The sequence below is a fragment of the Monodelphis domestica genome, chromosome 2 (genome assembly GCF_027887165.1).
Source record: "Monodelphis domestica isolate mMonDom1 chromosome 2, mMonDom1.pri, whole genome shotgun sequence".
Classification (NCBI taxonomy): Eukaryota; Metazoa; Chordata; class Mammalia; order Didelphimorphia; family Didelphidae; genus Monodelphis; species Monodelphis domestica.
Window position 1 is genome coordinate 115,653,825 of NC_077228.1, and position 144,179 is coordinate 115,798,003.

At 38.4% G+C, this 144,179-nt stretch overlaps 4 protein-coding genes, 1 long non-coding RNA gene and 1 other non-coding gene across 8 annotated transcripts in view; 2 read left to right on the plus strand and 4 right to left on the minus strand.

Annotated features, from left to right (window-relative positions):
• The first annotated feature begins 14,102 nt into the window (after positions 1–14,102).
• G0S2 (G0/G1 switch 2) lies at positions 14,103–15,499 on the plus strand. Its single transcript, XM_007481327.3, has 2 exons — positions 14,103–14,257; positions 14,772–15,499. Exon 2 carries the CDS (start codon positions 14,799–14,801, stop codon positions 15,105–15,107), a length of 309 nt encoding a protein of 102 aa, XP_007481389.1. The 5' UTR covers positions 14,103–14,257; positions 14,772–14,798; the 3' UTR covers positions 15,108–15,499.
• An 18,601-nt stretch (positions 15,500–34,100) lies between these two features.
• Positions 34,101–41,531, minus strand: LOC100021714 (uncharacterized). Of its 2 annotated transcripts, XR_001627881.2 has the most exons (4): positions 38,787–41,531; positions 36,600–36,677; positions 35,492–35,751; positions 34,101–34,956 (listed from the first exon to the last, which is right to left on the minus strand). It is a non-coding gene; the product is annotated as an uncharacterized LOC100021714 (transcript). The 2 variants fall into 2 exon arrangements; XR_008916199.1 differs by having other exon boundaries at positions 34,101–36,677.
• An 8,145-nt stretch (positions 41,532–49,676) lies between these two features.
• TRAF3IP3 (TRAF3 interacting protein 3) lies at positions 49,677–111,783 on the plus strand. Its single transcript, XM_007481329.3, has 18 exons — positions 49,677–49,835; positions 52,868–52,958; positions 76,378–76,591; positions 81,002–81,409; positions 82,508–82,649; positions 82,849–82,912; positions 83,213–83,237; positions 83,735–83,764; positions 83,856–83,951; positions 93,967–94,038; positions 95,409–95,549; positions 95,665–95,802; positions 97,314–97,449; positions 98,744–98,806; positions 103,888–103,947; positions 105,858–105,994; positions 110,370–110,483; positions 111,518–111,783. The coding sequence occupies exons 4-18, from the start codon at positions 81,068–81,070 to the stop codon at positions 111,608–111,610; spliced, it is 1,653 nt and encodes a 550-aa protein (XP_007481391.2). The 5' UTR covers positions 49,677–49,835; positions 52,868–52,958; positions 76,378–76,591; positions 81,002–81,067; the 3' UTR covers positions 111,611–111,783.
• LOC130453571 (uncharacterized) lies at positions 51,739–65,993 on the minus strand. The gene is made up of 2 exons (XR_461641.3): positions 52,209–65,993; positions 51,739–52,107 (listed from the first exon to the last, which is right to left on the minus strand). It is a non-coding gene; the product is annotated as an uncharacterized LOC130453571 (long non-coding RNA).
• Positions 111,784–112,056: 273 nt separating the features above from the next.
• On the minus strand, positions 112,057–116,753 carry C2H1orf74 (chromosome 2 C1orf74 homolog). 2 transcript variants are annotated; one of them, XM_007481328.3, is made up of 2 exons: positions 116,701–116,753; positions 112,057–113,400 (listed from the first exon to the last, which is right to left on the minus strand). In XM_007481328.3, the coding sequence occupies exon 2, from the start codon at positions 113,301–113,303 to the stop codon at positions 112,506–112,508; it is 798 nt and encodes a 265-aa protein (XP_007481390.1). In that variant the 5' UTR covers positions 113,304–113,400; positions 116,701–116,753; the 3' UTR covers positions 112,057–112,505. The 2 variants fall into 2 exon arrangements, with proteins under 2 accessions (XP_007481390.1, XP_001373783.1); XM_001373746.4 differs by lacking the exon at positions 116,701–116,753 and adding an exon at positions 116,479–116,669.
• Positions 116,754–132,977: 16,224 nt separating this feature from the next.
• IRF6 (interferon regulatory factor 6) overlaps positions 132,978–144,179 on the minus strand; it is a 22,946-nt gene continuing 11,744 nt past the window's right edge. The window contains exons 3-8 of the mRNA XM_001366271.4: positions 143,657–143,861; positions 141,628–141,753; positions 138,962–139,123; positions 136,731–137,120; positions 135,343–135,461; positions 132,978–133,925 (exon numbers count right to left, since the gene is read on the minus strand). Of these exons, the coding sequence (XP_001366308.1) occupies positions 133,701–133,925; positions 135,343–135,461; positions 136,731–137,120; positions 138,962–139,123; positions 141,628–141,753; positions 143,657–143,861 (1,227 nt within the window). The 3' untranslated portion in view covers positions 132,978–133,700. The remainder of the gene's footprint in view (positions 133,926–135,342; positions 135,462–136,730; positions 137,121–138,961; positions 139,124–141,627; positions 141,754–143,656; positions 143,862–144,179) is intronic.

Sequence of the window (144,179 nt, forward strand, 5' to 3'; positions counted from 1 at the left end):
TAACTTTACACTGAAGTTATCAAGTTTGAATATCTTTGTTGACTTGGCTTGGAAAACCTTATTTATCTCTTCCTAGAATTTGTACACCTTTTCATTCATTGTAAGAGATGTTGTGACAGACTAAAATATATAACGGAGAGACTTGTGATTATTGAAAGCATTGTACAAATTCCCAAATGCAATCTAATCCATTCTCTTCCTCCTCTACATCACTCTTCAGGACCACCTATAATATGCCTGCTGCTGATGGATTAACTCAGCCTGTGCTACTAACACACAATTGGGTTCATTGGTGTGTGGCTATTTTAGCATTCACTATCTAGAGCCTTTGAAATTCCTTCTTGAAGAAAGTATTCATAATATTCAGGCGTGACACTTCTGATAGATCTTCTTCTTTGACTTCTTTTATTTCTGAATTCTGAACCATATTTTCTGTGTTTACTTGAGTCACCCGTACACCCAGCTTTACATTGAAGTTATCAAGTTTGAATGTCTTTGTTGACTTGGCTTGGAAAACCTTACTTCTTTCTTCCTAGAGTTTGGACACCTTTTCATTCATTGTAAGAGATGTCGTGACAAACGAAAATAGCTTCCATAGTCATCTTTTAGCTTCTGCTTACTAAATCCAATAGAGTTCCAAGTTCTATCCTTTATTTCTAACTCCTATGATTCTCTCCCCTCCTCTTTATCCCCACTAATACTGCCCCATCACAGGCTTTTATTACCACCTGCCTGGAATGTTGAAATAGCTTCCTGCTGAGTATTCCCAACCAACTCATTCTCTCCCCTTTCAATTGATTCTTTATTCCACTACCAGACTTTGACCTAGTTTAAACAGAGAGAGTAAAGAGACAGACAAGGAGGCAGAGGAGAGAAGGAGAGAGACAGAGAGACAGAGAGAGAGAGAGACAGACAAACACAGACAGAGACAGAGAGACAGAAACAGAGAAACAGACAGAGACAGAGAGACAGAGACAGAGACAGACTGACAGAGACAGACAGAGACAGAGAGAGGAAGGGGGGAGAGAGACAGAGAGACAGACAGAGTCAGAGACAGAGAGACAGAGAGAGAGAGAGAGAGAGAGAGAGAGAGAGATCCATAAATCTATGTGTACACAAAACATTGTCATTTTGAGCTTCACTTCTCTCCCACAAAATATGCAGTGTGACAATAAATAAACATATTTTCTGTAGACTATAATTCACATACTTTATATTACTAATTTCTCACATATGCAGATGTTGTTATGATTAATAAAATAGAAATTCCTTGAAATGTGTTACTGAATTCATTGTAACTTTTCCTCAAATATTTTCTTGATTGATGGTTAAATATAGTATTACTGTTATCATGTGTAAGTCTATGAGTTTGTTGGCATTAAAAAAGGTTATCAAGGGGCAGCTGGGTGGTTCAATGGATTGAAAGACAGAATTAGAGATAGGAGGTCCTGGGTTATATCTAGTCTCAGACACTTCCTAGCTGTGTGACCCTGGGCAAGTCATTTAACCCCCCTTGTTTACCCCTTATTGCTCTTTTGCCTTGGAACCACTACATGGTATTCATTCTAAGATGAAAAGTAAGGGTTTTAAGATAGTCAACACAATTCAAAAAGGTTGGAAATCATTGGACCAAATGATATCTAAAGTTGTCGCCAGTTCTAAAATTCTTTGATTCTACAATTTTCTTTAACCATAGACCTGGTTATGTTACTTTGTTGAAACTCTCCAAATTATTTTGCTCAAAATTCCCTCCACATATCTGTGTTCCAGACATGTTCCTAGAATAATCACTGGATTGGCAACATTGCTACCTCCTCCACCACCACCGCCCTCTGAACATTCTGAGCTTTTATTCATTCTGTTCTTTATGTTTAGAATGTTCTATCCAACATTCCCCCCACCACCACCCCAGAATGTGGCACTCCTTCAACCTCTTGAGCCCTTATTCATCCTTTAAAGTCTACCGCAAATATCATCTTCTCCAGGAAGCTTTTTCAGACACATAAGAACTAAGTTGAAAGGTCAATCAGTCAATCAATAAACATTTATTGTGCACCTATTACATGCAGTTAGATGGTGCAGTGGATAAAATGTGGTACCTGAAGGCAGGAAGCCTCATCTTCTTGAGTTCAGATCTGGCCTCCTGGTCAAGTCATTTAACCCAATTTGCTCCTTTTGCAAACTTTGACTTCTCTTCAAAATCTCCCCAAGAAGAGGAAGGGGACCTAAGGGTATATAACATGGCAGTCACCTCCCTGGGACCATAGATTCATGTAATCATAGATTTAGGACTGAAAAGAATCATAGAGGTTATCATATGCACTCCACTCAGCTTAGAGGACTGAGGACAGGAAAGGTTAAATGACTTGTCCAGGGTCTAGGATTTGTTACCAAGTATTCTTGACTCCAAGTCCAATGTCTGTTCCTCCACACCACAGGGATGGTACCATAGTACCATTGGCCCCAGAGCAGGACCAATGACTGCTGGGATAATGGATTCTCCAATTTATGTCTCAAGTTTCAATTCTTCTCTTCCTGGGTCGTTATGGAAACCCCACTTTTGCTGACGTGCCTTGGGCAAACAATTGATACTGAAGCTTTTATATCTCTTCTGGAAATATTCCCTGCTCTGGCTGGAAGGACTGGTTTTTGGAGCAGAAGCCAATGTCTAGCCTAGAGTATTCTGGGAACTTAGACAAAGAGTGCTTTATGATAATGGTTTTCATAGCCTAGATGATAAGGTGAATGAAGCTTTAAACTTTGGAGCAGAATTTTTAGGGTAGTTATCTGAAACACAAATGTGAATTGCTATTGTAACAAAGCTATTAAAGCTTTGCCTCCAAAAAAAATTCCTTGTTAATGGGACTTATTTAAAAAAATGTTTTTAGGGCAGAGAAAATCATCTTATTCAGACATATTCAGGGTATTCAGAATAGAAAAGGTTGGGACCAACAAAAGGAAACTATGGCTACATTTGCTTTGGGAAACAAAAAGATAATGTTCTTGGGGGTCTAGGATGTTTTTACATCTGACAGCAGTAGCTAAATTATCCATATATGACTCCCAAAGAGAGGAAGGAGAAATCCTCTAGATTTCAGCCCCTGAGCAAAAGCCTTAAATGCTCTGCCTTAGTTCCCAATTCTGAGTGTAACTCTTTCCACTTGGTGACCTTTAAAATATTTAAAGCTAGCTACCTTGTTTTTCTAATCCCTTTTCTCATTCTCCAGATCCCTGGGGCTGAACATCCCTAGGTCTGTATGCTGGGTTGCCCTTCTCTGAATATACTCCAGCTTGCCAGTGGTCTTCCTAAACCTGAGCCCAGCAAAAACTGAGCACAATATCTGAGGATACTGGAAAGAATACACTAGTAGAATGGATGATCATTGCCCTCATTCTGGACCATCTGCTTTTACCCTTGCAGGTTCCATTCTTCTTAGCTTTCCTTCACCCACAATCCTATTGGCATTGATCTACCTTCCTATAAATGCACTTAAAAATTTTCCTCTGACACTCTCAAAGACCCTCAATCACCATACCTGGACTATTACAACAGCCAGCCAGTGGGTCTGCCTGCCTCAACTCTCTCCTTACTCCAATCCATCCTTCATTTAGCCACCAAAGTAATTTCCCAGAAGTACAATTTTGATTATATCATCCCCATTCCCAAACCCTCACCTATTTAATAAACTCCAATAGCTCACTATTGCCTCCTGGATCAAAAAAATGTTTTTTAATATTCTGTTTGGCTTTTAAAGCCGTTGGCTCCATTTCCAGTCTCCTTACACTTTATTCCTCTCTGTTTACTCTGTTATTCAGTGACGGTCAATTAGCCGTTATTATGTTTGTGCCAGATATCCTAAGTGCTGAGGATAGAAATAAAGACCCAAAAAATGTCCCTCTTCTCTGGGAACTCACAGTCTAATGGCACGCAAACAAATAAATACAAAGAAGATAAATACAGGATCACTGGAGCTAGTCCCAGAGGAGACGCATTAAAGTTTTTCTTTCAGTCTCTAAATTTTATTTTATTTTAATTTCCCCCAATTACATTTAACGTTTCCAACATTTTAAAAAGAAATTTGAGTTCAAATTCTCTCTCCTTCCTTCACCCCCACCCCATCCTGCTGAGATGGTAAACCTTCTGATATAGATTTTCCATGTGCAATCATGTAAAACATTTTTCCATATTAAGCCTTTTGTGGAAAGAAACTTGAAGAAAAAAATTAAGAAAGAAAGTGAAAAAAGTTTTCTCTGGGCTGGATTCAGATTCTATCAATTCTTTCTCTGAAAGTTGATAGTATTTTTTTATCAGGTGTCCTTAAAGATTGTTTTGGATCATTGTATTGTTGAGAATAACTGTTACTCACATCTTAAGTATTCCTGTCACTGTGTACAATGTTCTCCTGGTTCTCTTTACTTCACTCTGTTTCAATTTAAGTCTTTCCAGGTTTTTCTGAGCTCCTCCTACTCATCATTTCTTATAGCACAATGGTATTCCATTACAAACATATACTATGGATTATTTAGCCACTTAATGGAAAGATACACCTTCCAATTCTTTGTCCCCACAAAAAGAGCTGCTGCAAATGTTTTTATACATGTTCGTCCTTCCCTTTTTTTTAATTTTTATCTCTTTAGGATATAAACCTAGTAATCGTATTGCTGGGTCAACGGGTAAATTTACTGTTATATAGCCCAAATTGCTTTCCAGACTGATTGAATCAGTTCACAACAGTGCATTAATTTCTCATTTTTCTCACATCCCCTCCAAGTTTTGTCATTTCCCTTTTCTGTCATAACAGACATTCTGATAAGGTGGGGTGGTGCCTCAGAGTTGTTTGAATTTGCATTTCTCTAATTAATAGTGATTTAGTGCATTTTTGCATGACTATAGAGAACTTTAATAACTTTGAAAACTCCCTGTTCCTATCCTTTGACCAATTATCAATTGAGATTTGTATTCTTATATATTTGATCCATGTTTCTTTGGATTTGAGAAATGAGACCTTTATTAGAGAGACTTGATATAAAAACCTTTTGTACCATTATGATGGTTGTGTATTACTCCCTGTTCTATTTCTCCCTATTTAGTTTCTGATCACCACCTCCCCCAATTTGCCCTCTTTTCTACCTGCCCTAGCCCCCCTCTCTTATCCTCTTCCCCTCCTACTTTCCTATAGGATAAGATTGATTTCTATACCCAATTAATTGTGTATGTTCTTCCCTCATTAAGTTGATTCCAATGAGAATAAAGTTCAAGTGCACCCCTCCCTCACCTTTTCCTCTACTGTAAAAAACTCATGCCTCTTTTATGTGAAACAATTTATCCCATTCTATTTTTCCTTTCCCCTTCTCCCAATGCATTCCTCATTTTCATGCCTTAATTTTATTTTTTTAGGTATCATCTCATCATATTCAACTCACACCCTTGCCCTCTGTGAATGTATACTCCTTCTAAGTGCCCTAATAAGGATTAAGTTCTTGGGAATTATAAGAATTATCTTCCCATTTAGGTATGTAAACAGTTTAACCTATTGAATGTCTTTTAATTTCTCTTTCCTGTTTACCTTTTTATGCTTCTCTTGTGTCTTGTATTTGAGAGTCAAATTCTCTATTCAGCTCTGGTTTTTTCATCATGAATGTTTAAAAGTCCTCTATTTCATCGAAGATCCATCCCCCCCCCCCAAAGGATAACACTCAGTTTTGTTGGATAAGTGATCCTTTGTTGAAGTCCTGTCTCCTTTGCCCTCTAGAAAGCCATATTCTGGGCCCTCCAATCCTTTCATGTAGAAGTTGCTAAATCTTGTTTTATCTGGACTTACTCCATGATATTTTAATTCTGGCCTGGATATCAAGAGGCACTAGACAAAGGAGGACTAAGAAATTTTGCATGGGGTTTTAGCTGAGGGCAGTTATGTAGCACAGTGAGTGGACAGAGTGCCAGGCTGGAAGTTGGGAAGACTCTGGTTCAAATCTGGACTCAGATTCTTACCAGCTGTGTGACCTTGGACAAATCAATTAACCCTGTTTGCCTCAGTTTCCTCATCTGAAAAATGAGCTGGAGAAGGAAATGATAAACCACTCCAGTATCTTTGCCAAGAAAAACCCTCAAAGGGTCATAAACTATTAAACATGGCTAAAACAAGGGCTTTAGTTAAGACCTAAAACCAGGAAGCAGAGATGAAGAAGGAATACATTTCTAGGCATTAAAGACAGCCAGTGAAAACATTCAGATTTTGGAGACAGAGGCTCATATTCAAGGAACAACAAGTAGCCATTTCTTGTACAAGGATGCTTGGGAATCCCAGAATCTCAGAAACTCAAAAGGGAAAGGAATTCAGAGGCCAACTAATCAAGCCTATATCTGAGCAAGCATATCCTCTATGATTTCTCTAATAAGTGGACATCTAGATTCTTTAAACTTGTCAAACAAGGAAATTAGGTTTGTCTTATATGACCAGTTTACCTTTTTTTTAAAAAATCACTCAGATCTTATCTGGATCTTACTTAAGAAATATTAAAACATATTCATCCCACAACCAAATTGTTGGCTCTTAATGACTCTCACTTTTCTTTCTAATCATTCATAAAGCAACCCTAATAAGAATTCTTTATGGAATTTTGTACCTGAAATCCTATAGTACCTACTTCAAAGCTATTATAAAAAATAAAGCAGAGCATGTAAAACACTTTGTAAAACTTAAATATATATCGGCTATTACCATGATTTTTATTATTAAGTCAAACTCAGGAGCCTATAAAGAGAATTGAAATTCTGGATAAACAATTGCCCTTTTCCAGTCTAGTGGTACTTCTCCAGCTGTTGGAAGTAATTCAGAGATCATCAGCAATAGCTCAGAAATTAACTGTCCATTTCTTTGAATTTTCGAAGTCATTTGTCTAGGGCTGGTTACTTGAGCTCACTGATGGCAACAATGTGCCCCTAATTACCTTAGATTTCAATTTCTTATTGTTGTAAGGATATAGGATTAGCTCTTTGCTGCAAAGCAGGAGAGAGTATAACTAACCCACTGGGTCCACCCTAGAAGAGTAGAAATCCTCAACCTCCTGCTTCCCCAACATTCTGGAACCTTTCTGCTCTGAAGGACCTCCTGCTCCTGCCTTGTAGGACTTCCGTCTCCTGCTTTGCAGCAAAGAGCCAATCCTATATCTACAACACTATTAACCATTTTTGTTCTATACTTCCTAGTATAAAGATCATCATTGTCAATGAAAAAATAAAAAGTCATTTGAATAGAAAGAAATCCTTGTTCTGGCTTCTCTCAATTAATATCTTAGTCCTGTGTAATAAATAATAAAATCTATGTTTGACTTTTTCATAGCAAATCAATCAATCAGTAAATAAATATCATTGTCCTTGGCAGACAGTCACTAGTAGAGCTATGAACTCATTAATGTAAGTCCTCCCATAAGGTATTAACATGGTACAATGGAAATGATATTTGATTTAGAATCATAGGGATGGGATTCAAATCCTGCCTCTGTCACTTCTTGACTATGTCACCTTACAAAGCACACTTAACTTTTCTGGACCTCAGTTGCAAAATGAAAGTATTGGATACTCTGAGAATCCATTCGGGTTCTAATTGACAATCCAATCTAAGACATGATATCCCCAATGATACAGAATATTATCCATTTATGACCTTTTATCCTGTTCAGTTATCATTCATTTTGTCCCCAAAATTTTCCACAAGTGGTCCACCCAACATCCTGGAGGCCTTCTGTTAGATCGCTCGTCCTTTCATGGATTCCCATTGTAGCAAAGGAAAATAAAACTTATGCAAGGAATGATTGACAGGGTGTGAGACTCAGAATCTTCCTGAGCCTGGTTGAGTCAGAACTCCTAGGGACAGTTGATTAACTGTCACACTGGACCTGAGAGAAGGAGGAGACAGGTGTATGCGAGTCCTCTTGAACCCATCCATCAAACAACAGGCTTTTTTTCTTTTTGAGGATCTTCTAGCTGTGCTGAAAGAATAACTCCAGTCTTCCTAGTGGACAGCCAGACTGGGGAATAGATCACTACCCTGCTGGGACATCTGAAGTCATCAGCTGGACTTCTGTTTCTGGCTCACCAAGGACTCTTTGTGAGAAACTGATCCCATCTCCTGTGGGACTTGCTTTTAGATAACTTAGAGTTTAGTTTAGAGTAAGTCAACTAGAGTTCATTTATTGGGTTAAAGAATTTAGATTTCACCTTTTCCCCTTTCCCTTTCCTTTATCCCTTCTATGTTAAAATAAATTCAATATTTATATGTTTATCCCTCTATTACTTTCCTTCCCCCATCCAAATTATATGTATTTTTAACACAATGGAGTGCAGTAGGGATCAATAATGATCCCTCCCTTTCACTATGATATTCCAGTCTCCTTTCCCAAGCATATACCTCTCTAATGATATCCTTGAAGTCACTTCTCCTTTGCAATTCTTTACTAGCATATATTGCAACGTATCCAAGTCCACACTGTGCCTTTCCATTGATGACTTTCTTGGTGATCTCTACCTTTAATTCTTTAAGTAGCAATGGTCCATGACTTAACACCATGTGGAACATTTGGATGGCTCAATGGATAGAGAATCAGGCCTGAAGACAGGAGGTCCCAAGTTCAAATCTGGCCTGAGACACTTTCTAGCTGTGTGATCCTGGGTAAGTTACTTAGTCCCATTTGCCTAACCCTTACCACTAGATACCTTGTATTCATCCTAAGACAGAAAATAAGGGGCTTTATTTTTTTAATCCATATGAACTATTGGGAAATGTTGACATTAAAAAATGTGCCTTGTGCTACTATATTATTCAAGGAGCTATAAATTACCATAATCATTCTGGACATTAATTTGGAATTATACAAGGAATGTTACTAAATTTTCCTCCCCTTTGACCAATGATATCTTCACTAATAATAAAACTAAAGGAGGTGACCAACAGAAAAGAAATGTCTGATATATACCAAAATATTCATAACAATTTTTTGTGAAAGCAAAGAAATAGAAGCAAAGTAGGCATCCATCAATTAGAGGCTGAATGAACAAAATATGGGAAAAGAATGAAATGGAATATTATTGTGCATGTCACAAATGACCATATATGGAATGGTGTGTAAGAACTTAAGTGGAATAAAATATAGAGAAGCAGAAAATTTGTATGTATATATGTTATATATATAGAGAGAGAGAGAGAGTCTATAGGTATAGAAATTTTAAAGTTGCTAAAAAAGATAAACTCCAAGCAAATGAAAACCTAGTAATGCCCCTAAAAAGCAAACAATGAAACATGTGACCTTCCTTGCAATAGAGAAGAAAGGGTCTTCTAGGACAGAAAGTTGTTCTGAGGCAGCTGCTAAATTGGGCATTTTTGTTTAATTGTCTTTCCTTGTCATGAAAGCTAATTCAATGGGGCCAGAGAAGAATTTTCAAAAACAACTGATGTGGGGGGAAAAAAAAGGCAAGGGAAGTGAGTTGGCTTACTAAATAGAGAGCCAGGCCTGGAGATAGTAGGTCCTGGGTTCAAATCTTTTCTGCCTTCGAAACGTCCGAGTCTTATCAAAAACAAACAAAAACAACAAAAGGCACAGATACTATTTTTAAAAAATTAATAATATTAATAGCTACCTTTTATGTAGTGCTTACTATGTGCCAGACACTGTGCTAAGCAGTTTAAATCATCAACACATTTGATTTTCACAGCAAACCTGCCTGGGAGGTTGTCACTATTATTACCTCCAATATACAAATGAGGAAACTGAAGCAAACAGAGGTTAAATGACTTGCCCAAGATCACGCATCTAATAAATGTCTGAGGTGGTATTTGAACTAGGACCTTCCTGACTCCAAGCCCAGCATTCAGTCCACTAAACAAAATGGACTGCTAAACAAAGAGCCTTTGTTTCAGGATTGTTAAATACACTGTTCAGTTTTCCAAAGGTAATCTAAAATGTTTTTCTCCTATTGAATTCTTTTTTTTTTAATCCTTACTTTCCATCTTAGAATCAATAAAGTATATTGATCCCAAGGCAGATGAGCAGTAAGGGCTAGGCAATGGGGGTTAAGTGACTACCAGAATTATCATCTACCAGAATTATCATCTAGGAAGTGTCTGGGGTCACATTTGAACCCAGGACTTCCCATCTCTAGGTCTGTATCTCTATCTACTGAGCCACCCAGCTGTTCCCCCCCCCCATGCTATTGAATTTGTGATCCAGTTCATCATCAATCTACAGTGTCAATCCAGATATAGGATGGACCAGATCTTATACTGAATGCCACAGTCTGGACAATAGACATTATTCAACCATTTGGCTTTTCCAGCACAAATAGGTCAAACTTAATGACGTGACTATGGATCTCATTTATGAAACTCTTCAAAGATCTGGAGTTTGATGTAATGAGCAGAATGTCATCCACACAGAAAAAAAATCATGTTTTGTGAAGGAAGAGGAAAATGAAGGATAGAAACTTCAACTGCTGTAGCTGGGTAACATCCCTGAAAGCAGGGCCAATTTCATTTTCTCTTCTTGTATCTGCACGGATTAGCACAGCATCTGGCATATGTTAATTTTTTTTCATGTTTACCAGTTTTAATTGAGTTTCTAAAAGTCCCCTCCTTTTCTTTCTTTCTATTTTTTTCTTTTTTTAAGCTACATGTAGAAACACATTCTGACATTTTAAAATTCAGATTTTCTCTCTCCTTGCTCTCCTCTCTCTCTGAGGCAGCAAATAGTCTGATGTCGGTTATACTCATACTTTCATATTATATATATATATATATATATACATATATATATATCCATTGTTGCTCACATCACAACAGAAGATACTGATCACACATACAATAGATATCTCATGAAGGAAAGATAATGGCATATGTTATTAATAATCATTCAGTTGTATCCAATTCTTATGTGAACCCACTGGCTTTGGCCATGGGGCTTTCTTGGCAAAGAGACTGGTGTGTTTTGCCATTTCCTTCTCCAATGTGTTTCCATTTTACAGATAAGAAACTGAGGCAAGTAGGATTAAGTGACTTGCCCAGTGTCATATAGCCAGCAAGTGTCTGAGGCTGGATTTGAAGTGATATCTGTCTAACTCCAGATCCAGAGCTCTATCCACTGCACCACCTAACTGCCCAATAGTAGATGCTTAAAAATGTTTTTTGCTTATTGACATCATAGACACTTAAGGCTTGATCAGTTGAATGGAACTGAATAAGGGAACAAGGCATTCTGGGCATAAGGAATACCAGTGTGGGCAAAGGTAGGTAGCTGGGATTTTTTGCCCTCTACATCCACCCCTTTCTTCTTCCCTATCCCAATCCAAGCTCCAGTTAATGTTGCCTAAAACTGTTGAAAATACATCCAGTGACTCTGAACAGCTCTGCCACAGTCAGGTTGATTGGGGAGACTTTAGGGCCAAGTCACACTGTACAGCAGAAAGGAAAAGTGAAGCTCTACGTGATGTGACGCCCTGAGACCCTGTGACACACCAGGACAGAGGAAAGCAGAAGTGCACATGATTACACTTTCCTGAAGTTAGCTAGCTTCTTTGCAGGAGGTGATGCAAAGGAAGTACATACAGATGGCACTTTTGAGGAAGTTTTGTATTGGTGAAGTGAGCTAGATAGGCTCATCTGTGAAAGAAGGTTCTGGGTACAGATTGAGACATGGGGGAATGTCACATTATCGTCTGTAAACCATAAAATTACAAAATGGCAAACGTAAAAGGGACTTTAGAAGTCATCTAGTTCAAACCTCTTCATTTTACAAATGAGGAACTGAACACCCAGTAAAATGCCTCATCCAAGATCACATAAGTAGTTATTAGCAGTCAGAACTCAAATCTAGATCTCCAAATAAGCCAATCCCACCTCCTCACATTGTTTCCAACCTGTTGACCCAGACTATAATCACTCAGTCCCCAGACTTTTGATCTTTACTTTGGGAAAACACAAATATTATTTCTAACTGTTCTCAGGGTCATTCTTTGATGAATAGGGAGAAGGAGTGAGAAAACTCTGGAAATGCTCTCTATTGGATCACTAGGCACTGTCTGAAAAAAAGACATGTATTTCAGTTTTGTCTTTGTCTCCCCTATGCCCGGCATATAGAGTCTGGCACCTAATAGGCAAGTATAGTACATATCATTGCAGGTATACCCAGCACATTTAATTTCTTAAAGTGATAGCTTATTGAGCATGCAGTCATATAGGGCAGAAGTGTCAAATTCATGAGTGGGCCCAAATCAGAATAAAATATACTTGGAAAGTGTTTTAATAAAGTACAATTAAATACTGATAATATGAATTTATTATTTTCTAAGTCAATATGCAGCCTTCAAAGATCCATTTCTATTTGAATTTGACACTACTGCTATAGGATATTACTTTTATTCATCAAAATAAACTGAAACAACCAAAATTAAGTTTTTTTAAACTTAATGAAACTTTATTTAAATACAGCCATAAAAAAACAAAACATGCTATTTGAGACTCTGTTACACATTCAGTATATGCCCTATACATATGCATGTGATAAATAATTAAGGTTGGCTGGTGTTGACTAATTAATTATTTCCATGTTTACACAGGCAAAGTGGAGAACTGAATGAACTATTCAGATATTTGCCCCCTAAAATATACTAATTGTAACCCATTTGTAAAGCCCTTAAAGGCAGAGACTGTCTTTTGTCCTTTTTTGTACCCTCTACACTTAGCACAGTGCATGGCACACAGTAGGCACTTCATAAATGTTTATTGATTGATTATTGATGAATGATAGCATTTATAGAGTAATGTAAAGTTTGCAAAGTGCTTTACAGATTCTATTTGATCCTTTAACCTGAAGTCTACAGACAACTAACGTAGATTTTAAGAGTTGAATTGTCTAACCAACCATCTTAAGTCACAAGAAGAGACTCCTGTTAAAATTTCAGATGACTAAGTTCTTTGATGCCAGAAACGCTTCTTGCCCCCTGCCCTTACTCTCAGCGCTCACAATGACTGCTGTCATTCTGTCGAAAGATTGCATCACTGACCTTTGCGATTTTCTGGCCAGCTCATCTTCCCCCGCCTTTCTTTCCTTTCCCTCATTCCCCCACCACTGCCCAAAATAGATGGATCCCCTTTGCTCCAGTTGCGGAATGTCGCCTTCCAAATCAAGATCAGATCACTCCAGAGTGATTATCTAATCTGCATCAAAAACCTAGGCCTCCTCCAGATTCCCCCATATGGAATCCTTATAAAGTTAGCAATCAAGAGGAATATTAGTTCTCATTTAATCCAACCTCCTCGTTTTAGAGTTATTGAGGCGCAGACATTAAGCGATCGGTCAAGGCGTCACAGGTGGTTAGAGACAGAACCAGGATTTGAACTCCCAGAGAGCATCGGGTTGGAAGTCTACACAAATGTACACAAGTGGACGTCGGTCAGTAACAATAAAACTTTTTAGGAGATATCTATGCCTGCCCTCACACACTTTTCCTCCCGGGTACTGCCTCGGGAACTCCTCCCTCACAGCTCATCCCTCCTAGGGATTTCTATTTTTCTCTCCTGTCTTTCCCTGATGAATGAACTCTTGCGGTGATATAACTGAAACAGAACAATGAAGTTTGGAAAACCCTCGGTGGGGCAGTCAGCTCCCCATCGCTCTTTATTTAGGAGCCCGCTTGAATCGCTGATGGCGCAGAGGGAGAGGAAGGCTGAGCACCCGCCAACATGGGAAATAAAGGTAGTATTGTAATATCCTGTATACAGGAGGAAAAACGTAAGCAGCTTTCCGCCCCATGGCCAGGCTCCCGACCCTGGGGGGTCTGGAAGCCTGCCTGCCCTTTTCTGGTCCCCCTCCCCGCTGTCCTCGGACTTGTTCTCCCTGGACATTCCTACCACAACCCCAGCGCCAGCTCACACTACTAGGGCGTGCAGAGAGCGTGGACGCCTCCTCAGAGCACCCTCCCACCCAATATGCAACCGGATACTCACTCTAGCTCTTTCAACTCCTCCTCCTGTCCCCCGTTCCCACCTCCTTACCTCCCCTGCCCGGAGAAAACCGACCCCAGGAGGGGGTGGAGCTCCGAGAAGGAATAAAAGCTTGTCTTGTCTCTAGCCTAGGCGCCAGCTGCAGAGTCTTCTTCTGGAAGAGCTGCAACTGCCCAGGAGGAAGGGGCATTCCGCCACTGGACCAACAGACCGCCCCACTGACCACAGCTTCTTTGCCTCTCATCTCCTTGTACCTACCTCAGGTAAGAGGGCTCCCTTCTTGGCACTTGGAAGAGGGAGAGCGTTAGTTCTCAGATGCCCCTTAGCCCACTAGCTAGAGGGAGCTGGGCAGGGAGTAGGGAACTGCATTGTCAGAAGAGGCTACAAGTACGTGGGGTGGGGGGGGGGGGGGAAGAAGCAGGGATCAAAAAGAAGGGCGCTTGATTAGACTTCAAAGAGTAGGGGCTAGTTACCGTCCTGTACTGGTGGGGTTAAAGTACAATGAAAAGAGCGCTGGAGCAGACCTGGAGTCATGTCCCAGCTGTGTGACTACAGCCAAATCACGTGCCCTTTCTGAGGCTCAGTTTTCCCATCTGTAAAACTATGGCATTGGATTTAATGATGCCTGAAGTTCCCACCAAATTTAATGATTCCCAAAATTCTCTTCAGTTCTAACAATCTGGGTATTAAGTGGAGTCCTTTCCCGACACTTTCTAGAACCTTCCTACCACTTGACGTTGCTAAGGGTCTCCCTTTTCCTACTTTGTGCCTTTGCAGGTCACTTTCTTATCTTAAAGGCCCCAAATGGAAACTGTCCAGGAGCTGATTCCCTTGGCCAAAGAAATGATGGCCCAGAAGCCAAATGGGAAGATGGTGAAGCTGTACGTGCTGGGCAGCGTGCTGGCCTTTTTCGGAGTCATGATTGGCCTGGTGGAGACAGTATGCAGTCCCTTTTCTGCCATCAGCCGACTTCGGGAGGAAGATGCACCAGCTGCCACCTCACAAGCATCCAGGCTCCACGAGTCCAGGAGAAGGGAAGCACTGCCCGAGAAAAGCAAGGAGCAAGGAGCTCTGGGAGGTCGGAGCCTCTCCCATCGCCAGCACGCCTCCTAAGAGCAGAGCAGAAAGGGGAGAAGAGGACTGCCTCGACAATGTGAGAGAAGGCCATTGAGAGAGGCACAGAGACCAGGCTGACAGGACAGACAGGTGGCCCTGACGCTTCCATCTGGGACATTTCTGGTTTCTGAGAAAGTAATCTAGGACTTGACTGTGGCTGAGGCCAAAAGCACCAGGGGTTCCATGTAAATGTCTGGGGTATAAGTTTTGCTGCCATGCAGCAGTAGAGATGGCAGATCTGTCCTAATGACCATATATACCTTTGTGGTATCTGGGTGCACGCAATACTCTGCACTATGGAGAAAGGGTGGGGACATGGTTTTATATTATCATTAATATTATTATAATGATCACCTTTTTGCATTTTGAAATAAAATAATTTTATAATACTTGGTGGCACCTACCTGTGTAGGGAACAGATGGTGGGAGGGGATGGGATCCTGTGAAGGATTCTGTAATTTGGGGACTTGTATGGAGGGGAGAACACAGCTGAAGGCTAGACTGTGGCATCTCCAGGACTTAGGAATCTCTAGTACCTTTCTGAACTCTTTTGGGTTTGAGAGTGGGGAATTTACTCCTTATCCAATCCCACAAGTCTAGTCCTATCCCATGTAAACAAGTCTGATGTCAGACTGTCAGCTTTTCTAAAGGCTCAGTCCTTAGTTAACTGGATTAGAGATTCTATATCAAGGGGGTACCAGAACTAAGTGTGCTGGATTTAGACATAAGGCTGAATTCAAATCTTATTTACTACCCACAGCATGTGACCTAAGACATGCCACTTCATCTCTTATCTCGCCTCATCTAGGAAATGAAGGGATTGGACTTCTAGCAATAAATCTTAGGAACTAATAAATAGAGGAGGAAAGCTATTCGCTGCACATTATTCAGAAGAAGAGATTTTTCTTCTTAATTGCATTTTGATGTAAATAAACTGGGAGAGAAAATGAGGGGCACCTTGGAACTTCTCATGGGAATGCCTATTAGCTTTTGCCCCCTACCTGACTTCCCGTCTTCTGATTCAGATCACAGAAAGCATCAACCTCTCACTAATCATTTATGAAATGTCTAATATGTGCCACATTATGGAGACACAAAAAGAGGTCAAAGAAGTACATTCTCTTCAGGCTAGAGCTCAATGTTTCTTTCCCAGGCCAAAGCTCACAGTATTTCATTACTCGTGTGACATATGGCACCTCCAAAGGACAATGCATGGAAGCTATGTAATAGCTGAGGGCTTCTATTGAGGAAGCAGGAGGCATGAGCACACAGTATGTCCATCAATTTCCTTTTTTTTTAAACCCTTACCTTCCATCTTAGAATTAATACCATGTTTTGGTTCCAAAGCAAAAGAGTGGTAAGGGCTAGGCAAGGTGGTTAAGTGACTTGCCCAGGGTCACACAGCTAGGAAGTGACTGAGGTCAGATTTGAACCCAGGACCTCCTGTCTCTAGGTCTGGCTCTCAATCCACTGAACCACCTCACTGCACCCCAATCTCCCTTAATATCAATTCAAACTCCTTTGACAAGCACAAACTCTGATTACTCCCAGCTAGAAGCAATCTCTTCTGGTTCTATGCTCCCTTAAACGCTTGTAAGTCTCTTTTCTGCCAGCAGCCAGAAATTGCTACACAGTGAGCTTCCAGGCTCTATCTAATTCAGGACATGGGTACTAGTCACTGTGATAGATTGAAGCATTCAAATCTTTCTGATAAAGTATGCACCCTTTGACTTGGCCTTCTAAAAAGTGAGAGGAGGGGCAGCTAGATAGGACAGTAGATGGTACATCAGATCTGAGGTCAGGAAGACCTGGATTCAAATCTAGCCTCAGACATTTTCTAGCTATGTGAACCTGGATAAGTTGCTTAAATCTGATTGCTTAGGCTTCTTAGAGTTGTTACTAAGACAGAAAATACGGGTTTTAAAGGAAGAATAAGAGGAGAAGCATTTAAACCCAGAGATTCAAACTTGTTCCCTAGAGGTTCTGCTTAAAGAATATGATAATCCAGTAAGGTGGATGAAGCATATACACAAATAATCTGTAATACAGGGAGAAGATACTTTATTGGACCATCAATTTAAAACTGGAAGTAGAAGGTCAACCTTATGGACCATTGAGTTAAGTAAGGCCCATTCCTTTTTTTAAATTTCATTTCTTTTTTCAATTAGTAAAAATCGATTTTCACTTCTATCACCTCCCCACTAAAAAAAAGAAAAAGAATAAGAAAAACTTCTGTAACAAATATGCATTCTGAAGCAAAATAAATTCCTGAATTGATGTCCAAAAAATGTCTTATCCTGAACTCTACAATCTATCACCTCTCTGTCAAGAGATGGGTAGCATGTTCCATCATTGGGTCATTAGAATCATTCAACCCTAACAATTCATTGCTGAAGAAACTGAGTTACAAAAGGAATAAGTGCACAGGGTCACACAGCTAGGTAAGTGAGGCAGGATTTGAAATCATATCTTCCTATCTCCAAGACCAATCTACTATGCCATTTGTTGTTATTCATTCATTACAGAAATGTTCAACTCTTCATTACCCCATTTGTGGTTTTCTTGACAAAGATCCTGGAATGGTCTGTCATTCCCATCTCCAGCTCATTTTACAGATGAGGCAACTAAGGCAAACAGGGTTCAGTGATTAGTCCAGGGTCCGTAGCCAGTAAGTATCTAAGGCTGGATTTGAACTCAGAAAGATCCTGACTTCAGATTGGATATTCTATCCATTGCACCATCTACCTCTCTCCTACTATGCCATGGTGCCATCTAAAACATTTAGCACAAAGTGCTTAAGAGACCATAAATAAGATAGATTGCTTCTAATTCAGAGAAATTAAGAAAGGGAGATGTGGTTGGAAGAGAACCCAAAAGGAAATATGGACTGACATGGCAAGACTCTCAACCTTCATATGCCTTTTCTTCCTTATTGAAACTTCCATTGGGACTTCCTTTCTCAGGAAAAGGACAAACTGGCCAAAGGTTTTAGGAATGAGAGGTTTTAGAAGTAAGCTCTAGAGAATTTCCCACTGAGAAGGCCTATCAGATATTGACAAAAGTTGTTCAATTTTTGGTGGCACTGAGTCTCAAAGGAAAATTACCTACTTTTCCATCCTAACAAATAATAAAGAAAATTTCATCATACCTGTCCTCTTCTTTCTATTCCTACTCTTACCACCATGGTTCAGCTTCTCATCATCACTCACCTTTCTATTGTCCAAATTTCTTTCTTCTCCATTCCCCATCTTGTTATCTACCTTTCCCCACATTTTATATTTTCTTTTATGTGTTGTCTTCCCTTATTTGAATGTAAGCTCCCTGAGGACATAATTTGTCTTTCTTTTTGCTTTGATTTATATTCCCAACACTTAGCAAAGTAGCACATTATAAGTACCGAATAAATGCTGACTCTGAGGGTTCAATGGAAAGATAAATGTCTTTCAATAGAGGTGGTGGAGGAATCAAGCAAGGTCTCTTGGAGAACTGATCCATAACTACAAACTTTTGTGTCCAGAGCAAGAAGGAGACATGGTCCTCTTATTTAGAGTTATAGAAAGGTACGAGACAGCAAGATACCAGTTTGAGGAACAGGGCCTGAAAAACACACACATGTAAATCAGCCAGTTCCATCCAACAAACATTTGTCAAGTTCTTAATATATATAAGAAACTGGGCTTGGCAGGGGGTTGCATGGGCAAAATAAAAAGGAGATGTGAAGAAGAAGAAGGAAGAAGAAGAAGAAGAAGAAGAAGAAGAAGAAGAAGAAGAAGAAGAAGAAGAAGAAGAAGAAGAAGAAGAAGAAGAAGAAGAAGAAGAAGAAGAAGAAGAAGAAGAAGAAGAAGAAGAAGAAGAAGAAGAAGAAGAAGAAGAAGAAGAAGAAGAAGAAGAAGAAGAAGAAGAAGAAGAAGAAGAAGAAGAAGAAGAAGAAGAAGAAGAAGAAGAAGAAGAAGAAGAAGAAGAAGAAGAAGAAGAAGAAGAAGAAGAAGAAGAAGAAGAAGAAGAAGAAGAAGAAGAAGAAGAAGAAGAAGAAGAAGAAGAAGAAGAAGAAGAAGAAGAAGAAGAAGAAGAAGAAGAAGAAGAAGAAGAAGAAGAAGAAGAAGAAGAAGAAGAAGAAAGAAGAACCATGAGTGAGGGACATCATGAAAATAGAAAGTGGAGAGTATCCAGGCAAGTAATCAACAATGTCAAAAAACTTCAGACATTTAAAAAATGTTTAAACTTGGAAATAAAAGGCTGTTGGATTTAGCAATTTAGTGATACTTGTTGACCTTGGAGAATTCTTTTTCAGTTGAGCAGTGACATCAGAAGCCAGATTGTAAAGGGTATGAGAAATGAGGAGGAGGTGAGAAAGTAAAGCAGAAACTAAAGAAGGCTTTTTCTCAGCATTTGTCTCTTAAAGAGGGAATTGTTTCTTCTCCTTAACTAGATTATAGGTAAGTATATTGAGAATAACAGGCATAGCACCCACCTGAATCCCACTACCACCTCTGCCCAAAAGAAAGCACAACAGCAAATACATATATATCTCCCTCTGAAGGTAAGTGAGATACTAACCTCACTAACCTCAATCAATAGCAAAGAATCAGGAGCTTCTGCCAAGAAACAGTCAGTGGGAGAAGGAGTTTATCTGCCACCCAACTCTGGCTGAGCAGATGAATGTTCAAATATTGTCATCCCCATCTTGTGCATGTGTGCACATACACATGTATACATGGGTTAAGGGTGACTTCCATTCCCATTGCCACCATGCCCTACCACTCCCAGTTTTGACTTGGGTAGGAAAAACCTAGAATATTATAACTGCTGAAGAAGGAAAAAATATTTCTAATGCCCTACAATTTAGGCTCAAGTATGCCAGATACAATTTTATTTAATTTATCATTAATCTATACCCAAACCATATCTAGCTTGGAGAAAGAGATGTTCAAACTAGCATTCTCCACATCCTCCAACATGATTCTTTGCTCCAAGAAAATTTTAGAAAACATTTCAAGAAATCTGAGAAAAGATACTAAGATATGTAACAATACAGTTCTGGGTCAACATTCTAAATAGCTGAGTAACCATAGGTCTGTCTCATTACTCCTGGACCACCTTCTTGGATGAATCAATGAAGTTGTTTCCACAGATCATATAGAGAGAACGCAAATAGGAATCAATGAGAATATTCACTTAACTTGTACAGGTCATAGTGCCACTTCTTCAGGAGTGGAGGAAGGCAATGATCATATTCAGACTAGAGGTACCCTGTTAAATTTCTGGTTATCATCCTTAATCTATTCACCTATTGATAGGTTTTATTCCTTTTTTTGTTTTGATCTATCATTAGTTTTTCCAATGAGTTTTTCCAAGGATTTTAGAAAATATTATTTTTAATATCTTCAGCTTTATTAAGATAGATTTTAAATATATTTTCATATAGTTAAGCATTCCAAGAGAAGAAGAAATGTTTAATTTCTCTAGCCCCTGGCACAGGAGACTAAGCTCAGAATGTTGACATTTTTACTCATCTCATGTTGCCTTCCCTGGCATGGACCGTAGAGGCCACAATCCATTACCCCCATGTCTATAGCACTGATTTGGTGCCCTCTAAATTTAGCCAACCCAGGAGAAAAGCCTCACTTATCTCTCCATGACTATAAATCTCATGGAAAAGGTAAAATTTCATGTCGGCCTTGAAAAATGGGTTTTAATAGGCAAAGGGCCCTACTGGCAGAGGAAACAGCATGAGAAAAGACACAACCAGCAAAGTGAAAACTGTTTAGAGAGCACATACAAATCCAATTTGGCTTGACTGTTGTTCAATGTCATAAGATAATGAGCTAGAGCTGGAAGGAAATTTAAAAGCCATCTAATCCAACCCACTTCTTTTACAGATAAAGAAACTTGGGACCAGGAAAGTTAAGCAATTTGCCCACAGACACACAGATAGTAAGCCCCAGAACTGAACTTAAAACTCAAGTTCTCTATCTCCCAAACCAGTGATAGAGAAGACCTGAATGGTATTTGGAACCACACTGTAGACAATTTTGTCACATATCTGATCTCAAGGCACAGTTCATGTTATCTTTAACCTACCTGACAACCTTATTTCCCACTCACATTTTTAAAACAAAAATCATAATAGTGTAGAATCTCCCTCTTGGATTGCTTTCCAACTCCTGCTCGCCCTGTCAGGTTGGTTCCCAAAAAAGGTATCTAACTAATTTCCCCTCATAATTCTAGGGGACCCTGAGGGGTTTTGGGTCTCTAATATTATCACTCGTGAACTTCCATTTGGTATGCTCGCCATAATCATCAATTATTTAGATAGAATTAATTAACTTTTAGGAAGAAGTATTTACTGAATAGATAGAATAAAAAGTTAGTGCAAATAAAAAATACTCCCCTAAAGTCTGAAGCACACTTTCCCACAATTCTCCATAAGTTTTTCATTGGGAAAATGGGCTCAATCTTGGAGAGCACACACAGGTGGTTAAAAGAGGAATTCATGGATTCTGGTTTCTGGGAGTTCCTTTCTCCCACAGGGGAGTACTCCTGAAGTTCCACCTTGTTATGACTCTGTTGGCCTTCAAGGATTTGTGCCTTTTCAAATCCAGAAGCTTCCTTTCTTTTTTGTCTTCTTTGAGCTTGGCATGTTCTTCCAAGGTGTGGACATTGCCATTAGTCAGTCGACCAGTCAATAAGCATTTATTAAGTACCCACTACATAGCAGGTACTGTCCTAAGCACCGAGAGACATGAAGAAAGGCAAAAGTCAATCCTTGCTCTCAAGGAACTCACAGGAATCACATTCAAGTCCATCTAAAATCCTGTCTTCTACAGATAGATAGGCTTTCCCAACTCCTTTAATTGATAATGCCTGCCCTTTTTTATTTTCATATTTATTTTGTGTATAAAGTGTTTCTATATAGCTGTTTGCTTGTTATCTCTGTCAATAGATTGTAAGTTCCATGGACACAGAGACTATTTTTTGCCTGTTTCTGTATCCTGAGTACACAGTGCCTGACACATAATAGGGGCATAGTAAATGTTTATTATCTGTGTCTCAGAGACACAGGACTTGACATTTATTAAATAAATATTGGGGTGCCTATAAAGATTTAAAATAAATTAATAATAAAAGATAACTCTATGGTTAGTCCTTTGATCAAGCTGGGAACTTTTTGGGAAATATAAATAATTGCCTAATTTATTCTTTGTGAAAATTCAGTAACACATCATGTTTACCTAAGGCAAAGTACACTTAGATTCTAGTTGCATTAGATTCTCACTTATTTATTACTTTACATGAATGATAAAACCTTTGAATTGGAAGCACTTTGAAAAAGCTCTTCGTGTTAGGAAATAATTTCTTATGTTGAGCTAAAACCTGTTTTCTTAAGACTTCCACTCCTTGTTCCTAGTTCTGCCTTTTAGGTCCAAGCAGAACAAGGCTAGTCCTTCCAAAACAGTCTTTCATATGCTTGAAGATAGCTCTCATGTCCCATTCTCTCTCTCTCTCTCTCTCTCTCTCTCTCTCTCTCTCTCTCTCTCTCTCTCTCTCTCTCTCTCTCTCTCTCTCTGACTCTGTCTCTCTGTCTCTGTCTCTGTCTGTCTGTCTGTCTCTTTCTCTCTCTCTCTCTCTCTCTCTCTCTCACACACACACACACACACACACACACACACACACACACACACACACCTCCAAGACTTCTCTTATGCAGGATGAACATTCAGAGTCTCCACATTCTTTATTTGGCAAATATTATATCTTTTTCACTGTATGTTCTCTCTCCTTGAATAGACTGTAAGCTACTCAAGGACAAGATCAAATCATGTCTCCTTGGCTGGGTTTGTCTTCTCATGGCTCACCTCCCAAGGTCAAGAATAAGGAATAAACATGACTAGATGACTCACCAACTCATTTCCATTCAGTTTAGCAGGCAGATAACTGACAAGGAGAAACATTGGTTTTATTGCTTCCAAAAAAATTTTAAGAGATAACCAACATTTTTATAGTGTTTATTATGTATTAGTATTATGCTAAGCACTTTATGATTGTTATCTCATTTGATCTTCACAACAACCCAGCAAGATGGATTCTATTATTATTTTCATTTTACAGATGTGGAAACTAAGGCAAGCAGTGGTTAAATGACTTGCCCAGCCAAGTAGTAAATGTCTGAGACCAGATTTGAATTGAGGTCTTCCTGGACCTCTATCCACTGGACTTCTTACAATATCAATTAGCCCACTGACTTTCTTCAGTGTACCTGTATATAGTAGGCACTTAATGAGTGTAGGTTCAATGATTGTGCTTCCCCGTCTACTGTGAGTGTAGTCACTGTAATGTAGACCATAACAAAGTTATTTAGACTAGTAGAGCTGTGCAGAATAGGCTGTAATCAGTCCAGCAGTTCGGTGCTGCCATAGTGCATGGAACACTGGATCTGGAGTCAGAAAGATCTGAATTCAAATACAGCTTCAGATACTTATTAGCTGTGTGGCTGTGGGCAAAACACTTAGCCTGTGTTTGTTTCAGTTTCCTCAACTATAAAATGGGTCTAATAATAACACCTACTCCAAAGGGTTCTTGTGAGGCTCAAATAACATATTTATGAAGTGCTTAGCAGAACACCTGGGACATAGTAGATAGTATGTAAATTCTATCTTTTGGACAGTAACAGGGAAAATGGATGGGAGTTAGTTAAATGGCAATGCAATGCTACTTTCTATCTGTATGACTTGAGGAAAGTCCCTTAAATGCTTCACCTCTCCATTTCTTCATCTATAAAACGAGTGTTGTGCTAAGTGCCCTCTGCCCCATTACCCTTTGAAAATTGTGAAATAACATTTATAGACAAATTCTACCTAAGCCTCAGCAGGCTAGGACCCTGACCTTTTATTCATCATTCCCTTCTACTACAAATCTCCATCACAGACTTTGAACTTTATCCCCAATGATTGTAACATCCAACAGATAAAACTGTCTATTCATGTGTTAGCTCACTAAAAAGTTATCCTTTCAACAAAGGAATCCAACATGTATTTTTTAACTCTTACTTTCCATCTTAAAATCAATACTGTGTATTTTCTCCAAGGCAGAAGAGTGGTAAGGGCTAGGCAATGGGGGTTAAGTGACTTGCCCAGGGTCAAAGCTAGGCAGTGTCTGGGACCATATTTGAACTCAGGACCTCCATCTCTGGGCCTGACTATCAATCTATTAAGCCACCCAGCTGCCCCCTAACATGTATTATTTAAAGAACAATTGGGGAATAACCCTTTTCCAGGGCTTTATAAAGGTCTTTGAAGAAAAGGGATTGATAAGTCAAAGCCTGGTCTTCAGAAGGAGTTTATAATCTTGTAGAAACACAAGACAGGGATGTAAATCACTGTAGCACAACAGTCATGTATGAGGAAGGGCAGGTCCCATTAGGACAACCAATGCCAGAGGACCCTCCTGACCTCAGTAGCTGCAGGGGCTTTCCAGGGGAATATTCCACTCTGCCCATGTCTAAGGGAGTAAACCATCTGCCCACTTATTCCCCATAGCTTGTTACAATATGTGGGTTTTTTCATTAATATTCAATAACTCAAGTATTATATTTATAAGTGATGAAGTCCAAAGGTTCAAAATCTCCATTTATACAAATATCATTTGCATTGTGGTTTAACCCCATCTTGAGGAGTAATGAGGATTGTGGGGTGACACATGCACAGCCTTCTAGTCAACAGACTTAGAATGTACCCTAAAGGAGAAATGCCCAATGTGGAATCTGACCAATCACAACTAAAGAGTTTGTCCGGCCCCATGAGGCTTAACCCACAAAACCTTACTCCAGCTTCCTATTCCCCTAAGGAGAGGATTCCACACGGTGTTTTACCCCAGAGTCCCTGACAAGAACAATACATTTTTCTGGATTCATCATCAGAAAATTCTAAGACTGAATTCTTTCCAGATGACACCCACTGGCATTTCACCCATTTTAGTTACAAGGTGCTATGGAAATTTAGAGAAAAAAGAAATGACTGTGTTGGAAAAAGGGGTACCACTATTTCCTCACTTTTCACTTCTCAGACTAGTTTCAAGTCAGTTCCTAAGCTCATCATTCAATGGGAATTGATCTTTCCAAGGTTAACAATTACTTTTTAAAATTAATGTTTAATGATTTTATTGACCTCATTTGGTTCATAGTCACTATAGTTTCCTCCAGTACTCCTACTCTTCACACTCTTGGAGAACCATCTCATATAGCATTTTTAAAGAGGAGAAGAGAGGAGAGGAGAGGAAAGGAGAGGAGAGGAGAGGAGAGGAGAGGAGAGGAGAGGAGAGGAGAGGAGAGGAGAGGAGAGGAGAGGAGAGGAGAGGAGAGGAGAGGAGAGGAGAGGAGAGGAGAGGAGAGGAGAGGAGAGGAGAGGAGAGGAGAGGAGAGGAGAGGAGAGGAGAGGAGAGGAGAGGAGAGGAGAGGAGAGGAGAGGAGAGGAGAGGAGAGGAGAGGAGAGGAGAGGAGAGGAGAGAGAAGAAAAGAAAAAAGAAAAGGGAGGGGTATAATTGATGAATGCAGAGAGAAATTCTGAAAATATGTACAACGCGCAACATTTGTGGACCTCCCACCTACAAATAGGTGGAATCAGAGTATCATTTTTTATCTCTGCTTTATTTTTTTTTTAACCCTTATCTTCCATCTTAGAATCAATACTGTGTATTGGTTCTAAGGCAGAAGAGTGGTAAGGGCTAGGCAATAGAAGTCAGGAGGTAAGTAATTTGCCCAGGATCACACAGCTAGAAAATATCCAAATTTGAATCCAGGACCTCCCATCTTTGGCCCTGAACCTTTATCTTCTGAACCACCTAACTGCCCCCTTCATATCTCTACTTTCAAGACATGCTTGCTTTTTTTATAATTTTGCAATATTCACTTTTGATTTTTGTTAGTATATGTGGGAGTTCTTTCCATTTATATTGTTGTAGTTATTGTGTATATTTTTTTCTTGTCTCTGTTTACTTTAGTCTGTACCAGATCATGTCAATATTCTCATGCTTCCCTGTCTTTGTCACATAAATTATTTCTCATACCACAGTAATATTCCATTACATTCATGTACAAAAATTTGTTTAGTCATTCCCCAATCAAAAGACATTGACCTTGTTTGTGATTCTTTGCTCTCATAAAAAGTGCTGGAATAAATATTTCTTCTTCTTCTCAATAATCTTAGTTTTACTGACTTTATTTGTATATTTCCAAATTGTTTTCCAATAGGATTTGCCAGATCATCATTTGCTCCATCATCAATATAATAGTGTCCCTACTTAACAACATTGACTGTAACCACATTGTATTGTCTTTACCAAGTTGTAAAGCATAAGGTGAAATTTCAGGGTCACTTTGATTTGCATTTCTTTTATAATTAGCAATTTGAAGCATTCTTTCACATGGTTGTTAATAATTTTCGAAACTTCCTGTGAGAACAATTTATTCACATCCTTTGAACTACTAATCTATTAGGGAATGGCTGTTGGTTTATATATAACTATTAATTATTTACATGTGTGTTAGATACCAAAATATTATCAGAAAATTTTGAAACTATTACTTATTTGATTGCTTCCTTTTATTAATATTATTTTGTCTGTGCAGAATCTTCAGTTTCATGTAACCAAAATTATCTATTTTATTTTTTATAATAATTCTGACCCTTGTTTGGTTAAAAAAAAATATCTACTTGTAAGATGTATATAGCTGTAAGAATCATATGATCTGCTTTCCATCTAATTTTTTATATGTTCTGATCTTTGATGTTAAGAACATGCATTCATTATTATTATTATAGAATGTGAGTATTGGTCTAAGACAGTTTTCCATTAAATTGATTTCTGTTTTCCCAGCAGATTTTATCAAATAGGAAGTCCTTTTCTAGGTTACTTATATTTTCTTGTTTATCAAGCATTTAGTTTTTGGTTTCTATTGTTTCTGATTCACCTTTTTTGGGCTCTTCCATTAATATGCCTCTATTTTTTAACCAGTATCAAATGGTTTTAATGACTGCTGCTTTTTGTCTCAGAATCTTTGATGAATCCCTAGAATTTGATGAGCATATTATTGGCAAATAGGAATATTTATATCTCTTTAATGCTTTACTTTTATTCTGTTAATTTATTTCTCTTGTTGCTATTACTAGCATTTCCAGAACTAAATCAAATAATAGTGGTGAGAATGGGCATCTTTACTTTATTCCTCTATTTACTAGAAAGCAATTTAGTGTATCCTCATTGCAAAAGATGCCTGTTTGATTTTTTATGCTTTTTACGATATAAAAAGTTCTCTCTCTACCTATATTTGTAAGATTTTTACCATAAATGAGTATTGTAATTTGCAAAAGACTTTTAATGAATATATTAAAATAATCATGTGGTTTGGGTATTTTAAAAACTTTTCAATATTTCCTTTGTGAATTCAGGTGCTAAAGCATTTAAAGCATGTAGGTTTAAATATTGATAATGGTGTCTTGTTATGATTCCTTTCAGTGTAATGTAGTTCATCCGTCTTTTGGGGTTCTGAAATTGTTTTCCTTCATCTGAAAGCATGATTGAAATTATTGCTTTTTTGAGAATTCATCTGATACGTAGTAATTTTTTCTAATCTATCATTTTTATTATGTGTCTTTATTTTTAACTTTGTTTCATGTAAGCAACAGATTGCCAGATTTTGCTTTCTTATCTAATATACCAATTTTTCATTTTATTGGATTTTTAAAATCTATTCACATAAATATATTTGTGAATTAGGTGTATATTTTTCTTCACTTGTATAAAACATGGGCTTTTTTTCTCAACTTAGGATTTTTCCCCTCTCCCATAAACACAGTTGTTTTAGTAGTATTCATTTTAAAATAGTATACTTTATGGATTCTTGTTCTCTCATTTTATTCTTCTCTGTCCTCTTTACCCTCAATCTGCTCTCCCATTTGTTATCCCTTTCCTTGGTTTTGGAGATTTGCTCATTAGTTCCTTTTTCTTCCTTGATTTTATCTAGTAATTTAACTCTTCTACTTCTATTGTTTATGATTGTTGGGATAAGTTGTTCTCATCTACCCATTCCACACAGGGAAGTCTTCACATGCTTGGGGTAGATATCCCCCTTACTCATCAATAGGTTTGAGGTCTGTCACTTACTTTCAACCTGTTTTAAATTGCCCTCGGAGATGGTTTATCAGGATGTGGCTGCTGTGTATGGTACAGTTTTTTGGAGCTATAAATAATAGCTGGGTGGTAGATGGACACCAAAGGAAGAAAGCAGTCCCAAAAAGGGCTCACCAAGTCCTCATACCAAACATACTAGTTTCCCCAAAAACTCCTTCTACTGTTACTCTTTTATTTGCTGAATAGGTTACTTTGAGCTGAATCTTCCACTCTTATTCTTCAAAAGACATTCCATTTACTCCTGTATTTCTTGTGGGTGCAGAATAATCTTGTATCCTTTAAATTCTTTTTCTTTACATTTGAAGTTTTTCTCCTATTTGTCAAATTAGTTGTCAATGGGAATTATTCAATTAAGCCACTTTCTTCAAGTTTGCAATATAGGGATTTTTTTTCTAAAAGCAATCTATAAATTATTTAAATTGGAACTTTTTTCTGTTCAGAAATTCTGGAAACTTTTCTTGCATTATTTCTTAAATTTTGATGTTCTTATTTTTTTAATTGGCATGTTTTTCTGGAGGCCTGTTCAGTCTTAAGCTGTCTCTAAACATCTTGTTTTTAAGATTTTTTTCTCATTGCTTTTTTTTTTTGCCTTTTCTTTCAGACTGTCCTTCACTTCCATTTATTTACATTCCCAAATAATCATTTTCCATTTTTTTAGTATTACTTGCCACCATATATTCAATTTTTCTATTATGCCAATTATTTCTGCTGTACAGGCAGTAAATTATGCTTTCACAATTCTTATTTTTATTTTTCTTTTAAATTATTGAGGAACATCCTGCTGTAACTCCATATTCTCTTGGAAATCCAGAGTCTTCTGCTCATCATGGATTGCTTCATTTCCCTTTATCTTACAACATTTATTCATAGATGTCTGAAATCTTCCTGATTTGGAAGCCATATTTCTTTCTACTATCAATATATTCACTGTTGGTTTATCTGCTTATACTCACTGTCTTTAATCATTTTCTTACTCCTGAGATATTTGTTAATTTCAGTCCTTTTCCCCTTATAATCCTGTACTTCTCATTTTGTGACTCCTTTCCCTTTGATGGTGGTTTCCTTTGAGACTAGGTCTCAAAGGATCTGTTTTCTCCCACTAAGTGATTCATAGTTAAACAACCTCTGTCTCTGACCAAACTAACTTTTGAAGGGATGGATTCTGGGGTCTTTATCTCAAGCTTAGTGGAGTGCTACAAGTCATACTCATACAAGTCCTATCCCAGTCCCCCGGCTCCTCTATTTTTTCCAGTCAAGTTTTGTTGTGACACTGAATGATTCCATATTGCTCTCAGAGCCTAAACAAATCTCTGCAGGATTTCTGAGGCACTGAGATGAAGAAGGGTTGAGGTATAAGGATGAATTCTATCACCAACAGCTGGGTCAGCGTGTTGCCTCAATGTTTCAGGAGGAGAGAAGGTTGCTGAGTGAAAACATTACAAGTTAGGATTCTTCTCTGTTGTTAGTTCATGATATTTTTACTTTGTTTGGGTTCCTGGTGTCCTAGGCTGTAAGGATAACTGAAATTGCTTTAACTCTTGAACATAATTCTCATTTTGAAGAGGTCTGAGAGGTTGTGAAGATTGAACAAAATGACTAGTTCTCCATCTTGTTTACCAATGACCTCTTAATTGCTAAATCCCCTCTCAATCAGCTTCTTGGCCTGGGTATAGCATTTAAAACAATTGACCACCCTCTGTTAATGGATAGTCTCTCTTTCTTAATTTTCCTGATTCATTTCTTACCTCTCTGTTCATTTCATTTGTCCTGTTAAAGGTAATATGTCTCTTCTAGAGCATCATCTATGTACTACCTCTAACTATAGGACTTTTCTTGATCCCCCCTTTCTCTTGGTGACCTCATAAGTTCCCTCAGGTTCAATTATCCTATCTAACCTTAATTTTTCTCCTGAGTTTCTGTATCACTAATTGCTTCCTAAAGACATCAAATTGAATTTCCTGTAACTATCTCAAACTTGAGATGTCCAAAACAATAAAAAAGTCATTGTCTTTTTCCATCCTTCTGCCTTATTTTTATATTTTTCTATATTTATATTATTGTCTATATTTTAAGGGTGCTCTCATCCTTCTAGTCACATAAGTTCAAAATCAATCTTGCCTTATTCCTCTATATCTAATCAGTTGCCAATTCTTGTCCAGTCTCCCTCCGTGACATTTCTTGAATTTTAAATCTCTCTCACTCACTAGCTACCATGTTATTTCAGGACCTCATCACCTCCAATCTACATTATTGCAATAGCCTTCTAATTGGTCTCCCTGAATCAAACATATATTCCACCCAGCTTCCAGATTTATTTAAAAAAAAAAATTTTAAACCCATACCTTCCATCTTGGAGTCAATACTGTGTATTGGCTTCAAGGCAGAAGAGTGGTAAGGGCTAGGCAATGGGGGTCAAGTGACTTGCCTAGGGTCACATAGCTGGGAAGTGTCTGAGGCCAGATTTGAATCTAGGACCTCCCATCTCTAGGTCTGACTCTCAATCCACTGAGCTACCCAGCTGCCCCCAGGCTTCCAGATTTATATTCCTAAAATACATCTCATGTTTCATTCCCCTCATCCTAAAGTTTCAGTGGCTCCCTATTACCCCTAGGACAAAATATAAACTTTGGCATTTGAAGTTCTTCATAATCTGGCCACAGACCATCTTACCAGAAGATTTCATATTATTCCCTTCACACACTGTGCATTCCAGTCAAACTGACTTACTTTCTGTTTCCTATGTAGGACCTCCCATCTCTTACCTTTGGTTCTTTTGTACAATTCACGTCCAGTGCTGAGCTGAGCCTTAAAGGTAAGTAGGAATTCTAAGAGGCAGAGAAGTATTCTTTGCATGGGAGAAAACCACTCACCCTGACTCTACTTATTTTTGTATTTTCATTGTATGCATTTTTAATTGATTTACCTGGGTGCATGTTGTTTACCTAATTAGAATATAGGGGGGTTTGAGTACAGAGATTTTTTATTTTTGTCTTAAGCCTTCTATAAAATAGGAACCTAACAAATAAAGATTTAATGAATGATCAAGGCATAACTTCCTAGAAAAGGTGATTTTTAATCCAGGTGTAAACTTATCATTGGGAAATATCATTTTAAAAGATATAAACCACCTTGTTACTTATCTCATCATTATCCTCTACCCTCTGATTGGAGGATGGAATCATAAACTCCACTATTTAAGGAAGGGAATAGGACTGACATCATTTCAGACATTTTCTCATTTCTCGCTGATTGTTTAGTTTATTTCTTTGAATTCTCAATAATATTCAGCTGAGCAATCTGTAGACCTCTGACTCATTTGCCTTACCCATCAAATAAAGTCAGACTTTGCTCAGAGAGTACTTTGTCCAGTCTTTTTCTTTTAACATTCTTTAAAAAAGAAAGTATCAAGCAGAAAAAAATATTCATTTATTATATACTAGGTTATAATATATTATTACCTATCTAGACAAATAGAAAATTTGAGTAATTAAGAAATGAAGAATTGGAGCCAAGGTTTAGTAGAACTGGTAATCTCTACTTCTTAAAGTTTGCCCTTTTCTAAGCTTAAGGTTCCCTCTGCTGGCAAGAGCCTTTGAAATCCCTTTGCATTCTGAACTTAGAAACCAACACTAGTAAATAATATATGTCAGTATCTAGGAACATTTCACCACAAAGCCTCCATGGACCCATAGAGTTGAAAATAGAAAAGGTAATCTGAAATCTTTGGTATGGCAAGGCAGAAGGACTAGGAAGATGCAGGAGGAAACGGATGGGGAAGTGCATGTGGGCATAGCTATTCAGATTCAGAGAAAAAGGAATTCCCCTAGCAGAGGATAGACTTATAAGGTGCATAGAAGGCTGTACCAGAGGTTGAAAGAGAGGATGGCAATGATGGCGAACCCTTTAGAGACTGTAATGCCCAAGCCAAAACCCTCATACTACATGTGAGCCCCCAGCTTTACCCCAGACAGGGAAGGGAGGAAGAGCTCCCATTGGGCTGCTGGGCAGAGGGGCAGCTAATAAGAGAAATGTCCTCAGGTGTGTGTGGAAAGGGGGAGGGGAGCAGCCGCCCCCCACCCCCAGCACTTGTGCTTAGGTTTGCCAACATAGTTATAAGGAGAATAGTATATCAGAGAAGCAGTAATAGACTTTGTATCAGCAGAATTCTGAGTTCAAATTCTCTTCCAACTGGCATCTCATGAAAAGGCTTGCCCTGGCATAAACACTAGAGAATGACTTGGAATAATTGGCATGTTGGTTAATGTTCTGAGAGTAGATGAGGTTACTATGGAGAGATGTCACCACATACATTCCCTATCCACCATCCAGCAGGTCTTTAAATACCTAATTCATGAAACTTTGACTGTCTGTGGAGGTGATATACACAAAGTAAACAAAATAACCTAGTATTTATGTAAGCCAGATTGGTCTGGAAGGTTATTTGTTTGTTTTTTAATATTTCCTTATCCTCTATATCCAGAAAAGCTTATAAAATCCTTCTGTGACCTCCCAGCACATCTGTTGAGTAGGTCACTCCATTAAAATTCCTGGATATGTTACCTCTTTTCAATCTCAACCCTTTGGGCATCTTCTACTGAATTAGGGTAGCTCTGCCAAGAGACACCATTGCTGATGGGGGAGATATCTCCTCCTATGTACTCTGGAAGAGAAACAAAATATAAAAAGTAGAGATTTTACCAACATTACCAAATCCTAGCCCCAGCTCTTCTTCCTTCCTTAATTATTCAAATTTTCTAATTGTTTAGATATGTAGTATTATAGTATAATCGAATATATAAGAAAATATCAACAATCAGTTTTTGTCTATGAAACTTTCTTTTAAAATGATGTTCAATGATCCAACCATTCTGGAGGACAATTTGGAACTATGCCCAAAGGGCGATAAAAGAATGTCTACCCTTTGATCCAGCCATGGCACTGCTGGGTTTGTACCCCAAAGAGATAATAAGGAAAAAGACTTGTACAAGAATATTCATAGCTGTGCTCTTTGTGGTGGCCAAAAATTGGAAAATGAGGGGATGCCCATCAATTGGGGAAGGGCTGAACAAATTGTGGTATATGTTGGTGATGGAATACTATTGTGCAAAAAGGAATAATAAAGTGGAGGAATTCCATGGAGACTGGAACGACCTCCAGGAAATGATGCAGAGCAAGAGGAGCAGAACCAGGAGAACATTATACACAGAGACAAATACACTGTGGTATAATCAAACGTAATGGACTTCTCCATTAGTGGCGGTGTCATATCCCTGAACAATCTGCAGGGATCTAGGAGAAAAAACACTATCCATAAGCAGAGGACAAACTGTGGGAGTAGAAACACCAAGGAAAAGCAACTGCCTGACTACAGCGGTTGAGGGGACATGACAGAGGAAAGACTCTAAACAAACACTCTAATGCAAATACTAACAACATGGCAATGGGTTTGAATCAAGAACACATGTGATACCCAGTGGAATCACGCATTGGCTATGGGGGGGTGGGGGGAGGAAAAGAAAATGATCTTTGTCTTTAATGAATAATGCTTGGAAATGATCAAATAAGATATTATTTTAAAAAATAAAAATAAATAAAATGATGTTCAAGCTTCTACTATCCATGCTTCCCAGTAAAAACTTTCAAGAATGGTGTGATAGTATTATTTATCTAATTTTAAAAATACAACAGGAGGCTGACTACACAGTGCAAATTGGGGGCATTTTTCTCTCAAGAGTCAAAGTGGAATTTTCTTCCTTAGTTGGCTCTCTTCCTAACTGAAGAGATTAACTGAAAAATTCCTTTTACTTTTTACTTTTATTTTACAATTTTTATTTCCTCTCCCTCTCATCCCCCTCAAGTTGAAAAAAAGAAAGAGAAAACAAAACACTTGTTACAAATATTCATAGTTAAACACACAAAAAAAATTCTCACACTGGTGTAATAGATGATATTTGAGGGTATATTTGATGGATACTAGATAACTAATGGATCAGATAGTTATCTTCTTTTTGCCTACCCTCCTCCCTTTCATACCTCCCTCTCCAGAAGCCTTTCAGTCTTCCCTCCCCCCTTCTCCAGTCTCCTTCAAGTCACTCAGTGTGAACTGTGAGGTTTCAATGAAATAGTTCTTAATCTTCTTTGTCAAACAAGGGGTTTATTTGGGGAAGATAGGACAAAGGTGGAGGATAAGGTAAGAGGGGTGGGATATCCCTATTCTCTACAGTGAATGTTGGATTGGAGGATATTGAGAGAAATGGCAATTCAGTCACTAGCATGAAGCAGAACCAGTCAGAAAGAGATATAAGGACTATTGTCCTACTTCTCCTTCCTTCAAATCAGCCAGGCCACCTCCAACTTGATTATCTCAAGTCCCAGAGATAAAAATAGCTTCTTCCTTCAGCAAGCCAGAAAGCCAAAAGACCTTCAAATTCAGTCAAGCAGTTGACTCTCGCCTCCAACTATTTCCCAGTAACATTCCAAATGGAATCTTCATTTGACTGACAGATGATCCATCTCCAGCTTTTGTCCTTTGCATGCATGCCTCTACCACACTGGCCAAATCTAGAAATGTTTGCCTCAAACTGTATATTTGATTCATCACCTCTTGGTCAGGAATCTGTTAGTTCATCAGATCCAGAAGAACTGGGGAAATCCTGGAAGACTTAAGATGGGCAAATGTTATGTAATAGCAACTATCCCCCTCTTCCCCCATCAAGGTTGGCTGTGTTACATTTCACTCTCCCTCTCTTCTCTCTCTCTCTCTCTCTCTCTCTCTCTCTCTCTCTCTCTCTCTCTCTCTCTCTCTCACACACACACACACACACACACACACACACACACACACACACACACACTCACAGGTTCTCTAGTATTCTTAAGGCACTTGTGAGGTATCTAGTATCTCTACCATTGGCTCAAGCCCTGACCAATGAGATCCTCCAATTTGAAAAGTTCCCCAGCAACCTAGTCCCATTTAACCACTGAAGAGTCAGATGAGCTCCTACAAAGGAATATTTGCTTCAAAGTATACAACAAATAAAATATTTACCCCCCAAGTTTTGAGGAGGAGGCATAATCTTCCCCTTACATGACCTCAGTCTCTGGAGAGTGGACAAAGATTATATTCATGGACTAATTCAGTTGTTATATAGCATTGTCCCACCAAATTCCAAGTCCAAACCCTCCTCTGGGCTTACCCCTTGAGTTCTCAGACCTTCCCTCCTGGGTCAGCAGCATTATCCAATCTGAGATCCTGGCTCCAAGGTCACCATGGTTCAAGTCCAGGTCTAGGGACATCATCACATGCACTTAATCTGAAAAGGATAGGCAAAACAGACCAAACCACAAGCCCAGTTCTCAGGACCACATGGGACTAAAAGAGATAGAAGAGGAAAGTAGCCCTTCTTCCTACCCAGTTTTTGGGTGCCAGTGATGGGTGCGAACAAGATCTTTATCCCTTGGATGCAAAAAGAAAAAAACAATAGAGAAAAATAAAAATAAAAAAGAGAGAAAAATAAAAATAATGGGCATCCTTGTTTCACTCCTGACCTTATAGGAAAGGCTTCTAATTTATTCCCTATCCAGAAGTCTGAAGCCTATTCTAGCTATGCAGCCAATACAAAGATACTGTTCCCACCCACTTGAAAGAAGAACATCAGATGTTGCCTTCCAGAATTTCCCACATAGTTGCCTCCACCTTAGGTGATTTTGGAATCCACAGCAATTACTTGCTTGTATTTTTTTTAAATGGGAGAAGACTGATTCTTCAAAATTATAGTAGGGTGAGCTTGACTGATTCTTAATGAAAATGCCTAATGTATTTTTAAATGCATGATTTGTAAACACTTAAAAGAAAAAATAGTTATCACTGTCAAATAATAGGGGTTTAGTCATTCAATTGGGTCCTTTAGTTCAACTGGAAACTACTAAGTTCCTACTCTGTACACAGCATTGTGCTAGGCAATGAATGAAAAATGAGCTTTAAAGAAGAACCCATCTCTGCTCTCATGGAGTTTGTAATCCAATAAGGTAGAAAGTGGGTATAATGGATGAAGACCTGAATTTGCACCTTGCTTCAGACACCTTTTACCCATGTGACTCTGGACAAGCCACTTAGGGTCTATCAACTTTAGTTTCTTCATCTATACAATGGAGATAATAATAGCACTTAATTCATTTTGTCCATTTGTAAGGACTAGAGAAGATGAGAAGACCCAAAATATGTAAAGCATTCTACAAACATTAAAGAGCTATGTAAATGTCAGTGATTAACATTACTATTATCATTATCAAATAGAGTATTACATGTGTCAGATACTGGCTCTTTCCTTCCTTCCAGTGACTTGGTCTGGTCAAATATTGTTAGCCCAAGGACATGGATATCTGAAGAAACACATTTAAAACAGACATATATAGAGTTAAAATAAAGGATAATAAAGCAGTGGAAGCAATAATGATCTCATACAAAGTCAAAGCTGAATTAGATCTAATTAAAAGAGATAAACAGGGAAATCATATTATTGTTAAAAAGAGCATTATCAATACAAAACTTATATGTACCAAATGTTATAGCATCCAAATTTTTTAAAGAAAAACTAAAAGACACAGGTGGAAATAGATAACAAAACTATAATAGTTGGGGTTACTTTAACCTTTCCCTCTCAAAATAGGATTTATGCCAGGTATATAGGAGTGATTTAATATAAGGAAAATCATTAACAGAATTGCTTATATTGACAACCAAAGTAACAAAATCCTATTAAAAACACTTAAAAGCATCAGTGTAAATGGATTTTTTCTTAGAATAATAATAAGTTATACCTAAAACTATCAGGAAACTTTATCTATAATGGAAATAAATGATAAGCCTTTCCTATAAAATCAGGAGTGAAACAAGGATGCCCATTGTCATCAATATTATTTAATATTATATTAGAAATGCTAGCAACAGTAATGAGAGAAAAGAAATTGAGGGAACCAGAATGGCCAAAGAGGTAATAAAGCTATTTCTTTTCACAGACAAGATGAATGTTATATATGGGAAATTATAGAGATTCGTCTAAAGAATTTGTCGAAATTATCAATAATTTAAGCAAATTGGCAGGATATAAAATGTCATCAGCATTTCTATATATCACCAACAAAGTCCCATGAGAAGAAATAGCAAAAGATAACCCATTTAAAATAACCATAGATGGATTAAAATACCTAGGAGTAAATCTGCTAAAACAAACTGAGGAACTACATGAGCATACTATCAAGACACTTTTTCCAAAAGTAAAATAAGATTTACATATTGAAAAAATATTAATTGTTCAGGACTGGGCAGAGCCACTATAACTAAAATGCTAATTCTACATGAATTGATCTACTTATTCAATGCCATACCAATTAAATTACCAAAAAATCTTTTATTTAACTAGGAAAAATAATAACAAAATTTATTTGGAAGAATTTTAGTGAAACAAACAAAAAAGCCCACCACTTCACTATGCAGATAATGTGATCAGATCATCTTAGCAGGATTCTTTTGTTGTTAATGATGGTCAGAGTTGAATATAACCACAAATACTTAAAAGTTCATTTGGATTCTTGTGGTTATTGTGGCTTTTTAAAATAATGTTGATATTGCCATTTCATTCAAAGTAGAATAATAATTTCCCCCTAAAATTAGAACTTTGTCAAATTTATATGAATGAGTCATTCCAAAATTGATAAATAATGGTCAAAAGATATGAACAATTTTTGAATGAAAAAATCAGTTATATAAAATGATATGAAAAAATGTTCTAAATCATTATTCATTAGAGAAATGCAAATCAAAACAACTCTGAGACACCATCTCATGCCTAGAAGATTCTTTAAAGTGATTTAAAAAAGGTAAATTGACAAATGGTGAAAGGAATATAGAAAAATGGGACCAATAATATACTGTTAGTGGAAATGTGAACTAATCTAATCATTTTGTAGAGCAATCTGGAATTCTGACCAAAGAGTTATAAAACTGTGTATATCTTTCAACCTAGTAATTCTAAAGGTGATCAGGGAAAAGAACTTATATATTCTAAAATATTTATAGCAGTTCCCTTTGTTGTGGCAAAGAACTGGAAATTAATAGCTAGATATATTGTGGCAGAATACCACTATACCATAAGAAATGATAAACAATTTTAAAAAAACACGGAAATACCTACATGAAATTACGAAGAATAAAAGAAAAGCCAAAAGTAACAGAAATATTGTTTGAAAAATAACTTATAAATGTTCACCTCCAGAAAAAAAAAAAACAAGCAAGACATAGTTTATACACACATACACATACCCATATATATATTTGTTTTTTGGTCAAATGATGCCTTCTCTAGAGTGGGTTGGGGAAGCAGGGAGAGAGAATACTGAGAATTTTAATATCACAAATAAATAAATCTAAAAGAAATTCTTAAGGGAAAAAAAGGAAGTCTTAGGTAAAGGTCTTTTTCCAAGTTCTCTTACCTGTCTGACTGATCCTTCTCAGTCTCCTTTCCAGATTCATCATCCATCAGCTATTCCCTACATCCAAGATAGAATTTTGACAGAGCTGGGGAATTTGAAAAATCAAAGTCAATGGTTTAAAGGAAGAAAGGATTGCCCTGTTGGCTCTTGAATAAGTGAGAAATGTTCCCAAGGGTGATAGACATCATACAGAAAAGGACAAGACTTAAGGGTTCCTCCATTTCAAGTAGGTTTTATTCTAAAGATTAGGAAATAACACCTGGGGCTACCTCCTGGAAGCAAAAGCAAACAAAAAAAGGTCTTGTAATAGACTTCAGAGGTTAGAAAGTAGAGAGAGAGCAGTACTGAGAAATACCTGTGAGAAGAATGTGGAATGACAAAGGGAATCATGCCATCAGAGCCTAGAATGTGGTATGAGAAAATAATTGAAACTTGCAGACCAAGTCCATCACAAAATGTTTCTTATCTAATTACATTGATTATGTGACTGACCAAATCACTTAAACTTTCAGGGTCTCTAAGCCACAGTAGGAGTAACTTTCAATTGTAAGGTAGCTACTGATCTGCATTGGTAAAAGGAACTGCCTGATTTAGGAATTCCTGAAATCACAGAACCAATCCTAATTCTAAATCTAATCTGTTTGGCCCTTGATGCTGTACATCAATTCTTTAGTCCTTTCCAGTTCACTCTAACATGACCCCCAACAGCAATTCCTAATCCATTTCATCTCTCTTCAACCCCCCAATACCACTTCCACACTTTTGTGTATGAATGACCTTGTTTTCTACTTTGCTCAGAAAACTGAAACTATCCATTGTGTGTTCTCTCTCTTTCCCCCCTATACCGCATTCCCTCTATATCTCCACCTTTCTTATCCTCCTTTTCTCCATTCCCTGAGGGAAACCTGGCTCTTCTCCTTGCTAAGGTGAACCACTATATTTGATCTCATCCTCTCTCATTTCTCCTATGATCTTGCACTCCTTTCAGAATCAGTCAGCTTTTCTCTCACTAGTAAGCTGACTTTCTTTTTCTTTTTTCAATTTCTTTTTCACAGACTACAAACATTTATTAAATGTCTACCATCCATCTTTAAATTCTAATCCTTTGATTATTGTGTGGGTATGTGTGGTTCTAGAGATACAAATACAAATACAAATCACTAAACAATTCCTACTCTGAAGGAGCTTACCTCTCAGGTACTTTCATCCTTCAACAACATTCATTTGATCCAGTTATATTACATCTCTCCTCCCTTTCACTGCCAAACTTTGAAAGCATTTTCTCTACTATCTCTGGCTGATTTAAGTGCTGTGAAATTATAAATTTGAGCTTTCACTTCTTAAAGGCTTTGTTCTGTAAGGCAGTGACCTTCTGATTAAAGATGATCTTAGTAATTCAAATGGTCATGTTTTGGTTCGTATAAAAATAATGACAACAACTGCTTCATGTTTAGGAAAAGTACAAAAGATCTTCAAAAGTTTCACTAATTGAAGTTCTATGAGAACTTGGCCAGAGCCTCTGGATCTTTATGAACTTGGCAAGTTTATAAAATCTTATCAGCTCTGTGAAAGAAGAAACTGAAAGAATATATGCAAATAATGACTGTCTTATAAATTCTAAAATAGTAAATGGATATACAGAGGAACTGAGATCTTCCCTGCCATGCACACCCTTCTCCCAAAACTACACATAAACTTTTTTAAATGCACTCAGCCAAAAAGGGATGTGTAATAGATAATAATAAGGGGGTATATTTGATGGTTAATTGATAGCTAACAGATCAGGTAGATATCTCTTTCTTCTCTGTTTTCCCTCCTCCCACTATACCTCCCTTCCTCCTGTTTCCTCCCTCTCTCCCAGCCTCCCTCTTCAGCCTCTTTTGCTTCCCTTCCCCTTTTCTTCTTTCTTCCTACTTTCCTACTTTCACTCAGGGTGAGTTGGTGGTGTCTCAAATGAAAATACTTTATCTTCTTTTATCTTAAGTAAGGGTTTATTTGGGGAAGACAGGAAAAGATGAAGAATGGAGGTAAGAGAGTTAAGGATTTCCCTAGACTACAGGTTGGCCTCCAGTTGGAGGATATTGGGATAGAGTTCAACTTGAGAAAAATGATTGATAGGTCTGGCAGTTTAGTCACTATCATAAACAGAGCAAGCCAAAGAGATTATCCAAGTCCAAGAGATAAATTAGCTCTTCCTTCCCTGTATATGACAACCAGCAGTAGACAGGACCTCAGAGTTCAGCCACAGTTGGCTTTTGCCTTCAACTGTTTCCCTGTAACATCCCAAATGGAACCTTGGTTTGATTGGCAGGTCACCACTCAGTCCCTGCTTCTGGCTTTTGCATGCTTTTCCAATTCCTCTTTCACAGATGGCTTAAAAGTTTTCATAGAATAAAAAAAAATCATTTATAGAATGAATTGTCTGGCTACTACTGATTGTGAAAGCTATTAAAACCAACTGGATAGATTGTACTTTGACTGGTATATACCAAAATTACCAAAATTATATCTTTGAGTCAATTTTGCAAGTATAAACTTCATTTGAAAAGATTTTGGGTGTAGGGGATAGCTAGGTAACACAGTAGATAGAGCACCAGGCCTAGAGTCAGGAAAACCTGGGTTCAAATCTGACCTCAGACACTTCCTACCTGTGTGACTCTGGACAAGTTACTTAATCCCAATTTCCAAACACCTGCCATTTTCTGTCTTAGAATTGATGCTAAGACAGAAGGTGAGGCTTAATTTTTTTTTCTTTTTGCCCTGGGAGTTGACATATATATATATATATATATATATATATATATATATATATATATATATCCAGGAAAACAGAAGTTAGTGCCTTTCTAGACATTGATGGCAGAGAGAAGATGGACTAACATTGCATGAAGTAATTATTTAGGGAGCATGGAGTGGTAGGAACCTAGGAGTCACAAAGTCACATGCCTTTGTGGGAAGGCTAGACTCCTGGGTTCTCCTTGAGGGTGGATAGTCTGAGTTACCCTGGCAGAACCAGATGAATGTGGTCAAAGAGGTGGAGCCAACTGGATTTTGTAAAAGAGAAGGGGGGCTCTATTTCTTCTCTTTTGCAGGGAGAGGGGTGAATAGGTTTGTCCCACTGGATAGATATAAATTCCAGTGAAAGGTTGAAGGAAAATGTGGTAAGAGTAATACGGATGCTAAGATATAAGTTGAAGGGTGAAGGGAAAGAAGGCAAGATCTCTCCTTCCTCAAAGTTAGCTGACACCAGAGCTTGAGGCAGCCTTAGAGAAACTGAAAGGACTTTCTATCAAAGGATAATTTAAATAAATTATACACCTTGAGTCCTAATGAGAGCACAACTACAGGGAAATGTTTATATCCCTGATCAGTCGTCCAGAGCAGAGAGATTTGAAACCAAGTCCTCTTCTATAGAGGGTTGTGGCAGACCAAGTCTTGTTTGCCACAGATGAGATAGGATTCACCCTTAAATCCTGTTCTCAGTCACCCAACCTCTCTCATTAAGAAACCAAGATAATCCCCAAATCTGACTATGTTAAGATTTTATTTGGAAAGGGGGAGGGCAGGTAGAGAAAGGGAAAAAAGGGAAAAGGATGCCCTGAAGCTAAAACCACACAACAGTCAGATCTAGAAGGTTTGAGTCCAAGTCCCAAAGGACTCTGCTTCCTTTCCAGCTGTCAGTCTTTATTTCTAAGCTAACATCTCTAGTTTTCAATCTCAATCAAATCCAAAGGAGGTAAAGGGGAGACCCAGAAGAAGTAGGCATGCTGGCTCAGATGAGAGAGTCCAAACCAAACTCCTTCTGAGTCTAGGGTTTTTGTTGGCAGGTGGAGGAAGGTAGTAGAAGGATTTCTCAATGGAAGCAGGTACACAGATAAGTAGGAAAGAAAGTCTGGCTCTTCTCCCTCTTATGGTTTCTGGTCCCCTCAGCCACCCAGGAAATAACCTCTCCGTTCCTCTTCCAGAGCTGGAAGTCCTCAGCTGACCAGAATTCTTCTCAGCTCACAGTTCTCTACCCAGAATCCTTTGCTGACTCTCAACTGCCACCAAGGTGCTTGTCCATCAAACAAGCAGGATTCTATGCAGGTCCCTTTGCCATCCTTTACAAATCCCACTTCTCATCTTCGTGCATTCTTAGCCAAAGAAGCATTAAACACGTAATCTAATATTTAACTTCTTAACTCTAATTTTGAATCTCTAATGTTTTCTCACACTCCCAAAGAAAAAAATCTGACGTTCTAAACCCATTTCTACTCAAACTCGACTAACTCTAATCTAAAGAATTTTTTAGAAAGTTGGGTTTGGGAAGATTTGTATTCAGGGTTACATGGATTTGAAACATTTGAGCTAAAAGATTTGGGCAAACATTGTCCCATAAGCAATTTTGTAACAATCAATTTATGCCAACTTGGCAACAATTCTCTACTGCTACTTTCTTAATGTAAGCTTTGCAAAATCTTATACTATTTTGTTTTCTTGCTTATCTTATATTTAGCTAATATAATATTTGTTATCTTACTTTTCTATGTCCTAGCTTAATTCCTATTCTGCCCTTCATGCTAGCTCTCTGAGTTTTTTTCTATTCTGTCCCTAATTTTGCATTATCTATTGTATTCTACCTTATGTAATGTTAGTGCTATTTTTCCTAAGTCTATTGGTGTTAGTAAATTATGATACATATGATTTTCACTATATAATATTTACATATGATATCTACATGTTTATATATATAAACATATAAATATATACAGGAGTTCTACTTTTGGTGTCAGCCAGACAGAAAAGTCTTGGGCCCTTTCTATCTCTCCAAGCCTTAGCAAGAACTTTATTTATAGCCTTTTGCAGTTTTTTTTTCATGGATCCTGCTTATTTACGTCAGGATCCCTAAAATCAGTTTGTGCTGTGTTCATGTCTAGATAGGTAGTGTGTGCATGTACATACTTACTCCATGTTGCAAGACATCCGTGTCATTGTGTTATTTGGAGTGTCATTTTCATTCTTGATGTTATATGGGTGTTGCATGCATGTCCCTAGTGTGAAGTTTATGTGTTCATGGACACTCATCTTATGTGACTGGTTCCACTTTGCATATTTTTTCCTGATTGTTCCTACAAAAAGTTTTAGCTGTCCATGTCAGCTAATGCAATTCTTTTGTTAAGGTTTCCTCTCTCTCTCCTTTGTGTGGTCTTCTCGATGGTTTTTTCTCTGTTGTAGTCACATACTTGACTGTTGTCAAATTTTTTGACTGAAGGGAAATTGAATTGTCTTCTTATCTCCTCTCCTGCACCAGAATCTGTGTGTTTGTATAAAAGTTTGTATTCATTTGAGTGTGTGAGAATGTAGCAGTTTTTTCAGTGCATTAGTATTTGAGTTTGTGATAGGTTGAGTGCTACAGAGTGTATTAGTTTTTTCTTTTTTTTCAGTCCTTTTTATCAACTTCTAAGTTAATATCAGCATCACTTTTGTCTGATTCATTGTGGTTTGGGTCCTGATTCTTTTCTGAGCTTTCTATTTCTAAATTGGTCATGGCATTTTGAGACTTTATGTTTGACACATGATACTGGGGATCTTTCCCTAAGATTTTTATCGCTGATGGGGTTACAGATATTACTTGATGTGATCTGTGTCCATATCATTTGTTTCTTGTATCCCAATGTGTTCCCTGTGGTCCCAAAGATTTGGTTTTAATGTCTATCACATTTTCCATTTCTCTTTCTTCTTTCTCTTTTTCCCACTGCTCTAAGCTTTTTCTTTTAAGTCCTGCATCCCCATAATGTACTTCCTCCACTATGAATTCTGCCAATAGTTTTTGTGCACTAGGATACCTCTTGCACCCCTTCTCCATTTTTAATATAGGTAATGCTATGTCCTGGCTTCATAAAGTATTATCCTTATTCCTATTTTCTAACTGAGGAATATTTTGGTCTTGTTCCCTGGCTAATCATTCTCTACGTAGTTTCCAAATTTGGTGTTTCTCTTCTTAGTTGACAATGATCACAACATTGTTTTGTAGCTGTTGGTATTGTTCCCCCCATAATTATTTCTATTGCCCTTGGTTGTTATTATAGATTTGTCTTCTCCTATTACCCTGATCATATTGTGCTTTCTGTTGGCAAAATCTAACTATGTGCTCTAGCTTCTGGCACAAGAAGCATCTTTTTGGAACTGCCTGCCTGTTCTGTTGGTATTGAGGTCTAGACTGTTTGAAGGTATTGACTGTAGCTAGGTTTTTTACTTCTTCTATTTCTTTTTGTTTGATTGTTTCAGTTGCATCTTTTAGTTTTTGTTTCAATTACTTAACTTGGTCATCTTTTTCCCTCTGTTGTTCCCTGTTAGTGTCATGCAAGTAAGTTGCTGACTCCCTTAATTCTTCTAGAGTCATAGTGTCATATCTAGGGCAGAATTGCTTGAAAAAGTTTTTGATTGTGGTAGTGCAACCTTTTAGGAACTGTCTCCTAATGTAGTATTTGATCACTATACTTGGGGAACCCAAGTATGGTTTCACCAGCTTCGAGGAGGTGGTAGAGATAAATTGAAGGCTGCTCGCCTGTTTCTTGGTGGATCCTATCAAATTTGATCCAGGAGTTGGGCCGAGGACAAAATGTTCCTATTGATTCTAGGAGTTCTTCCCTAGCTTTTTAAAAAATAAGAGATACTCTGGGAGTTAGAAAATTCAATGACTGCATGAAATTCTGGCCAGCTTGTAAGTTTTGGGTCTTCCCTGGTCTTCCTAATAAATTGGGCTTGCTCTGCAGGACTAAATAGCTCCCTTAAAAGAATTTCTACATCCCCAAAATTGGGCTCATAAAGCTTAAATGCACGTTTCACCTCTTTTAAACAATGGTAGGGTTCCAAAAAAAAATTGGGGCATTCTCCTACATAATGCTTCTAAGTCTGCCACTGAAAAGGGCTTGTGAAACTTTAAATGGATTATCCCAGAATCTTGGTTGACCTTAGCATAGTCCTGGAAAGGTAAAATGTTTTGTGCCCTTCATCAGCTCCAGTGTGTGTAGCCTCTGTGTTTGTTCCCTTGTCTGCAGTTACTTTGTCAGTGCAGACCCCACTGGTTATTGCTGGAGTGGTGTCCTTGTCATTTTCACAGACATTGTTAGTGTCCTTGTCTTTTGTGTCATTACTAATTCCCATCTTTTCAAGTTTTGTCATCAGACCCTGATAAAGTTCAGTCATAGTATTCATTTGGTAAAGAACCATCACTAGTTTGGGGTCATCGATGTTATTTTGTTTGCCCATAACTAGCTTTATTCCCTTCCTTAGGTTAGTAAAGATCTGCCATACTAACATAGTTGTTCCATATATGGCAGGGAAGAGTGGCCATGCACTTTTAACTTCATTAGTTATCCAGTTTTAACTTCATTAGTTATCCAGTCCCATAACTATGTTATTTGGAGTTCTGGTCAGATGTAGTCAGGTATGACATTGTAAAATAAGTCATACAGTCACCAGAACAACTATGCCACCATGATGAGAGGCACACAGGCTAGTATGACCTTTTGGTACATATTTTTTTGTTCTCAATCCTGATTCTTTGCCCTCAACCCCAGAAACTTCTTCACAGGAAAAAAAGTTGCATTTAAGTCTGGCCCTTTAAGCAACTCCACTCCCCCTGGAGTAAGCAATAATGGCTGTCAGACTTGTTTTCTGTTCCAAGATGGCTACCCCACCCCCAATCTAACTGTCTTAACTGAAAAAAAGGTTCTGTCCATCCCATCTGGGGTGCTAGAGAGGAAAGGGAATAAAGCTAGCTATGGGCAAACAAAATAACATCGATGACCCCAAACTAGTGATGGTTCTTAACCAAATGAATACTATGACTGAATTTTGTCAGGGGCTGATGACAAAACTTGAAAAGATAGCAATTAGCAATGACACAAAAGAAGACAGGGGCACTAACAATGACTGTGACAATGACAAGAACATCACTCCAGCAATAACCATTGGGGTCTGCACTGACAGAGTAACTACAGACAAGGGAACAAACACAGAGGCTACAAAGGAAAAGAGACACCCCCCCCCATTCTCTTTTACAGTTTTTAACCCCATGTGGGAAGCAGAGTCACTCTCTTGTTTTTCTTACCAGTTTCTATCTCTGTCTCTGTCTGTCTCTGTCTGTTTCTTTCTCTTTCTCTGTCTCTCTGTCTCTCATCTCTCCTTATTCTCTTCTCTCCCATTCAGGTGCCAGCTTATTGATCTCTGACCAGCAGCAGTCTTGACCATTCAGCAAAATGGAGAATCAGATCTAGGAAGAGTCTCTCTTTTTAATAGCTTTCTTCCTCCTGTTTGTAATTAAAAACTCCATAAAAGGTTGACTGCTGACTTGAGTTTCATTTAGGAATTACATAGCTGAATTCCTTGGTGACCTTAAATTAATATATATCAGTCTTTTAAAGTGATTTCCTTGTCACAGGTGTGGAGGACCAGTTACTGTCTCCCTGCTCAGTAAAAGAGGAACACCCACTTACCCAAATCATCATTCACTTGGGGAACTCATTGCTGGTGTCAGGTTATGGATTGATTCTGTCATGGAGAACAATTGCTGTGATGTGATGTGATGTTCATGTGATGCTCAGGGTGCTGGGATAGGTGGGTATGTGGGGTTCAGGTCTCTGTAGACTGTGTGTGCTCTAGGAGAGGACAGGATAGACATAGCACTCAACACACTGGGATTGTCAAGGGGAACTTTGTATTGGCTGCTGTCCTTAAGAGGTCTTGAGTTTTTGAAATCTACTTTAAACTTCCTTCTTAAGTCACCTAGTATTCTCCCTCAACCAACTTAGGGAATGATCAATTTCTCTAAAATCATATTTAATCCTAAATACTTAGGGCTAAGTTAAAGCTTTTCACTTTCCTATCCCCAAATATTTAGCAAGCTAACTTAAAAGAACATATGTTTAAGGTCTTATCCAAACTGCTTCCCAGGTATAGTTGCCGTGGTGTCTCAGGAAACCCCAAACTCAAGCAAAAAAAATCTATTCTAATAAGCCATTTTTGTGATCCAGGGGAAAAAGGCATAAAGGAAGAGAAAGAAGGGGAAAAGATTGGAAAAAGGCAAATGAGGATTAACATCTCCAACCTCATCATCAGTCAAATTGTTTTTATTAAAATTAGTCTTGGAGACGTTAGAGTTATAATTATTTATTTGTAAAAGAGAGAGAAAGAAAGATATTACCAAATCTTTTTAACTACCATACTCTCCCAGTTACACTGCTTCTTCAGTCCCAGATTCCCAACCAGTAATGGAACATGGTTGGACCAGACAAATTAAGGTTAGAAAGAGTAAGTTTGGGTTCAGGATAGGAGCCAAGCAAAAAGACCTCGAGTTCCCTCTTGCCTCAGTTCTTATACAGCCAGTGACATTACACCTAGTTGGCTTTCTGATTGGGTAGTCTGGGTCATGAGTTCTGATGTCCAGACAGGTAACCACACCATGCCACTCAGTGAATCAGAGACTTCTGCCTACCCATTCAGAAAGTTAGGAATTCAGTTTACCATGAGGTCTCTCCTTCACATGGCATAGCTTTCTTTCTTAATGTGCATGTGCCAGCTAATGGGTTGTATTTTTAGGTAAATTTCACACACACACACACACACACATACAATTGAAGGGTGAAACTCAGCAAGAAATGGGAAAATAGCAGGCAGCTGGGTGGCTCGGTGGATTGAGAGCCAGGTCTAGAGACGGGAGGTCCGAGGTTCAAATTTGGCCTCAGACACTTCCTAGCTATGTGACCCTGGGCAAGTCACTTAACCCCCATTGCCTAGCCCTTACCACTCTTCTGCCTTGGAACCAATACACAGTATTGATAAGATTGGTAAGGGTTTAAAAAAAAGAAATGGGAAAATACTGGAAAAAGAAAAAAGAAAGAAAAATTGGTAATTACTATGTGGAAATGCTAAAAGGAAATCTTTTCTCTGTTAGCTTGAAGCCACCTGTCAGCAAGGTCATCAGTCTTGTGTAAAGAGATGGCTTGGATTGTGGAATTTCTAAACAATGAAACTACCTTACTAAAAACATGTCTATTTATACTATAGAAATGTTTTAATGATTGATTTTTATGCCAGGATGAATTTATATTTAAGAAGAAGAGAACCAATTAAAATTTCTTATATGTGTGTATATAAACCCTTGTAAACTTTTATTGTTTAATTGAAACTCCATGAGTATGTTTATTCCTAAGCTGTAGTTAGTAAAACGCCATTGGAGGTAAAAACTCTTGGAACTATAACTAATATTATTTTGAGTTTTGAATTCAAATATAGTTGTCTGATGTATCATTAACTCAGTAATACACCATAAGAGAAAAAACCACAAGTTACTCAAAAGGAGTATGATCCTGAACTGTCACAAGTAGAGGTCTTTTTTCTGGGAAAAGCTAAAGGAATGACCCTTGGTAAAAACTGAAAGTAGGATCCCTTCTAATTTATGTTCCCAATTTTATTTCCTTTTTTATAGGAAGTCCCACATGATTATACCTGAGTCTGACTATGAGGTAGAATTGTTACTGCATGATTGATTGTTAACTATGACTCTTTTTTTAATCCTTACTCTCTGTTTTTAGAATCAGTACTAAGTATCAGTTTCAAGGCAGAAGATCAGTAAGGGCTAGGCAATTGGGATTAAGTGACTTGTTCAGGGTCACAGAACTAGGAAGTGTCTGAGGTCAAACTTGAACCCAGGTCTTCCTGACTTCAAGCCTAGTATTTCATCCACTGTGCTACCCATCTGCCTCTTAATTGTGACTCGTCCCTGAAGTCAAAGTTAAGTATGCTAGTATATGTAAAATAAATTACTCTGTGCCTTTAAGGTTTTTGCCTAAAGGGAACAATTTTGATGCTGTCATAATGCTGTCCTGCTTTTCCTTTTAAAGCAAAATTATGTAATCAGAGTAAGTGGTTAAATAGGAGATAAGAGCACAAAACAGATAATGTAAACTAGTTTCAATCTGAATATATAGTCATTACATATCCAAAACAACTAAAATGAATTAGTTCCTGGACTTCTCATCTACCTATTAATGTTTACATAGTCAGGTATGTAAAAAATTAAATTTATGATTTGACTAAATATATGAGAATTTAAATTAATATTGTGGTCGCTGATTTAAAGATATTATAGTACAAGTCAAAATGACTTTTCGTAGCTTTATGTACAAAGAGATGGAAAAGAGTGAAAATAGAGAAATGTAAGAAAAGAACAGAGAAAATGTCTAGCCTATCACACTAAATGTTGCTCTGGTATCCAGACCTGGTGATGCTTTAAACAAGGGCTCTACCAACACAGCCTGCTCCAGGGAAGGCAGGCCTCTCTGGAACCAATCTCTCCAGAAGTCAAGAAAGGAGGACCAGCTACTCACTCACCCAAGACCAACTTCAAAGGAGAAGATCCAGGAGCAGTCCTCCCAGAAGCAGTCCAAGGGCCAAAGTCCCAGTCCAAGCCTAAGATTCCAGGAGCAGTCCCAGCCGAAGATCAAAGGAGAAGTCCCAAAACCAAGGTCCAACATCTGTTCACCAGGAAGTTCAGGACCTTTTATACTCCTTTTTCCATGTCCCTTCCTCCACTTTAGGGGAACCAATTGTAGTCTTCCAATTTGCTTAGCACTGCCCAAGGTGGTTGGCAGTAACCTTTGGAGTTGTCACCCACTTTAGTGAGTGGCTTGCAAACTCCCCCACCTAGTGTTAAATATAGGGGTGTTTAAGCTTTTGGTTAATTAATTTTAAAATTGCTGATTGATAGACAAAGGAAGTATGATTCACTCTTCACAGGTATAAGATTAAGTCCATTTGAATGTGGTTAATAACTGAACATGTTCTAATATGGGCAACTCAATTTGATATATTTTCACAAGTGTATTTGCACGTGACTCCCAAGTTTTTGTTTCAATTGGAGTATAATCAGCATCTTGTAAATCAATTCATTTGTGTACTCATTGAACATAAGGGTGGAGAAATTTATTTGCAAAAAAGGTGTTGTTGCTTTCTTTTTTAATCTTTACGATTAGATGCTGAATAGCATCTGATTCTTCTAAAACAATTGGAATTAATAGGAATGGAAAGTTTTGCGAAAGCAATAGGTTAGATTATCTTGTGTGTTAAACACAAATTATTTTAATGGGCACATAAAAACCTAAAATCTCTTAAAGTGATTTGTAAATTTTGAATTTCCTTTTTTTTTTAATAGTTCTGATTAGAATCACAAGGTTTAGGGTGGTTTTTATCACCTCAACTAGTTATTGAAGAATCAAAATTTGAAAAAATCATACTAATTTAAATTGAGATATGCTTTGTAAAAGATTTTAGCAGGAATAGCTAAGGAATTTTTACATGTAACTTGGAACCAGAGGCAGATAGGTGGCTCAGTGGATTGAGAGACAAGAGGTCCTGGGTTCAAATTTGACCGAAGACACTTCTTGGCTCTGTAACCCTGGGAAAATCACTTATCCATCCCTCCCCCACCCCCAAAATACCTAGCCTTAATTTAAATTCTTGTGCATTGGAGCCAATACACATTATTGTTAATAAGATGGAAAGTAAGGATTTTTTTTAATGAGTAATTTGGAATGAAGAATCTAATTTACTAGAGAAGAGATCCATTCTAGGATGCCCAAAAGAAGATGTTTTTCTGGAGATCAAACAACCATATAGGACATCTAACTCAAAATGAAAATTTGTGGATATTGAGGATAGGATACTTAAATGCTAAAAGACTTGATATTAGATACTGTTGATATTCATTACTGTATTTCTTTTGGTTTTTGTTTCACTGTATCTATATTTTAGAGTCTTCTGTTTCTTAATGTATTATAGCTATTGTATACTCCCAAAGGATTGTGACCAAAAATTATGCCACATAAAGTTTTTTTCTTCTTTGGCCATTGGGGACAAATAGCCACTCAGTCAAAAGTAGAGAGAAAAAGAAGGAAATGGAAAGGGATGATGGGTTTCCAATGGCTTTTGTGATGTTTAATTGCTTTGGAACATCAGGATCAATCTCCTAAGTCAGTGACAATGTCTCAGAATAACTTTGTACCACAAAAAAAAAAAGATAGCAGATCAGAAACAAGTGCCCTGACTTTCCCTTTGTCTTATCTGAGTCCCATCCTGAGGAGATTCAAAAAAGTTGACAACACTGCCTGTGTGGGACAGTTTTCTCATGTTATCCAATCCAGGAAGACTCCCCATTCTTCTTTTTTGAAACATTATAAAAAAGTCTATCACCTCCAGTCTCTTCAGGGCTTGGTTTTATCCAAGTCCCAACATATGTGTTTTCTTTGAATTCTCTCTCTATGGAAAATAAACATCTTTGCTGTTAAAAACAAACAAACAAACCAAATGTTTTTTCTTTGGTTGATTTAGAGTTAATAATTGTGACTCTTGGTCAAAAGATCAGCATAATTTTTACCTTACCTTCTCCCAGGAATGAGAACTACACGGAGGTTTTGGACTTCACAAAAATGAATCTTTCTTCTTGGGACCAGGCCTCCCACAGCATTACTCCTTGAAGATAATAAATTAAGGAAAATCTACTCCCTTCTGAGGCAGCCCATTACTCTTCTGGCCAGCTCTTTAAGTTCTTTCTTTCATTGAAACAAAATCTATTGCTATACAACATCTTGGTCCTCAGAAAAAGGTCTTCTACCTGATAGCCCTTCAATTACTTTCATGCACTTGCTTTTTAAACCACCTATGAAGTGGCTAACGCAAGCATTATGATCTTTGTTTTTACAAATAAGGAAACACTCATATACACGTTATATAAAATATGTAAAACTATGTATGTAATTATATATAAATATATGTGTATGTATATATATATATTTATGTGTGTATGCAGAAGTTATAATCCCAACCAAATATATAACTATAATATAGAAATAATTGTATGTAATTTTCTATAAAAACATGGGAAGATAAATGTCACAAGAGAAATTGAACCAATAAATAGAATGAGGCCATTTAGGTAAGCATAATGGCATTTATTAATAGTGGCATGCAATCAATTAATGAAGGATAGGGGTCAATAATGTGCCTCCATTTGTTCCAAAAACAATGTCTTTTATACCTAGATGCATCTTCCTTTGATTATCCTGATGGAACATCATTTGGACGTCTAGGGAAATTAAGACAATGCTGGTTGGTGGCCATTTTAATGACAAGGTAGGATAAGAGTTCTCAGCTCCTCTCTCTGACATCAGTCATCATTGTCAGGGGAGGGGAGGCAAAGGTTGGGAGAAATAAGGACATCTCTTGGGCAGAGTCTTAAGTCAAACAGGCCTTTGTTTATGGGGTAAACAGAAATAATGAGTTAACCTTGGGGGCTTACTCAGTTCCACCCTTCAGAAATTGCCTAGCCTTCAAAAATTGGAATCTGAGGAAATGAATGGATTCAAATAATAAATAATACAATTCAACATTATTTTTCCTCATAGATATAAATATACCTATATCTAGATACATATGCATACACACACATATTTGGTTGAGCTCTACATTGTGCCCAGTTTTGCCTAAAATCCTTCCTCTATTCTTTCTGACTGAAAGTACCAGACCACTGGTACTCCAGGCTTAGGGATCTAGTCAATATATGAGTGAATTTAAATGAATCCTGGTGCCCTGGACATTGTTAACTTGGAAAAAAGACAATATGTAGTCATTCCTTGCTACATTGTGGTTCACTTATCACAACTTCACTGTATCAAGGTTTTTTTTTTTTTAAATATATATCTAATTCTATATCATGGAGTTTTCACTATATTGCAGGATTTTGAGGATGAATACCATACTATACACAATGGAAATGTAATATACCACTACCACTTGCACAAGTTTGACTATGTGAGATTGTACAAGGTGCACTATTGGCTGATGGAATAAAAGGCAACCAATCATAGCACTGTATTCTGTATTCTGGGCATTGATTGGCTCAGTGATTATAGGTTAAAAATAGTGTGGAAAAGGTTTATAGGAGAGTGGGAAGGGTTTATAAAACCTTAAAATATATATAAAAAATGAAATATGTGTAACGCCACTACTTCGTAGATTGTCACCTATTGCAGGGGTCTCTGGAATATAACTCCTGAGATAGGTGAGGGATCACCATAGTTATAACAAAGGGTCTTTAATCATGATCAGAAAGATTGCTATATTGCAGCCAACCTGACTGGATTTAGGTGGAAACCATTAGCCAAAATCAAGTGTCTTGAAATTTTCACCTGGAGCAACAAACTGTAGTTTTTCTTTAGATACTTTAAGGTCTTTGTGAACTAAGGAGGTAAGAAGATAAATAGAGCCATTTCTTGAGGATTGGAGATCTGGGGAGTACAAAAGTAAATCATCAACATACTGAAGGAGGGTGGAACCTGAAAGGAATCTAAGGTCATCAGGGTCTGCTTTTAAAACCTGTGAGAAATTAGTAGGACTCTCTTTGTAGCCTTGACACAAATTGTCCAAGTAACTATTATCCCTCACAAGAAAAAGTAAAAAGGAATTGTAGTGGAGAGATATACTAAAATAGGCACTACACAAATTAACAACTGTAAAAACAGTGGAGTCATCAGGGGTAAGATTAAAAAGGGTATGGGACCATGGGGGTTCTAGGAATCACACAAGCACTGACTGCTTAGAAATCTCGGACAAAGCATTCACATGAGGTTACCAGGTTTACGAACAGCAAGTATCAGTGAATTAATTACAGGGACTGAAACATCTTACTAAGATGCCAGCTGATAAATAAGTATTAATAGGGAGTATGGTCCTTTCCAATGCCTCTTGTGAGAGGGGATACTGTAGAACTCTTAGGAAAGGTTTAGAGGGGTCCAGTTGAATCTGTATTGGAAGTACACTCAGAACTCTTCCAATGTCAGAAGAGTTAGTAGTCCATAGAAAGGAAGAGGGACCTTCTCAATCAAAAATAAGAGCTGTAATTATATGAAAGGAAGAGGGTGAGTTGGAGGAAAAAGAAATAACTGAATATTATTCCAGTAAGAGAATCCAATTATAGATCTGTATCTCTCAAGAAAACTCAACCTAGAAGGTAGAGGGGAGCATCTGGAGAAAGAAGAAAAGAATGGGTCCCCACCATATTCCTGAGGATAAAGGGGAGGGTTTGAGATACATAAACAGTCTGTACATGATTAGTGATCTCAACTATTGAAACCTGTTTAAAACTTCATGGAAGAGAGGGGAGAAACTGGGTTCAAATAATGTGTCAGGCATTTCCTAGCTGTGAGTTCCTGGGCAAGTCACTAACCCCAGTTGCATAGTCTTTAATATCAGTCCTAAGACAGAAGGCAAGAGTTTTAAAACAAAGAAAAGAAAGAAAGCTTATATTCATCTTAAGTGTATTTTGTTTCACTGAGAGTATAATGATTTTACACCCCCCCCAATGGTTGTCTTTATTATTTTATTTGATGTTTTGAGAGTTTAATAATATGGGATAAGGAAAACTGCTGGGTTGAAAGTTGAAAGGAACTACCCAGCTAGAATGGGAATCTGGGGGTAGAACTTAATATGAAAATCCTATAGCTCCACCTACACCCCCACCCCCACTCCCAAGACATACTTGACAAACTTTTTCTGTTTACTGGGCAACATGGAGCTCACAATCTCACTTTCAATCACCCCAGTTTAGAAGTAACTTTGGGATAGGGAATGTGAAAGCATTTCTTGGATTTGTTAGGAATAAAGGAATTGGGGAAAAGGTTTAAAGAGAAACCACACCTCAATTACAAAATTATACCAAGCAGTACTTAAATAGAATACAATATTAGAAATAAGTTTCCTCAACATGATTCTTTCATATAGTATTTCTCTTTCTATCTCTTCCCAGATATTCAGTATTATAAAGATATGCTTATAATTTGGGGGATGATTTGCACAACTTTCTTCAATGTTTCAATTAGTTTTTTAGTTGCATTTCTAGGATTCTCTACTATATAATCTGCAAAGAGTGGTAATTTTGTTTCCTCTTTGGCTATGATTATTCCTTCTATTTTTAGGATTATACTCAATTTTTCTGAGTAAATTATTCTTGGTTGTTAACCTATAGATACAGATATATAAATATATGTAAGTATATGTACATGTCTACATATATTGATTTTATACACATTTTTATTTTTTGCTTTTTGAAATACCATATTTCAAGTCCTCCATTTTTTTTTATAATTATGACTACAAAATTGTATGTAGTTGGTTGTAGCTCTTCAGAACTTGAATTCTTTCTTTGTTTGCATTATTTTCTCATTAACTTGGGAGCTCTGAACTTTGTTTATAATATTCCTGGGAATTTTCATTTTGGGTATTCATTCAAGAGGTGATCAGTGAACAATAAAGAGTAAAAGTTATTATTTTTACTTTGCCTTCTGGTTCTAAGAGATCTAGTCAATTTTCTTCTGTGATTCCTTGAAATATGATGCTTAGCTTTTTTTGGTCATCCATTAAGGGAGCTCAATGATTTTTTAAATATGTTTTATTTTCCAATATCCCTGTAATAACAATTTTAACATACATTTCCCAGAATTACAAAATTCAAATTGTCTCCCTCCTTTTCTACCTCTCCCTTCCCTGAGATGGTAAGTAATTTGATCTGCATTGTAATGTGTATGATCATGCAGAACATATTTCCATGTCGGTCATGTTCTGAAAGAATACTCATATAAAACCAAAACTGTGAAATAAAAACACACAAATAAAATAAAGTGGAAAATAGTATGCTTCCATTTGCTTTCAGATTCCATCAATTCTTTCTTTGGAGGTAGATAGCATTCTTTGTCATAACTCCTTCAGAACTGTCTTGGATCATTATATTGCTGAGAGTAACTAAGTCTCACAGTTGATTATTTTATAATATTGCTGTTACTGTGTACAATGTTCTCCTGACTATGTTTACTTCACTCTGCATCAATTCATATAGAGTTTTCTAGGTTTTTCTGAAATTATCCTGCTCATAATTTCTTATTATATTCCATCACAATCATATACCATACATAATTTGTTCAGCCATTCCCTACTTGGATATCCCCATAATTTCCAATTCTTTGCCACTACACAAAGAATTGCTATAAATATTTTTGTATGTAAAGGCTCTTTTTCAGTTTTTAAAAAATTCACTTTGGAATTTAGACCTAGTAGTTACATTACTGGATCAAAAAAAAAAAACAGTGTTACAGCTATTTAGGCATAATTCCAAATTGACTCCAGAATGGTTTGACCATTCACAATTCTACCAACAATGTATTAGTGTCCCATTTTGCCATATCCCTTTCAACATTTATTGCTTTCCTTTACTGTCAGGTTGATAGGTGTGAGGTAGTACCTCATAGTTTTTTTTTTAATTCTGATTTCTCTAACAAATAATGATTTAGAACCTTTTCTCTTATAACTATAGATAGCTTTGATTTCCTTATCTGTAAACTACCTGTTCATAACTTTTAACCATTTGTCAATTGGGGAATGACTTTTAATTTTATAAATCCAACTCAGTTCTCTATCTATTTAAGAGATGAGACCTCTATCAGAAAAATTGCTATAAAAACTTTCCCCCAGATTGTTGTTTCTCTTCTTAAAAAAAAAACTTACTTCCTGTCTTAGAATTTATACTAAATATAGGTTCTAGGGCAAAAGAGTGGTAAGGACTAGACAATTAGGGTTAAGTGACTTAGCCAGGATCACAAAGCTAGGAAGTGTCTGAGGTCTGATTTGGACCCAGAACCTCCTATATCCAGAACTGGCTTTCTATTTACTGAGCTACCTAGCTGCCCCTGCTTGGTTGCATTGGTTTTGTTTGTACAAAAGCTTTTTCATTAATATAATCAAAATTGTTCATTTCACATCTTATAGTATTCTCTCATTTGATCATAAATTTTTCTCTTACCCAGAGATCTGATAAGCAAACTATTCCCTGTTCCCCTAATTTGCTTATATAATACATGGAATTCTCCAGAGGCTATATTTCTTAAAATTGAAAATACTTATTAAAATACCATTCAAAACAATCAAACTAGCCAGCGGACTCCCTCCACAGACTCCAAAAAAATGAACAGGATAAAAAGTTGGGGGAGAGAGGATGGGAGAGGGAAAGGGAAAGATAGAGATGGAGAGAGAGAGAGAGATTGAGAGAGAGGTGTGGAAGGAGGAAAGGAAGGGAAGAGGGAGAGAAAGAGGGAGAAAGGGAAGTAGAGGAGGGGAAGAGAGGTGGGGTGGAAGAGGAGGGAGAGAGAGAAAGAGAGAGACACAGAGAAAGATACAGAGAGACATAGAGGAGAGACAGAGACAGAGATGCAAAAGTGAACTCAAACTTCTTAGACATGCCAATATATACAAGTAAATCAAGTGACTGCTAAGCCTTGCCTCTAATTGTGTTATTCTTTACAAAGATCTTAACAAAAGAAAGTATCCAACTCAGTTTCATAGTCTTAGGGGAGAAATTATTTTAGCTTTAAAATCATACTTTTTAAGGTGGAGTCAAAGGGGAAACAATTCCATAATTCAATATTAACTTTGCACATTTTATATCTAAACTGTATACCATATATAATCAACAAACAGCAATATTTAATAGAGATGGGGGGAGTTATCATTATTCAACATTCAATTCAATCAGTTAGTAAACATTTATATAATCACCTACTAAGTACTGTGCTAAGTGCTGGGGATGCAAAAAAGGGTTAAAAGATAGTTCCTGGCCTCAAGGAGCTCACAGTCTAAAGGGAGACAAGTATGCACAAACAAGATATTTGCAAGACTCACTGGAATTAATCAACACAGGGAAGGCAACAACTTTAAACAAAATAGGAAAAAACAGTTAACCATTATCCAACAGTCAGTTCAATCAACCAGTAAATATTTATTAAGCCTCTTCTATGTGCCAGACACTGTACTAAGTGGTGAAGACACAAAAAGAGTCAAAAACAGTTGCTACCTTCAAGGAGTTCACAGTCTAATGGGGGAGATGATAATCAAACAAATGGACAAGTAAGTTCTATACAAGACAGAAGGGAAATAATTTTAAAATGGAATGTATTAGAATTAAGGGTGTTGAGAAAGGTTTGTTATTTTTTTTTCTTTTTTGTAGAAAAAAGGATGTTTAGTTTGAACTAAAAGGAAGCAAGGAAGTTAGGGATTCAATAAATATTTATTAAGAGCAGCTAGGTAGCTCAGTGGATAAAGAGTAAAGCCTGGAGACAGGAGGTCCTGAATTCAAATATGACCTCAGTCACTTTCTAGTTGTGTGACCCTGGGCAAGTGACTTAACCTCAATTGCCCATCCCTTACTCCTCATCTGCCTTGGAACTGATATCTATTATCAATTCTAAGACAGAAGATAAGGATTAAAGGGGGGGGACCTACTAGAGAATTCAAAGGTAATAATGAAATAGCCCTTGTCCTCTTGTTGCTTACTGAAGGAAAACAATATGTACATGGATAAGTAAACATATACATATGTGTGAATACATACAAGATTGATAGAAGGATATCCACACACACACACACACCTCAGAGTTAGCACCCATTTCCTTAAAAATTTTGTATTATAATCAAATTTTGGAGTGAGAAGTAAAGAATTAATCAGGAAAAGCCTCTTGGAGAAAGAAGGTGGAACTTGAGTTGAGATTTGAGGGAGAGTAGAGATTCCAAAATGCAAAGGAAAGAAGAGGGAGCATTCCTGGAATGAAGGATGAGAGCTTCTGCCAAGGCATGGAGGCCAGAAATGGAATGTCATGTATGGAGAACAGAGGTCATAAAAGAAAATAATGTGAAATCACAAAAATGCCTCACATTCATGACCTGTATACAAATTTATTCTTCATTAAACCCTTTCCCAGACATTATTTCATTCAATCCTCAAAAGATCTCTTCAAGAAGTTATTATTTTGCAGTAAGGATAAAATCAATAACTTGGTTAAGACTGTACAATTAATGAATTGGTTTAAGTGGAGTTTCAAATGCTACTTTCCAGAATTTCTTTTCCATTTTTATTCTTGTCTTTTTTTTTTAACTTATGTGTCATTCCATAAGTTCTGCTTAATCTGTAATAAAAACTCCTGAGGCAGAGCTCTAAGCCAAAAGCTACTTATTAAAGGGATCTGACCTCCTTTAATCACTAGGACCTTAGATCTTCCTCATGATTCGAGATACCCCTTCTCTCCAGAGCACAGATATAGATGATAGATAGATAGATAGATAGATAGATTATCCAAATGGTTCAAAAAAAGATAAAAAATTTCATTAATGATTACATGGTCATATTAGTGGTCCTAAGGCTGGGCAGATCTTTCCCCAAGGCTGAGCAATGGACTGGCAGAATTACTCTCCTACCAAAGTTGGGCAATCAAGAATCCCATCCCAAAGTTGGATAACAGAGAGAAATAACAAAAGGCAAAGGAGCTCCTAAAATAACTTGGCACTTTCCTTGAATGGTCACAGAAGGGGCAAATTAGAAGCCTTGTTGTCCTCTACCCAATTATGGTTTATAGACTCAGTGTATACACACGTTGGCATTCCTGGGTAGGAAGGCCTTAAGCAGTGTATTGAGAAAGGAGAAAATGTGAGGGAGGGTAGATTTGGGGAGGGATTAGTCTCTAGCAAAACAAACTCAAAGGATGAACATAATTAAGGATTAAAGAGTCATAGAATGGGGAAATGGAATGCTTATTTCCCCAAGCTCAGAAATGGAAAAAATGTCAGTGGGCAAAAGCCCAAAGGTCCAGTCATCCCCTTCCCCATACGAGCATTTACTTATCCCGGTGAATGGATGGAGATCCTCTAAGTAGTATATTTTTGGGCAAGTGTTCTCAGGGCTCTTAAAAAATATACAGCCAATAGGTACTGATATAAGAAAGAAAATATTTTAACTTGTGAATATAATGTGGATCAATATCTATATGATTAAACTTGATTGACTATGACTCAATGATTATATCAAATAATCATTTCCCATTTGCAGTCACACTAAATTGAGTAAGAATGATTGTAGATAACGTAAGGATTAATCTTGGATCAAGAAACCAATCAATCAATAAAGTAATTATTTCTCACACATGCTCAATCTTGCTTCTCTAGGGGTCATTTCTTCTTCTAGACTGTAAACTCCATGCTGAGAGGCATAGGAGTGGTGTAGCAGGAGGGAGCTGGCCTTGGGATGAGGAGGAAAGACCTAAATTCAAATTCCAGTTTGAAACATTCTAGCTGCGGAATTTTAGGGCAAGTCACTTAATTTCTTTTTTTTCAAGTCATTTAATCTCTCAGAGCCCCCAGGCAGCCCCCAAAGAATAAAAATTGCATTATAGATACTGATTGACATTGTTAGAGAAAATTTCTTCACTAGATGTTCATATGCCAACAAAATCATAGTTTAGATCCAAAAATAGCTACTCCTTTGGGGAACCTATAAGGTTTCAAGTTTGTCATTGCAAAAGTGTGTGTGTGTGTGTGTGTGTGTGTGTGTGTGCATGTGTGTGTGCTCACATGTGGGTGCACATGCAGTTTCTCTTTTCTACTGATAAAAATAATGCTGTGTGTCTGGAGGAACTGGAAAGAAAAGATGCTGGTATTTTTCATGCAGAAACTGAGGTGAATGGTGGCAGAGGCAAGAGAGCAGAATGTTAGGAACTGGTGAAGCCAAGTTCCCTTTCATGAATTTCCTTTATAAAGACCTAAAAAATGCATCAGACTGAATCTTAATGGAAAAATAGAGAAAAAGTTACATTGAGTTATTTGTCCAGTCCAGCTTAGCAAAGGGAAATAGATAAGGATGTCTTCTGACCCTGGGGACAGAGTCTGGTCAGGAGCTCACAGCTGGTGTGAGTCCAGGGACCAGGAAGAATCTGCAGGGTACTTCTACAGGGACAGGTACAAATTAGAAGCCTTGTTTTCCTCTACCCAATTATGGTTTACAGACTCAGTTTGTGCACAAGTTGGCATTCCTAGAAAGGAAGGGCTTAAGCAGTGTACCGAGAAAGGAGAAAAGGGAGGGAAGCTAGATTTGGGGAGGGATTAGTCTCTGGCAAAACAAACTCAAAGGACGAACATAAATATTTATAGTTCTTTGAGGTGTCAAAGAATGAGAATCTGAACAAGTTATGCCATATAAATGCAATGGCATACTATTGTGCTCATCTTTTATCAGCATAATGACCAACCATGATCCCAGAGCAAAGAATGGATTGTTGTATGCTATCTATTCATGATAGAGAGATGGAGCATTCAGCATGTAGAACAACAACAACAACAAAACTGGACATGGGAAATGTGAACATTTATTTGACTGACTATAGATGTTTATAATAGTTTTTGTTTTTCATGTTCTCCATTGATGGGGGGAGGTGAAAAGACATATTCTGGCTGATTAAAAACAAATGAAATATTTTTTAGAAAAAAATTGGGATAGATAAAGATAAAATCAATGCTATGCTTTTTTTTCATTTTTGGACTCCACATCTTATTCTCTCTAATTATACAGACATGTTCTCTGACTGGACAAATTGAATAATCCAGTCATCAGGAATTAGAAAGAAAATTGCTTCTCTTTTTGGTAACTTTATAGACCTGTTTTATAGCTTCTCAATTTTCTACTAATAAAATTTTCCCTTTTCTGAGTAGAATAAAACAAAAGAAGGCATGTATAAAAAGGGAAATATTGTAGAGTATTGTCTTCAACATAATAGGTGCCTAACAAATGCTGATTGACTGGCTTACTGAATTAGTCTGGATGCTAAACAAAGATCTCTTAAACTGGAGTTCCACCTGGTTTCCTTTGACCTTTCTTCCTCCTCCAGCTGAATCCTCAAGCTACTCTAAAACCTGTTTCTGCTTCTGTATTCAAAGGAGTTAGAATTGTTCTGCTTGATTTGAGATAGTAAAAGTAGGAGTAATAGACTGGCATGATAGACAGATTGGATTATTAAGGGGAAACTTCGTAATGATCAGAACTGTTCAAAAGAAGAATGGAGTAGGTGAATATGACAGGTTCCTCCTCCCTAGAGATCTTCAAACAGAAGGAAGGATGACAGGTCAGTGATATTATAGAGGGGATTCTTGGTCATAGATCACCTGGTCTAGATGGCCTCTGATGTCCCTTTCAACACTGAGATTTTGGAGTTGAGCTTTCCCAAAATGACACAACTGGTTGAGAAAATAGAAGAGATCAGCTTTCTCAGTGCTAAGAGGTATAATCCCCAATCATCAACTTCTGTTTATCATCTAGGGGAAGATAGGTTTGCCACTTATTTCTGCTTACTCACCAACCAAGTTTGCTCTAAATGGATTCTATTCTTCACTGCAAAAAGTACTTCTCATAATGAATGTTAACATCTCCATCACATTCTGCATCCTTGGCTACATAAACACAGGTAAGACCATGACTGATTGGTAGAACAGGCAATAGGGAAACACCAGAAACATTACAGCTTCTGGTACAGATTATATATTATGTAGGATGCACTCCTGACTTTGGTAACCCAACTTTTTCATGTCTCTCTTTTCAGAATCATCTATAAAAGTTTCTAGTGGGATTATTAAAAAAAGAAAAGCCAGTTCCAAAGGAGGAATGTGCATTGGAGATCATCAAAATGGGAGTCTAGCATCAGAAAGAAATTGTTTACCCATTATCACTCTCCAAGCTGTGGAATCCAAATTGGTTGATGCTGGAATATCTCATTCTCCAAAATTTCAACGTCAATCACCTTAAGAAAATTGTTCCCTTAGTCAGGACTGTAAGATAATTCCAAAGCTCTTCAGAAGCAAAATCCCCAACAACATAGAAAGATAAAGTCTAGACCTTCCTTGGTGCCTTAGAGACATTAGACTAAGGGCATTTTCCATGGTTGAAGCAGTGTGGCATATCAGACAAAGAAATAACCTCAGAAGCAGGAACTCCTCAATTTAAGTGTACTTAAAAATGTACTTAAAGTGTACTTCTAATGTGTACTGGTTGTGTGACCCTTAGCAAATCATTTAAACTTTCAATGACCCAAGCACCTCTCTAAGACTTAAGTTTCACAACAGCTGGTAAAGGGAATACTTCATATGAGAGAGAGTTTCCCACACTGAAGAACTCACAAGTCAAGACCAAAGAGAAAAACAAAAAACCTTAAATCCTCCAATAATCTAACATGTCAGGCCACAAAACAATTTCTGAAGTCAACAGCTTTTTTTCCTTTGGATTTCATCGTAGTTTGAGCTGTTTTGAAGTAAATCATCAGGATGGAAGGGCAGGGAGAGAAAATAAAAATTGTCAGTAAACAAAACTTTTCTGACAACTCTGTTTCTTGTCTATAGGTTGGAGCTCATTCACATGTGGGTTCCTGAAACCTACATAATATAAAGCATAGCATGTGGATCAGCATTTATTAAAAACCACTGCTGTTTCTCTTACCAGACAAAACCACTAATTCAAAGCAAAAAGCACACATTAAATAGCATCACAAAATGAATAATAAAGAAAATCTCCCCATATTCATCAGGGCTCACTCAGCTGCAGATTTCTACACCAGGATGGGAAGAGAGAAAGATTCAAGGAGAATACACATGGCGAGGGATTTATCTCTATGGTGTCATCCCATCGGGAATCTTCCTTTGCCTCCAAAGTGACCACTTGCTTCTTATCCTCAAGGCTGTTAATGTCATCTGCTAACCTGGTAATCTGCTAGTCTACCAAATTTCTCTACCAAATTTAGCTTTTTGCTCTTCCTTTGATCTACAAGGTACTGGGGCCATTTGTTGGGCTATTTTCTCTGCTTTGCTCAACATCTGGGTTCCTTTCCCTGGTGAGCGTGTGTTCATCAGTTGATTCTCCAGTGAGCTGCTGTCATCTTCTGGTCATCTGTTGAATTGCAGTTACTATTGCAACTATCCAGTTTGGAATTACTTAACCAACGAGAATATAAAGCACATAAAAGCCATAACACAAATAGATCAAATATATAGGCCATATGCAATCATTCAATTAACAAAAACTTATTAAGTTACTATTATATGCTAGTAGTTGTTCTAGATATTGGAGATATAAAGGAAAAAATAAAACCATATGTGCTCTCAAAGGAGCTCCTGTTCTTTTGGAAATAGGATAATGTCTACTAAGCATTCCTCTTTTCTGTTGGAGACTATTCACAGTTCTTTTTGTGCCCCAACCCCCAGAGAAGGAGAAGGGAATAAGCATTTATATAGCACTATGCTGATGTTTTACAAATATTTTCTCATTTTAGCTTTATTATAATCCTTGGAGATAGGTGTTATTATTATTCCCATTTTCCAGTTGAGGAAACTAAGAGGATAAAAGTGACTTGATCAGGTTCACATAGCTACTTAAGTGCTGAGGCTATATTTGTGGCTCTAGGTTCAGTGCTCTCTCCACTGCCCCATCTAGCTGGCTCTAATCTTGGGGCTATCACAACCCTTTTGGAAATCAAATGCACAACCATATCCAGCCAGCCTGCCACAATTCTTGGTAAAATCTATCTTTTGACTCCTTTGCTTCTGCCTCAATGATATCTTTCCTAGACAATTTTTGACTTAGATTGAACTGAGAAAACTCCTTTCATTTATCATCATGACATTAGCAACTAACTCTGAACCACTGAAATTACCTTGGAGTTCCACTTATGAAGACTTCAAAGATAGGGAGAAGCCAGAAATCTTTGCCCTGCATTGTTACCAGTATATAATTTTCTACTTTTCCCATATTCGCCACTCAATTTCCCAGTAAGAGAGTTAATAAATCTCTACTCCTTCCCCAGTAAGAAACTCAATAAACCTATAAATCATACTATGTTTGTTAATGGATTGATTAAAGAAAAGTTTATAGATGCACTTTATAAATATTAATAAATTAGAATACAACATAGTCAAAGACCATCTTCTGAATATAGAAAATTCAGGTATCAATATCAAGTTAGATATAAATGTAGATTTATATAGGATTTCTATGTAGATATATGCACTTTGAATTAGTTAACAAAAGAGAATATGTAGCACATAATGCCATGCCCAGGTTACATAGCTAGTAATGGTTTTGAACAAATATATTTCTGACTTCTCTCCTAGAGATCTATCTGCTGCATCACCTAGCTGCCTGGATATTTATAATAGAATTTATGTTAAGGCTGGATGAAAAGACCTGAAAATCCCAAGGGTACATTGAGAATAGCAGATGCCAAGGCCTACTGGCTTAAAATCATATATTTAGAGACATGCAAGACCATATAGTCCAAACTTTTTATTTTATATATGAAGACACTGAGGCTCAGAGAGTTGCTATGGATGGGTTACAAACTAGTAAACTGAAGAATGAGGATCTCAGCTTAGATCTTCTGGGTTCAAATCTAGTGCTATACATCTAAGATGATCAATAACAGAAGATCAGATAACAATGACCAGAGGCATGGGGGAAATAGCAATAGAGCATATGGTAAGGTCTTGAGGTCTTATTGGAAGAAGTACAGCCGGTAATTTCTACTCTTCCAAATAGTATGATTAAAAACAGATAATAAAATAACAGATGAAATTGATAATAAAATAATAGTGGGGGACTTAATTTTACCCTCTAAGAACTAGACAAATCTAGCCAAAAAATAAATAATAAAGAGGTGAAGGAGACAAATAGAAACTTAGATAAATTAAGTATGATACATCGGGAGAGCCCCCACATACCTGCGTGAGGTTAGTAGTAGATCTAAGCCTGAGCATACACATAATCCAAACATAATTTCTGGTGGTACAACAATGGTTTGGAGAGCATAAATATTCTGTAGCAGTCTAATTCTAACATTCATCATACAATAGAGGTAAGTTTGCATTCCTGAGAGATTATAGTACTGGAACAAAAGTTCTACTAGGTATGACCAAGCTGGAAAGACTAGGTTTTGGGGAAAGTAGGGTCCTGACAACAGACTGTATCTGCTGCCTGAGACCAATCTAGCTAAATAGAGTCCTGGTAATGCATGTTAACTGAGAACCAGATGGGTTAAGATGATCAAATTAAATATTGATAGGAACATGGAAAAACAGGTCTAATATCATATTGCTAGAGGAGCTGTGAACTCTTTCGGTTTTTTTAGAAAACAATTTGGAAATATACATTAAGAGTTTTAAGTTCTTCATAGTCATTGACCTAGGAATGTCATTACCAAAATTAAACCCTAAGGGCATTATTGAGAAGGTAAAAAGCTGCATATGCAAGAAAATATTCATGGAAGCTTTGTGATGATTAAAAAAACTGGAAATAACACTAATGCAATGATTGGGAGAAATGGCTGAATAGATTGTTATATTTGAATGTAATGGATTAGAAATGACAAACGTAAATATAAAGAAAATAAGGGAACTATATGGAGATGAAAAGACAAGAATAGAGAATAAGAATAATTCATACTATGATTACATTTTTTAAAAATAATAGCCACAAAATCAAGAGAAAAAGGTATCAAAGTAAAACAAATTCAAAAGAAACTCAAAAGCAGAGAATGCTTATATTAGAACACATCATTTACATATTTTAAACAAATTACAAACAATGTGGAATTTATGGTTTAGCACATAATTTTTATGCATTTATTTAAATCATTTTTGTTGGTGATGGCTACTTAGCATATTATTTTAATTAATTAATTTTAAAAATAAATATAGTGAGCAGCAATGTTCTTTTTTCAAAGCAAGGGGAAATGGGGTCCTGAGGGACTTTGCAGGACTCTCATGAATTGCCTTCTCTCTTCCCTCCTCACTTGGTAACCTCATCATCTCCCATGGGTTTAATTATTCTCTGTCTGTAGATTACTCCCACATCTACATTTCCAGCCCCAATCTCCTACTAAACTTTAATACCATATCATTAATCATCTATTAGATATTTTGAGCTAGATGACTTGTAGACATCTTAAAATGAACATGTCCAAAGCAGAACTCATTTATCTTCCCCTCAAAGCCTGCCTCTCTTCCAAATTTTCCCATTTCTGTCAAAGGTACTTCTATCCTTCTAGTCTCCTAGATTCGTAACTTCAGCATTTTTCTCACTCACACCTGCCTCTAATTGTTGCCAGATCTTGTCATTTCTATGTTCACATCTCTTGTATACCACCCTTTCTCTCCATCCACCCAGTCACCACCATAGCTCAGAGTCTCTGACCAGATAATTCTGTCATTTCTACAGGAAGATCTGTAAAAGACCTGTTGTCAATTCAGAACCTTTCATACTTTTAGACCCATTGGCCTGAATTCCTACAGCTACATGACCCTCTTCTTCTCACTTTGAAGGGATATGAGAGACCTGGACATATATTTTCTGCCCACCCTATATTCTATCAATTCACTCATTTAGATGCTACACAAATTCCAACACCATAATTAGAGAAGATTATTAAGTGCTTACTATTTGCCAGGCACTGTGTAAGTGCTGGGAATACAAATATAAGCAAAAGAAAGGTATAAATGATGCCTTCAAAGGGCTTACAATCTAATGGGGAAAGAATGCATAAAAGGGAACTGAAAAGGGGTAATGGGGATGGAGATGGAAAAGTAGTCCAGAGAGTCAGAAGTTGAGCCTATTTTGAATAATCTCAAGATATTGTATTTTCCTGGCGTAAATAAGAAAGTTAGTCAAAAGAAGGTAGTCCAAAGTTTTCCATTAGTCTCCAGTACTTCTCTATACCTATTCCCTGCCTGTATTATTCCAACTTAGAATGACTTTGGAGTTTTAGAGAACCATCTAGGGGCATTGAGTAGATAAGTGGATAAGGAATTTGTCCAGAATCTACTAACTCCCCAGCATGTGTTGTACATGTCCACAGGTTCTTGGGTTGTAAGACTAGCTCTCAATTAACTATACCAATAGTTAATGTTCATAAATCATTGCCTCCATCACATCATCATTTGGTGTCACTTTTTGTGGTGAAAAGGTAATTCCCCCCCCAAAAAAAATAGGTTTTAGTGTACTGCTTTTAAAGTATTATCCATCTGTAGGCATACAAAGTCTATTCAGATAGACTACATACACTATCATGTCAGCAAAAAGAAGTCTTTTAACTCTATCTTCCCGAAATATATATAGACATGGAGATAGAAACAGAGATATGGATATATTTGGTGGGGGGAAATCCACAAAATGTTTTCTTTTTTTATAACCCTTAGATTCTATCTTATAATCTATACTAATTTTCAATTCCAAGACAGAAGAGTAGTAAGGGCTAGGCAATTGGATTTAAGTGACTTGTCCAGGGTCACACAGCTAGGAAGTGTCTAAGGATGTATTTGAACCCAGGACCTCCCATCTCTAGGCCTGGTTCTCTATCCACTGAACCCCTTATCTGCCCCCAAAGGATTTTTATATTGCCTTGGCTTGACCCAAAAACTCAAAACACCCCAGGTTAAAAAAAATTCCAAAAAAAGTTTCTATGTAAAGCTTTTATATAAAAGCTGTTTTTTTTTCAAATTTCATTTTATTTCTATTGTCATGAAAAACACACTTGTATATTGGCCGTTGTTCTAAAAGCACACTCACACATAACCAAAACCCCAAAATAAAACCATAAATACATAGATGTAAAAGATGTTTCCAACAGTTCTTTCTCTGGAGGTGGATAGCATTCCTCATCATAAGTCTTGCAGGATTGTCCCAGATCAGTGCATTGCTGAGTTACCAAGTTTTCATAGATAATCATTGTCCATTATTGCTGTTATTGTATACAATTTTTCTCCCAGTTGTCCTTATTTCTCTCTTTATCAGTTCCTGCAGATCTTTCCAGCTTACTGAAATCATCTTGCTTATCATTTCTTATAGTATTCTATCACCAACATGTACCACAATTTGTTCAGCCATTCCCAATTAATGGGCATCCCATCAATTTCCAATTCTTTGCCACTACAAAAAGAGCAGCTATAAATATATTTGTACAAGTAGGTCCCCTTCCCCTTTTTTATTATCACTTTAGGATGCAGACCCAGTAGCAGTATCATAGGATCAAAGGTGATATACAGTTTTATAGCCATTTAGGCATAGTTCCAAATTGTTCTACAGAATAGTTGGATCAGTTCACAATTCCACCAGCAATGCATTAGTGTCCCAATTTTGCCACATTCCCTCCAATATTTATCACTTTCCTTTACTGCCATGTTGGCTAATCTGATAGGTGTGAGGTGGTAACTCAGCATTGTTTTAATTTGCATTTCTCTAATAAAAGGTGCTTTAGAACATTTTTTTCCATATGATTATTGATAGCTTTGATTTCATCTGAAAACTTCTTATTCATACCCTTTGATCATTTGTCAATTGGGGAATGGTTTGTATTCCTATAAATTTGACAGTTCTCTATAGGTTTGAAAAATTAGACCTTTATCAGAGAAATTTATCATAAAAAATATTTTCCCAGTTTGTTGTTTCCCTTCTAATCTTGGTCACATTGGTTTTCTTTGTACAAAAGCTTTTAGATTTAATATAATCAAAACTATTCATTTTACATTTTAGAATACTCTATCTCTTATTTGGTCACAAATGCTTCCCTTCTCTAAAGATCTACCAGGTACACTATTTTGTATTCCCCTAATTTAGCTATGATATCACTCTTTATATCTAAGTCATATACCCATTTTGACCTTATCTTGATAAAGGGTGTGAGATACTATACCCAGTTTCTGCCATATTGTTCCAATTTTACCAGCAGTTTTTGTTAAATAGTGACTTCTTATTCCAAAAGCTGGAGTCTTTGGGTTTATCAAATACTAGGTTGCTAAGGTTATTTACCACTGTGTTTTATGTATCTCTATTCCATTAATGTACCATTCTATTTCTTAGTCAGTGCCAGATAATTTTGATGATTGCTGCATTATAATATTATAGTTCAGTCTGAGATTTGGTACTGCTAGGTCACCTTTTTTTCATTAGTTTCCTTGATATTCTTGACCCTTTGTTCCTCCAGGTGAATTTTTTTTCTAGTTCTATAAAATAGCTTTTAGGAGTTTGAGTGGTATGGCACTAAGTAAATTAACTTAGGTAGAATTGTCATTTTCATTATATTAGCTCAGCCTATTCATAAGCAATTAATATTTTTCCAGTTGTTTAGATCTAACTTTTTTGTGTGAAAAGTATTATGTAATTGTGTTCACATAATTCCTGGGTTTGTCTTGACAAGTAGGTTGACAGGTATTTTATGTTGCCTAGAGTTATTTTAAAGGGAATTTTCTTTCTCTCTCCTGCTGTTGAACACTGTTGGTGATATATAGAAATGCCAATGATTTATGTGGACTTGTTTTGTATCCTGCAGCTTTACTAAAGTTATTCATTATTTCAACAGTTTTTTAGATTGCCTAGCCCATGCTGCTTTTCTGTCTTAGATTCTCAATTCTCTAGAATTCTTTAAGTGTACCATCATATCACCTGCAAAAAGTAAGAGTTCAGTTTCCTCATTGCCTGCTTTAATTCCTTCAATTTTTTTTCTTTTCTTATTGCTAAAGCTAGCATTTCTGGGGGCAGCTGGGTGGCTCAGTGGATTGAGAGTCAGACCTAGAGATGGGAGGTCCTAGGTTCAAATGTGGCCTCAGACACTTCCCAGATGTGTGACCCTGGGCAAGTCACTTGACCCCCATTGCCTAGCCCTTACCACTCTTCTGCCTTAGAACCAATACACAATATTGATTCAAAGATGGAAAGTAAGGGTTTAAAAAAATAAAGCTAGCATTTCTAATACAATGTTAAATAATAGTGGTGATAATGAGCATCCTTGCTTCATTCTTTATTGGAAGGCTTCTAACTTATCCCCATTATAGATGATACTTGTTAAAGTTTTTAGGTAGATACTACTTACCATTTTAAGGAATGACCCATTCCTATGCTTTCTAGAGTTTTTAATAGGAATTGGTGGTATATTTTGTCGAAGGCTTTTTCTGCATCTATTGAGATAATAATGTGATTTCTGTTAGTTTTGTTATTGATATGATCAATTATACTGATAGTTTTTCTAATATTAAATCAGCTCTGAATTCCTGGTATAAATCTCACCAAGTCATAGTGAATAATCCTTGTGAAATTTTGCTGTAGTCTCCTCAGTAGTATCTTTAAAATTTTTACACCTATATTCATCAATGAAATTGTCCTATGTTTTTCTTTCTCTATTTTTGCTTTTCCTGGCTTAGGTAACAGTACCATATTTGTTTCATAAAAAGAATTTGGTAGGATTCCTTCTCGACCTATTCTCCCAAATAATATAGTAATGTGATTAATTGTTCTTTACATGTTTGATAGAATTTACTTGTGAATCCATCTCGATCTACGGATTTTTCTTAGGAAGTTCATTGTTAATTCATTTTCTTTTTCTGAAATGGGATTACTAAAGTATTCTATTTCCTCTTTTGTTCATCTGGGAAATTTATATTTTTATAAATATTCATTTTCACTTAGATTGTCAAATTTATTGACATATAATTGGACAAAATGACTCCTAATGATTGCTTTAGTTTCCTCTTCATTGGCAGTGAGTTCAACCTTTTTGTTTTTGTTTCTGATTATTTTGTTTTCTTCTTTCCCTTTTTAACCAAATTAACCAATGCTCTACTTGATTTTTTTTTCATAAAACCAACTCCTCTTGTGAATTAATCCAGCCATTCTAGAAGGCAATTTGGAATTGTGCCCAAAGAATTTTAAAACACTGCCTACCGTTTGATCCAGCAATGCCACTGCTGGGTTTGTACCCCAAAGAGATAATAGGGAAAAATACATGGACAAAAATATTCATAGCCATGCTCTTTGTGGTGGCAAAAAATTGGAAAATGAGGGGATGTCCCTCAATTGGGGAATGGCTGAACAAATTGTGATATATGATAGTGATGGAATACTACTATTATGCTGTAAGAATTGATGATCTGGAGGATTTCCATGTGAACTGGTAGAACCTCAATGAACTGATGCAGAGTGAAATGAGCAGAACCAGGAGAACATTGTACATAGAAAGTAAGACATTGTGGAAAAATCCAATGTAATGGACTTTGCTACTAGTAGCAAAGCAACAAGCCAGGACACTCCTGGAGGACTTATATAAAAGAGTGCTAATCACATTGAGAGAAAGAACTATTGAAGTAGAAATGCAAAAGCAAAACATATGACATCACTTATCACATTATGATTTGGTCCCAGGTCTGAAATGGTAGAATGGGACAGGGGGTGGTGAGTGGTGGGTTTGCTGTTGGTTTGGGCTGTACTCATTGTAGCTTCCTGCTGGCTGCATTCCCCTCTCACCCTGGTGAACTAGACACTCTCTGCCTACTTTTTAAGTTTCTGTTTTAAGTTTTAAGTTTTAAGTTTCTGTTTTAAGTTTTAAGTTTCTTTAAACATGAAAGTTGCTTCATTCTGTCTCCTTTTGATTCTTTCACTACAGAAGTTGTGGCATATTTTGAGACTGGTTGGAGAGGATTCTCATGGTGGTTTGAGCTTTCCTTGCTTCTACTCTGCCATCTTGGTTCTGCCTCCTAGAAGTTTTTTTAACATAAAAAAAATTTCCAACAAGTGAGATCTCTGGTTCTCTAGTTCTTAGAAACTTTGTGTTCACTATCTATTCAAGAACTACTTGTAAGCCCCATTTTCCAAATGAATCATCACAAATTAATTACATGACATCAATGAATTGTGCAAGATATTTCTTTAAATGGAATACAAAGTAAAGAGAAGGAAAATTATAATTAGAACATACATTTCCCAAAGTTATTACATCCCACACCTCCCATCCCCAAAGAGACCAGATTCCATGTGTATAGTCTGCTAAGTCCACAGCATCATAAGCTAGGCTGTACAAAAAGAGTACAATAATTTGCCTGTCAAACTTAGGAGCCTCATGTAGTTTCAGTGTATGAAAGCTGTTACAACTCAGCACTAGATCTGCAAAGGATTGAAATCTGATCAATGAAATTTTCTTGGAATCACATCAGGAGAAAAGCCTGTGGTCTATAGCTGTGGCTTCCCAGAATGAAAGTGGTGAAGCTTCATAGTCCAAAAGGTCCAGCCTCCTTAATAACCTCCAAAGCGACATCATTAGAAATAAAAGGAGAAACCAGTTATAAGTGGCCGATGCCAAATGCAGCTTTGGAGAAGTTTTTATACATTTTAAAAGTTGATATCAATACCATTATCACACTCCAGTCTATCCTCCACTACAATCTATTAAAACTAATCTTCCTAAAACAAATATCTATCACTATCAAATTCAATCAGCTCCACTGGCTCCCTGTTACCTTTAGGATAAAGGGCATAGGGGGTTTGGGAATGGGAACAAGCATTCATTAAGAACTTTCTAGGATATATCGTGTTCTGCTTTCTAATTTATTCTTCTGTACTCTTCCATTTTATCAGAGAGGTCATCCCATTTATGTTCAGAATTAGAGAGTAGATATTCTAATACCTTCCTTTAATTTATAAATTATGAAACTGACACCGAGAAAAGCCAGCTCTATTCACTATGCCACATTCCCTTTCATATTATTTAAATCAGCATGATATACTCAGATTTGGGAGACCTGTGTTGAAGTGCTAACTGCCATTATGAAGAAGTGTGGCTTTCAGTAAATTTTTTAACTTCTCTGGGATTCTCATATTAAGAGTCCTTAAACCCGGGGTATGTGAACTTAAAAAATTGTAATTGTGTTTCAACATAATTGGTTTCCTTCATATTCTTGTATATGATTCTGAAACGTAATTCTGAAAAAAGGTCATAAATTTCACCAGACTGCCAAAGAGGTCTGTGGCAAAAATAAAGGTTACAAACCCTTGATATAGATGATCTCTTAAGATTTTTCTAGCTCTAATGTTCTATAATCTTATATACAAGGTATTAAAATCCACTAACCTGAAGGTAGTATTAAAGAGAATGTGCAAGGATTGAAGAAAAAACAGGTAGGTGATATTGTGGTTCAGAAGGACAAATTGAAGAAGGGATTCTTGAAACAGATAATGAACCTGGCACAGACAATATATAATCATGATGGGAGGCTTTGACTAGCCACTCATCTTTGGAGGTCTCTGCTAAAAATTGAGTAGCTGACAAATTCTTATCTTGCCTTGATGATAATTTTATTCTTTAGAAGATAGAAAAAGTAATGAGAGTAATTGTTATTCTTGTCACGATTTCAGAATTAATAGGCAAGTTGCCTGGAAAATAATGGAACTCTTGGGAGCCAATGACCATGCCATCTTAGAATTTATGATAACATAGCCTAATATGTGTGCTATGTTACACATAGCAGTTACTTAATAAGTGTTTGTTGAATGTATCTTGGTCTTTACCAAACCAGATTTCAAATACTTCAGAATTGGTGCAAAGGAAACAAAAGGTTATTAAGAAAGAAAATCTGGTGACAATCTCATAATTGATTATGATGAGGAAGAAAGAGAGTTGTATCTACAGAATGCCAAGGGCTTATAAGAACAAGATAAAGAAGGTTCAAGTCTCTTATCACCTAAGGTTTTTGGTTGTAGTGGACATGCACAAGAAAATTTTGCCCTAGAATTTTTTCCCATGATACTTGGGCCTCATTGGGAGAGATTTCCTAGACTATATTTCCAGGAATGTGTGATTTCATTTACATGAGAGACTGATGGTGGGAATGTTCTGGGAAGTGGTCAGAACTTCAACTAAGTAAATGAAAGAAATGCACACACACAGTGGATATCTAGGCAGCTTTGAGCTGCATCAAGAGGGGGGAGGAGAGCCACAAAAAGATTTCTTAGTTCCTAAGTCATCTTCTTTGACTGAACCAGCTCCCTGTAGAAGCAACTGGGAGGGAAAATGAATCAGGAAAATAATTCACTTGATAACTACCACAAATGAAGAAGAAAAAATCTTAAATGTTAAATGTATTGATAATGACCAAGCTTGGGTTTTACAAAAAAGAAAAAAGAAAGAAAGAAAAAGAAAAGGGGTATCTCCCACCTTTTTTAAGCAGTGGGGGACTATAGATAAGGGAACATCTCCCAAGCTTTCAGATTCCATTATGTGTTAGTTTTGCTGAATTGCTTTTTTTAGCTTTCTTTTTTATTTTTTGTTATAAGGGATGCTTTCCAGGTAGAAGAGGGGGAATGATTATGTTTGGAAATGACAGTAATGTAAAAACAAAAGGTAACCTTCTAAACAGTTTAAATCAAGGCAGCTAGGTGGCACAGCAAATTGAGCACCAGGGCTAGAGTCAGGAGGACCTAGGTTCCAATCTGACTTCAGTCATTTCCTAGTTGTATGACCCTGGGCAAGTCACTTAATCCTGTTTACCTAGCCCTTGCAAGAGTTGTTACTAAGACAGAGTCTTAAAAAATATTTTTTTAAATCATGTCTTTTTCAGAAACAAAAAGTTTATATCCAGAATAAAAGTATCATCTTCTTCCATTCCCAGAATGACAATTCCCTGAAAAGTTACCCCACAATTTAGCAGACCCAGTGGCCAGAAGATAAGAATCACTACTGATAGGACAATCACAGACCCACCCATTGAGAGACTCTTAAATCTAGTTCTCAAGGCTTCAGGGACTGAGGGTTCTCCCCTAGCCATACCAATAAGTAAGAGAGGAACTGGAGTTTGTAAGGGCTGTGACTTCATCTGTTTCCTGTTTCAACAGAACTACTGAAAAAGAAAGGTCGGTGGAGGAGGGAAATGTCATCAAGGATTGGAACGGCGGATTGAAAACCCCAAACTTCACCCATTTCTCTTGCCCCATCTGAGACCAGTGTCGAATTTGATCCTCTAGAGAACCAGAATGTTAAGGCCCCAACATTGCTGCTACTCAGAATACTTCCTTCTGCTGCTGGCCTGAAAGCATCTGAAACAAAAAGGTAACTGGGGAAGAAGCATGTGTGTTTTTGCTGGTATCCATATTTTGGCCTCTGACTTTGGGGTGGGTCAGAGGAGATTTTCATGTTAAATCTGCCTGAAAAAAAAATAAAGAAAGAAAGAAACACTAGAATACTGTTGGGCACCTGGAAAAGCAGAGGAAAAACAGAGTTAAATCTCAAAAAGTTCCAGTCAAAGGGGACAGGGGGGTAGTTTTCATTTCTCCTCTGTGAAACATAAGAAAAGAAACAAATATATATTCACAGATTTAGAGCTGAAAAGGATCTTAGAATTCATCTAGGTCAGCCCCTTCATTTTATAGATAAAGCAACTGAGGTTCAGAGAGATTAAGTGACTTGCCCAACGAGTAATAAGTAATAACTAACAAGTGGAAGAGACAAAGAACAAAGTCTTCCGGTTACAAAGTCAGCATTCTGTCCACCACTCAGTCTGAATGAATGAATGAATGAATGAATGGATGGATGGATGGATGGATGAAATACAGTTATCTCTCCAGAAAGGCTTAGGGTTCAAGCTATTTGAAGACAGGTAAATTAAATAGATACCCTATCAAGGCTCTCTTCTAACCTGAATTTCATTTATTTACTACTACGTCTTCTCTAAGTTCCTGCTGGAGAGTATAGGAACTCATCTTTAGATCTAGAAGCCATCTAGCTCCATCCCCTCATTTTTATGGGTAAGGAACTGAAACCCAGAGAGATTAATTGGCCTGTTTAGGATCACAGAGCTTATTGTAGTTTAAGTAAAATTTGAAACTAAGTCTTCCAGACCCCCAATCAGGTACTCTGTCCTTCACCTCATATCACCTCTCAGGAGTTTCCCCTCCTCTCTCCAACTCCTAAGACAACAGACAGACACGGCTCTTACTCATGCAGGAAGTTCTGATGATTCAGCAAACTGTCTTGTTGGCATGAAGTCCCTCAGGAACAGGGGGTGCCAACCCAGGGGGCAAGCAAGGCCAAGTACGATGTCGGTGCAGGAAAGAGGCAGATGCTGCTTAATCTAAAGACACAAACTTCCTCACCCTTTAAGAGTGCCTCCCTTTGGCATACTCCTTCCTAGGTAAAAGGATTGAAAGAGGGGAACCAACAATGCCACAGCTTCCCTTCCTGGCCTCACTGAAGCCCACATTACTAACTGAGCACCAGGTATTCCTTATAGATGCCACAAACCAGACCCATCACCAAGAGGGAATATCTTCTCAGTCTGGCCCTTCTAGGAACTGGTCAGAATACCGAATTTTCTAGGGTCTCTATTCCCTTTTTCTTCCTTTGCCTATATCTCTAGTGCCTGGACTGGCAGACTTCCTATTTCTGGAAAATCCCAAGACTTTGACCATTCTGCTGCCTGTATGACAGGTCCAGACACATCTCTCTAGAGCTCAGGAAAGCTCCTTTCAGTACTTTCCAGAAAAATCCACCTGAGAGGCTGAGTATGCCAGGATGGATCAATAAGTTTCTGCAATGTGACACACACACAGGCAGGTGCTAAGAATACAAACAAAAGTGAAGGGGGAAAAAAGTCCGTCCTCAAGGAGTCAGAATTTTTATCGTATTGGGGAAATAAAACATACATAAGCCTGGCACAGAATCAGAGCCGAATGAATGTTGGCACCCGTGTAAGGATACATAAGATGGGAACAGGGCAAAGCCAGGGGAAGTCCTGAGACTATGAGAATCGACGAAATCTGGAGAAGTCCTTTCTGCCAGGGCCTGTATCTGCTCATTGCTGAACTATTAACTGGATCAATGTAGCCATCTGAGCTAGAGAATCGTGTCCTCTCCCTCTTTCCCACCCCTGCCTCTATCATCTTCCTCAGTGGGAGGAAGGGGAGTCATTTAAATTATTCAGATCATTTACTTCAGCTACAGAGCCTAGGAGGCAATTGGAGTCACTAAGAACTAGTCAAAGTCAGAGGCAGGATAGAGGTGGCTAGAACATTGTCTCAGACAAAGTGGACTTCAAGATGTCCCCCATCTCCCAACCACTCTCTTCCCATCCCAGTCATGTATGTGCCTTCCTGATTGTCCAGCCTGAACAACAACAATACTAAACTAGGCTATAAGGGACATTCCCCAATTTCCACACTGCCTAAATATTATAAACACCCCCCAAAAAAAAACTTTGAGCAATTACCTACTCCCCACCCAGCTTAGGGAGCATCCCATCCTAAGGGCACCCGTGGGAGGAGAGGACAGGATGCACAATTCCCCCTAAGAGATGGCAGACTCAGATTCATTGGGGTCCATCCAGCTTGATCTCAGCAGCTGCTAGAGAGGGAAATGAAAGGCCTGTATAAGACCACAAGGCAGGATGTAGAGGAAAGGTAGGTGGGGCAAAAGTTGAGGGGAGAGGGGAAGTAAGAGGGGAGAAGAGTAACAAGTATCAAGAAAGCCTGAAGTCTGGGTACTAGACACAAGGTGAGATGTTAAGGCCATGCAGGGGTGAGACAGTATGATCTTCGCCCCTAGCAAGGGTCCTAGGAGGAGTTCATAGACCTACATCTATAGTTCTGTCCTCTGAAGCCTAGTGATGCTAAGGGTGAAAGGACGATCCAAGGAGAGTTGGTGGGCAGTTCTGATGCAGGCTTAGGAGACAGAGAGGTCCAGTCTTCTTGGGCAGATTCTCTTTAAAATGGAGTCCTCTTGACTTAGGAGAAAGAATGCTACCCACATCCAGAGGAAGAACTGTGGGAGTAGAAACACAGAAGAAAAGCAACTGTTTGATCACATGGGTCCATGGGGATATGACTGCAGATGTAGACTCTAAACGATCACCCTAGTACAAATGTTAATAATACAGAAACTGGTCATGATCGATGACACATGTAAAACCCAATGGAATTGCTCATTGGCTATGGGAGAGGGGTAGGAGGAGGGGAGGGAAAGAACATGAATCATGTAACAGTGAAAAAATATTCTAAATTAAATAAATCAATAAATACATTTTTTAAAGAATTTTTTAAAATAGAGTCCTCTTCCTAGAGTTATTGAGCCAGGAACTGAAATGTTGCATGTAGCAGGCAGCCAATAATTGATTTAATTTAATTTAATTTAAACTAGGGCTAAGCGTCAAGTCCTGTCTCATGAGCTGAGACTGGGGTTTGGTATAGAAGAGGAACATTGATCTTGGGGCTCAACAATGGAGGGACAACAGTGGGATTTCCAGTCTAGGACTTGGGTTGGGACCAGGCCTACATGCCTTAAGAATGGATATTGGCAGATTCTAGTAACAGTTTATTATAAGATGGTTGTGAAGATGCTGACTCTTCTCAGGGTGGAAAACTGCAGAGTCTGGAGAAATCTCAAGCAAATCTTATCAAGGCCCTGAAAAATGAAGCTTGATCTCCACAGCTAAGTGCAGTTGGGCAAAATAGATAAAACGCTGGGACCCAGAGTCAGGAAGACTTGAGTTCCAATCAAGATGCTTACTAGCTATGTGATCCTGAGTGAGTCACTTCACCTCTGTCTGCCTCAGTTTCCTCAACTGCAAAATGTGAAATAGCACCTTTTCCCAGGGTTATTGTGAAGATTAAGTGAAATAATATTTGTAAATTGCTTAGCACGATGCCTGGCACTTAGTAGGTGCTTAATAAATGTTTATTCTCTTCCCTTCTCCTCCTTCTTGGCAAAGGTAGGAGTCCAAGGGTAGAACACAGCATACACTGAAATACTTTTTTAGTGTTAGTTCATTTTGGAGAAATTTTTTCCCTTTTTTTAATTCTTTGTTATAAGAAATGGTTCTCTGAGAGAGGGGAAAGGAGAGATATGTTGGAAAATTTAGGAGTTATAAAACTAAAGATACAAATAAAAATTTCTTTAAAAAAAAAACAAAGTCTGAGAGCAACTAAGTGCTTCAATGGATAGAGGGCCAGGCCTGGAAATGGGAGGTCCTGGGTTCAAATCTGGCCTCAGATATTGCTTAACTGCGTGACTCCAAAAAAGTCACTTAATTCTAACTGCCTAGCCCTTACCCACTCTTCTGCCTTGGAACCTATATATTCAGTATGAATTCTAAGACAGAAAAAAAGAGTTTTTAAAAAAATATGAAGTCTTGCCTCAACTAAACACTCATATCCTGAAAATCTGAATGCTCATTATAGTTCTTACATAATACAAGTTCATTGCATCCCTGAGTAGGAAGGATAGAAAAGGGAAGATAACATTTCCCATTTTAAAAAAGAGTAGCCTGAAAGCAAGAGAAAAATAGAAACTTGCCTAAGAGATAGAACTTGACAATGGACTAAGGAAGTCAGACTCCAGAATAGCATTCTACTCTCTCCTTGTTTGTCCCTCTTCCTTTTAGGAGAAAAGGGATTTTTTGGTTTCATTTGGTTTGGTTTGGTTTTTCTGTTCCACTCATTCAAAATCCTTGTCCTTCCTGCCTCTTAGCTGGCTCTAGGATAAAGCTGCTGACCTAGGAACCAAAGGCCAATCAGAACAAGTCAATAAGGCATCATGATCCACCTAGATTCCATTCCGACAGCCAGCCCAGCTCAGGGTGCTGAGACCTATGAGGCCAAGTGTGAGCGTCGACAAGAGATCCGAGAGAGCCGCCGCCACCGACCCAACATGACTACGTGCCGCCAGGTGGAGCGGACCAAAAGGAGACCTCCCAGTCATCAGACCCAGAGCCCCCGTCAACAGCAATTTCTGAAGAGAAGGAACTTGGAGGTAGAAGAAAGGAAGGTGAAAAGCTCATCATCTGAGACCTCAGAGCTCTTAAGAAAGGAAGGCCAGGAAAGTAACCTAAAGGTATCCAAACTCTACAGCAGCATGAAGTCATCCTCTGGACAACAGGTAACCATAACATGGGGATGTTCTCTACATTATTCACACTAGTCTGGGGCTGGGGGAGGAAGAATAAGAAATAAACTCACTGTAAAATTATTTTAAATAAATCCCTTTTCTTTCAACTATATAATAAAACTGCAATTAAACATGGCTAACTTAATCAGAGTTCTCAACCAACTTCTTGCTTCTGGAGGCTCACCATATTGGTACTGGACTCAGGGTAGACACCCATTTGGCTCAGATTTCTTGTAGTTCGTAATTCCTGAGCTCAAGTAATCCAAAAGCCTCAGCCTCTCAAGGAGCAAAGATTACAGTTGTGTACCAGCATACCTGACCAACCCTTTTAATTTCTAAACTTTTTAAAGATCTTCCTAAAATATCTCAAATATATATATATGAAAATATATATATATATATATATCCTTCCTTGGTAAGGATGATATAGAATGGAAATGTAAATGGAAGGGTTTTTGTTGTTTTTTAGTTGACTGCATATCTTGGAGCTATTGATGATAGCCTTAGAGCTATTCATTTCAATACATGTGTTACATATATTACATCATACGAGGTACAAATGATGCAAAGATGAAAAATGTCATTGGGTCTGCCATTTAGGGAACTGACAAACTAATAGAGTGATGAGAACTTAGTAACTAAAATAAAAGTGGCAATGCAACAAATAGATGAGAAGTCAAGGGGGGAAATTTGCATTCCATGGAAGAGGCTATTGCTTCCAGATAGAATTAGGAAAGGCAATAAAGGGAGGCGATACTTGAGCTGGACATGGGGGAAGAGACATAAATATGGACAGAACAAATAATAGATCTAGAGCCAGAAGAGACCTTGGAAGCCAACTAGTCAAACCCATTTATTTCATAGATGAGAAAACCAGTTCAAGGGCATTAAGTGACTTACCCAAAGTCACACAGGGTTAAGTGTCAGAAGTGGAATGTGAACAGGTCTTCTGACTCCCAAGTCAATTCTCTTTCCATTGTACCACACTGATGTTTAGACTCAGTAAAGTTTTTCACTTCTTTGTAGGGGGTTGGAACTTATCTCGGTGCTTTGGGAATTGGTCTTTATCATCTCTTGATTTCTTTGCAGGAATTTGAGACCAGCACCACGTTTTTTTCAATCCAACACCATCCTCTCCCAGGAGACCACAGGGATCCATCTGATCATCCTTCCACTTGTGAAGACTTGCCAGTGGAGGTTATAGTCAAAAAGCCACTCACACTCCATCAAGGTAAAAGGAAGATCCTTTCCCCCATTGATATAAGGCCATGAGGATAGACATCCAGGAGTGACTCCAGCTTACTGTCAATAGCCCACCCTACCCAAGCCACTGTCTTTGTCCAGGACCATTCTCTCCTGTCCCTCTGACAGTTTCAGAGTTAGAGCTTCACTCCAACCATGCTTCTCCCCTACTTCCCTCTCTTCTTCAGGTACACAGACAGAATCATTAGGAGAACAACTGACAATTAAAAATGATGCTAGCCAGCAAACCAAGTAAGTATTACCATGATTATTTTCTGGTCCCAAATCCCTAACATTCCTATTCCCCTAGTCAGACTCTTATACCATGTGGGCTCTCAAAGGATGGGAGGAAGTAGGGACAATTTATATAGATGTGTGTGTGTGTGTGTGTGTGTGTGTGTGTGTGTGTGTGTACACATACATACAAACATATATTCCTTTCCTTTAATATTAGAAGGAAAGTAAGGTACCATAATCTAGGGGAAAGAACAGAATGAAAAGTCCAACTATCCAAATCCAATGGCAATCTCCTTTTATTTTTTCTTTTCTCAGTTGCGGAATTGCAGTCCTAGATAAGGTAAGAGAAACTCAAACTGGAAGGGCACACTCCTTGCATAGTGGAGTTATTCATAAGGCAAGCAGGTGGACAAAAAAGTGGAGCTATGATCTTAAAATAAAATTCTGGTAAAATCCAGGATAGATATCAAAAACTCATTAAGAGTTCGAAAGGACCTAAAGATCATATGGTTCATTTTACAGATGAAGAATTAATATAGGGTAAATGACTTTCCCAGAATTATGCAGGTAGAAAATAACAAAGCCAGGATTCAAATGAATGAATAAGTGAAAAATGCAGTTATTAAATTTTGATTAATTTAGTTTATTAAGGGCTTGTTTCAAATCTAAGGCCCTTCCAACCATACCACTTGCCTAAGGTCACAGAATCTATTCATATATTTAATTAACAAGCATCTTGTAAGCATCTATCATGTGCTAGACACACATGCATACATATACATTTCAACCAGGTCAAGGACATTAAGTTCTTTTCAATATCTTTCTCTTTCTTCTTAGGATATTATCCAACTTTCTGACTACCTCAAAGTAAGTATAAGCGAGCATCTAATCCACGGATGCCAGTTAGCCCTATTTGTCTCTCCCAGTATAATTTATCCTTGCTTCACTTCACTTTCAGGAAGCCCTGCAGAGAGAGCTGGTTCTGAAGCAGAAGATGATGGTTCTCCAAGAGCTTCTGGCTACACTCCTTCAAACTTCTGACAGGTCTTGGAAGGTAAGGACAATCCCTTTCCATGCATGTGGTCCATTCGATTTAACAAGCATTATATGCAAATCACTATGATGGGTGCAAAGACAAAAAAGGAAACAGTCCCTGCCCACAAGGGGATGACATTCTACTGAGTCCAAAAACATGTAAACAGATTAGTAAAAATAACTTGAAGAGGGAGACAACACTGATAACTAAAGAACTAGGAAAGACTTGGTGAAGAAAGTGACAGACACCTGATCTGAATCATGAAAGAAGCAAAGATCCTAGGAATTTTATCACAAGAATTGAAGTGAAATATCTGAAAAGAGAAGCTGGAGACAAATTACAGAGGGCTTTGTATGCCAATCTAAAATGTTTAAGACCACTTTTGAAAAGGGTAGATGGAGGAGAAAGGGAAAGCTAAGACCCAGAGATGCTGAACAATTTCTCAGGTTGTAAAGTCCTCCTCTTGAGTCCCTCCTCAAGGAAATGTTGCCATGGAAAAAGAAGTCTAGGGATCTACCAGGAACAAGAATCTCCCCTTTTTTCTTGCAACAAAACAAATAAACAAAGTCTTCTAAATGCCCAGAGCATCAATTTCAGTTATCCCCATAAAGAACAATGAGCCTAATTTACAACTCATCCAAAGCCAAAATTAACCACAGACTAGGTCCTTCCCTCACCTTTCTACTCTATGTATTCACAGGAGCATAGACTATTGGAAACAGAAGGGACAACTCACAGATCTCTTTTAATAGATTCATTCATCCAAGGTTGCAAATGAATAGAACCAAATGAATAGAATCCAAATTTCCTGTAATGATTAAGGTTGATCAGTGACACTAAGAAAAACATCTTAAAAGGAATTTTTGATACCTGGACTCCTGCTCGCTTTATTTAAGCAAATGGATAGGCTCATAGATGCAGTATCAGAAGGGACCACAGAGGCACCTGGTTCAATTATCTGACTTTACAGATGAGGAATCTGAAGTCTGCTGAGATTAAAAGATTCAGCCAAAGTAACACAACTAAGTGTCAGAAGCAAGTTATGACCTCAAGTCCTCTGACTCCAGAGTTCTTTCCACAGTACCTCAAAAGAGCTGACTCTCTGCATACTAGCAAGAGTTCTGAATAGCTAAACAGTTGTAAAGAGATACAATTGCATGAAGCCTAGCATTCCCATGAGAAGGCCACAGGTTTTCTGCTTAGCCCCATCTGTTCAATTGTACATTCCCTCATTCTGGGTCCCCTTAGCCATAAGCTCCATTGCATGGTCAGATTTATTTAGTTAGGTGGGAAGTGAAAGGATTTTGTTTTTTTAGCAAATTGAGGACCTAGAGCTAGGGGGGGGACAATCCCAATTACTCCCTTAGGCTCTTTACTAAATGGGATAACATATGTAAAGCAAAACTGCATCTGAAATCATTACACAAATGCAAATTATTAAAATCATTGCCATACTCTGAATCCTAAATTCCTGGATTAAGTTGAGATTTGCAAATTCAATTGAAAGTAATTAAGCAATGTTCATGTGACAATATGGAAGGGGTTGAGTAGGGGGGAGATATAAAGACTGAATAATGGAGTAGCTCAGTGGCTAGAGCACTAGATCTGGAAATAGGAGGCCCTAGGTTCAAATCTAGCTTCAAACACTTCCTGGCTGTATGATCCTGGGCAAGTCATTTAACCCCAATTTCCTAGCCCTTATGACTTTTCGGAAGGAAGAAAGAAAGAAAGAAAGAAAGAAAGAAAGAAAGAAAGAAAGAAAGAAAGAAAGAAAGAAAGAAAGAAAGAAAGAAAGAAAGAAAGAAAGAAAGAAAGAAAGAAAGAAAGAAAGAAAGAAAGAAAGAAAGAAAGAAAGAAAGAAAGAAAGAAAGAAAGAAAGAAAGAAAGAAAGAAAGAAAGAAAGAAAGAAAGAAAGAAAGAAAGAAAGAAAGAAAGAAAGAAAGAAAGAAAGAAAGAAAGAAAGAAAGCTTTGTAACTCTGAGGAAGAGTTAACCTTAGTTTCCCCAACTGTAAAACTAGGATAACAACAGCACCTAACTCCCAGAATTGATGAAAGGTTCAAATGAGTTAATAATTACAAAGCACTTAACAAGGTTTCTGGCACATAGCAGGTACTCTTCAAATGTTAGCTATTGTTTATTATCCAGTAAGAAAGAGAAGAAGAAAAGACTTTCAACTCCAGACTCAAGAATGGGGAGCAGAGGTTCCTCTGACTTTGAGGCCCCATTACACCCTCCCCCAACTTCCTGTTTTTAAGTAGAGTATTCTCAACCTATTCCACTGGGCTCTCTCCCACTCATCAACTTTTACCCTAGAGGTCTCAGCTTAACTGAAAGAGGTTTCCACGGCCTCCTAGTTTGAAGAGTCTGGTCCATCTTCAAACTCCAAATGGTTTATTTTATCATTTTTTTCCTGTGCAAGGTGAGCCCCTCTGTCCCTCCTTATATAATATACTTCCCCATATAAAATACCTGCTCCTAAACTAGCCACCAGAAGCAGCCAGACTCTTAACTGGTTTTACCTAATAGGGACCCTGGCAAGCTGAGCTGATCTAGAAAGCCATGAGATGCTCCTGAGGTAGAACCCACTTGGGAGAGTGGAACAGAGAGAGCATTCAATGCTGGCAAAAAAAAAAAAGTGAGCAGAAAGAGATGGGCTGCTTCATATGGTGAGATCTCCTAGTAGACAAGCAGAGCCCCAAAGCCAGTGGAGGAGGCAGGGGATTGGCTGCCCTGGCACAGACTGCATTGATGTGGGGAAATGGGTTGTGGTTTGACACTTCCGTGAGATGAGCTGGTGATGTTTCTGGTGAAGAGAATAAGGACAAGGGGAGGGAAAGTAGAACAGCTTCAAGAATCAGGTGCTAAGAAACCCAACTCCGCAACAGCATCAGGTGTGTATGGTTGGTCTTTTTCCCCCTGCTTTAGGGTACTCATTTCTCCCAAAACAGTGAACATTGGAGGGCAGAGAAGGGTTTGGGGGAAATGAACCCTGTGGGAATACTGGAGGTAGTAAAATATTGAAGTTTTGAAGTTCCTCAAGGAATTAATCTCCTGTGAAGTAGTTCTCCCTGTGGGATCTCTTTCTTTAAAAAAAAAAAAACATCTCTTTATTCAGAAAGCAATAAACCTTCTGATCAAAGCTAGAAGTGACTTTTTACCAGCAATAATTTTAATGAATAATTCTTTTTCTGTTTACATGCTAACGTATGAGATTTCTCATGAATGACACTTAAGCATTCAGGTTTCTGGGATGATATCTGATGTGATCATTAACAAAAATTGCAGTGAAGTAGTAGACAATCTTGCAATCTAAATGCAACTGGAATTTTCTTTTCTGCCAAAGCAGCTATAAAGTTGTCAAAAAGTAATTGTCTTGCTACAAGGAACTGTTGGTCATCTTTGCCTTGATTAACTATCATGCCCAACTGAGACTCAACTCGAAAGGTTTTCACTAGATGAATGCATCATGGGCTCCCAATTACTTTGATCTTTAACATCCATTAATGGCCTTAAAAAAAGTTATTTTCTTCAATTAATAAGCAGCTATTTTCTCTTCCTTCTACCTCTTCCTACCTTGGGTTATGTGTATGTCTGTTGTGTCTCTAACTGTTAATAGTTAAACAAGGGGGCAACTGGGTAGCTCAGTGGATTGAGAGCCATGCCTAGACACGGGAGGTCTTTGGTTCAAATTTGGCCTCAGACACTTCCCAGCTGTGTGACCTTGGGCAAGTCACTTGACCCCCTTACCACTCTTCTGCCTTGGAGCCAATACACAGTATTGATTCCAAGATGGAAGGTAAGGGTTTAAAAAAATATATTTAAACAAAACAAATTCCCACATTAGCTATGTCCAAAATATGTCTCGTTTTGCATCTTAAGTCCATCACATCAAGAGGTAAGTAATGTCCTTCATCAGGGGTACTCTAGAATTGTAGTTGGTTATTATACTGATGAGTTCTTAATTGTTTCAAAGTTCTTTGTTTTTATCATGTGTATAAATTGTTCTGCTCACTTTACTCTGCATAAGTTCATACAAGTTTTCCTAGGTATCTCTGAAACCATCCCTTTCATCACTTCTTATAGCACAGTAGTATTTCATTACTTTCATATGCCATAATTTATTCAGCCTTTTCCCAATTGATGGGTAATCCCTTAGGTTCCAGTTCTCTGCCACTGCAAAAACAGTTGCTATAAATATTTTTGCATATATGGGTTCTTTCCTTCTTCCTTTGATTTCTTTGGTGTATATACCTAATAGCCTATAGTATCACTGATTCAAAAGGTATGCACAGTGTAGTCACATTTTGAGGATAGGTTCAAATTACAGCTCCATCAACTGTGCATTAATGTTGTTTTCCCAAAGGTCCTCCATAAGATATAATTTTCCTTTTGTTAACTTTGCCCAAATAATGACTGCAAGATGGAAACTCGGAGCTCTTTTAGTGTGCATTTCTCTAAAAGTTATTTTTCATGTAGCTACTGATAATGTGGATTTCTTCCTTTAAAAATCACCTGTTCATACCCTTTGACCACTAATCAGTTAGGGTTAAGGCCCTTCTATCCCTCTCCCCCCACTCCAAGGATAGAATTGGATTACACTGGATTACAAGTTGGAGAGAATATTAATTCAAATTATATATATTTTACATTATGTGATCTCTTATAGTTTGCTACTTTATGTGACTTTTGGATATTTTCACTTTCTTGAGCCTCAGTTTCCTCATCTGTTAAATGAGAGTATTGGACTAGTTCTCTAAAGTGATGTCTTCTAGTTCTAAATTCCATAATCTTATAAAAGAGAGTCCAGATTTTTAAATGCAAAATAGAAGTGGAAGAGATAATTCATTAACTTAAATTCACATTCAGCATAAATAACTAATATTAGATACTTTTTCTTAGAATAAGTAGCTAGGTAGTAAGAGAACATTAGCACAAAGCCACTATTTAAAGTGGTGAACAGCAGTGGAGAAAGAGAGAAAAGACTCACCTCTGTTCTTTTAAAGACCAGAGTCTGGTCAACTTTACACTTGGGTCCAGTGGTCAGAGAATAGTTGAAAAAGTCCAAGACTGCAAGTACTAAAGCCTAGTTTTGTCATTAACAAGCTTGGGCAAGTCACTTCATTCTCTAAAATTTAATTTCTTCATCATAAAATGAGGGACTTGGACAAGACGATTTTTACCTTCTCTTCTGGGACTAATAACTTATAATCCCATGGATGCATTTGGACCTCCAAAGGATAGATGAATTGTCAGGGATATTCTAGACTCTACTGTTAGGTTAGGTTGCTCTTGGAGAAGCTGAAACTACCTTGATCATTCTTCTATCTATCTGTTGCCTGTAGAAGTTTGACTGAGGCATTTAGAAGAAAACAGAAGTAAGATTTTTGTTTTGCTTTGTTTCAACAAATTTTTTTAAGTTTCAAATATAAGACAGGAAGGACAGAGGGCGGAGTTCCTGTTGGTTAGAAGAGGAGTCACTATTTAAGATCAAAATGGAAGGTGAATGATGCTGCTTTCTTTACCCCTGAAGTAGTCCAGAAAAGTGGAAGAGCATCTCAAGTGGAAATGAAATAGCTCACTGATGCTTTGGTGCTCTGGTATTGGATGGAAGTGGGGAAGGAAAAGGGGGAGTTTGTGTGTGGAGGAGGATCCAAGGCAGAAAAGGGATCCCCATTCTTCCCTTTCTAGCTAACTCTAACCTGGGGTTAAATGAGGAAAGCCAATGGGGTTTTAGAGGACAAACAAACCTAGATATGTGTAGAATCTAACTGAAGGAAGCAAGGCTGACAATGCAATGAATGGACCCACAGACCCTCTAGCAGCTGAGAATGGGCTAGGAGAGACTGGAGCAGGAAGCTGTGAGCACTAAATTAGTTATTACCACCAACAGTCTTTTTTTCTAGGAGATAAGGTTTTGTTGGGTTTAGTTTGTTCTTTCCTGGAAGTGAAGAACTAACTTATAATTTCATTACCAATATAGATCAGAACCTGCTCTTCAATTTACAGTTTTATAGAGTTAGCTGAGGACTCTGAACAGTTGTGACTTGTCCAGGGTCACAACAACGCCAGGATATGCCAAGAACCTCCACCTAAATCTTCAAGCTACAAGGGTGGCACTCTATCCAGTGGGCCTTTTTAAAAACCCTTACCTTCTATATTGGAACTGATAAAAGTATTGGTTCTAAGGCAAAACAGCCATAAAGACCAAACAATTGAGGTTAAGTGATTTGCCCAGGGTCATATAGCTAAGTATCTGAATCCAGAACCTCCAGCCTCTTGGCCTGGCTCTGTATCCACTGCGTCACCTAGCTTCCCCCACTGTGCCTTATCATTCATTTTCATTAACCTCTCCAATCTCACAGCCTTCTAGAAATAATATCCAATGCCAGAAAAGTTTTTTTAAAAATCCTCAGTATGGATGAAACTAATAAGTGACAAGTTGTTGGAGAATAGAAAGGACCAAAGACCAAGTTAGCAAAAAAAAAAAAATAAGAGCCCAAAAGAGGGGTCATGGAGGGCAAAGAGCTGCCTCTAAAGCCAGAGGACTTGGGTTAAAATCTACCCCTCTGACACTCTGTGTGACCATAGATACAGGTCACTCTGCCTCACTTTTTCTCAGTCTCCTCACCTATGAAATGTGGGGACTGGAATAGAATATCCTTAATGGTCCAGGATCCCTTATAGCTCTAAATTTATAATTTAGTTATGGGAATTCCAAAAATTGTATTCAACATCATGGAAGAATGCTAGACAAAAAATAGTTTTCATAAGATGAATACACATTCCCCTCCTCTCTCTCCACTCCCATCCTGGCAGGTAACTTTTCTCAAAGAATTTCCAAAAATGCTACCAGATGGAGCCTCCCTATGAACAGATAGAAGAGGAGACCTCTCATACAGAGGTGTCAAACTCCCTACAATCTGAAAAACTCTCAAGTGTGGCCAGAACCAGATGAAAAAGTAATTGGGAAATGTTTATCAAAATAAATTTTAATATTAATAAAGCATAATATTAATTTGATATTTTCTAATGTGGGGCCTATAGGGCTCCATTTCTATTTTAATGATACCATTGTTCTAATTTGACATACTTTGGGAGATGTCCCAAGTCTTTATCACCCCCAACAATGAAAAATTAACTTGTAGGCATCATAATTTTTAGTATTTAAGAGTTCCCTAGTGAAGTTCTAATTGTTCTAGAAGGACTTGAGCATGGACAGAGGTTAATAGCTAATACCTCAGTTAAAGTTTAAAGTCCCAGAAGCATAGGATGAAATACAGGCCACCTCCCGGGAATGAACAACAGGCCAGAAGTGGGAAGAGCTGCTCTGAAAGAGGAAGTAGGATAGTATTCCACAGAAAAACGTCTTAATTTCTAATTCATAGTTTTACCTCTTTAGAGGTAGCATTATCTGGCAGGGTGGTACAGGCAAAAGAACTTTGACTTTAAAATTAAAGATTTATGGGTTCAGATCTAACCTATGATGGCATACTGCCTGTGTAACCTTGAGCAAATCTCTGGACTTCCCTCGGTCTTAGTTTTTTCATCTGTGAAATGAGTGGATTGGACTTGATGGTCTCTGAGGTGCCTTCCATTTCTAGATCATTGAGCCTATCATATCTGTGCCATTAAGAAAGGCCCTTTGATTAAAATAGGCAGTGAGGAGACTAAACACCCTTTGCAAATGACATAATGGTCTGCTTAAAGAACCCTAGAACATCAACTAAAAGGCTAGTGGAAATAATTAGCAACTTTAGTAAAGTTGCAGGGTACAAAATAAACCCACATACATCATCAGCATTTCTATATATTTCCAACAAAACTCAACAGCAGGAGTTAGAAAGAGAAACTCCATTTAAAATCACATTAGACAATATAAAATATTTAGGAATCTATCTGCCAAAATGAATACAGGAATTATATGAACACAACTACAAAACACTTTTCACATAATTAAAACTAGATCTAAACAATTGGGAAAACATTAATTGCTCATGGGTAGGATGAGCTAAAATAATAAAAATGACAATCCTATCCAAATTAATCTACATATTCAGTGCCATACCTATCAAACTACAAAAAAAACTTTTTTATAGAATTATAATAAATTAGAATAAAGTTCATCTGGAAGAACAAAAGATCAAGAATATCAAGGGAAATAATGAAAAAATGTGAAGGTTGGGGATCTAACAGTACCAGATCTTAAGCTTTAGTGGTCTTCAAAACAATATGGTACTGCTAAGAGACAGAAGGGTGGATCAATGGAATAGATAATAGGTAAATTACCTCAGCATGATAGTGTTTAATAAACCCCAAAATCCCAGCTTTGGGGACAAGAACTCACTATTTGACAAAAAATTCTGCTGGGAAAATTGGAAAACAGTATGGGGGAAATTAGGTTTAGAACAACATCTTACATCCTATACCAAGATAAATTCAAAATGGGTAAACGACTTAAAGATAAAGAGTAAAATCATAAATAAATTAGGTGAACATAGATTAGTATACCTGTAAGATCTGTAGGAAAGGAAGGAATTTAAGACCAAGCAAAGAGATAGAGAACATTGCAAAATGTAAAATGTATGACTTTGATTATATCAAATTAAAAAGGTGTTGTACAAACAAAACCAATGCAACCAAAATTAGAAGCAACAAACTGGGAGAACATTTTTATAACAAAACTCTCTGACAAAGGTTTAATTTCCCAAATATATAAGGAACTAGCTCAAATCTACAAAAAATCAAACCATTCCCCAATCTACAAATGGTTAAGGGACATGAATAGGAAGTTTTAACACATTGAAATCAAAACTATCAATAAGCACAGGAAAAAGTGTTCTAAATCCCTCATGGTTAGATAAATGCATATTAAAACAACTCTGAGGTACCACCTCATACCTAGCAGATTGGCCAATATGACAGCAAAAGAAAGTGATAAATGTTGGAGGGGATGTGGCAAAATTGGGACACTAATACACTGCTGGTGGAGTTGTGAATTGATCCAATCATTCTGGAGGGCAATTTGGAACTATGCACAAAGGGCTTTAAATGAATGCCTGCCCTTTGACCTAGTCATATCACTATTGAGTTTGTACCCCAAAGAGATAATGAGGAAAAAGACTTGCACAAAAATATTCATAGCTGTGCTCTTTGTAGGGGCAAAAAACTGGAAAATGAGGGGGTGTCCATCAATTGGGGAATGGCTGAACACATTGTGGTATATGATGGTGATAGAATACTATTGTGCTCAAAGGAATAATGAACTGGAGGAATTCCATGTGAACTGGAACGACCTCCAGAATTGATGTAGAGGGAAAGGAGCAGAACCAGGAGAACATTGTATACAAAGACTGATACACTGTGGCACAATCGGATGTAACAGACTTTTCTACTAGCGGCAATGCAATGATCCAGGACAATTCTGAGGAATTTAGGAGGAAGAATGCTATCTACATCCAGAGAAAGAACTGTAGAAACAGAAATTCATTGGGAAAATATATGATTGACCATGTAGTGAGATAGGAATGTGATTAGGGTTTTGATGTTAGAAGATCAGTCTACTGAAAATATGAATAACATGGAAATAGGTTTTGAACAATGATACATGTATAACCCAGTGGAACTGCTTGTTGGCTTTGGGAGGGATAGCAGGGAGGTGGGGATCATGAATCATGAAACATTGAAAAACGTTCTAAACAAAAATTAAAAAAAGAAAAAGAAAGGTCCTTTGAATCATTCTAGTTTCTAAGATCTCTTTTCTAAATTTACTTTAAAATTTTTTATTAACATGTTTTGATCTCAATCATTTCTCACTAAACATTCCCTTCAACCTCCTTTAAAGTTAAGCAAAACAATCCAATGAATTTCTGTAATGTCTTGCTCCAGCCAGAGGAGAAGTAGAGACTGTCCCCTTATTCTTATGACCCTTGTCTGCTCCCTGTCCTACCCAGCTTCTGGATAAAAGGTAAAAAGCTCTTTGCTGGCTTCAGGTTATCTCAAACTCACATTCATTCATCTCACATTCTCCCCAGGGACAGCTGAATGAGGACAGGCTGAAGAGCAAACTGAGATCCCTGGAAAACCAGCTGTATGCCTCTACCCAGGTAATGGCCCTGGGGGACTCTAAGTGCAGATAAAAGAAGAAATTCAGTACTGTGTCACAGAAGGGCCAGTGTGATGGCTATACTCTCATTCCTGCACAGCTAGCTCTGTGGGGGCATCTTCTGTGGCTTTCATCAATCTCTGGCTTCTCCCCCAGATTCCCTCTTTACTCCTTCCCTTCTTTCCTTCCAATGAATCTCAATACTTAACATATTGTGCCGCAAAAGAAAACCTTAAGCCTAACTAGAAACACAAGGAAAGGCACTTGGGAAACACCGACACTAAACATAAAATTTTTGTGCCCTGAGCTTTGACAAACTGGGGTTATTATTGTTTAGGTCTTTTAATGAAATCAGACAAACCGATATCTGGCTCACTGGCAGGCACTTTGGACTCCAGAAGGAAATAAAATTCTGTTAACTCCTAATCACCCACACATAATTTACATATGGCCAATCTTGCTTTCAACTCTTTTTTGACCTATCAATTCAGTATTAGTAGTTATCATGGCTGGTGTAAAAGAAAAGAGAATTGAAATTTCTTTCATTTACAACAAAGTACTTAATCATTAGATAACAAGCAAGCTAGAGAAGAGTGGTCAGCTCCATTCAGGCTGGTTCTTTTTTTAGACCCTTACCTTCCATCTTGGAATCAATACTGTGTATTGGTTCCAAGGCAGAAGAGCAATAAGGGCTAGGCAGTGATGGTTAAGTGACTTGCCCAGGGTCACACAGCTAGGAAGTGTCTAAAGTCAAATTTGAACCCAGGACCTCCTGTCTCTAGGTCTGGCTCTCAATCCACTGAACCACCCAGCTGCCCCCCTTGGCATGGTTCTTAACAAGGAATAGACATAAGTTGGGGTGAGGAAGGGAAAATGGGTAAGAATAGAGAAGCTAGTCAACTTACCAGCTCTTCCTGAGTGTTTTTTCACATGATATTTCATCATTTGATCTGAAATACTGTGAATTCTTAGACATATCCAGTTTAAAATGTAAGAGCTCAGAGTCAAACAAAAAGGTTTAAGGATTCCCTTCCATTTTGAATTATCTATAATTATACTACACAATACATATAAATAATCAATAACCAACTCTAATCTTTATGTGGTTTTATCATTACTCACCAGAATTAGGGAAGTTAGTCAATTAGCATTTGTTAAGTGCCTACTATGTGACAGGTGTAGATTTGTAAGACGGATTTGCTTCTTTCTTATACCTATAGAGAAATGTCAGGTAAGAAGGTCTTATTCTCTCCCACTGACTTTCTTCCATCCATCCAAAGTAGTCTGCCCCCTCCTCACACCAGTTCTCCCCAACTGGGAAGGAAAAGTATGTATACCTGGCCAATGGTAGATTTGCACTCTCTCTTGCAGAAATACTCCATAGAAGGTGCAAGAAAGGTCCTCCTGGAAATGGAGGACCAGAAGCAGAATTATGAGCAAAAGGCAAAGGAGACCCTTCAGAAATTATTGGAAGAGAAAACAGCTGTGGAGCAGCAGCTAGAGAGCACTCAGGTGTGGTGTGAAGGAGGATTCCTCGGTTCCTCCTGGTTGGCTTGAGGGATGGCAGGGACAAGAGGTGAGGTGAGTGGCCCCAGGTGTCACCTTCTCTATCTTTGCACTCCCCCAGAGGTCCCTGGCCACGGCAGAGCTAAAGTGTGAGCAGTGGAGGGAACAGTATGAGACTCTGAAGGAAGACTGGAGAGACCTGGGGGCCAAGCACAGCGAATTGGAAAGTCAGCTCTATGTTCTACAGTCCAAATTGCAGGTACCAGACACTAGGGATGGTGGGGAAAGGCCTGGACAAAGAGAGAGGGAGGACTTGGGCTGGAGACTACAGATCTAAACTATGGGAATTTCTCTCTCAGTCCCACACCCAGGTTCCTATGCCCTCCACTTGGCCCCTTCTTGGCCAAGGAAGTCAGATATCAGGCATCATGGCATAAAAGAAAGAGCATTGGGCTTGGATCCAGAAGACCAAGTTTGAGTCCCAGCTCCACCACTAACTAGCTTTGTGACCTTCAGTTTTAGCCCTTTCTCCATCTGTAAAATGGGATTCATAATATTTGCACTAAATGACTCATAGGACTGCTAGAAGCAAAGTGCCTTGTAACTTATAAAGCACTATGTAAATATAAGCTTCTGTTATCATTTTCATTTGGATGGATGTGAACTGTTCCTTAATATTGCTGAGAAATGGGGTTATCAGAGTTTGAGGAACTGAATTATTTCAGTCCAGCAGTCAAAGAGAGGAAGCACTTGCCATCTGGTAGCTTCCTAGTTTAACTAAATAGATGCTGCACTCAATTGGTCCTGTGCTTGGAAATGCTGTGCCCTCTAAATTTCAGTATCCTGGGACAAAATCCCAGTCCCTCTGCCCTGGTAAAGCTCTGGTTAAGGGAGGAACCACAACAACAACAAAATCACAGATCCAAGGAGTATGTTTATAGAGTACTTTGTGATTATACAACTTTTTTTGCAAATATTAGATTTCATTTATTGATGGATTTCTTTATAAATTTACTTTTTATTTTCTGTGCCATCTTCCTTTTTGAGGACTGACAACTCTTCAAATGCAGAGAAGATATTTACTATTTCTTTTGTATTTCTCCTACTCTATCTTACACAAAACCCAACCAGGGTAGACAGAACTATACCCAATTCATTCTTCAACAAACATTGCTAACTCTCTTCACAGCTTCAAAATTTTGCTAATATATTTTTAAAGGCAGATAGTAAGTGGTGGTTGTAAAATAATGGAAACAAGGAATGATAACTAATTCTCTTTGGTGTGGCATGGATTATTTTCTTAGTATAGAGAAATGTTTTACTTTTTCCCATAGTCCTAGCTTTCTAAAACTAGGGCAGGGTAAGTGGAGATTTCCCCCAAGGTGCCAAAATTTAGAGGGCATTATTTCTAATTCTTAAGAAGGCAGAAATCATCAAAGTTAGTGCCTAAGGCAGTAGGCATATTTAGTCCTAGAGGCTATATCCTACCCTTCTCACTCCTCATAGTCATGAACCAGTAGTCTGTCTCTTCCTTAGCATCCAGGGTCTCTCCTCCAAAGGTTCTTATGAACTGAGTTCTGACATCTTTCCTTCTCCACACCACCCTCAAAATATTTCATCTTTGCCCTAGGCACAAGAATGGCTAGTTTTGCTAAAACTTCTCCCATTTTTAAGATTATTTGATTATCTAACATAAGAACAGGTTGAGAAAGGGCTCATCCCTTCCTAGCACTGACCCTCATCTCTGTGAGGGGTCCCTTCTCCTTGCAGGGAGCAGACAGTCGAGATTTACAGCTAAACCAGGCATTACATCTTCTGGAACGTGAACACCAGGACCTCCAGACCCAGATTGACCGCCTGCAGGAAGAAAGAGAAATGGACTGTTCCAATGTCAATGACCTACAAGGTACCATTCCAGGCCACAGCTGAGAGTCATTACTGACTGACCTCTTGCTTGCCACTTATTTTGATTTTACATGCTTCATAATAGGAGGGCAACAGTTGACTCAAAATTGCATAAGCTGCATTGGAATCCTATCTGACACTTTGAGACTGAGTAAATCGCTTCTCCAAGACTTTGTTTTTCCATCTATGCAATTGGAATTATAACACTTGTGCTATCTACCTCACAGTATAGTTGTGAGTAGAAAAATAACTGAAATTTGTATGTTTTTAAGTTTGTAAAAATGCATTATCTTGTTTGAACCTCACAACTCAGTGAGAAAGATAATGCAGATACGTATTATTATTCCCGCTGCACAGATGAAGAAACTGAGGCTCAGAGAAGTTAATCACTTGAACATGATCCCAGAGTTACTAAGTGTCAGAAGTAGGATTTGAACTCAGATCTTCACAAATCCCCAGTACATCATTCAACCACCATATTGGTGCTTCTGAATAAATCTGAATAATTATTATTCCTGAACAATTTTAGGAAAAAACAGTGGGGCTGTATCTCAGTTTGAAAAGCAACTCAACCATATTAAAGAATCTCAAAGTTTCATCTCACTGAGGCTTCCCTCCCTGACTTTCTCTTCCCTCCACATTCTTCATCTCCATCCCCAATCATCTTTTTGGATGCCCTGCTGCTGTTGCTTACATAATTTTTTTGTTATGGCCAAATGTATTTTCAGCCAAAAAAGGAAAGGGCAAGGCATGGGGAAATTAAGGGATTTCTGTACTAAGGAAGAGGTTGAATAAAACGTCCTTTAAGGTCCCTGCCAACCTTGACACTCCATGGAGTTTCAGAACCCACTCCAGCCATGCCAGCTATAAACCGTGGATAACTATAGTAATGAATCCAGCTAGTCCAGAGTGAAGCTGATAAATCAAGAGAAAACACTAGCACTTTGACAAACTTTAAAGTTCTATATAAGTGCTAGCTCTTATTTATTAAAATTGATATGAATGAATAATTTAATAAAAATGTATTACAATCTGATGTTGTGGAAATGAACACTAAAGCCAGTATCCATTGAACTTAACCTCTGAAATGAGAAAGATGCTACGATAAATTCCCAGTTCGATTCATCAGAAATTGATGGAGCACCTAATAGATGTGTAGGGTGCTCAACTCCCAGGGGAGATAGAGGGTGAAGAAAAGCCTCCTCGGTTCTTGCCCTACACTCTGGCCAATCCAACCGTCTGGACCTAATGTCCTGAGGATTCCTCTCTTTTTATTTGTGCTTTTCCACTTCCAGGCCAACTACAAAGGTCCGAAGAAGAGAAACTTGCCCTGAAGGCTACAGTCCAGCACTTGCAGAGTAAGTTCTCCCTTCCTATCCTGTAGTTCTTCCCATTCCCACAGTAAAGAATCCCCCCTCCCCACCCCCCAAACTAGCCATCTGAAGCTAAGACCTGTTTGGTTTTCCCTGATGGGGACTCTTGCAAGCTGAACACCTCTGGGAGGTAGTCAGGAACGTCCCACTTTAGAAAGGGGAGGAGAGAGCTTGTGACAATGACAGAAAGGAGGGAGACGCAGAAGCACAAAGCCTGGAGGGACTTCAGGGATATCACGGATGGGATCAAGCCCCGGGAGAGGTAGCTAGAAAATAGATTTGGTGCCGGGAAGCCAATGGTTTTGGTGAATAGGAATCAGAAGTCAAAGATGCAAGAGATGAGAGCCAAGTTGGAAGATTTGCTATGGATGAGGCCAGGGCAGCCCCTGGATATTGGAATAGTAGAGATTTTACAGCTAACATCTCCCAGAGGTTCTGCTGTCTAGCCTGCTTTGCAGATGAGAGAGCTTAGGTCCAGACTTGGGTCTCCTGCCATAACAGAAAGCTTAATAGGCTCTGCTCCTTTAGTGCCCCTGGCTAAAGGTGTATCTTCATAAGTGATACATTTGAGCTCTTATCAAGCATCCTGCCCAAGGCTGTTAGTAGAGAGAGCTGGACTGGTCATTGGGAAGACCTGAGTTCAAGTCCTGACTCTGACATCTAATATTATGAGTTCCTGAGCAAGTCATTAACATTGAAGTGCTCTGAGCAGGCTGCAGAAAAGGTGAGTTCCTTCATCCAAGAGTCCCCTAGTTCATACCAATGAAATCGTAAGGCCTGTCCCTGTTCCTGTCCCTCTTCTGTCCCAGGCCCTTTCTTTATTGTTGTTTCAGTTGTGTCTGACTCTCTATGACCCCAATTGGAGTTTTCTTGGCAAAAAATACTGGACTGGTTTTTCTTTTCCTTCTCCAGCTCATTTTACTGATGAGGAAAACTGAGACAAACAGGGCAAGTGACTTGCTCAGGGTCACACAGCTGTTGTCACACAGCTTCCTCACTGCAGATCCTGTACTCTGTCCACTGCAACACCTACCTGCCTCACTTGCATTCTCCTGAAAACTCAGAAGAAAAAAGAACATGAGTCCATTTCTTTATTTCTCCTGATAACTTCACATCTAAGGAATACTTTTCCTTTTAAAAAGAATTTTTTATTTATTTCATTAAATATTTCCCAATTAAATGTAAAAAATTAATAATCATTTTTAAACCTTTATCTTCCATCTTGGAGTCAATAATGTGTATTGGTTCCAAGGCAGAAGACCAGTAAATACTAGGCAATGGGGGTTAAGTTACTTGCCCAGATTCACACAGCCAGGAAGTATCTAAGGTCGAATTTGAACCCAGGACCACCCATCTCTTGGTCTGGCACTCTGTTCACTGTGTTACCTCACTGTCCCAAGAAGGCAAGCAATTTGATATAAATTATGCCTGAAAAGTTATACAAAACACTTTTCCATATTAGCCATTTTGTAAAAGAAAACACTAATAAAATAATAAAAATAAAGTTTTTTAAAGTATGCTTTGGAATAAAAAATAAAAAGTATGCTTCAATCTGCACTCAAGGTTCATTGATTCTCTTTCTGGGGGTAGATAGCATTTTACTTTATGGGTTCCTTGGAATTATCTTGGATCATTCAGAGTGACTAATCTTTCACAGCTGATTATCCTTACAATATTGCTATTACTATATGCAATGATCTCCAGCTCTGCTCACTTCATTTCACATAAGTTCATATATCTTCCAGATTTTTTGTAGCTCTATTAAATAATTCTTTGATAATCTGATTGGCACTAAATAAGTAAATTAACTTAGGCAGAATTGTCATTTTTGTTATATTATTGGCCTACCCATGCGCAATTAATATTTCTACAGTTGTTTAGATCTGTCTTTATATGTGTGGAACATGTTTTGTAATTGTATTCATACAATCCCTGTATTTATCTTGGAACATAGATCCCCAAGCATTTCATACTATCAGCAATGTTATTTGTAAATGGATTTTATTTTTCTATCTTTCTGCTTGGTTTTGTTGGTAGCATGTAGAAATGCTGATGATTTATGTGAGTTTATTTTATATCCTGAAACTTTGCTAAAGTTGTTCATTGTTTCAGCTGGTTTTTTAGTTGATTTTCTAGAGTTCTGTAAGTATAGCATCATATCATCTGAAAAAAAGTGATTTTTCTTATTGCCTCTTTTTATTCCTTTGGTTTCTTTTTCATGTCTTTCTGCTATAGCTAGAATTTCTAGTACAATATTAAATAATAGTGGTGATAAAGGACATCCTTATTTCATCTCTGATCTTATTGGGAAGGTTTCAAATTCATCTTCCTTATAGATATAGTGCTTATTCTTGGTTTTAGTTAATTGCTACTTATCATTTTTGGAAAGATTCTATTGATTCCTATGTTCTCTAGTGTTTTTTTGTTTGTTTGTTTAAACCCTTACCTTCCATCTTGGAATCAATACTGTGTATTGGCTCCAAGGCAGAAGAGTGGTAAGGGCTAGGCAATGGGGGTTAAGTGACTTGCCCAGGGTCACACAGTTGGGATGTGTCTGAGGCCACATTTGAACCCTAGGACCTCCCGTCTCTAGACCTGACTCTCAATACACTGAGCCACTGAGCTGCCCCCCCTAGTGTTTTTAATAGGAATGGGGGGTTTTTGGTATTTTGTCAAAGGCTTTTTCTGCATCTATTGATATAATTATATGATTTTTTGTTATTAGTATGATCAATTGTGCTTTTCCTAATATTGAACCATGTGATCTTTGGGATATTGTGCTATAATCTCTTTGGTAGTGTTGCATTTAAACTTCTTTGCATCAATATTCTTTAGGGAAATTGGTCTATAGTTTTCTTTCTCCCTTTTTTGCTCTTCCTGGTTTAGGTATTAAAATTTTATTTGTGTAATAAAAGGATTCTGTCTTTACTTATTTTTTGAAATAGTTTATTTAGTATAGAGATGAATTGTACCTTAAATGTTGGATAGACTTTACTTGTAAATCTATCTGGTCCTGGGGATTTTTTCTTAACAAGCTCATTGATAACTTGTTCAATTTCTTTTTCCAAGACAGCATTATTTAAGCATTTTACTTCCTCTTCTGTTAATCTAGGCAATTTATATTTTTGTAAATATTTGTCTAATTCACTCAGATTATTAGTTTTACTGGAATATAATTGAGCAAAATAACTCCAAATAATTGCTCTATTTCATCTTCATTAGTGGTATATTCACCCCTTTCATTTTTGATACTATTAATTTTCTTCTTTTTTAAAAATCAAATTAACCAATGGTTTATCTATTTTATTGTTGTTTGTTGTTGTTTTCATAAAACCAACTTCTAGTTTTATTTATTAGTTCAATGGGTTTCTTTTTTTACTTTCAGTTTTATTAATCTCTCCTTTGATTTTCTGGATTTCCTTTTTGATTTTTAATTAGGGGGTTTTAATTTGTTGTTGTTTTTAGGTGAGTGCCCAATTCATTTATCTACCCTTTCTTTCTTTTATTAATGTACACATTAAGAGATATAAATTTCCCCCTAAGAGCCCTTCAATTTTTGGAATGTTGTCACATTGTCTCAATAAATAAATTATTTTTTCTATGATTTGTTCTTTGATCCACCCATTTTTTAGGATTATTTAGTTTCCAATTAACTTTAAATCTATGCTTCCATGTCCCTTTATTAAATGCAATTTTTGTATTATAGTCTGAAAGGGGCACAGTTAGTATTTCTGCCTTTCTGCATTTGGTTGTAAGTTTTTTATGATCTCATATATAGTCCATTTTTGTGAAGGTGCTTTGTACAAATGAGATAAAAGTATAATTCTTTCTATTCCAATTTGGTTTTTTTCCTAGAAGTATATCCTTATCTAACTTTCTTAAGATTCTATTTGTCTCCTTGACTCCTTTCTTACTTAGTTTATGGTAAGACTTATCTACACCCCCATTGGTATAATTTCACTGTCAATTTCTTCTTCTAATTCACTTAACTATTCCTTTAAGAATTTAGATTCTATGCCATTTGGTGAAAATTAATTTAGCATTGATATTACTTCATTGTCTACATTTCCGTTTTACAAGATGTAGTTTCCCCGATTATCCTTTTTAATTAGGTCTATTTTTGTTTTTAATTTGTCTGGGATCATGATTGCTACCCCTGCCTGTTTTGCTTTAGCTGAGGCATATAAGATTCTTCTCTAGTCCTTTATTTCAACTCTGTGTGTGTCTCTATTTCAAGTGTGTCTCTTCTAATCAACATATTTTTGTATTCTGATTTCTAATCCAGTCTGCTTTCAGCTTCCATTTTATGAGTGAGTTCATCCTATTCGTATGCACAATTATGACTATTAACTGTTCATTTCCCTCTATCCTATTTTCTTCTGCTTGTCCTTCTCTTTTTATCCTGTCCCTCCTCTAAGTCCATTTTGTTTCTGACCACTGCCTTCTTTTATCTGCCTTCCCTTTTATTATCTCCCATTTCTCTTTTCCCTTTCTTCTTCCCTGTTGGGTAAGGAAGACTTCTATTAACAATAGAGTGTATATGTGTGTGTATGTGTGTATTCCCTTAAATAGTATTTTTCTAAGGTTGTGAGCACCGAGATGATCCTGGGCAACAGTTAGAGAACACCTATTTAATCAGCTCCCCTCTTCCATTACCACCTTTGATACTCTTCCAATGAATCCAATAGCAAGAGGGCTGACACAAGAAAAAACATGGGACATTTTTGGAGGCTTCCCTGGGAACAGGGACAGCAAACTTACTCATGTGGAAGCTAGGAAGGTGAATATTGTCAGCCAAGGATGTGGTGAGAAGAGAGAGAAAAGACAGAAAAGTCTTTGGTCAGGATGCTTAAGAGGAGCTTTAGTCAAATGCATCACCTGCTATTAGGGCAGAATGCCTAAGACTGGATCCTTACCTTCTCAACCATAAAGAAAGGAAGCTGAATTAGATGGCCTTTGGCCTCATCTAGAGAGCTCATCCAGAAATAGAAGAGCTTCCCAGGGGCCAAAAGAAGGGGCAAACTTGCTCAGCATAGAAAAGATCAGAGCATTTCCTTTTTTTACAGGTCTTCTCCAGAGCCAGTCTGAAGAGTCTCCCACCCAAGAGGAATTTATGCCAGAGAAAGGTCAGCCAATTCCCTACACCCAAGTCTAAGACTTCTGTACTTGTCTTGTTTGCCTGGAGGCAGAGGGCTGGACTAGAAGACCACTTAAGGTCCCTACCCAGCCCTGAGATCCTATCACTCTAGACAAACAGAACTTTCAAAGTCCTCTTACGCAGCAGTAAGCTAGTTTGCTTTTCAGGAAGCTTTTTGTTGCTAAGACAAGATGTTCAGACACTGTGAAAAAGAGATTTCTGTTTTTTGTGAAAACCTCTATTTGTGATGGCCAATATGCAAAATAAATTTATTTTGAACTCAGTATTCCTATGTCCATTCTTATTCCCTTGACTGAGGTTGTGATTGTACCCCCCTAAACCACTTCCACAATTCTGCCACTCTTCCCACTTACCACCAAGCAAGGCCAGTAAATCTTCCATAGCAGCTTTTCCCATGTCCTGAGGTTGACTGATATTGGTTAAGTTCCCGGATATCAGCAACAAAATTCTTGAAGACTAATCCAAGTACTCTATTGCTTCTTGCTACTTAATTAGAATTACACGCTCCTTGGCAGAAGGTAGGAAAGGAAAGGAGTGGAAATCAATTACTAACTCTCAGACCCAGATATTCATGGCACTGTAGAGAGTGAACTATCTATCCACAGTGGTGAAGACCTGCGTTCAGGTCCTGCCTCTCACAAGTGTGATCCTGGGCAAGAGACATTTAACCTCTCTCAGTGCTCTAGGCAACGCTAAGACTTCAGAGAAAGTGCCTATCTGCATTGGTGGAGGGACTTCCCCAGGCCAAGAACATCACAATTCTGGGATCTTTCCCTAAATCCACAGGGCACTTCCTAACTTTTCCCCCAGCTGCTCAAAGGTTAAGTAACTTCCTGAAGACAAACAGCTAGGAAGTATAGAGACACATACTTTATCATCTTCAGGCATAGCAAGGATTATGATGCTCATTTTAAAAATTAGGAAACTGAAGAAAAGAGTAACTTACCAGAACGGTACAGTGAATAGAGTGCCAGGCCCGGAGACAGGAGGACCTGGATTCCAATTTGACCTCAGACACTTCTTAGATGTGTAACCGTGGGCAGGTCACTTAAACCCAATTGCCTAGCACTTGCCACTCTTCTGTCTTAAAAATCAATAATAAGACAGAAGGTCAGGATTTTTTTAAATTTTTAACAAAAAAGAGAGTACCTCTGATCATATAATTATTATTTTTTAAACCCTTACCTTCCATCTTAGAATCAATACTGTGTATTGGTTCTAAGGCAAAAGAACGATACAGGCTAGGCAATGGGGGTTAAGTGACTTGCTCAGGGTCGCGCAGCTAGGCAGTATCTGAGTTCAGATTTGAACCCAGGACCTCCCGACTCTAGGCCTGGCTCTCAATCCACTGAGCCCTCCAGCTTTCCCTAATCATATAATTATTGATAGCTTTTTCCAATATGCCATGCTATTCCCTTGGGAGTAAAAAAAAAATAGTCTATAAAGAAGAGAAGACAGAAAGATGTTAGAATTAATGTCTTCATATATGTGAAGATTCATTTTTTGGAATCATAAGCCTGAGAATTAGAAGTCTTTCGGCCACCCCGTTCATGTTGTAGATGAGAGAACATAAGCACAAATGATTTCTGGCTAGTTGTTGCTTTTTGGAGGTGTCCAGCTATTTGCTGTCCCTGCTGAGGTTAGAACAAGAAGGAATGGTTCAAGCTAAAGTTCCAAGGCTCAGATTAGATACCAAACAAGACCATAAAGGAGAGAGTAGAGTCTCCTTCACAGAATCCCTGGAAACACTCAGACGAGTCCTGTTGAGAGTCAGGGCCTTCTCACCCAAAGTTAGCGGTTCTTCTTGCCTCCTGCCCAGCCCCCTCCTTCTCCAAGGCAGGGACTGCATGCTCACAGATGGTCTGGCTGATTTTTTAGGTCAGACTGATCCTACACGGAGTTCAACCCCCACCCATCTGGAAGAGAAATCCGAGGGTTCAGGGGAGGAGAGAGAAAAGGAACTCGGGGAGCAGCTGCAAGAGAGGACTTTGCAGCTCCAAGAAAAAGAGAAGGAGGTGAGAAGGGGAAGGAGATTCCACTGCTTCTGTAAGGATATAAGCCAAAGGAACAATTCCCTCTCTCAGGAACTGTGCCTAAGCGTGTGTGCATCTTCTCAAAGGGAGTCATTTAAGATGGTGTTGGCTTGAATTTGAATATCTTAACATTTTCTTTCCCATTTTCCAGAACAAATCTCTTGTCAGGACACAAGACACATAGCCCTGACTTTTCTCAACAGTAACCTTGGGCTTTTTACAGCACAATTCAAATAGAGGTTAACGCCTCACACTTTACCAGAAGTATATGTTTTAGTCCAATAAATGTCCCTGTGTTGTTCTTTAAATTAGGAGTGTCAAAAAATAAAAATAAAAATAAATTAGGGGTGTCAAATTAAAAAAAAACCAGAGTCCACCAAAATCATACAGGCTTGGTTTTTAAATGACTCATTATCCGTGTTTTACTGTATTTTTACATTTCAATTATTAAACATTTGGATGCTTCTACTTCAAATCACAAATGTGTAGCCATCAAGTTTTCCAAGAAGCTTCTAGACCCATTGAGAGGTAGCTATGGTGTCATGGAAGGAATCAGGTCAGAGTCCCTTGCTAACGATTTGATCTTGGGTATGTGGCCTTTCTGAGGGCCTCTTTTCTCAGCTATGAAATTGTATCAGTAATACTCCTTTCTCTAACTACCTCCCAGTGAGGAAAGCACTTTATAAGTTATAAACCCCTGTATAAATTACTTATTTATTGAGCGATTTTAATTTTCTTATTGACCTTCATAGCAACTTTTGCAAGGTAGAGAAAATAGATATTATCCTCAACTTACAAATGGAGAGACTGAGGTTCAATGACATGAAGCGAATTCTCCTAGGAGAATATAAGCATCTTAAGAAAAGGAACTGGTTTTCCTTTTACTTTTGTATCCCAACCCCAGGCAGCCTAGTGGTGTATACAAAGTTAGCCTTAGAAGCAGCCCCTCTGACATAGACTGACTGCATGACCCTGGACAAGTCACTTACCTTTTGGTGTTCTAAGTATCTTTAACACTCTACATTCCAGAAAAGGTATCAGCTTGCTTGGTAGATATGCCTCACTGAAAGACGCCTGAAGAAATGAAGCCACAGAACCTGGTCTTATCCCTGTCCCCTAACCCTAGCACACACTAGGCACCTAATAACCACTTGTTGAATTGAATCAAGGATCACAAGGCTACTAAGCAACAAAGCTGGAACAGAAACTTCTATCTGTATTCCTTACTTTTACTGTGATGCCATGGTGGGTCTCTCACATATGTGCATATACACACATGCCCAAACAGAATTCACTACCAGGGGAAATAATATATATATATATATTTTTAAGCCCTTTTCTCTCTTATTAACAACTCTTAAGACAGAAAGGCAAGGGCTAAGCAACTAGGATTAAGTGACTTGCCCAGGATCACACAGCTAAGAAGTATCTGAGGTCATTTTTTTTAAAAGAAGTAAGCATTCTTTTATTGACCAAATATCAGTTAACTAAGAAACACATTTTTAAATGTACCCTCATGGTAAATTTATAAAAGAAAGTAGATGAATTTAATTTTTTTCTATCAATACAGGGCCTAATGAAAAAATAAAATAAAATATTGTAAAATGCTAGTAAATTAGATATATTTGAAGTGCATAAGGTTTTTCCTTTACAAAATATACAGTCAAGTTTATATTTTATAAACATAAACAGCATACATAGTAATATGTTTTTATTTAGTCACATTTAGAGTGAAGACCTAAAATTCTTCCAGAAACCTAGTTTTTTTAAGGGAAAGTAGTTTCTTAAGATTTTTCAACTTGCTTTTATCTAAAATCTTTGGACCCTGTAAGACAATTTGAACAGTATATGAATTAAAGAAGCAAGTATTCCAACAGAAGGTACTGTAATTGTATAATGTAAAATTCCATAATAAAAAGTTCCATAAATGTAATATATCTGTGCCCAAATTTGTTCATTTTTTAAAAAAGGAATCTGAGATTCCTGGTGCCTCCTTTGTTCTACCAATGTTCACAATGTAAAACTACCAGTTTAAACATGCTATTTTCAAGTTGGAAATTGTTTATTAATTTCCTGAAATTTTGTTTCTAAAACTAACTTCCGGTTAAATAGTGAAAACCATTTAATCCCAATACAAATACCAAATAAGTAGAGTTAAATTATGAAAGTGGTTTAATCCCAAATACAAATACTATGTAATCAAACAGTCAGAAACTCAAATTTTCCCAAGATAGTATATTTTCCCTTCATATCCCAATTCTTTCCTTTTTTCCCTCCCCAAACCAAGGCTCTGGGGTTCACTAGTAAGTTTCCCTGGTCTCTTTCTAATGATATTTATCTCATTGTTTTCATTGATGCTTATTTTATCCCTACAACTTCCCCTATTAGATTTTAAGTTCCTAGAAGTCAAGGATTTTATTTTATTCATTTATATAGCCCACTGTGCCTCTGAAATAATGGTGCTCAAAAAATGTGTTGAATTAATGAATTTACATATTCTGCTAATATGGTTGCATAAGCAGGAAACTTAAATGTGTACAAGGAGAAAAAACTTAAAATGTGACATAAATCAGTGTATTTAAGAACTAATAATTGCATTTTAAAAGAGTCTTCTTAAATGGGCTACTTTGGAAACAGAATCTGAGAACTAAATGGAACCTTCAAGATAACTTCATATATTATTACAATTTAATCGCATCTATCAAGCAGAAATCTACTGGGAATCATGCTTCAGAAATTTAGACTTTTATTTCTCAGAATTTCTTAATTCTAAGACATTTCAGAAATGAACAACTTTCACCTTTAAAATAATCTGTCATTTGAGAAGGATTTTATCATTTCCATTTATATATTATAATATGCATTTGGAAATTTTAAGTGACCTATATTGACTTAAACATTAACCCTTGTTTGTTTAAAATGACAACTATTAAATAGTTTCCTATTTTTAAGATGAGTCTGGATGCACCACTGGATTCAGTGTCTTCTATCTTATTTCTAAATTTGGTAAAATTTGACTATAAAGATTGTTGAAAAGACTAGACTGGACTCCCACCCCCACCCCCCAATCATACAAACAGCTTAATTCATTTTTAAACTTTAAAACTATAGTTCACATTGCTGGAGTTCAAAACAAGGGTTTAAAATTCTTGTCACTTGTTCAGTTTACGGTAAGGATATATAGATTCATCTAGAAATCTAGGTTTTTCCATTCTAATATCAGATGTAATTTATGAAAAGTTGTTTTTTTTTTTAACTACAAACATCCAGATGTGCAGAAGCATAAATTGACCAGCTTCATTATGTTGGCAGATCATTCAGAATACTTTTTTGAATCTCGTGCTATTTTTCCTGGAAGTGAAACCAGATATTGTAGTTCCCCTCGATGTTCACAAATAATCGTCCTTGAGTGATGTTAAATGATTCCTTTCAGTATCTGGACTCTACACAGATCGCAATGTTGTAATGATGTTTTCTTGAATAGAACTCTTTGCTTCATTCCTTCTTCCTCATTTCCTGGCAGTCCAGGTCTACTAGAAATGGTTTTTACCTCAGGGGAAGGGCACCGGGGAATGAAGGGGTAAGCATCTCCTCTGGAGACAGCTGTGTTGATGCAGTTTTCTTCACAATGCCAGGTTACCTGGCCTTTGTCCACTGATAAGAAGGATGCCCATTGCGGGGGAAAAAAAGAAATGCCAAAAAGAGCAATGGAAATCTCATTTTGCTGCCACACAGAAGACAGCCAGAGCACTCCCAGAAAACCAAACAACCCCTTAAATACTCTTGCAGTATCTCTGTGGCTCAGCTCACAATTCTAATGGCAAACCTCAGAGTGAGCTGCCAGCTGCACTCTCCAGCAAGGTTAATCCTGAGGTCATATTTGAACCCAGGACCTCCTGAGTCCAGACCTGGCTCTCTATCTAAACTATGCCACCTCACTGTCCTAAAGTTGTTGTTGTTCAGTCATGTCTGACTCTTTGTGACCCTACTGGGGCTTTTCTTAGAAAACACTGGAGTGGAGTGGTTGGCCACTTCCTTCTTCAGCTCATTTTACAGATAAGGAAACTGAGATAAACAGGGTGAAGTGACTTGCCCAGGTTCACATAGCTGGTAAGTGTCTAAGGACAAATTTGAACTCGGGAAGAAAAGTCTTTCTGACTTCAGAGGCCTAGCTCTATCCACTGTGCCTATGAGCTTGCTCAAAAATAATAAATCTTAGAAAGTAATGTCTGATGTACAGGTCTTAAAGCTCTAGGTCAGTTCTCAATATTATCAGAACCAGGTCATGGCCTAAAAACACTGTGATGGATGGGAGGAAGGAAAAGGAAGTAATGACTGACAATATTATTGTCCTCAGTGTGAAGAATTACATTTGGAGCTGGACAGCATGATTGACGAGTACCTCTCCTGCCTCAACAAGCTGCAGCAGTGCCGGGAAGAGCTGAACCGTGGCCAAATGCCACCCCACAGGGTAAGTAAGAGGGAGGCCCCTCTCCCACTCAGCATCCCACCGAAGGCCCCAATTCTAACTCACTGCAGATAAAACGGACCAGCCCACACCAGCCAGCTACCCAGTATCCCTACCACATGCTCCCCAAAAAGTAAGACAGGAATGAGGGAAATAAGCTTAAAATCTCGGTGGCCTGTCCTTTTCTGTTTTGTCTGCATTTAGATAAAGCCAGAAGGAAAAAAAGATTACCAAAGTCAAGAAACACTGAGTTCCAGTACTTAGATTTAGTTTTTAGTGGCCTGATGACTGAGAAAGTCGCCTAATGCCTCCGTGTTCTAGGCCTCCCTCTAAGGTTATAAATTGCATTGAAGGTGCCAGCCTACATTGGTTAAAGGAGTTTATTTACCTTTTTCAATAAGATCACAGGCTTTGGGGGCAGGTAGGTGGCTCAGTGGGTAGAAAGCTGGGCCTAGAGAGAGGAGGTCCTGGGTTCAAATGTGGCCTGAGATATTTCCTAGCTGTTTGACCCTGGAATGTCACTTAACCCTACTTACCTAGCCCTTACCTCTCTTCTGCCTTGGAACCAATACTTAGTATTGATTCTGGTGGAAGGTAAGAGTTTAAAAAAAAATCACAGGTTCTGTCCCCATCCATAAGAGGCATGAATTAATATTCTGAGACAAATAGCATGGAAAGTGGGGACAAAAGGAGATGGTGTTAGATTTAAAATGGTTGAGGTCTTAAACTGTAGTGATTAAAATAGTGGAGGATAGAAATAAGAGAACTGAGAAATGTAGATGAGGACAAATAAGTAAATGCTGCTTAACTATTTTCTTGTTAAAAAATATAGCTGCAATGAGATCAGTCACAAGACTATTCTAATAACTGAGCCTTGCTGCTACCCAGGCTTGGGGCTGATGGTCATCTGCAAGACTCTCTTTTTAAATTCAAGGCAGGTGGCAAAGTGTCAGGCAATGGGATGGGGCCAAGCTTTTCTCTAAACAAAAGAGAGGAGAATACAGGCTCCAGCCAATTCATTTCATTCCCTATTTCAGAGACAATATGGCCTGTGCTTCCCTGTGCTGATAGTAGTGATTGCCACAGCATTAGCAGCATTTCTGGCCAACATAGATACCCGGGTGGTCTGAATGCCCTGAAACATCTGGAAAGGAGAAATGCCTTGAGAGGAGAGTCAGTGAAATGACAGAAGATTCAAAGAGTTTTTTGTTTTGTTCCTTTTCATGCTTCTGGGGGGAGAGCCTGGCCCATTATGGGGACTAATTAAAGAATAAACCAATAAAATCTACCAGATTGTATACTACCTCGATCTTTGGGTATCTATGTATGCTGCTGACTTACAGATGACATCTGACTAGTAACTTCACCAGATATGGTCAGACTACATCTGTAGTATATGACCATCTCTGGGAACCACATTTTAAGAACATTAATGAACTGGAAAATGCCCAGAAGAACCTAGGATGGTGAAGAGCTTTGGGTTCATACCAACTGAGGTTCAGTCAAAAGAATTAGAGATCTTTAGCCTAAAAATCACTAGGAGCAGGAAGCGGGGGAAAATAATGCTGCTATCCCATAGAAAAGAATTTAGATTTATTCTACTTTGTCCCAGAGATCATACCAAAAAATGAATAGAACAATGGGTGGAAATTCATAGTTATTTACAAAGTCACTATAATAAAAGAGCAAAGTATCTTAGACCAAACCCATTCTCCCCATAAGAGATAGCCCATTCCCCACTATTTTATCCTTCTGCCCTCTTTTTGTTAGACAGGGAATAGACATTAAAGAAAGGCCTTAGTGCCTACCTACAGAGCCTAGCCCCTCTTAGTGTTCACATTTTATAACTATAATACCACATTCTTCCTCACATCCTACCTCACTTTTGTTAGGTAGGAAATGCAAATATTGTTACACCATTTTACAGATAAGGACTCACATTCAGATGTTAAGGGACTTGCCTGTGATCACACAGCTAGTCATCACCATTTATTGAGAGCCTAATAGATAAGAAGTGGATCCGAATCACAGTACCACAGAAGGCAATGTGACAACTTCAGAAGAAATGGTAAGTTCAGTGAAATCACCCTGAGCTCCAAATCGAGCTCTGAGGTCCTCTCCCCACATGTCTAGCAAGTCTTTCAGGGCTGGGTACAAGCTCTCTGGGACACTGAAAGAATACAGCAGTATCTGGGGGAGGCCTGTGAGCCAACAACATGAGGTCCGAATAGTAAACACACGCAGTGGGATTAGAGACAAGCAATTGCTGTCTCCTTGGTCTGGGTAGAAAAAATAGGGTACAGGATAGCCTAGGAGAATCCCAAACACTGTGCAAAGATTCCAGCCAACAGACGAGAGCTCACTATGGGAGACAGGCAAGAGTGGATTCTTCTCCAGCCTCTGTAAATGGGTCATGATCTCAGCCAAGTGATCCTTCAGGTCTCCAAGCTCGTCAAGTGGGCAAAGGGCAGGGTAAGATCTGAAGCTTGAAATATCCACAAAGTTCATGGAGTTGAGCAGCACCTGCTGTATTTGCTGACACACTTGCCTAGGATTGACAATCAGGATATTCTCCCCCAACTCCAGAATGTGCAGTGCCTGGGGCAAGAGACCCAGCCTCTGTAGCTCTCCCACATATCTCTGAACCTGGTCAACCCCTGCAGCATTGCAATCATATAGTACTGCTGGCTTCAGCCCCCTGGCCACAGCCCTGACCTCTCCAACTAGGTGCAGGCAGACTGGTTGGGGTGGACTCCTTCTTTTCCCTACACCCAGGATTTTCTGAGCTACTGCCACCAACACTTGAGGATTCACTGCTGACATGAGGGCCTTGAACAAGATCTGGAATAGCCTGATATAATTTCCATGGGCCAAGCTCTGACAATTCAACTTATCAGATTTTAGGCACTGGAGGAGGGACCTGAAAGCAAATGAACAGAAGATAATTATGGAAAATCAATGGCATACTTCAGCCCCTTTTCAACAGTCTTTCTTCTGCCTTCATATCACCTTTCAAAGAGGATTATCTAGCTTTTTACTGTGACATCACAACTTGTTCCAAAGTTTGGAGTCTCTTAAATGTTTCGGTTTATCCAGAAGTGAAGATTACAACCTTAAGCAGCACGGTGGATAGAGCACTGGCCTTCAAGTCAGGAAAATAGAAGTTCAAACCTGGCCTCAGACACTTGATCCTGGGCACACTTAACTTCTAATTTGCCTCATTTTTCTCATCTATAAAATCTGATAATGATAGCACCTAATTTGCAGTGTTGTGAGGACCAAATAATATAATAATTGTAAAATACTTAGCACAATGCCTAAAACACAGTAAATGTTATATAAATATTAGCTATTATTATTACAAATTCAAATGTAACCCTTACATCCTAAGTCCCTTTTCTTCAATTCAATAAGCATTTATTAACAGGTACCTACTATGTATACCTTGTATATAGAAAAATAAATATAAAATATATACAAAATAAATGCAAAGTAATATTGTAAGGGAGAGAATACTAAAAATGGAGAGGATCAGGAAGAAACTCATATAAGACATGACACTTGAACTAGGTCTTAAAGGGAGATAGGGATTCCAAGAGACAGGAGAGCATTCCAGGCAGAGGGGACAAGTCATGTACACAGAGGAATAGAAAATGAAAATGGAATATTATTGATGGAAAATGGCAAATAGGCTGATATGTAGTTGGGGAGAGCAGGAGGAAGAAATGTATCATCAGTCTAGAGAGAAAAACTGAACAGTATCACTACTAGGTCTATCTCAAAGAGATCAAAGAAAAAAGGAAAGGATCTATATGCAAAAAATACATAGCAGCTCTTTCTCTCTTATAGCAGCTCTTGTGATGGCAAAGAATGGAAAACTGAGGGGATGCCAATCAAATTATTAACATAAAATATGTAGTGTATGATTGTGATGGAATATTATTGTTCTATATAAGAAATGAGAAAGAGAATAGTTTCAGAAAAACCCAGGAAGTGAGAACTGGAACACTGTACATAGGAACAGCAAATAACTGTGACTTAGTTACTCTCATCAATACAATGACCAGTGATAAATCCAAAGGACTTATGATGAAATATTCTATCCACCTCCAGAAAGCTGATAAACTCTGGGTACTGATTGAAGCATATTTTTTTCACTTTCTTTTTTTTTGCAACACAACTAATAAAGAAATTATTTGCATGGCCAACATAGATACCCAGATAATCTGAATGCCCTGAAATATCTGGAAAAGAGAAATGCCTTGAGAGATACTGAGTATCATGTTGCTTGCCTTCTGAAGGGGTGGGGGAGAGGCTGAAAGAGAAAGAATTCAGAACTAAAATTTCAAAATAAATGTAAAAAATAAATAAAAAATAAAAATCTTGAAGAATGGGTAAAATTAAAGTGTGAACAATGACAAACAATATGAACAGCAATAAACAGTTTTTGTCATATTCAGAGTAGAGAGCCCCTTTAAGAGAGGAGAAACTAGATGCAGAGAAACCTATTAAGGAAGATATTGCAATTGTCTAGGCATTGTGGTAGTCATATGATTGGAGAAAAATTGATGCTAGAAACATTATGGCATCAGTAGTCACAAAACTAGTCTGAGTCGCCAGAAAGAAAGAAGGCATTACCCTTTATGGAAACAGAGATGTCAAGAGAAGAGGGGTAGATTTAATGAAAAAAGATGCGTTCCTACTTGAATAACTGAGTTTGGAAGTCCTATGCACATCCAAGAAGAGATATGTCTAGGTAGTGAATGGGGCTAGATATGTAGATTTCATTGTTATCTGCACTAAGATGGTAACTAGATCCAGGAGAACTGATGAAGATCTCTAGAAAAACAGAAGACAAAGATGGAACCCTGATGTACATCTGCTTATGGAGGTAGGACACAGATGATGACCCAGCAAAACTGTCTGAAATGGTCTAGACAGATAAAAGGAAGAGAAAGGGCTATGTACTTAAAACCCAGATAGGAAAAAGTACAAAGGGAGGTTGAGTTAACAGGGTCAAATGTGTCAGAAAAATCTAGAAGGATCCAATTTTCTTTGATTTTCATATTTATTTCTTCTGTGTACAACGATCTCCTAATTCTACTCACTTCACTTTGTATCAATTCATAAGTCTCTGAGATTTTTCTGAAAGAGATTTTTCTGAAACTATCTCCTTTGTAATTTCTTACAGCACAATAATACACCACAACTTGTACAACCATTACCCAATTACGGTATCCACTCAAAATGCATTCTCTCAACAATTCTCTAACAATTTCTTCCCATGTTTTTTTCTGAAACTATCCCCTTCGTAATTTCTTATAGCACTATAATATCACAAGATATCTCAACTTGTTCAGCCATCCTCCAATTTAAATGCATACTCCCAATGCATTCTCTGACAATTATAACCTGTGTGGGCCTAAGGATCAGGCCTTAGGCCTGATCTCACTGGCCTCAGTTTCATCTATAAAATGAGATGTACTAGATGGCCTAAGAGATCCTGTTATCTTTCACACATGAGGAATGAAAAGGGCAAGTCTTTTTCTGAAACCCTTCTGCCTGCTACTAACATTCCCTTCAGCTGCCTTAAACCCTCTACTTGAACCTATCATCCCAAGCTAAATCTCTAAAACAGACTAAATCCCAATATCACCCTTCTTTTACTGTGACCTTAAAAAAAAATTTTTTTTTTTAAAGATACCAGCCCTGGGCTTTCAGTGCTATGGGGAGTTCCTAGTTAGTATAACTCTTCCTCAAGTCAGGCAGATTGGCCCCTTCTCTGTCATTTATGGTTTCAGAGTGGTCTGGGGAAACTGCAAATTGCTTTGGCCAAGGGTCACTGCCAGTGACCCGAGACTTCGGAACTTCTAGATTACACACCCAAAATCCCCTCTCCCTGATAAAACGTCAGATCTAAATCGGGGGTCAAGAGATAATCTGAAAATAAATATATGTATTCATTTGTAAACTATGAATAAGTAGGAAGCAACCTAACCTATAGAATGCCAAGGTCCTGGAAGGAAGAGCGCTTTTGTGCTCCCGCCCTGCTCCGCTTCCTGTCTGACTCCCTGTCACCGCTTCCGGTCTGGCAGACTAGACTCCCGAAGCTCAGCCGAGAGGGTCCGAGCTCTGCGCAACGCCTGCGCACGCAAGCTAACGCGCGGGCAACAACGGTTCCCCCGCCCGCCCTCCTCTCCCACGTCTTGTGTTCACACACCTGGTCCCGAAGAATCCAACCCGCCTCACCGGAAGTATGGGCTGCCGCGTGGTCCCGCCCCTTCCTCCCTGGCCCGGGCCCGATCTCCCTAAGGTTGACGTTACTGCAACTTCTATGTGTACTGCGAGGTGCGATAACAAACGGCTCTTCCGGCCTCCTTTTTTTTCTTACAAATGAATTTTTTTTTAATAAAACATTTTTTTTTACACATTTCTGTATTGTATAGGGCTTTCCCCCCTCCCTTTGGAGGGGTATGTCTATGGATATGTAATTTAATTTTTGTACAAATTGCAAATTTAATATTTATAAGCTGCTTTGCAAATCTACATAAAGGCTAGCTACTTATATTATTATTTTATTCCAAGAGCCTGGTTTTCTTCTTTTTTTGTAAGGCAGAAAGGACACAGTGTGCATTAAATTGGCAATAATGACTTGATTTTGAGGAAATCAATACGGTTTTTATTTTGGTACTAATAATACTAAATAACTTTTTTTTTCCTGTCTTTTAAAAAATGTATTATATGGGAGCAGCGAAGTGGCTCAGTGGATTGGGAGCCAGGTTTAGAGATAGGTCCTGGATATAAAGATAGTCTCAGACATATGTGGCCTTGGGCAAGTCACTTAATCCCCATTGCCTAAAACTTTGCCTGTCTGACTCCCCGTCCCCGATTCTGGGTTGGCAGACTAGACTCCCGAGACTCAGTCGAGAGGGTCCGAGCTCTGTGCAACGCCTGCGCACGCAAGCTAACGCGCGGGCAACATCGGTTTCCCCGCCCTCCTCTCCCGCGTCTTGGGTTCACGCACCTGGTCCGGAAAAATCCAACCCTTTTGCTTTGGAACCAATACACAGTATTGATTCCAAGACTAAAGGTAAGGATTTTTCTTAATTGTATTATCCATTTTTAACAATCCCTTAAAAATTTTTTTTTTAATTCTCTCTCTTCCTCCTACCCTTCCCCTACCTACTGAAAAGGCAAGCAATATGATATCAATTATACATGTGAAGGCATGTAAAACATTTCCATATTAAATAGCTAACATTTATGTAGCACTTACTATAGCAGGTACTATACTAAGTACTTTACAATTTTCTCATTTGATCTTCACAACAACCCTGGGAAGTAGGTGATATTATTATCACCTTTACAGGGGAGGAAACTGAGACAAACAGAAAAAGTGATTTGTTCAGGAGCAAACATTAAGTATCTGAGGCTGAATTCGTACACAGGTTCAGGTCCAGCTTTTATTTACTGCACCACCAGCTGCCACAATATTTATATGAAAGGTAAAAGTCAATCCCTATTTTCAAGGAGCTCACAGTTTAATGGGGGAGACAACATGAAAACAATTATGATAGATTAAGAAAACAATTAAGTAAAACAAGACAGCACAAGACAATATAAATAAGAATTATAATTAACAAAGAAAAGACTAGAATTATGGGAGATCAGGAAAGGTTTCCTGTAGAAGGTAAGATTTTAGTTGAAACTTGAGGGAAGCCAAGAGGCTGAGATAAAGGAAAGAATTCTAGGGATAAGGAACATGGCCAGTGAAAATGGCCAGTCAGGGGATGGAGTAGCATGTTCAGGAACAGCATGGAAGCCAATGTCACTATATTGAAAAGCAAAGTAAGATGTATGACTGAAAAGGTGTGTGGAGAAAGGGTAAATTATGAGTGCCAAACCAGGATTTCATGTTTGATCCTGGAGGTGATATGGAGCCACTGAACTTTTAAAGTTTGAGGGTAAGAGGAACAAGAACATAGATTGCACAGAGGATAGGAAATAGAAGTAAGAAGGCATGGGCTGAAGTTTTGCTTCTGACATCAGTTAGCTATGGGACCCTAGGCAAATTCCTTAAGCTTCAAACAACTCACTAAGGAGATTTTTTTTTAAACTTTGGGTCCAGTTAATTTATTTTGAGGAATTTTTTAATAGGTTGATTGCAAATGTATACCTTTAGAATTCTATGTATTTATTTTGTACATTTAAAAACATTCTGAAAAGGGATCTATAACCCACACACAAAAAAGCTTAAGATCCCCTACTTTAAAATGTTAATTACATACAAATGGCCAATTTGTAAGTGGAAGTTTCCCCCATACTTAGGATGGAACAGAGTCAAACCAGAAAATACATATAAATGTGTGTGATGTGTGTATCCCATACTCTGGAATGACTATCCCATGTCCCACTTGCTCTCTGATGAGTCATATCCCCAGAGCATGAGATTACTATGTCCCCCTACGGTTCTAAGAGGTAGTTCTGAAGACTGTTTTTTTTTTGGGGGGGCAGGGGAGACAGTCTTCTTAGTGTCATTACTCACAAGTCTCTATTGATGAGTTTTCTACTGTGATTATATAGCAAGTCATCAGTCAGACTTAATTGCATGTAAAAAAAGATATTTGCTAAAGTGGTATTATAAGAACAATTGGTACAAAACATCTCCCCCAAAATCATGACAACTAGGTGACTCAGTGGATTGAGAGTCAGACCTAGAGACAGGAATTCCTTTTTGAAAATCTGATCTCAGACACTTCCTCTATGTGTGACCCTGGGCAAGTCACTTAACCCCCATTGCCTAGTCTTTTGCCACTCTTCTGCCTTGCAATCAATACATAATATTGATTCTAAGAGAGAAAGAAAGGGTTTAAAACAAAAAAAGTCTGTGATACACTCACCCTCAGGTACAGTCTAAAGAAAAGTGGATTCACAATTAAAGAACATGTAGCAAAAAGGTAATGCAGCTCCTGGCGGCTGATTGATTCTTTACTGCTTTTCATGGGGGGTACTCAAAAAGTTCCACTTAGACATGATGTTTTTTCTTTTCTGGGCTTGTAATGGAGTTGTAAATCTTTGTCCAGTGTGTCCTTGGCTTTCAATGCAGAAACTGATGACAACTCTAATAAGGATGCTGATGGGAAAATGAGAATTCCTTCAGACCTCCAACATTCCCAAGGGCCTTCCTTCTCTGGCTTAGGCTAGGGATGACATACTGGAAGGAGGTTAAGGCTGAAGACTAAGATGCTTTCCTCTCAGCCCAAAAAAGATTTTTTCCTACAAGTGATTCTTGTCTCTTCTTTTTGTTCTCTAATTTCACTCTGGTCGAACTGCCTTGATATTTTGTAGAAGCCCCCTAGAGAGAAATGAAGTTTCCTTAGCCAAATTGAATGCTTTCCTCATCCATTATCACTTCCAATTTGTCCAAATGGCTGGAGACATCTAAATTGGTCAAGGATTTTGCACACTTAATTGGAGTGCATTTAATCAATCTGATTCAATTGAACTATATTCCCACCTATTTAAGGTACTAGGGATACAATTTTATCATTTGGGCTAAGTAATATTCTTATATATATTCTTATATATACTATATAATATAATTCAAAGTAGCTAAGAATACAAGAGAGCTGAAAAAATCCTCCTGCCATTAAGGAACTTATATTCTGTTTTTGGAAGGAGACTAAAAAGGTTGCTTAAATTTAGCATTGATATATGATGAATAGGGAAATATGTATTTCATGGTAACACATGCATTATTTAGATCAGATTGTTTGTCATCTCAGAGAGGAGAGAAGAACGTGAAGAGGGAAAGAATTCAGATGGAAAAATGTCAGAAAACAAATGTTAAAAATTACCTCTACATGTAATTAGGAAAAAAAATACAACCATATATAAGATCTTAAACTTATTGTTGATTATTGTTGTACTCTAGACTACCAACCTCAATTGTCCCAGTGTCATTAGTACACAATTAGTACTGAGTACAGCTATTTCTGCTGCTTCCATAGCACATAGATGGTTTTGAAAGGGAAAGCAAGAAGGATTTTTTAAAACCCCCACTAGAATCTATGATCTATTCAATTTGTTTTAACAAGCATTAATTAAGCACCTACTATGAGCAAGACAGTGTGATAGAAGCTGAAAATACAAAAGGATACAAATGAGTAAAACATATATTACAGACTGTGCTCTCAAAGAATTTATATTCTATTGGAACATACAATCCTTAGTAATTAGGTAAGAGGAAGGAGAGAGCATTGACAAGTAGGGCCTCACAGATGATGTGGTCAATAAGCTGGTTCTTAAAAGAAACTAAGAATTCCAAGAGGCAGAAATGAGAAAGGAAATGTTTTCCAAACAGAAATAACCTATACAAAGACAGTGATCCAGAAAATGAGCTACTACTAATTTTAGCACTTTCCCATGTGAATAGTTGCTTCAGGATAGATGGCACTAAAGTGAGCAAACCACAAATGTGCATGAAATGGACTAAAGACATGGATATTTTCATTATGCTTAGGTACTATTTATTACCAAAAATGGAAATAGATATTACCAATTAGAAGAATGGGTTTCATGGTGCTTTTTTTCCCTTTTGGTCAATATTTGTCAATGGGACCCCTAGCACCAAGTCAAGTCAAAATGATAAATTTATACCCAAGCCTAGATCACATGAGATAAGGGATGAAAACAATAATCTATTCAAATCTTAAGAGGTAATAGTTGAATGATCCTCAATTTATAAAAAACCTTTATTTAGAACAAATTCAAAAATTATGAATAGTTAAGCCAAGTCAACGAGCCTTTGTTAAATACTTATTATGTACCATGCAGAGTGTATAGGGCAGCAGTGTTGGTGAATGTTTTCAAGTTCGTGTGCTCAAACTGCAACTTCAAGCTGCCTCTTGTGAATTTTAGATTTACTCCACCCTGCTTAGTCTAGCAATCAGGAATGTATACACCTCTACTTAAGGATCAAGTGTTGAGGAGGATGGCCTATGACAGATATGTGCTAGCAAGTGCCAAATAAGAAACAACTGACAGACCCTCTGGACTGTCCTAAGTCAAGCTTAAGCTACCATTGGTACATGTGAGATGCAGGAAGTGATATAAAAAAAAGTCTATATTCATGTCACTTCCTCTTGCCAGTCTCTCTCTTTGGCGGTGGAGGCATTGAGCTCTGGGTCTCTCTCTGGGTCTTTTGCGGAGACGTGGCTCTGGCTCTTTGTCTTGGGCAGCATTTTGGCATCTTGGCATCTTGGAGTCTTAGCATACCTGCAGCTCTTGTCCAGATTTAGCAGTGAGCGTTCCTGGTGCCGTGACTGGGAGAAGCTCAATGGCGTGGGTCAGGTGAGGTGTCTTCCCTGAGCTCTCTCCGAGTTTAGGCAGATTTCTTTTTTTTTTCTTCCTTTACCTCCTAAAAGCACTATCCTCTTAGGAGGCCCCTCATCTCAGGGTAGACCTCATGGCTGAGGTCTCTGAACTTCCCATGGTTTAGTCTAGGCCAGAGAAATCTTATAACCCTTTCTCTCCTTCTTCTTGATTCCTTTCCTCTATATTAATTAAACCACCATAAAATTCCCAAACTGACTTGAGTATTTTTATTGGGATTTGAATTAATCCCTGGTGACCAATAGTATAATATATTAGTCAAAAAACCCTAAATTTACCCCTTACACTGTGAGCCCCTCACATTACCCCAAAAAGTGGAGGGAGGAAGTGATCGCTTTGGGCGACTAGACAGAGAGGCAAAGCATGCAAAAAAATGTCCTTGGGTGCTGGGAAAAAGAGGAATGGAGCAGCTCACACACACACCTTTGCTGGGCCAGCACACCTGCCAATACTTTGCCAATGCTAGTATAGAGTGCACAGGGAGAACTAGCACTTTTAATGTGAGGACTTGCCAGGCCCTTTTCAGAACTGCTTTCTTTCTTTAGTGTCTACTTGCCATTCAGCTCTCACCTGTAATTCCAAGAAGCTATGGCATGCACACCCCAGTAAACCATCAAGTTTGTTTCAATCATACACAACTACTCAAGTATTGAACTGTACCTGACTCTGGCCTGTCCATGATCATTTATTTTGGACATTTGAGACAAAATAAGATACTTATGGACAATCAATAGTAAATAAAAAGAGATCCCCTTTACCATAGCAGGAGAAGAATATTTAAAATTAAAGGCATTCGGAACAGACACCTTGATCTTGAATTTATTCACCTGAGTTAAGGAAGCAACCTTGTCTGAGTTGTCCATCATTTTCCACCAGCCTAGCATCTGAACAGCAGCCTAGAACTCCTTGTGACTGTTTTGTACTTGGATAAAGAGCAACAATAAATAGTAACAATAATGGCTAGCATTTATATAATGACTTACAGTTTGCAAAGTGCTGTTAATTTGAGACAACAAATGTTATCTCATGTGAGGCTCACAAACAACCTTATGAAGCAGACACCATTATTATCTCTATTTTACACTTAAGGAAATAGTATTAGAAAGGGTAAGTGACTTGCCCAGGGTCACACAGCTACAGAGTCAGAGGAAGGATTGAACTCAGTTTCTTACCCTCTATGCCACCTGGTTTTCAGTCCTCTTAGCTAATCAAGTCTCAAGAATGGTTTCAATACCATTTAAGGAAAAAACAGCCTAACTTTGGATGAGGGCAAGGGTTAGGATATTCCTCCTACCACATACTGCTTCTTCAGCTTTAGAGCAGGAGAGAATCATATTTGCTCAACAGAGAGAAATGTTGAAAACCCAAATAGGAGCAATTAGGGGAAAAACAGCTTTGTCTGGTACATATTGTTCAGAAGAATCCAAGAAAACCAAGGCCTGTACTCCATAGCTGTGAGTTGTATTAAGGTACAAGAGTATGCTATTCATATGCCATATTCATAAATTTCAATAAGGGTGTGCCCATTCTTTTCCATGGTCAATGTGCATATTGGTGGGAAAGTTTGACCCAGGATATTGGTTGGACTGTATTGTTTTCATTATTCCTACATGTGTATTACATTGAACAAATGTGATATTACAATTATTCTTGTATTTGCATTACCATTAAGTAAAGGTTAAGGGTGTTGTCATTGTGGATGATTGATTTTGTATGAATGAGAAATTAATTGATGGAGGCTTAGGAGCTTGAGCTGAGAGTACCATGAGTTTACCTAATACCCCTTTCCTTTCTGTGCCCCCTTGTTAACAAAGTGCCCCTAAAAAAGTCTGAGTCAAAGATTTGCCATGTCGCTCTCCAGAACCCCCAACCTGCTGACAAAAGTTTAGGTTAGATAGATGAGCCAGTCCAGGGATTAAGAATGAGTAGCTTCAGGAGCATGTAGGTGGATCAGTGGTTTGAGAACCAGCCCTAGAGATGGAAGGTCCTGGGTTCAAATTTGACTTTAAATACTTCCTAGCTGTGTGACCCTCAGCAAGTCACTTCCATTGCCTAGACCTTACCACTATTCTACCTTGAAACCAATATAGTATTGATTCTAAGATGGAAGATAAGGGTTTAAAAAAAAAAAGGAGTCGTCTCCTCACATTTGGGCCACACTGTGTTTGGGGAATAGCAAGAAGACAAGTTTGGCTGGATCATAGAATGTATAGAGAAATAAAAGTAGAAGTCTGAAGCCAGATAGTAAAGAGTTTTTGATGCCAAGCCACCTACTGTTCTAGTCTTTTATCCAACGGGTAGTAACTGAGCCTTCTCCTAGCACCTAGAAGTTCTTTGTACACAAAGGATACCTAAAAATTGTTTTTTGAATAAACAAGATTATCTGTGGAAAATCCAGGGATTTGGAGGGTTAAAAACTGAAGACTGGAATATGAAGCAAGGACCTATGTCTTAAAACTATAGAGGCAATGAGTGTCTGGGTGTGTCTGTCTTTATTGTAAACTATTCAATGATGCAAAAAAAAAAGTAGCTTTATTTCTAAGATATTAAGAATATATGAGGGGGCAGCTGGGTGGCTCAGTGGATTGAGAGCCAGGCCTAGAGACAGGAGGTCCTAGGTTCATATCTGGCCTCAGACACTTCCCAGCTGTGTGGCCCTGGGCAAGTCACTTGACCCCCATTGCCTAGCCCTTACCACTCTTCTGCCTTGGAGCTAATACACAGTATTGACTCCAAGATGGAAGATAAGGGTTTTAATTAAATAAAAAAATTAAAAAAAATAAATTTTAAAAAAGAATATGAGATATAGTATGAAGGTCATTGACCTTGGACTTGGTGACCTAGCAGGCAGCTAGGTGGCTTGGTGGATAGAGAGCCAGACCTACTGACAGAAGGTCCTAGGTACAAATCTGGCCTTAGATACTTCCTAGCTGTGTGATCCTGGGTAAGTCACTTCACTTCCATTGCCTAGCCCTTACTACTTCTGCCTTGGAACCAATACACAATATAATATTGATTCTAAGATGGAAGGTAAGGGTTTAAAAAAAATGGTATCATAGCTTCAAATTTTTGACAGTTATATAACATCGAGTAATAAATGGATTACCTTTGTCATCAGTTTCCTCAGCTCTAAAAAGAAAAAAGAAAAAGTCAGATGGTTGCCTAAGCTCAGAGACTGCTCAAGAAGAGGTAATAAAAAATAAAAATAAAGAAATTTAAAAGATAAATCTTAGCCTCAGGACTTCTGGCTTTTGTTGACTTAACCAAACAGATGCCCAAGTGTGATGGAGACTCAAAAGATGTTAACACCCCTTCCCAATGGAGAGACTTCTCTGCAACTGCACCACAGCAGAGGGCAGCAAAGAGCAGCAGAGATGTCCGGCAGAGACACAAGAAAGGGCAAAACCAGAATGACCCCAAAGGACGGCTGGACATCCATTTGCCAGCAGCTTGTTAATGTCACCAAAAGACACTAGCAACTCTGCAGCTGCCCCAGACACACATGCTATCTATTCCTTTCCCTCATTTACCTGTATTTACACTTACAACAGGTGGTTGGGTAACCTATGAGAGAGTATACCCCTGTAGACAGTTAAGGGGATCTTTTACTGATGAGTTTGCTATATGTTTTGGTTGAGTGTCTTGTGCACTGAGCTAAAAAAAAAAAAGAGGTAAAGGTAAAATAAAATGAAGCAGTTGGCTTTCCCCTCTAAGATTATTGTTTGCAGCTTGTGTGTACCTATTTATTTACATGTTGTCTTCCTTGTTTGAATGTAAGGTTGGGTGGGGGGGCACAGACTTTTTTTTCTTTTATTTTGTCTTTTGTTTTCAATGTTTCTGTATCCTCTATGCTTAGGACATAGCACTTAAATGTTTGTCGACTAATTGATTGATCTTATGAAAGCACTTTCAGATTACATCCATGAGCAGAAGAAACAGAAGGAAATGGAAGTATTAAGCTTTGGAGTTGAGATATAATTTGTTGGGATATAATATATTTGGAGTATAATTTGTCATTAGTCACCACTGATTTGACTTACAGAGAGTTGGAAGCCAGAGAGTCAAAGAAGGTAAAAAAAAACTATTCTGAACCTTTTGAAAACATCAGTTTCTGAGTCAAGTTTTTGAGAAAATTCCTAATATTGCCAAAAAACACAAGAGGAAGAAACTATTCTAGTTTTACCTAGTTAAGACTACATAAAATCACTCATGCAGGACTCCAACCTTTCTTTACATTTCCAATTCCAGTCACGTACTAAAGATTGGTGTTTTGGGGCACTTGCAGAGAATAATGTTCCATGGCACACCATACCAGCTAAAATTATTTAAGCCTCTATAGATAATTAATTTTTATATAATTTTCAAAGTATTTTACATATAGTTTCTCAGTTGAGGCTCACTATAACCCTGGGAAGTAGGTTCCTTAGATATTATTATCCCCATTTGACAGATGAGGGAAACTAGGCTTTGAGAGAGTAAGTTGTTCATCCTTTGTTTTAGAAGAGGAGTAATGACATCATGAGTGACATATTGACTTGTGTGCATGAATTGGATTTAAGTGAGGCAGAATTGCAGGAAATCATCAGTCTCACTTTCTCTTCCATAGATGTCCAAATCTAGAAGCAAGACAAAAATCAGGATGACTGGTCTTTGATGTCTGACCAAGCTCTAAGTGGTTCACATTGCTTGCTTCCACCACTTTCAAGGCTATTGGAATAAATTGTTCTTGTATGCCCATTCCACAAGGGGAACTCTTCGCATGCTTGTAATAGGTAGCCCCCTAAGTCACTGAGGGGTTTGAAGCTTATCAGTCACCCTCAAACTGGGTTCACCCAAATGCATAGCAGATTTTACCACAGTTTGGCCACTGTGCATGTTATAACTTCTTGGAACCACAGATAAAAGCTGAGTGCTAGGTGGACGTCAAAGGTATCTAAGCAGCCCTGAAAAGTGGTTGGAAAGCCCTCATACAAGAGGTGCTAGTCTTCCTTGGAACATTCATATACCCCAAATTAATCTGCCAATAGCCATACAATCATCAAGGCAAGTGTTACATTATACAGATATGATTCTAATCAAAATTCACAAGGAAATTAATTCAATGAGTTCACTCCAACTCTTTTCTCTTCCTTGTCTCACTCCTTCCCCCACATGTTCCCACACATGGGCCTGACTTTCTGCTCTTTGTGAAGACTGTAATAGTAAGGGGAAAGAGTCAGACTCTGTTAGAGAAAGGTAGCAGGCTCATATGGTGGTAGATTATGGAGGAGTAGGCTACTGAGGCTCCCACTTGTCAGCTACCAGAATACTGGTGACATCTTCCCATCAGGTCCAGAGCTGGAGCTATTTCCAGCTTCATCAGAACACAAACTCTAATGGGAAGACCCTCAGAAGCCTAGCCACTTCCTGGATCTTATTTTTTGTTATAAGTGTGGGGCAGGTCACAGCCCCAAGCATAGCCCAAGCATTGGGCTACTCACTTTGAACAAGGCCTCTTCCATCTCTTGCCCCACTTCATCCCTAAGGCCTTGTAAACCTCAAAATTTCTTAGACTTATAAATTTGGGAAATTTCATACTTGAAAAAATTTCCTATTGATAGTGGGTCTTGACTATTGGAATGTGAACCCCATTGGCATGGGAGGTTCCTTCTCCTCCCTTCTTAAGATTACTTTAGGACAGAAACCTTTTGCTGAACAATGGAAAGGACTTTGACCTATGCTTAAGCATAGAACAGGAATTTCTTTGAGTCATGATTAATTTTAGAATTGATACAATGGAGATACTTGGAATCAATCTCCACCCTATTCAGTCCTAACAGGATTGAGTAAGGGCTGCAGCCTAGATCAAAATTTAATTATTCCAATCTCTACCCTACTCAGGTTAACAGGATTTAGAAAGGGCTGTAGCAAAGGATCAAAGATTTAATTATTTGAAAATATGACCTTCAACAGACATGTGCAAAGCCAGAGATCTCTGGGCGGTCCTGGGTTAAGCTAGAGCCTCCATTGGCACAGGGAAATTGATGGACAGGTGATTGGTAGATGTGAGGACTGAGGGGAGGGAACTTGGATGGTTTCCTTAAGGATAGGAGGGTCTGAAGACTAGAGGTGGTTGAGGAGTTTGTCGGAATGGTTGCGGTGTGCTCTGAGAAGCTTGCGCTGAAGGAAGCTGAAGGTGGGGGCCCCGGAGATTGTTTCTCCATTTTTGGTCACGTGAGTAATAGGGACTGATCTCCTTTCATTGCCCCAGCTATCTAAGGGCTTGGGCCTTTTGGCCCAGCCTAAACAGAAGGGGTATTTAAGCCCTATTCCCTTCTCTCCCCTTTCTTTCTCCCTCTATCTCTCTATCTCTAATTCCTTTCTTCCTCCTGTTTGTAATTAAAACTCCATAAAAGGTTGACGGCTGACTTGAGTTTTCATTAAGGAATTACATAGCTGAATTCCTTGGCGACCTTAAATTAATATATATCAGTCTTTTAAAAGTAATTTCCTTGTCACAGCCTACACCCTGACAAGCAAGGCACCCTGGCCTCCTGCCTAGGCTCCCATACCTCCATCTTCCATATTTCTTCCACTCCTGCCTGCTATGAGGCAGGAAGATAAATCTTAAAGGAGGTCTTTTAATCTTGTGCTTCCCTCAAGAAATTTCTCTCCAAGTACTCTGCCTAAACTCACTACTCAATGATTAGCATATTCATATCCCATTCCTGTGATCCTGAATTCCCACTGATCAAAGTACAAACTGTTCTTCCTTCTCTACTCATTGCTTCCTCATGCCAGTCCACCTCAACCCACTTCAATGCACCTTCAGGACACCACTCCACTTCCTCCTACTCCTATCCACTATGCAGTGCCTGCTCCATAATGAATAAACTTCCTTTCATCTCAAACCTCTTTTTCATCCCTCATTTTTTAGCTCTTAATGAGATGGAGCTCCCTCCTGATGACACTTTCCCTCATCACCTATACCTTTCCTCTCATATCATTCCCCTAACTCCCAATGTATGTAAGGAATCTTCCTTATTTCTCATTACTACTTCTAGAGTCTGCCTTGTCTACCTTCACCAAATAATCTCTCCTCCTTTGTGATTCATTCTACCCTAATTTATTATTTTATCTAGATCCAGGTGTCTGTTATCTATTGACCCCTGTGACTTTCTCCTTCCTTCAATGAATTCAATGGATGGCTCAATCTTTCTCTTCTGCCCACTGCTTGCCCTACTATAAGAAACTTCGCCATGCATATATCAATACACTACATATTAATACTCCCTCAAGTACTCTAACTTCTTAGTTTCTCAATCTATTTAGTTCCTAAATGATCTATTCTTTTACTTCATCTCAACTGCACCAAAATGGTCCTACCCTTGACCAATAAATGTTGCACTTTCGTGTTTTTGAACTCAAAAGTTGCTTTATCTGATCATAATCTATTATTATTCCATCTTTCCTTGTTCTTATGACCCCCAACCCTGTTCTCCATCCCAACCATGACCTCCATTCCTTCTAGATCTTTCCCAAGCTATTAACCCTGTACTGGTTACACTCTTCTCCCTTCTCTATCTAGACCCTTTAGTTAACCATATCAACTCTTATCTCCTACCCTTGATTACCTTGCCCTCTTTAACTATCAAGTTTTGCCAAGTATCAACCCTAGATTGCTTCCACCAAAAGTCTTCTTTAACCCTATTCATATACTGCTCATTGGAGCCAGAAGAAATCATAAAACCTGGCTGACTAGGCCCACTGCAAATTTGTTATGTAATCTCAACTGAATTCTTTTTTTGTCTAGCTGGATTTGAATGAGAATTGATCCTGGAAGCCTCAGTGGGGAGGGACCTTGAGCTCTTCCATCTAGGCCAAAAAGGAACTAATGAATACAGGATTCCATTCTTTACCTCTTCTGTGTTTTTTCTTTCTTGCTCTTAGGTGAAGGAATATCACACTGTGTTGTCCTTGTGAACTTTGAAAGGTCCAGGGAGTGAGTAGCCAAAGGTTTGGAAGCAGGAGTCCATATCCAGACTTTTAGACAGAGACCAATGAAGAATAAAGCTGAAAATAATTTGCTTGTCCCAGCATGGCTGTGGATCAAAACCAAGAAGGGGCAATAACAACTCATCTGCTGCTAACCTATGCCATATTTGAAAGTAAATTTGTTGGAACAAAAGTTATATCTACTTTAAATTTGAGCCCACTCTTCCCCTTCTCCTAAACTCTGTTTAGGGTAGAATGTGCTTCCCCCCTAATTTAGTGACATGTTAGCACAATCCTTTTATTTATTTTTTTAAACCTTACCTTCAGTCTTGGGATCAATACTAAGTATCAGTTTCAAGGCAGAACAGTGGTAAGGACTAGGCAACAGGAGTGAAGTAATTTGTTCAGTCTCACAGGAAGCGTCTGAGGCCAGATTTGAATCCAGGTGTGCCCATCTTCAGGCCTGGCTTTTAATTCACTGAGTGACCTAGCTACCCCAAGTACTTCTATTCTTGCTAAGTCTTCATAGTAAATATCTCTTTGTAAAAGCTTTAAAAAAAATGCCAAGAACCCTCAAATGGACCTTTGATGTTGTTAGGTCAACATTCAATTCCTCTCTTTGATTCAATATCTCTCTCCATAGTGATTACTCCAAACTCTCTCATTTTCCAAAAGCCTCCCACCACATCCCTTCCCCATCCTCTCAGGGAAGGACTTAGCTTCAACTTCACTGAAAAAAGTTACGATCTCTAACTAATCTCTGTCTTCTTTATTTCACACCACTTGGGCATCTTCCATATTATCTCTACCTTCATCCAGGCTCAGAGGAAGAGAAGGCTCTTCTTGCCAAAGCAGACTGCGCTACATATATCCTTGATTCAATCACTTCAGATTTCTCCAGCAAATGGAGAAATTTTATCGTCTGCTCTTACCTTCAATCTCTCTACATCCCCTGCTGTCTACACATGATCATATCTTCTCCATCTCTACAACCACCACTTGACCCAACTATCCCTGCAATCATTCTATATCTCTTCCCTCTTTCACCTAAACAACTTGAGGTCACCCAGAATAAGTGTCCCCTCTTACCTCATAAATAAAACTGAAACTGCCCTCTCCAAAATGATCTCTACTCTCTTAATCGCCACAGCTAATGGCTTTCACCTCCATTCTGATCCTCTTTGATCTCCCTGTAGCACTGAATACTTCCAGTCAACTTCTACTTCTGGATACTCTCTCCTCACTAAGTTTTCATGGCACTGTTTTCTCCTAGTTCTCTTCCCATTTGTCTGACCATTCCTTTCCCAGTCACCTTTGCTGGTTCTTGGGGGATACCCCCACTAATAGTCTGTGCCCTTTCCTCTCGCTCCATTATCTTGCTTGATTTCATCAGTTCTCATGGGTTCAATTATCATCTCTATGCAGATGAATCTATCCAATCCTGTTCTCTAGTTCCAGTCCTGCAACACCAGCTCCTTTTTAGTCATCTCAAACTGAACCCTTTGAAGGTGTCTCAAAATCAATGTCCAGAATAAGCCTCTTCCTCCAAACTCTACTTCCAAATTTTTATTTAGGAAGCCAGATAAGAGTATCCCCACCCCCACCCCCAAATCACCCAAGCTCTCAACCTTGATGTCATTCTTGGCCTTCCACTCTTCACTCACCCTCCCATATGCCAAATCTTGTTTCTCCTATCACAATATCCCTTGAATGCAACCCCTTTCTTCCAATCACATAGCAATCCATCCTCAGGCCCTTATTGCCTCAAAACTGAATTATTGAAATGGTCTTCTAGCTTATTTCCTTCCCTTAGGTCTCTCCCCATGCAAATCCATTTCCCACTCAGTTGCAAAAGTGATTTTTATAATTCATAGGCCTGGGAGATAGCTGGGTGGCTCAGTGGATTGAGTGCCAGGCCTAGAGTTCAAATCTGACCTCAGACACTTCCTAGCTGGGTAACCCTGGGCAAGTCACTTAACCCCCATTGCCTAGCCCTGACTGCTCTTCCACCTTGGGACCAATATACAGTATTAATTCCAATATGGAAGGCAGGGTTTGTTTGTCTTGTTTTGTTTTAAAGAAAAAAAAATCATAGGTCTAACCCTATCACCTTGCCCTCCTCATCAACTCCAGTGTCTCCCTATTGTCTCTAGGATTAAATATAAAACATTCTGTTTGGCATTTAGTACTTTTCATAAAATAGATACTGGCACACATCTGCATCCAATCCAAATCATCACTGGATTGCCCTCACCAGGGAACCATTAACATTCCAGCTTTCCAACTCTTCACTGAAGGCAGCTAAGTATAAAATTGAATAGTGTTAGAAGTAAGAAGACCTGAGTCTGAATCCTGTGTCAAACATTCGCTGGCTCTGTCTCTCACCAAGGTGCATAACTTCTCAAGCTCGGTTTCCTTACACATAAAATGGGAATAATAATACCTACCTCCCAAGGTGAGAATGAAGCAATAATGTATACAAAACAGTTTTTCGAAAACCCTAAAATGCCACATCAATGTCATCTATTATCATAACTTTTATGTCCTGGGCCCATTTAGTTGAGGAAAATGTCATATACTCCCAACAGACTGGAAACTTCTTGAAGGCAAGGACTGTTATTTTTCATAGGATCCCTTGCGTAATACTTTGACAATTATAGGTGCTTAATAAATGTCTGTTGATAATATTAAGCCTCCTGATTTCAAGAATACCAGGAAACCCTAAGCGTCCCTCTGTTCCTATGGAAATTTATCCTCAAATAGCAGAAGCCCAACCTACCCCACTCCTGAGGTGGTCTGGAAAAAAAGGCAAAACCTCCATCCTTCTTCTGGAATGAGTGACCTAAGCATACACACATCAGCAACACACACATGTAATTGAATGACGACAAGGTAAACATAGCCCATTCTTCCACCAAATCCCCCAGTTAGCTATGTTGACAGCTTCCCTTTAGAGGTTCAGTTTATGAGACTTTACACACAGGTGACTTTCAGACTTTGGCACCCACTTCTATTTATATATTGAGCCAGGTTTCTAAGCAACCACAGCTAGCCCCTCCTTCCCACTCCCCCCAACTGGGTAATTTGCTTTGTAGTTGAGCAGGTCACACAGAGCTCCATCCTGAACAATTAGCACTTGATGGAACTTTAATGAAAGACAGACGATTTTGGTGGTCCAAGGACAAAGCAAGGTAGGAAAACAGGTTTAGAGTCAGAGGACCTCAGAGGGCATGTAGTTCAAATCCTTCTCTTTTGAGATGAGGAAATTGAGGCCCAGAGAGGTCAAGTAATTTTCCCTGGGAACCACACACGAGCATTTAAGTGACTTAGATTCAAACACAGGTTCAGTGACTTCCAGTCCAGGATTCTTTGCACTAAACCATTAGTACAGGTCAGGGGAGGGCATTCTGTTCTGAGATATTTTTACAAGGGGGAATTCAGTCACTGAGTAATGGAATGTTTGAGCTGGAGGGACCACAGAGATCACTGAGAGCAATCTCCTTATTTTTTACAGAAGCCCAGGGGCATGGTCAAGGTCACACAACAAGTCAATAGCTTAAGCTATTGAAGCCAGGTTTCCCCGACTCCCATTCTATGTGCTTTTCCTCCTATTATGCCATTACAGGAGGGTCTTTCCATATTGAAAAATAGGAAGTTTATAGAATCTGATCTTTTGATATAAATTAAAATCAAGTTTTTAAAAAAGCTAGGCAGAAGAGGAGCAGTACAGAAACTATTAACATTGTTACAGAGAGAAGGATAGAATTAAAAGCCAGTTAACAAATCTGAATAATAAAAAATATCCATATGTACAATATTTAGAAAAGGGGAAGAGAGCAGCAGCAATCAAGATCACTGGGCTGGCAGGGCAGGGGTCATATGCATGTTGGGGGGAGGGTTCATGGGAGGCCAGCTTTCCTGGGTCTGGAGAAGGCGATACAGCTGCTTCAAATGGGCAACAATATTATCTTTAATATCCGGAGTTGAGATCTGCAGGCGGACACTGCCACTGTCAAAGGACCGGGTAAAATCTCCAGAAAACATTTCGTAGATCATCCTTGCAACCACTGGAATAACCTGCTCAGGACACAGAAAAACGTCTTTTGAGGCAATGGAAATTTTAAATGCAAAAAAGGAGGGAAGGAGGAAATTAGTGACAGAGATCCAAGAAAAGAAAGAGCCCGTGAAGCAAAAAATAAACAGAAGACAGCATATGGAAATTTAGAAAGGCATAGAGGAAAAGTAGGACAATTTTGTGATTACTATGTTCAATTTATTATGTACTTAAAAAAAAACCCTTACCTTCCATCTTAGAATCAATACCGTGTATTATTTCCAAGGCAGAAGAATGGTAAGGAATAGGAAATGGGGGTTAAGTGGTTTGCCCAGGGTCACACAGCTAATTAGTATCTGAGTCCAGATTTGAACCCAGGACCTCCCATTTTTAAGCCTGGCTCTCACTCCACTGAGCCATCCAGCTGCCCCCACAAATTACTTTTAAAAAACTATATACAAGATAAGTTTACAGTTTCATATACAATCTTTTCTTCTATCCTTTGCATATTGAAACATCCATATTTATTAATACTTAAGTTCATAGCAAAAATTTTTATTAAAATTTTATTTTTATTTAACTTTTAACTAAAATTGTATTTTAAATTTTTTTATTAAAAAAATTAATTGTATAGGCCTAGAGATGGGAGGTCCTAGGTTCAAATCTAGCCTCAGACACGTCCCAGTTGTGTGACCCTGGGCAAGTCACTTGACCCCCATTGCCTAGCCCTTACCACTCTTCTGCCTTGGAGCCAATACACAGTATTGGCTCCAAGACAGAAGGTAAGGGTTTAAAAAAAAAAAATAATTGTAGTAAGAGGGATTTAAGGGATGAACAATTCTTTTCCATTAGTAAACATCAACTAAAGGCTAGTGCATATAGGTCATTTCAGGATAGAGGAAATACTGTCACCTGTCTGAGCTTAAGGCAGAGCCATCCTGCCTGAAGGCAAAAGACCTTAAGTAAACCTTCAGTCCTAGATGCCAAGGAATGCTAAAGGTTCCAATTAGGCAAGTAACTAATTAGCAAAATCAATGTTTAAACAAATTCAAACCATGACCCATCAACTCCTGGGAGATCCTCTAGGATCACTTTTAATTCAGATATCTTTGTTTTAAGGTCTCCTACAGTCTAGTGAAACATGCTCAAGACTTCCTTGGGTTCTCAGCAAGCCTGTGTTTAGTTCTGATAAGACCATAAAACTGTTCTGAGCAGACTTATGTTCAGAATCTTGTGCTGCAGAGGTTTAGCCCTCTATCTTCGGAGCTGGGTGAGTTTACTCCCAAATCTGCTATTATATGGTGAAATCAAACTAGTTTGGATGGCTGGACTTTGTTGAGCTCTGTCAGGTCTAATTCAGATGTACTGGAATACCCAAATTGTCTTGCTAGGCTCAGAGTTTGGAGAGAGGACCAAATTTGGCAATTTGTATTTCCTCACCTGAACCACAATGAGCTTCCTCTCTCGGGGTTTCCCATCAGGCCATTCTTCCCCAAAGCACAAATAGATCTCAAAAGGTGGTTGTTTCTCTAGTTGTCCTTTCTGGCGGGCAATGAGTTCTATGGAAGGTGAAATAAAACAAAATTCAGCATCTCAGGGAAAGGAAGAGGTGGGCTTTGGGTCCAAACTGATCCACTCTATTTCTAACCTCTCATTCTTTTCTCTAGAATTGTCCCCTTAAATCATCCACTTGCCTATGTGAATTGAAAGAGAACAGATTTTTCTTAACCGAGTCAAAAAAGCAGCCTATTTCAATTCATTTTTAACACCCAGGTCAAATTCCTAAGAATGGAATAAATTATAGCTTGGGGTAGTTTATTGGCAAGGAAGTCATTCTAGTGTATAATTGAAAATCTGTTACCTTAAAAAAAGAACTACATTTCCCGGGAGCCCACTGACTTCCTGTCATTATGTACTTCCTGTAGACAGAGGATATTAGCAAGTGGGCAGTCCTCTTGGATCTCTTTCTTGGGCTTGAAGCCAGCATGGTGGCAGTGGTAAGCTAAGCTCAGGGATTTTGAAATGGCTAATCAGTCATGGGCATGTGGTTTTTGTTTTGCATCCTCTTTATTCCTTTATTTCTAATGATCATTAATAAACCTCTTAAAATATAACATTTTTATTATTTGACATTAATTTAAATTTTTACACTAGTCTCCCATCTTCTCCAGTATGGTCATAGAAGGGCAGAGGAAGCCCACAGTTCAGATCCCAATCACAACTTGGAAGCTGGGTTAGCTGAGTGGTTAAGTCATTTTTATTCATCAGAAGGAGGGCTTCCCTCCCACTTTTAGACTATAGGGATATAAAGCATCAACACTTTTTAGACCTGGAGGGAATTAAGGAAAGAAAATTCAGTCTCCTTGGGGAGACACAGATGTGGAGGAAGAGGGAAGGACCAATGATAATGCAATCACATGGAGCACTCAGCATTCTTCCATGCTTTCATTCATTTATTCACTCTCTTTATCCTAAGGTCACAAACCATCCACCATTCAACTCATTTGCTCCCACCATTCTGTAGAAGCATAAGCACTTGAGAAACCACTAGCTGCTTGATCTGGGGTGGATTTAGGAGTTATTAATCAACCTGGGGTCTTCTCTGACATTTAAGACAAATCTGTCATCTTTACATTTCTCTCTTTTTTATCTTTGTCTTTTATCCCTCCATTCTTCTCCATTCCCTATCTCCGACACAAGCTTCCTTACAAAAATTTCCTGTCCCCTCCTCTACCTACCCCCCACCTTAACGTTCTCAAATTACTGAGCAGAAAAGAAGCTTCAGGGACAGAAATCTCCAGTGCCTCTTTGGCTGCTGGGAGACTCACCGCTGAGGAAAGTTTCCAGGCAGAATAGCTTGACCTTCTTTTGCCGTTCGATCAAGTTGGGGGCTACCAGCGAAGGGGCACAGGGCCCAGACCAGTATACCTTGCACTGGCATAATCTGATGGCATAAATGGCATGGCCACTGACTTCCAAGATCAGTCCCCGGTCCATGACATCCAGCAACCTGCTGGTAAACAGCTTCTGCTTTTCATTAGTGATCTGATCTGGCCCAGGGAACTTCACCTGCTCCAGGCTAACAGGACCAAAAAGCTCCTCCTGGTCTGGCATGGGCCCCAGATCACCGTAATAGAGTCGGCAGCCCTGAGGGTTGCTCACCGTCGTCTGCCCCAGCTCCTTCCCACGGTACTGGAATTTAATGTCCAAATCAGTCACTGGAAGACAGAGAAGGTATGGTTAGGGAAATGCTACCAACTGCTCCACCTCCTTGCCACAGAGACTATGCAAATTCGGCAGGGTCAGAGATTTTATTCCAGGCAGCAAGCTTCACCCCTAGTTTCCCTGCCCATTCCTCCCAATCCATAAACAAAGGAACTTAAACAATCCTTGCAAATGCACTTTTATAAAGTTACTTTGCCAGAGAAATCTGATCAATGCCATAGCAATGAATGATTCCAAGAAACCAGAGACAAAGCACGCCACCCTTCTACTGCTCAAAATGAAAAATTAGACATGCTTTTGGACATGTCCAAGGCACAAGGTTATTTTGTTTGAACATGCATATTTATTTGCAAGGTGTTTTTTTTCTTTTTTCTTTTTTGTTTCTGTTCAATCAGGGGCAAGGGGAGTGGGGGGGGGGGGCAGCAAATAAATAAATAAATAAATGAAATTTTTTTCATTGAAAATTAAGTTTAAAAAGCTATTCTGAAGAAATGAAACCTGTTAACCCATACCATCTCTGTACAGTGCTCAGATCCTAAAAGCTAGGACCTTGTCTTACAGGAACCGTGACCTGATAGCTCTGCCTCATACAAACCGGGCTCATTTATCAACAGAACTTGACTAGGAAATTGGTTTATGTAAACTTGAACACACTGTCTCATTTGAAGCACATTGTAGAGACCACAGAGACCAAATTAATAAGGAACACCAAATTGCTCATGCATTTGCCCAGGCATGCAACTTGCTCACACACACACACATGAGCATCTAAGTACTGTATTTTTTTTTATTAGACCAATGATGTCATTGGTGTAGGGAACTCCCAGTAAATAAACTCCTTCTATCAATACAAGGAGGAATCTGCTCTGCAGCCTTAGAGAGCTACCTCAGGGTACTTTCCCCAAGGTCATGCAGACAATCTATGTAAAGAGGCAGGACTTTGGCCCACGTCCTCCTGACTCACTTATAAGGGATAAAGAGGCTGGTTTGAGATCCACCACAGAATTTAAAGCTGGAAAGAATCTCAAAAGCCACTTGGGCATTTTAGGGCTGTAAAAATTAAAACACAAGAGATTTGCCTTGCCTGAGATCACACATATAGAAAAGTAGAATCAAACCTAGGTCTTCTGACTCCAAATATAATGACCTTTCTGTTCTTCCAAGTATCAGAGAGCTATAGACAACACACAGCTTATATTTAGTTATACTAGAAACAGATTCCCCTCCCATCCCAGCTTCACCTGAACTCCCCGTGATTATTCTAAAACCACTTAGCAACTTCAAATGAGAATATATATATATATATATATGCCATCCAAAAACAAAGATAGAGGAAGATGGAAGAACTAATAGAGAATTTATTACCTGGCACCCTGAACTTGACCTAATTAAAAATTAGATTTTTCTTATAAGTCCTTGATTTTCCCAAATACATAAAAATAACATTCCTCGTTGGATCCAATCTAACCATTAATACGCCTGTCCCTGACTGTGCCCTGCCCTCCCATCCTTTAGCTAGCACAGACATGCCCAGGCCTCCTGAGCTACCAGGCAGGTAAGTCACCTGGGGCTTTGACCAATGAGAACATCCACGTCAGCAAGCAAGAATAACCTGACATTTCTTCAGCATTCTCTACTCCTGGTAAATGGAGCCTTGGTGACTCACCAATCCAAGCTCCAGCCAGCCAGGAGCCCCAGAATTTGGCTACAAAAGGTACCTACAAAGGAGACCACTCATAAGCACTTGAAAAAGTCAGGAAACCTAAACAGCAGGTGGGGTGGGGAGGTAGACTAAAATATGAGCATCCCACAAGAAGCAGAGGAGATCACTTACTTGGGAGAGAGCTGATCCAAAGTTCTGGAGAACTAAAGAAGTCATGCTGCATGGGAGCTGGGGGCACTTCCATTTCCAGGGGTTCTGTTTTGGGCCACACTGCTTCAGGGCTGCAATTTCCCACGCTGCAATTGCCCACACTGGCTGGCGCCATAGGAGAGCCTGGAACACAGGCAGATGGGTAAGCATGCACACATCTACACAATGGCCCAAGGCTCCAAGAACTGTAAAACAAGCTCATCATTGGACCCATTTATGAGTCTCAATCAGCCATGAAAACAAGCACTGAATCAGCCCATGGCCTAATTGTAACTGGGCAGGCCTGCCAGGAATGGAATTCCTCTGTTCCTCCTTTCTCTCCTATTTGGGTCTTATGTTTCCATGTCTGAGAGACTGATCATGTTTGTTGGAGAAAGACAAGGAGACTGCTAAGCAGTGAGATAGAGAATAAGAGATATGGGGAGAGGTAGGGCACAACAAATTCAAATTTTTAAGCCAATTGGAATTTTTGCAAGGTTTAAGTGGTATGCTCCCATAAAAGAACTCATCTGAATTAATTAGTAAAACCTAATCAACATCAGTGTAAAAAAAATCCGTTTTCCCTTATTTGCCACGGCAGAATATTTGAAGGGATTTCTCTTCCTTAACTCATTCTGTCAAAAACCTGGTCCTGTAGCAATTCCGTAGCGCTCTGAAATCTCAGAAGCCAATGTTGCCCTGATAATTGACTGTGCACATATGGTGACATCGATGCATCCAATTTATAGACAACAAGTTAATTCCCAAGGAGGTCCTATGGTGAGTCAGTCTATGTCCTGAGAAAGGAATCTAGATCTCTAGAGTCCTGGCTTTCAAAATCTAGGTAGGAACGGAGCATGTGATAACACTAGCACAGTACACCATAGGTATGAGGCCACCCCCAAAACCTCTCCTACTGATTGCCTGGGTTGCAAAGGTAGCAGTAGTGGTAATGTAGAATAAAAATTCCTTGTGGGCAGCAATTGTCATTTATGTAGTTATTGTCTCATTTCCCAGGAAAGTGATTGGCACCTAGTAGATAGTTAATAATTCCTGTTTACTTGATTGAAACGTATTAAAAAAAAAAGAAACAGAAGAGGGAAAAGAAAAGAGTGAATCAGGCAAGCTGAAAAGAAGAGCTTTGAGGGGAAGAGGACAATGGAAAGAGAGAAGGGAAAAGCAAAAAGGAAAGAGGAATGAAAGTTTGTATGTGTCCGATCCTAAGTATAGGAAACTATCTCTATCTCAGATTGACAACTTGTCTGTAATTTATAATCTTAAAAGAAGAGGCTATTAACCTTTTGGTACCATGGACCTCTTTGAGAATCTGGCAAAACCTCTGAAGTTTTTCTCAGAATAACATTTTCCAATATACGAAGTAAAATACACAGGATCACTACAGAAACCAATTATATGGAAATATGGCTTTAAAAATATTTTTCACCCCTTTGAAAATCAGATGAAATCTATGGCTCTCTTCTCAGGAATAACATTTTTAAATATATAAAGTAAAATCATAGGATCACAACAGAAACCAATTATATGAAAATGCATTTTCCAAATTTTTTTTTTTTTAATTCACAAACTCCAGTTTACAAATGAAGTTCTGATCTAAAGAGCCACTGGCCTTTTTCAGGGCAACTTCTTTGGGCTCCTTTGCTAATCCAGGTTTTACAAATGGTTTCGGGTATCTCATCTGACCAAGGGGGACACAAGACAGCTACAAGAAAATGATGGTTAAAAACTTGCTTAACCGGAACCTACTTTTAAAAAAACAGTTCCATTTGGCCAGGAGCATTTCAGTGGAGAGTAGAGCCTCAGTCCAGCAGACTTGTTTTTGCTAAGCCAAAGGAATGTACAACAGAAGATTTAGTGGCCTCTCTAGCATCACACCACTGCATCTGGTTTCCACCAGTCTCTGAGCTTACTACGTCTAGAAGGCTGAATCTAAAATAGGACAGTAGGAGAAAAGAAAAATTCAAGCAATATCTAAGGTCTTGTTGATGTCAGCTGTCAACTCCACTTGCTTAAAAGCATATGCTTTTAAGGCATATGACTTTATGTATAAGACAGAAGGTAAGAGTTTTTATTTTAAATAAATTTTTTAAAAAACCCTAATTTTCACTAGAGGAATATCCTCTACTTAGATCTATTTAGATGAATATAGTATCTTCTTCCTCTGCCCTACAACCTCTGATCAGCTGTTTATTTCTTTTTTTTCCTGAGTCCCTCCAAGGAATAAAAAATGATTTGGGACTTATAACAACCTTTAGATGGTATAAATGAGTCACTATCTCTTTAAGAGTCCATTCCAGTCAAAGGAAAGTTCTACTAGAGGGCTAGTTCAAGGATCTGAAAAAGGCATTTGGTAACAACCCAACTTCCTCAACTGGGTATAAAATAATCTCCTAGTATTACTTCAGGTATGTTTTATACTCAAGTAGTATTAGAAATAGTTCTTAATAAACAAGATCATTAACAACAACTTCTTATTAATAGTTATTTTTTTAACTTCACACTTATATAACAAGTAGTTTCCTGATAAGGACCCTTCAAGGTAGGGGCTAGGCTAAAAGCACCAAGAACCCAGAAGAAAGTAATGAATGGTAGAGGGGCATGGCCACTTCCATCCTGTCCCCATCACATACCGTTGATGTTCAGGAAAGGGAAGGCTTCCTGGATGGGGATATGGGGCTGAGATTGATCTAGTTCATCTTCCTCTTCCTCATCTAGTTCATTATCCTTCTCATCCCATGGAGCAGATCCTGTGGACCCTGTGCAAGGGATAGACACAGAAAGTTTATGGGTTAACAGCTCAGATTGCATTTTTGTCCCTATAACTAATTTGCTTCCCATCATGTCCCACTCTATCTTAGGGGAAGACAGCACAGATTTTGGTTTGGGGGATGAAGCTTCAAGCCAGGTATGCTCCAAGTTAAGTCTGCTGATGATCTTCTTTTTGTCCCCCCTTTATCTGGTATCTGAGTCATCTTGACATAGTGGAGAGTGCTGAACTTAAAGTCAAGAAGAACTGAGTTCAAATCCCATCTTTGTCATTGCCTCTGCAAAGTTTGTCACTCATTTAGCCTCTCTGTGCCTCAAGTTTACTCACTTATTTATAATGACTGAGTTATATTAGATGGCCTCAAAGTTCTTTCCAGTCCTAAAACCTTCTTGATCTTTCCATCCTAATATGGTGTGAAATTATCAACCATATTAGAAAGTCCATAATTCCCACTCTAGTCTTCCTCCTACAAGATTGTATATATCTTACTTAAGGAGAAACAAAAATTTTACTAAACACCCACTATGTGATGAATGTTTGAGAAAAATTAATTCACTTGATCCTCACCACAACCTTGCAAAGTAGGTGCTATCATTATCCCCATTTTAGATTTGAGGAAACTGAGGCAGAGAGGTTGCCCAGAAGTGTCAGAGGCCAGATTTGAACCTAGGACCTCTCATTTCCAGACTTGCCTCTCTATCCACAGAGCCAAGTAGCTGCCCCAATTCTAAGGTCAATGGCCTTTGTACTATTTATCTCCCTCCAGTCTCTTTCTCTTAACATGATCTTCCTTAAACACAGCTCTGGCCACACCATTCCCCTAGTCAGTAACTCTAGGGGCTCCTTATTTCCAGGACCAAATAGGATATCTTCAGTTTGGCATTAGAATTCCTTGAACCCTCTGCCTTTCTTGTCTTCGTCTTTACCCGACACACATACTCTCTTTCACCCATCTCTCGACGCTGGGCATGTTCTCTGACTATCCCCTCATGCCTGGAATTTTCTCATGTCAACTGCCTTCAAATCCCAGCTAAAATCCCACTTCCAGTGGGAGGCCTTTCCTGAGTCCCCCTTAATTCCAGTGTCTTTTCTCTGTTGATTAACTCCAATTTATCCTGAATAAAGTTTTTTTTTTGGTACATAATCCTTTACATGTTGTTTCCCACATTGAACTGCAAAGTCCTTGAGGACAGGAACTTTCTATCCCCAGCATTTAACATGGTGCCTGGCATATAATTGGTGCTTAATATTTCGTGACTGAATAGAAGTCACATCTTTCCCCACCCCATCGTCATTTTATGACCTACATGTAACTTGTCATTTTGAGCAATTTTTCAGACCTGGATTTTTGTTTCTTTAAAAGGTCTCATTTTCATGACAGCTAAGCATCTCAGTAGATAGAGCACCAGGCCTAGAGAGACAGGAAGTCCTGGGTTCAACTCTGGCCTTAGACACTTCCTAAAGTCACTTAACCTCCATTGCCTTGCCCTTATTGCTCCTCTGCCTTGGAACCAATACTTGTATGGATTCTCAAATGGAAAGTAAGAATTAAAACCTTACCACCTTCTACTTTGGAACCAATACTTGGTATAGATTTCTAAGAAAGAAGTTGAGATTTTATTTTAAATAAATTTTTTAAAAAACCCTAATTTTCACTAGAGGAATATCCTCTACTTAGATCTATTTAGATGAATATAATATCTTCTTCCTCTGCCCTACAACCTCTGATCACCTGTTTATTTCTTTTGTTTCCTGAGTCCCTCCAAGGAATAAAAAAGGATTTGGGACTTATAACAACCTTTAGATGGTATAAATGAGTCGCTATCTCTTTAAGAGTCCATTCCAGTCCTTGGCACGCTGCCCATCTTCTCCCAAGGCAACTTGGGCCTCACCTGGGTTAATGATTGAGCCCTGGGGCTGGGGGATATCACAGACTTCATAGATCTTCACCGGGTTCATGGGCACCTCCTTGGTGCCATCATACATCAGGTTGAACTCTCGGCTCTTGTTCAGCGCACATCGGAGTTGGGCTTTCCATTTGGCCGGGTCGGGGTCATCAACCCCTTCCTGGTATTTCCCAGTTTCCACAGCCCAGGCCTGGTAGAAGCAGAACAGAAAACAGCGGTGAGGTCACGCTGCTGTCTGAACCCTCTGAAAGGCCACATCCTTGGCCAGCGCACTCACCCAAACCACCTTCCCACTTCCCCACCATCGTCGTCAGGGAAGCCAAAGTTGTAGTAGGAAACACCGCTGTCTGTACCCTCCTGGGGCCCGAGAGAGCAGGGGTAGGGGCAAGCACAATCACATTTAGAGTAGAAAAGACATCCTGGAGCTCGAGTGCTGCCTTCTGTCAGCCTTTGGTTCAAATAAAGCCAAAACAAACAAAAAAAAAAGGCTGGCAGATGAAATAAAGTG

Bases quoted from the DNA above. Each gene is read 5' to 3' on its own strand.
- G0S2 (XM_007481327.3), top strand. From the start codon at position 14,799: ATGGAAACTGTCCAGGAGCTGATTCCCTTGGCCAAAGAAATGATGGCC.
- TRAF3IP3 (XM_007481329.3), top strand. From the start codon at position 81,068: ATGATCCACCTAGATTCCATTCCGACAGCCAGCCCAGCTCAGGGTGCT. The intron at 94,039-95,408 runs GTAATGGCCCTG...TCTCTCTTGCAG, and splicing joins AGCTGTATGCCTCTACCCAG to AAATACTCCATAGAAGGTGC. The intron at 98,807-103,887 runs GTAAGTTCTCCC...CTTTTTTTACAG, and splicing joins TACAGTCCAGCACTTGCAGA to GTCTTCTCCAGAGCCAGTCT.
- C2H1orf74 (XM_007481328.3), bottom strand. From the start codon at position 113,303: ATGTCAGCAGTGAATCCTCAAGTGTTGGTGGCAGTAGCTCAGAAAATC.